Raw genomic sequence first — 121896 nt, forward strand, 5'->3', positions numbered from 1 at the left:
GGGTGCGCGTAGACGTAAATCAACCCGTGCACGCCGGACGACAAAAGTACGCCCAGACAGTGATATCGTCACGGGCAAGTACGATCATTGAAGTTGGGTGTTATAGTTTTGTCTCATACCGTGTTAACGTATATAACATATGCGTGTATGTGAATATCATATAATTTTTAATAATACGACAAAGTCATAACAACACACCGGACAGATAATTCCTGTTCGTCGTAAACGAGAAACTTCCGATTTCAACCAACACCCCACAGAATGATATATTATAATAATAAACACCACGTATAATGCGTGTTTACGTTTGTTCGTGGTACCTTCTAGACCTAAACGTTGTAGGATTGGAGCCTCTATGCTGGGATGAGTCGATTTTTTGAGAATGTAAAATCGTAATGCTATATTTAATAACAAATACCAAAGTATTATATTATATTATGGTGTTGAAAAAAATGCAATTTTTTTCGTTTAAAATTTCAAAGATATTATATAGGTAAGTACATAACTTTATAAGATATCTGCAAGAAGAGAATGAAGGTAAAATGGACAATACGTAAAAAATCATTTATATATTTTATAGCTACTGCAGCGGGAGTTGCAATAAATTAATGTGTACCTAGGGAAACAGCAATGACCCAAGAATACAGCATCGGACGGGACATTACTATATGCTTAATGCTACTATGTTTCTACACAAATTATAATTATTCACGGTAACATAATGAATTAACTATTGCTTGCCGAGCATAAAATATTATTTTGTATTGCATGAAACTCTGAGAAATTTAATTTCGTAATTTCCAAACAGCAATTTATTAACAAAACAGCTCAACTTTAGCAATAAATTCTTAAAGCTGTACATTTTTATACTATATAGGTAAGTATAAAAATGTACGTGTAATCGTGTATACGTGTTAAGTGTACACGATACTATAAAATACTACGTCAACAATACCTATATATAGTTAGATAAAACATTTAATTACCAGTTTGTAAATATAACTATTAGACAGGTTAGGTTTAATTACTAACCTAATATTATTAACTACTAGACATTTTTCGTAATTTTTCCACGATACAAAAATTTTAGCGGTTCATATAAAATAGTAATCCCTACCAACATCACCATTTTTGTAACACATATGTTAAACAAATATACTCTTATGTAAAAAAAAAAAAAATGGTTATACGCGCCTTATTAGCTTTTATTTCTTATAATAATTATTGTATAGTTATTATTTTTAAAATTAAAAATAATAATAATGAACAGCAATATTGGTCAAACATAAGTGTTTTCGTTGAAAAAAAACAAGTTTGAGGATACATAAAACATGTACGCTGTCTACATCATGGTGATCCACTCACAATTATTTTTCAACCAAAATAACATAAAATAGATGCCGTATTTTCAAAATGTATATATTTATGATTACCATTCTTATTGCGATACAAACAATTTTTTTCAAACAAGCTTTCTCCCTGTAACATATGGGTAGAATGATTTTTTTTTTTAATAAATTTGATGAACCTATCCAAATCAAAATTTGAACGAGTAGTTTTTGATTTATTAAAATCTATATACTAAGGAAAATAAAAATGATTTTGTTAAGTTGTATAATAGATGTAACATTTAGTACCTACTTTATTTTATATACATTATACTTTTAAAATTATCATGCTCCAAATCTTTCTATCCTATATTATCATAGATAATAGATCTATAATCGTTAGTACACACATTACTCAAAAACTATAAATTAATTATTAGATGAAAATTTGGAAGCAATCATACTTGATATCGATGAACTACCCTATATATTACATATTGATGTTTATTCTACGTTTTATCTCGAATCTCGTTAGACTATAACATTGTATACCTATTAACATATATTATGTGGTTTTTTGATGGTAAAAAAAAAACTCTCCACGTCATCCATACAAATCTCTCAAGAATATAAATAAAGTTATTCTGTCAGTCTGCGCAGATTTTAATAACAGTATATAATCTATACATTGTTGAAAAAGGTACCTCCCACCCATAATACGGGTTACGAGTGGGATAAAATAAGGACAAGGGTTTCGTGGATAAACATATAATAGTATCTATAAATAAATATACATATATATATAATATATTACATGTGAGGTTCGATTATCTCGATGATGAGGGTGAACCCTACTCGTGTTCAAGCGTCTCTCGCAAATTGAGACGTTTTCAAATTTTTTATACCTACTTCCACTAGACGTGCCTAAAAACTAGCTAATTTAAACCCTTCGAGCATACTACACAGTGACAGGTGTAATATGGGATAAAGTGCTTGAATATACCTCTCATCAATACATTATAATATTATCGTCGTATAAATTGCCTATCGTTGTTTTTGCTCGCTTATGGCATATTATGGTCGAAGGTTTTTGTACAATTATATATCAAGTTTATTACTGGTCGCACTAATGATCATTATCTCCCAGAGTCACATGGTTCACTATTTGACTATATTTAATTTATATATATCTTCTTATAAATATACGTATATATCGTCATATTTTATAAGCACAGTGAAACTTCCACATAACGAACTTCCATTTAACGAATTATTTTTGAGAACCATAACCTTCACTGTTAATCATGTGTTAATTCTATTTAACGAATTCCTCTATACCTAATATGAATTTTTTTTGTTACCCATGTGACTTCGTTAAATAGAAGTTTCACTTTATATAATTTAATAGAATTATCCAAATAAATTTTATTACACTTCTAGTAATAAAATAATATCTTTAATATGTAGGTGATAGTAATGTTTATAAAAATAGTATAATAATATTTAGATCACAGTCCTATAGGTTAATAAACAAAACTCATTATTAACTACAGAACCTTATTGTTAAAATGAAAATGAATATAATCGATACAAACTCAAAAATATTTAAACACAATTATTTCTTTATTCGTCTATTTAATTTATGGAAAAGCTTCCCATAAAATCCACCTTAAAGAGAGCATAAGTTATCACTAAAATGTCATGTTCAATAAAAATATAAATGATATAGTTCACAAATCGCTACTTAATGAACAGAGAAGAACAAACAAAATGTGCAACTTATGGAGTCCATCTGACTGTTAAATATTTAGTCGTCAAATGCAGTGTAACAATTGTCACAAATTTAATACATAATATATAATAATTGTATTATTAAAAATAGATATTGTAAGACAATTATATATTATTTTTTTTGAAAACACGCATTGCCTATAAAATTAATATTTGTTGTTAAGGGGACAACACAATAATACCTAATGTCAATAATAATAATGCTATCATTAAAAACTAAAAATAAAATAAGCATTAAAATTAACAATAAATTATTATTGTATTTAAAATATATACAATTATGACTTACTTCCATTAGAGTTCCATTATTTCAAGAAATATTGATTTAAACATAAAAGTAACTTAAGATAGGTACGTCTTTTTTCGCTGGGAACATTATCATGAGAGATTATAAATATATTTTAATGTTATGATTTCTAACCTCTCTGGAATACAACTTGGTTACTGCCGTTTTCGTAGGAGATAAAAAAAAAAATACGTAATCAGATTTCATCAAAAAGTGAAAAATTACCAAAATTCTTTGGCAGAAATTAGTTGATTTATTTAGAATTATATTATGATTAATATATTATAATATGTACAAATGTCTACGTTCAAAGTTTATAGTTGTATATTTATTCATATAAATTATTAAACTTAAATATCGACGGAGTTTTTGACTATTATTTCAATCGACACTAAGCATAAACAATCTTCTACTACAGTCGTCGGAATACAACATGAGACTCATTCGGACTGACTGCTGACCATACCATACTACGAGCAACTATTGGTTAGTAAAACATAGCTTCTTATTAGTAGAACTTAGTTCCTATATAATACTGTATTGCTTACATTTTTCGTCACAATTCAATTAATAAAAATAAATAAAAATTGTCACTAATATATATTGTTTCTAATGGAATATATTGTCGTATTAGATACATGACTAAAATTATGCATAAATGAACAACATTGATAATTTGCACCAAAATATTTTCTTTTTCTTTAACTTAATATTATCGTTGTCTACATGGCGTGTAAAAGCTGTTAAAAGCTGCAAGGAAAATGGCAATGCGAGTGTTTTCCGAGGTAACACGGCTTTTGCATAGTATATACATTACATATTATTCTTTTTTCCTAAGGTCCGTCAGCCTGGCATCCCGAATTCAAAATTTTTAACTCAAAATTTTTTACATAGTTATAGTACCTAATTTGTAACAATTTGTAACGCAAATATCAGAATTTTTAATAGAGTCTTACACTCAAAAAAAAAATGTTATTATTTTCGGGATGCCAGATGCTGATGGACCTTTTTTCTTACTAGCCGATTTTCACAAACACGAACTACGCGACTGTATAATATTTTTAGTTTAGTTTCAATTGCTCGTCACCGGTTTGGTTTTTCAGTCGACTTACAACAGCCAAGACCTTTGTCACGGCTTGGTAGGTACCTTTACGAAATACACGATACGAGCCCCGAAGGAACGTCGTATATTCGTATAATATACGTATATAAAAATACTATTGCACTGTAGCATTGTAATTATTGTGGTACTGTACTCATACACACAATACACACGATTCGAGTGTTTTCGTTTGGCCGGTCGGATATGACTAATCCAAAACACGCGTGTACTTATAGGTAGTATATATAGTATATCGAAAACATGTTCCACGATAAACATGTTTGTCTTTCCCGGCCGGATCAGCGTTTCATTGTATTATTATTTTTTTTCCCGTTCGTAAACCGTATAGGTAATATATAAACGTGTGTCTGTACAGTACCATCGAAGCTGTGTTTGTCCAAGACACACCGCGCACAGACGCACACGGACTGTATACATAAATGTATAGCGTACACTATAAGTAGTTGTACTAGGAATTCTTCTTGCGGGCGGCGTGCGTGATTCCCGCGTCCGATCAATCATCGCCGCCGCGTCCCTCCTCTGAAAAAACACTTCACTGTCAAATTAAGCCCATTGTATGTGGTCGCTAGAAGACCCCGCGGACGTGCGTATATAGAGTATAGGGCACTGCAATGTTATCGACTGGGACGTCGCGGCAGAAGGAAATCACACGCCGTGTTTAATATGACTATTGACTATTATTATAATGTGCGCATAACTATATATTTATACCTAATGCGTATTGAAATGTACGGTCAGTGTAATGGGAAAATTTGACTATATACCGCCCCTTCCGACCACACGACTCGCACACGTCAACCATTACTTCCCTGTCCCGTCACGAGGACCGATCCAAACGTATTCGATACGCCATTATCGCGCTGCAGTTTTCGAGCTGTACCTACCTCGGTAATTTTAGAACTTTGTAGACACGCACATGTATAATATGAGTATGTTAATATTATATTAATATATACGCGTACAGAACCGATGAAATCTTCAGTGGAAAATATTTACTAATTTTTCATATTATACAGTGCAACTGATAAAGCATATAGGTAATATTATGTATTTTATCGTATAAGCTCACGACGTAAAGAAATGTAGTGATATAATGTCATATTTTTATTATCCACGATTATAACTAACATTTCCTTAAAATAGGTACAGTATTATAACTGTTAACAAAATATTAACTGAATTCTGAATATTGCACGCTACAAATGCTAATATAAACGACGTGTAGATGTCTGATTAAAAATGCAATCTACAAAATATAAGCCTAGGTCCTAGATCAGTTTAAACTTAAAATATCACGTATATACTGCCAATTGTTAAATAACGTTGAGTTTTCTCGGAAATGCCATTATTGGTCATTACTTTATTGCTCATTAAGATATAATATTTTTTATACATTTGTTCTCATTAAAAAAAAAACCTTCTATTTTTTGATAAAACGTAAGTGGAAAAAAAATTCAAAGAAACAATAATACTATTATAATGCCATAATAATTAATATTGTTTTATTATATGATGTTTAGCCAACAGATTTATATTATATATGGCAATGTATTATGAATTGTATATGATTACGCCTGAAAAAAAAATAATAAAATCAATTACTAGGAAAACGTAGGTACCTACTTCATCTCTAATCAGTCATATCATTCAATTATATCATTATGATGTCTGACTATTAAACATATACTTAATATAATATGTTTGCTTATTGTTTTAATCAATTTATATTTATACGTTTTACAAATATTGTTTTCAATAATAGTATGATCCTTTGATACGAGTGTAACGTTTACCGCGCGCTAGATCTATGTATATATATATTATAATGAAATACGCCACTTCACAGAAGCCGATCATCTGTCGAACTACAATATTTCCAATTCGTAATAAATAAAAAATTATAATAATAACAGATAACGTGTAAAATAACGCACGTGATAAACAATATATATAAATCAACACGGCTCATTAATATACTCAAACGGAAACACTATATTATAATGTATAATATGTACATTTGAATCGTTAAAATGTGTGTGTATAATGTAAATTATACATGTACCTATTTGGCTGTGTTACAGAGGCATATACGCGGTTTTAATTGGCGGTGCATTCGTTTTAATTTTTTTCCCCGTGTTTGACATCCGATCGTCGAAAACGATTTCGCCGTAACCGTAAAAAAAAATCACCACTCGCCACACGTGAAATTATATTTCCTTTCACTCTGTGTGCGTTCACTACAAGTGCACTGTGCATATTAATATAATATTTCGATATCGGGAGACACTATTTTCCAGTGTACACGAATTTATTTCAGGGAGAGTAAAATAAAAATACGAGTATTAGCGCATGGTTACTTGCTTGTATATGATATGAATACATATGATCCTCGAAAAATGTAACCCTAACATTATTAGTGAACACAAAATTATTTTAAAACTAGCTAGAATTTTATTACAACGCTTTTGTTGGACGAATTCGCTTCATCACTAGTTATATTTGAAGTTGATTATGCCGTTCTTGTTAAAACATTTAACTTGAATTTTTTTTTTAACTATTACATAATTGAAATCCGGGTATTATCTATATATGCGTGTCTAAGCCTTTCTGTAAAAGGATGGGTAAAATGCTCGAGCTCTGCAATAGATTTTCAGATTTTCCAACTTGTATCCGGCTCTACATGAACTGCAGGCAATATCTTTGTCACTAATTATATAGCATTATATGGATGTTATGAAATTTCTCGGCTAAACTAAATCAGTATATTATATGTTAGAGCTTGAAGTTCTGAACTTTATTCAATAATAACGTGAAATAGATACAAATATCACGTCATAATAATTATACGGTCGAATATCATCATTTATACCTATAATATAGTATAATATACCTACGTCGATATGTATGTATATATAATACACCTGTGTTTTCCGAACGTCTCATCGTATATTATGTATATAGCGACTGTCAATATCCTTTCGACGAGGACGGGTGGTCGCGTCCGTCCGCCGTCCGTCACACACCGCTTTTTAGTTTTAATTGCTAATGACTACGTATCATTATTATTATATTATACCCTCATACGCCTATTATATAATATTAAGCATCACGTATAATCATCATCATCCGTCGCTTGTGATATTATTGTAGGTAGGTATAATGTATATGCAATATACGTGTATATATATTAAGCCCATTTACACGATATTATTATATACACTGCGCTACAGTGTCCACCGCGGTCAAGTCGGCGGGACACAGCGTGATGGTGCGACACAATTGTAAATACAATACATAATTATTCAAATAATAAAAACAGCAGATTTTATCTGACCCGACTGACGAGTTTCAAACAATTACAACTTACAGCGAGCGCCAATATAATTATTTATCGTATACACATAACCACAATTGATTCTGTGACACACGTTTCAGCGATACAATATAATATTTAAGACGATAATCTGGTGTAGTCGTGTGAGTATGCGATTATCCCAAATTCATGTTACATAGTAGTATGTAATATACTATTATATATAGTAATTAATAATCACATATTACATAATTTTTTTTTTTTGTTTTGAAGTAAAATATTGTGTTTATATTTGTTTATTTTTTAAAAACTGTTAATAAAATCTTAATTGAATGATTTTTTTTTTTAGATATTATGGATGTGATCTTGTCTATATACTATATAATATGTGAAGTCTGATAATGACATAGGTATGTATAAAAAGTATTTTAATTTGCTTGTAGAAGGCTTAAAAAGCAATTCTTGTCTGTATAGGTACCTAGGTACTTAGCTGAAAAAAATCTATAGTAAAATTTACCTAGTTCTGTTTTGGTGTATTTTTGTCATTCACCATCTCATCCCATTTCCATATGTTATTTTTTTCTTTTGATAAATTTCGCGAAAATTACAGTAATTAAAAAGGCACACAATGCCACCGCAGCGGTTACCACAACCACATACATTTTGCATGACCATTAATGCACAACTGAGCATATTTGGAGGGTGTGGATAATGTACACCTCACCTTTGCCTCGTACAAAGTTTGGACGAGGCGGCACGAGGCGAGTTATCTGAAGTGGTATAGAGGGAACATAAAACTTCCACATAGTATACGATTATTAATTATTTATAATACATCTCAAACGACTACTACTATATATTCCGTATGTAATCGATTTGGTAGTGGATAGAGAGAGAACGACAGAGAAAAAGAGAATGAGTGAAAGAGAAAAACTGAACAAATTTATTATCATAATGCATATAAGAGTTAAGCGCGAAAAGCGAAGATGTGATTCAAATATATATATTGTAACAATTATAAATATAAATATTTTACATGGCACCTATGTGGCTATGTATATAATACAAACTCAAACTACTAAAATTGTAAGGCCTATGGCCAACACACACCATGTATAATTATAAGTTCTTCAGACTTCGTATGACGACGATACAGTCACGTTATACATAGAATGCAATTTACAAGTTGTGAGTATAACTGTTACTAATTATTTCTAAGTGTTTTATATACAATAAAACTAATACAAATTGAATCCTATTTATTTTAATACATTTAAGATTCTGATATCTATACGTCTACTCCTGGCTATGTTAATAATATCTATAGGGTCCTACGACTCTCTCTAGATATCTTGTAGAGTTATATGTAACTGGTCGTTCCTTTGACCACGTTACAATATGATATTGCTATTAATAATTTATTATTGTACAGAATAATATGCAAATTACACATAATCGACTGACGTTACTTGCGAGCTTTTGTATTTATGAAACGTCCAAATAAGACGTGTATTCCACGGGTCGCTTAACTTTTTTTTAATACATATATCTACTATAAGAATATATATTTCCGTTGAGGGACCATATACAAATAAGTGCAGCTATTTTCGACGATGGTTACTGCATTTTTAAAGTGTATAATAAACTAAATGCTCATCAATAGATTCTAATAAATGAGGATCATATTGTTTTACGTGATCGACTCTTTAGCCACCCCTATTTAGCTATTGTGCAATATATATATATTATTATTTACTACCTATCCGTTTGTATTTTACACGCTCTATTTTTCACGATATTAATTTATCATTTAGCTACCGCTTATAATATAAACCTCTAGTTTAATAATAATGATTATTATCGTCATTAATATATATAAATATATTATAATATAAATACTAAGAATTGAACTTGGAACTCGATTAATTTTACAGTGCTCGCGTGCAATTTTTCTCCGAATTGACATCTCATATTGTAAATTAAAAATAATAATATGCATTTTATGCGCGTAATCTTGCAACAGTGTACAGACGACCGGTATATTATAAAACAAATAGGAAAACCAGTAAAACCGTCGATTTTGCGTTAATTTACGGACATCGTCAATATTAAAGCTCGCCGCCGACGGCGGCGTCGGCTGCAGCGCTGACTCACTCGCTATACTTTTATGAAACGCGGACATCCGTCCGTCCAAAGTATACTATTATTAGAAGAGCATTATATATATTATTTTCAATCGAATAATGCGTGATATCGATATACCCGGAACAGAGACCATCAATATTATAATTTATTTTTTCGTTCCGATTTCGTTTCTCCTCGCGGTGAATAATATATATATTACGATGACGTAGAAAACTGTAAAAGGTTTTTTTGGACGGGTACGATGTAGTAATGCGTTTATTACGTATATGAGACATGTACGTGATGTGTATGTGTAGATCCATTCACGCGGAGTACATACTATTATATACGTATAGATCGTCATCCGTGTCCTGTTGTCCCTCGTACACCTAAATAATATTAAATTATATGTACATATAATACCCACGGACCGCCGAAAAATAAAACCATTTGCAGTACCCAAAGTAAACACGTCGCTCGGGTTTTGTGTACGAAAAACGTTCGTCGTGTTTGTTCGATTCTATTAACCATGACCTGTTCTCACACGCGCATCGTACATATGCAGCAGCTGGACCCCCTTAGGTCCCCGGACCCACCGATCGTCCTGCAGGACGCGGTCTATCCCGTCGTCCTGCTCGCTCGCGCTCGTGTAGCATTCGTGTGTAGACTTTTTAAATCCCCCGTCGCCAATAAATCACACGGTCCGCAAACATCGGTCCCCGCGAGGAGGACCTCTTTCTCTCATTACACACACTATGATGATATATTCTTTCTGTAAACATTTTTAAATCGACTGTAACTCACGTTTTTATGCCACCGCCGCCGAAACCCGATATATAAGTATTGTGATATGTGCCAGTCGTGTATGCGCGACTCCCTCGTAGTGCAGGGGGATAAGCGACGTCAAAATATTTGACTTTGTCCCCCCCCCCTCGGAGCACTACCACCATTTGTGACACACCGCAATGTCGACATCGACGAGCGACCACTCGCCGAAAACAGTGCGATGCTATACCTACATGTATAATATATATAGTGTCTTGTATATATACTTATTATGGGTACTTACCTACGTTACACAAACCGGCTGTAGATGCATAATATATATGTTTTGTCCCATGATAACGCATTACCGTGTTGTGAGAGTGTTAAGGACGGATATATATTAAAGTATATTATGTATATAGGTTTATGTATAATACTGAAACTACTTCAACGATGTTCTACATATTATATACATATTACATAATATATTATAATATAATGTGTGTAGGTACAATGAATATTATAAAAATTAACGCCGAGCATATTAAAATATATCGGTAATATCGTTTTGTTCTGAACTAAACATTATTATATAATAATCTGTCGTCGCTCATTTTACATATGCGCATCCGTTTTCCGCAAATATTTAAATACATTTATTAATAGTGCCGCGTGATTGTAAAAACGCAAAACGCATTAGACTTCGTGATGACGTAGTGGTGTGACGATGGCGTCTCACTTATATAACTACGCGAGTACTTTATCGTTGCGCGTTGCGTTAAGTATGCAAACACAACTTCAAAAGTATACTACCTATATAGCCTGCGTTATAATAAATTAATACTTACCTAATAATACGTACGAATCGCGAACATTTCAGTGTAATTCGTTATATTAGCACGTGACTGCACGTTTTGTGTACCCCGAACAGTCATACATCAGGTATGAATAATGATACATGTATTATATGCTATTGTTTAAACATTATAATAATATGTTTATACTTCATTCGTTCACTGTGTATAATTAACTCGTCAAATAGATTCGAGGTTCGGTTACTGCGCTCGTTTAGGTAGGTTAAGTATACCTGGCACATTTCAATAAAAACACGAGTAGGAGGTAGACGGTATACACGCTTTATGTTTTACAATTTATATGCTTGTGCAAGTACTTTAAAGTCATCAATCAATATCATTATTATTACTGTTTATCCGCATATCCGCGTTTCCGTGTTTAACAGAGACGTACTATGTAGGTGCAATGTACATAAATATTACAACAATGGTATAACTGTAAAACAATATTATAATATAATATTGCAACTGTATAAAAATTGCGAATCTAACGACGTAATAAAATTAGATATACCTAATATTATTGTGTATAATATTATAAATACATATGAGAATAGTATAAAATAAACCCCTCACGGAAATTGCGTAATCGCATCTGAAATATTCCAAAACTCAAGAATAGTTCGCTATTTACACACATGTATGTTATCAGAGAGGTATAAACATATAAACATATATAGTATATTGGGTGATTGTTTATCGAAGACTCATTATTTCAAAATCTAATAACGTTTTTGAAAATATTTTTTTTTTATAATTTACATTGGAAATAAAAGAAAAAAAATTATCGCTATAATTTTTTGAGTTTTTGCTTTTTTAAATAATAACATACATATTTTAAATCAGGATATATTTCAGAGTATTTCGATACATACAAATCGAAATTCAGACAAGTAGGCACATACAAGGCCGTTAGACCCCCCTTCCCCAGAATTTTTTTTTGAAATAAGATTGAATAGTTTTATAATTTCATATTTTATTACATAATACAACATATTTGTACTCTAACACCCCCCCCCCCCAAAAAAAAAAAAAAAAATATTTTTCTGGCTACGGCCTTGGGCACATACACCTACCTACTTCTTCTTTTTTTTTAGTATTATGTTAATAAATATGAATCTTTTTTATAATCACACTTACCAACGCGCGGCTTAATTTAATATAGTCGAAATAATCGAAACCCAATGTTTACACAATATGAACTAATAAAACAAGCGTGAACTGCAGCTGTAGTGTATCAAATTATAGTATTATAATTCGTTTCTTTACTCGCCGCCGCTGCATGCAGATTGCAGACGTGTCGGCAATGTATGAAATCACACACACATGGGTATCATACAAATTTATAGCGCTCGTTTTAATTAAATACAATAATACTTGAGATGTTCAAAAACTTCTAAGACCTACTCATATTGACTATATTATAATTAAAGGTGTTGGAGTTATCAACACAAAGCGGCTGGTAGACTAATTGATCGAGATACAAATTTTTTTTTTTTACTATTATCAGTTTATGACTCTCCGATATACGGAGAAACACACGGCCACTTAAAATTATTCTCGCATCATGATGCAGTTAAAAGCATAATATTATGATATTTCCGTGCGTTTCCGGTCGCACGTGAAACGCGTATAAATGCGATAAATCTCTTAATAGTCTTAACGGTGCGGTTTACAATATATAATATTCAGATATAAAATATTATAACGATATTATTCTTGTGTAATGCAATAATAATAATATGTACTTATAGTAATGAAATCGTTCTCCGGTTAGAGTGAGTCCCGACACGATCGCAGCAGACCGTGCAGGACAGATGACCCTTTTACCGCGGGACAACGACGTCGCAGTACATACGAACGAGAGCAGAGCGGGTCGCTATTGCGATTAACTCGTCGACAATAAACGATAATAATATGCACTTCTATAGAATAATAATAATAATGATACATTGTTATTGTCAAACGCGAATCCCCGAGCTTATAACCGCGAACGACCGAGTGGTGTATATATTACTTAATATAAGGCGTACAATGATAAATTGATAAATCGCCAACGATCTACATTTATAGGTATAGGTACTAAACTATACTAAGCATCATCTATGATCGGCTATTTGTCTTCGTCTCTCGTCTTCGCGCTGCAGCCTTTCGTTTCTACTTCGGTCGTCATGACATTGTAGTACTTCTCATTTCTTCTCGCATATTGACATTTGACCGTTTACAGATCTGTGCGCACACGTGGGTCACGAACGTTAATACACATGCCGTCTATCTCTCTCTCTCGCACACACTTTGTCTAAATATATACATATATATTATACTCATATGTGTATATTAAATATACATAATACGGTGTTGATCTACCGCTACAGTCGATAGTGAATACACACACACACACGCGCATATGTATATATAGGAGTACTTATTAAATATACCTATATAATAATAATAATAATAATATGAAAATGTGATTATTTTCGATGCACGCCGCCGACAAAGCGCTAGATGTTTACCTAAATCCCGCCGTTGAGTCGTTTTCCTTTGACGGTACTCTGCCGGCAGCGGCGAGCCGTCGTGTTTCTTTTTGATGATGATGCGGCGATGACGTGTAGTACCGAGAAGGTGTACCACGGTATTCTATGTGCACACTCCGCTCGGGAAACGGGAAATTCGATGATTTCCGATTTTTATTACCTATAAGTACATAATATTGTATTTCTCGGAAACGATCCACTGATCGATCAACGATTGAGTATTAATAATATTACAGTGCATTTATGTGCTTAAATAAACATCGCATCATACGACTATCATCATCACCCATGCCACCTGTACCTATATAAATGTACTTGACCCTTGATGAAAAAAATATTAATAATAATATAGTTACGAGGAAAAATCAAAAAGAAAAAAGGTTACAATTTTTTTTTTTAAACAGTATCATCGGAAACACAATCGGTTAACATCGCCCGCTTTGATCTATCTCTACAATATTATTATATTACAATATGATGATTATGCGCACATAGACACAATTTTTATAGGGAGCTCTGTATAATATACGCGTACGCATTAACTGCAGCGTGTGTCAGATTTATGTTGCGCTTAATTGGGCAAAAACCTTTTTATGAATTATAGTGACAACGGATAGACAATCGTATAATTAAAACGTAAGTCTTTCGGAGTAGTGTTCTAATATATCATAATATATTATATAGTCTATACGTATATACTATATATAATATACATACAGTATTTCCTATTCCCGTTTATAAAAGTCATTATTTATAAGAAAATAGTAAACATTTCGACACATAGTAACCAAGCTAATCGTACATCAGGGGTTAAAATTTAAAAATGGGTATAGATTTAGTACCTACTAGCAATATTTTAATAATAAAATAAAAATGTAGTGTAGTTATATAATAGGTATTAAATTAACTTATTATACACTGATATTAATTATAGTGTAAGGATAACTTATCTATGTATATCTAATAATTATTATATAATATATGATATTTTTGAAAATTATCATAAGAATATTAGGTACTTATTGTCATAAAAAATAGTTGAAAATATAAAAATTGAATACTTAAGTGAGGACAGGTTAATATATTCCATCAGCATTAAGTAAATACTTATATAGTTACGTATTTATGGCAAAAAAAATTTCTAAAAAATTTTCTGAAAATAATCGAAATTCAACTGTGAAAAATGTATGTTATGTAATATTGTAAACACAACAAAATAACATACATGTGACCTTAAATTAATTATTTATAAAATGTTAATATTTAATACATGATTTTCTATTGAATTAAAATTAAGACATATAGATAAAAATTATGGCCAAGGCCCAAGAAATGAAAGAATATTTTGTACAGTATGTAAAAATGAAAAAAAAATGTAGGAATTTTTTACGATGTGTATAATCGTCGTTGAAATGGGATACTATAAAGTGATTTAGGCGGTAAATACTAGCAACAAACTTCATAGCTCTATATGTATAACGTATATTGTACCTAAATATATAAATAAAATATGATATAATATAATTTATAATTTGTGATAGCGAAACGTAGCGGTATTACACACACTTGATGCAGTGCGCGTGAACAGAAATAAATCAACACACACGCATGTGCATGCATATTGTATATTATGATGTAAAGGCATGAAGTTCTTATTGTGGAAGTGCGGAAAAGGGACAAACTTAACTCATTAGTCCAATGGTTAGATATTATAAAAAATGTATGTAAGTATAAGTGTGTGATGTATGATCTTATTATTCGTATATCTACCAAAGTATATAATATAATATTATATAAAGTACAACTTTGATAATGAAAATAAGTTGACATGACAAGTGTATTCCATAAGATCAAACTTGTATGATTCGATGCAGTGTGTACCAGTAAGGCAGTAACCGATTAATCAAAAATGTCGTACGGCAGTCGATATTAAAGAATGCGTTATGACTTTTTCCCATATTGTCTATAATTTGGAATGCGTGTTTTTAACGCTGCTGCAGAGGATACTATCGGTTAATGCGTTCACTATACTGACGCCAAACGAACATATTATATGGTTCGATTATGTTTATTGAAATTCTTCGACAAGAGACGTATTATAGGAGGTATAAATGCAAATGTCGTCGAATTTTAGTATTACAACATAAAAAAAAGAAGGAAATCCTCATCATAGAATAGAGATTCCGTTTTCTGTATATAATAATATCGTATACGTATAATAATCTAGTTAAACGTATATGTTTTTTTTATATTTTATTCGATAAATTGCATAGACGCATAGTCGAGAAGTACCTACATCAGTTCAACGTCGAATAAACCCATACGGCCATACATTATATATTATTATTATAATATATACATTAAATATATTATAATAAGTTGTATTAGTTGTAAAAATCATTTTTTTTTAAAGTCCAACACTTGAATAAATTATCAAGATTATCTGTCGGTCTTCGTTCATTCCACGTAAAAGTATATTCGTGAATAAAATAATTAATAATATTCTTAAACAATACTTATTTAGACTTAATCCGTGAGCTTGGGAAATTAAACTAAAAAATGAACTGTATACTTATCTATAGTTGCTATATTAACGCTACATATTATATTGTGTCGATGCACAGCAAATATTGAAAAACTAACAATTATTGTTTTACTCGAAATCTTCCACCAAGTTAAGAATTGTATACTGTAATTATTTAACTGATCATTTGAGGACACCACTGATGAATAGGAAACTGGAAATTCATATATAAATACGATCGTTGAAGAAAGTAAGACGTTGGTACAAACTGCGATGGCTAAGTTCAATTTTATGAGCGATAGCAAAACTGCATTGGAATGTCTGGATGTTTAATTCATTTGATAATTCAATAGAATTATTTTTTCAATTATCGAGATAAGATTAAATATGATTAATTATTTAGATAATATACATTATAACACCACGGTTTAAGGTATACCTTATACCTATAGGTATATCTTATACCGTGCATAACACTGACTTAAGCATACAATTATGTATTTACTATTATTTTATTTAAATTACACCTATATTATATCGAGGTTATCGACCACGAGGCAACATATACATATATTTGTATAATAATATAATGCGAGATCAATAACGGTTGGCTGTGCTGTATTAAAATAAAAACAACATTTTAAATATAAAATACTAATATTTGAAAGCGTTAATATGTTACGTGTTATTTTAATTTAAACTCGTCAGAAACGAGAATTATTATTATGTTATTGTTAATCTGTATACTCAATGATGCTGATTCCTCACAAAAAAATAATCGAAATATTATCAAATTGTTAGATGAATATGGATAAGCGAAATGTAGTTCATTGAAAGTTCCGATATAAATGTGTGCATGTGTTCGTATACTCCATGCGTGTTATTACAAATGTGTATATTTATAATAATTGTTGTAAAGGAATAGATTAGTTGTAGGTACGCTGATATTTTATTGCTCATAATAATTATGTGATAGTGTGATATAAGACTTAACGTTTTTTATTTTTTTTATAATATTTTAAAATTGTATGGTATAAGAATTTAACTGCTGAAGTAATTCGGTGTTTCGCTGTATTCATAATAATATATAGATAACATTGAGTAAGTACGATTTTAGTTTTGAAAACTTTATATCGGCAGCTAAATACTTATTATTATTTTTTAAATTCCAGTTTCTTCAGAATTTTACAAAATAAGCCATATGATATAAAAAACAATAAATTTAATTTTAAAGTTTAAACCTAATCTAACCTATACTTAATGTTTCAACAACATATTGATAAATTGGTTAAATTTAAAAAATATGTTACTGTCAATAAAAAAAAAATCATCATATCTTTATCAATTATAATGATATTTAGGTATATTTATATTATGTTTTATTATATATACTATAAGAGTAAGTATATTGTGTAGCATACATTATAGGTACCTATATTATTATATTGGCTATATTATTACATTGGTACGGGTTCTCATCGTCGTGAGGTCGCAGGCATTTCTGTTGCTCGTGCTTAGAAATATTTCTAGCGCACCACTGTCAACGCTGATAGTCGTATCATTATTGCGGACTACAAGAATATTTATATTATACCCAAGGGTGTTGACCTGTCTTCGGGGGATGACAAGTCAAAATAGCTCGTACTGCTAGAGACCATCTTCCAGTCGGCCATTCGTGCAATATAATATATGCATATATATACGCGTATTATATACTGCAATATCATGTACACGATATTATTATATTATATACAAAATGCTATACGCGCCATTCAACGGTCGGGCGGACTCTGCTTGTATACTTCGATGGCGAAGTCGGAGGCAATCGGCCGGGGAATTTTAACGAGACCAAAACAATCGTCGTTGTCGTTGCGCTATTCATACGCATTCGCACGACGATATTAGTTGTGTGTGTGTGTGTATCGAGAGTGTAAGAGGTATAGCGAGAGACAGGGTCGTGAGGGGGAGTGAGGATATAATAATTACGCGGGTATTTTTACATAAAAAAACAATGATGTGAGAGACCGCAGTGTCGACCTCGGTGCAGTAGTGGTATGGGACGACGGACACACGCATATTATATAACACACATATATATGTATATATATTACGTGCGTGTATAAGAGCAGTGGTGGACTTGCGAACAAAACGGCGGCGGAGTGTACGGGAAAAAAAGCAAAATAAATAAAAAGGTCGAGAGAGTTGGCTGTCGCTGCCACTGCACGTTCGCGATATGTATGTATATGCTTGTACGTAGGAAAGAGGAGCGGACCGTCTCCACCCTTTTATTGTTTTATAAAATTGGAGTGGGGTTTTTCTCTCTCTTCGAATGCGTGTGTGTGTGGGTGTCTGAGTATATATGTATATATACGTGCGGGTTTATATAGTCGTCCATTTTGTGTAAAACGTTATTAAACAGGGTCTGGGCGCGGTATAGCGGTCGGATCGAGGGATAAAGGATCTTGCACCACGGCGCGTGGTGTGGGTTGTGGGTGGTTGCGGAAAAGCGGTTGCGGGGAAGTTCTGCAGCGGGCGGGCAGAGAGAAAGAGGAGAAAAAGAAAACACGCGCTCGGGTCGAAAAGTCCCGTTTTTAAAAACAAAACGATTGCCTCCGCCGTTGCCGCCGGGGCATGTTTTATATTATATCACATTATTTTATTTAGTGGTCGTATATATTTGTATGTTTGTGTGTGCGGAGAGAGTCAAAACCAGAGATTTTAATTGCTCTTCGGGTATTTCTTCGAGCCTCGACGTATATACGACCTTATATTGTGCGTAAACGCGCGTTTATATAAAATGCCGATAAATTTGGTCGAGTCCGTTTTTGTCATATTTCGGCCACCTCCCACACATGCACACTCGCGTTTGTGGGAAATTATATATATGATTTTTCCGCACTGTAATATGTGAGACTTTGCGGAGTTTCCTATATTATATACGAACGATTCTCGCGTACTTAAAATTATTGTATTACGACCGTCGCAAAACTTTTTAACAATCGACACTCGGGAGGGCCGATCTTTGCCGATAACTTATTAAACCCTCCCCTCACTTCTTTTGCACCACTCTAGCGGAACCTTTTATTCATTGTTCGCACGGTTTCATATATAACACCAAGACCGACCGCGTTAATTTTCTCCACGCACTCGCGTCGAACGATATCATATTTAATATATATATATACGTCACGTGTTTTATCGACTTTATATAAGTATATATTACAACGTATAGTTATGCGAGTGTATTTATCATATACCTATATACATATATATATATGAGCATAGTGCGTATAAAAGGTCTCTTTTGTCTGTGCAATATTCGTTTTAATATATTATTATAATAATCTGCAATCAAATCCACGCACCACGAACTGCGGCCGAAATAATCGACGAAACAGCAGTTTGCGCGATAAATATTGTATAGTATACTTTAGTACGATGATTAATAATTCGCGGACGCGGTACGTGCATATTATAATATCATGTTCTGAAACTATTTTTAGTATTTTTTATAATCATTTTCGTACATCGAAATCACGACTTCGTTACATATGTATAAAGGTATAAACGAGTACGTATAAAGATACGAGCAATTAATTTCGCGTGTACGCCGTCAATAAGACGATACGTGTAAAACACGAGTAATCTTTGAAAGTTAATAATTAATCTATTAGTTCATAGTTGTACAGGCGCGTGGTCTATGTAACAGTGATGGGTTTTATCAGCTGGTTTGACGAAGATTAGACGCACACTATTTGACCTTACGAAAACAATAATATATAATTATTTTCCTATCGAGGTTCTCGGATAAAAGGTTATGCGTGTGTGTATATATGAAAAAAAAAATCACCGCCGCCAAATAGAGCGGGTCGGCGGAATCACGGTGCGCGCGTTCGGAAACGGTTTAGGTTATCATCCTCGCGGGTCATAAATCAAACGATTAATATAACAAAACGCTGTGCCGCCGCTGCCGAATTTAAACTCTCTATATAATATTTTATAGACTAGGTTGCGTGTATATAATAGTACGTTAAATTTGTAACATTTTACGACCTGAAGCTTCGGAATTTTTATTCATTACAGCCGCTTTCGGTCGACCGCCGCGTATTGTACGGTGTAGCTTTCGTTCTGTGTTCCCACGAGCGGTTATAACGAATTATTGTCGACAAAGGTCAATCGCTATTCTAATACTATGATAATATATAAAAAACAATATATACAACTATGATAATCTTATACAACATATACATTATTTTAAGCATATCGAATATATATTTAACAGTCAAAAAAACGGATACACTCGTACCAATAACGATGATGCGATTCCACAAGTTAGCGGTGATAACAAATAATATAACACGAAGTTGTGCGTTGAGGGAATTCCCATTCGGATTGATCGTCGTGTACCCCACTCCGGACGCATGTAATACGGTCGAAACTGGGAAATTTTAAGCTCAAAACGTTGCCGATACGATCGCGGATTAGAAGACGTTTAAATTTTAAACACTTGACGTCACGACGAAACTGACGGGCGCGATGAACGACCGATCGAATTTGGGAGACTGCAGAGTTATATCTATATTCGTTTATTATGTATAGGAATATAAGCGTACGTGTGTGATGTGGTCTGTATTATTATGGTCGTTACGAAAACAAATTATTTAAATAAAAAATGCTTTTCGGTGCCAAGCGCAATAAAACCAGCCCATAAAAATAAGTGCTGTTTTAGATAAAAATCTAATGGACCGGTGAGGTGGGTGGGGAAAACGTATCCTGCGTACATAGGTATCGTGATATGTGAATAATACGTAAGTATTAGGTGTATACGTTATTATATGGGTACTCTTCTGTTGTTCATATAATTAGTATCAACAGCAGCTCACTCTAAACCTTAGAAACACATTATTATACATTAATAGTATATTATTATTATCATTATTATTACACCTACCTACTTCATTCAAACGAATATACTTATAACAAATAGCGTTCTCGTACACAGTTAAATAAATATTATTATGTGTGGTTTTATTTTATTATTACTTTTTTTTTTTTGCGATGTCACGTATCGGCATCTATCTAATGAAAAGTGTTCACAACGTTTCTTATGGGAACTTATACGATAAAAGTGAATAACGACAATAACGTTCAATTTACCAGCGTACAGACATCATCGTGATGTCTATTCTCACACACAATAATAATACGATAGTATAACACACATCGTCAGTGTTTGTTTTACTATATCCGTGCGACACACTATAATATTATTATAATAGGTGTACACCTAAACTTCAAAATCTACGAACATTGATCGAGACTTGTAAACCTCGATAAATACCTGTGTACGGGTACATGGTGTACACTGGTGATGATGCGTGCCACGTAATTATTAATCCACGATGACCAAGCGCCTATGACGAATGTCTTTTACGACCCGGAAAAAAAATGACATTAAAAACCCACGTACCGTATTGTTAATCGTGTTAAAAAACACAAAACTAGGCACGACGTGTATATTATATTTTGTCTAGTAAATTATTTTTAACCACAAAAACGGTTTTGAAACGTTAAATCAGCGAGAACCGGAAAAACAACGTTTTGCTAACGTCGTCGTACACTGCAGATAGTAGCTAGTAAGTATATTATTATACAATTCCACGTTCCAACGTATATGTTTTTGTTTTCGATATAAATAATGAAAAAAAGTAATGTTTAGAAATCTAATGGTGCCTATAAATTCAAAGAAATTTTTTTTAACAAATAACAGACATTACGATACTTAATATACTTGGTGAACACGTTTTTTGTCCACAATAAATTAACGACGATACCCGCAGCAATATATTTATATGGACAGTATAATGATCCATGACTTTTGCCAAGATTTCGCTCGGTCTGCGCGTCCGACGTTCGGCATAATATATATATATATATATAGGTACGAATTGGTAATGTAATAAACGTGTGACACGATAAAGCTCGTTCGTATATGATGTACGAAATTATACACGTACAGAACCTATCATCCCGGGCCGAGGGGGTGAATCTTTTTTTCTCGTTCTATTTCCAATGCGCCGCCTTTGGCTCTGGTCGCGACGGCGACGATATCATATTATAAATCCGTCGTCCGCGCGCGTAATTCTTTTCGGAAAAACGCTCGAGACCCGTGCCAATAATATCGTCCCCTGCAGTGTTGTGTTCGCACCTGGTTTAACGACGTCTTGTGTGTCTTTTATACCGCGGTACATAAAGGTCGTCTCCCGTACGATATAATTTAATTATATCACACGCGCGAGATATAATATATAAGTAAGTATAGAGAAACATCAAAGACGACGGCGGGACCACGAAAACACGTGTGCGGTTTTGTGAAATTTATGAATCCGGCGCGCGAGGATAATAATATTATTATAATATATTATTATTTTATGCACACATAATAATATTAATATACTAATTATACGTCCGCCGCCGTTTGATATTATATATATACCTACTACTATATACTACACAGAGTATAAATTTAGTATGATTATTATTATTTGTGTTACTATGTCGGCGTGTCGTGTCGCAAACACATAATATATAATATCGTACACTCGCGTTTATTATAATAATAACAACAACAGTCAATATAAAGACGGCGGCGGCCGTGTGCTGCACACATGCGGCCCGTTCGTAAATCAATCGTCGACGATAATATGTTTAATAATATATTATTATTGCGTTTGATATTCGGGGCAAACCTCATATACGCGAGTCTCGTGTGTATCACCACCGCCGCCGCAGCCTCCGTCGCGTTATATTTTATTATACTTACGACCCGAGAAGGTTTGCTGCTGCAGCTCTCCTCCGCCGAATCATGTCAAGCGTGTATTTTCGGACTCGGACACGTGGTGAGATGCCGTCGCGGCGGCGTTGAAACGATCGTGACAGCGTTTTGTCCCAAAGTACATTTGGGGGGGGGGGGGGGTGACAAAAAACGGATGGCGTTAAACGACCGCGGTCGTTATATACAGCACGTTTTAGGTACGAACGGCGCGCGAATCGACGAGATTTTTTCGTGTCTCGTCTGATGGTCTCGACGTCTCATCATTATAAGTATCGACGCATCGTGTGCGATATCGTTATTGTGATTACGATTATTATCATTATGCGAGGGGGGGTTAAGTCTGCAGACGAAAAAACGCCGTCGTCGGCGGGGCCGCGGAGACAGTGTCGATTGACACGAGCCGGGTTAATCTATGCGAGCACGCGGAAACGACATCACACGCTGCTCGTTATTTCGATTTTTTCCACACCGGTCATTACAATAATATATATATACACGCGAGCTGGAACACAATATTTCGAGACGTTTAAACGTTTATTTCGTGTAAATCCTCCGCATTATAATATGTGTGTGCATGTATACAATACGAGCATAGCGCGACGCGACGATTTACGAGTCGTTAAGTCAATGCGGTAATCTATCTTCTTCGCGCGAGTTTTCCACAGCATATAATATAATGATACGAGCATAATCGTTAAACACGATTTTTTTTTTTCGAAAACCGTTTCCCTCGGCCGACGTATAATATTACCGTCGTAGTGCGCGTAAAAATACGCACTTGTCCGTCACACATGTCCGCGGTTGTGACTTTAAAAATAACGCGCGTCGAACCCCGAAACGTGTGGGCGGAGGACCAAAAAAAGAAAAAAAACCGTTTAACTACGGTATTTATCGCGGTTTGAGAGCGCGATCGTAGTGATACAACCTAACTATTATTACACTAATATGACGTAGGTACGGCGATTAGAGTGTACCGTATAGTGTACAGCGTGTAATATTATACCCAGTGAAATCCGTTTCATTATTACGCAATATACTTACACGTTATACTCTGCGACCATCGTTTTTCGGTCGAGCGGCGTTTATTAATAAAACGAATCGTTTGTATCGCGTTTTAAAGGCACAGCATTCTCGCCATTTCATGCCTAAACACATTGTGTAGTAGTCGCATATATATATATACGGACCGAGCAGAAATGGTCGTGTAATACAAGTAGTGTAGTCGCAGAGATGATGATGGAAATTGCCGCTGCCGGGCAACTATATACTAGTTTAGAGGAATAATAACAATAATTATTATTGTCACGGAGGCTGGGACGGGTGGATGTAAATGCATAGTATAGTAGTAATATAGTGTAGCACTGTAGTAGTACAAGACTCTCCGGCACAAGGCTCCGGGCAAACTTTAATAACTGTACGCTGTTTATTATATATACATGTATTTACACAAACGCGTATATACAGTATAGTGGTAGAGCAGTTGTCGGCAGAGGGAGGCTTGGCTAGCACAATTTCCATAAATTATCATAAACTCGGTGTTTAGCGTTAATATTGTTCTTGATTTCGTTGCCGAGGCTGCTGTATACACGCATTATAATACCCTATAATATTGTACGTATACGAGTGCGATCGTATATTGCGCACTACGACTATACCTATACAATATAGAGGTAGTTTATATTATTATTAGTCGGTTACCCAAAACCTAATACCAAATTATCACTTTTTTAAACCGCAGCAAACCGTTTTGTTTGTTTAACAGTAAGTATAACGTTATCCGATTTTACAAACGTACAGTACGTCAACTTTTATTGGGTACGAAACTGATATGCAGTGTATTTTATAGTATATATCATAACAATTCACAACACTAAACTCTATTATACATTCGCTATTACCGCGTTAGGTTCGGACTTTTATCAAATCAGCATTTTACGTTTTTGTATCAATATAACTCCAGAACGAAACTTCACAAAAACTAGAATATACCTACTAGTAATGTTGTCCTAGCTGCTTTAGTCCACAAAAAAATTCTAAAATATTTGATTGTCAATAGTGCATAATAATAATTCGTTTTATATTTCGTTTAAAAGTGATGGTTGAAAAAACTATAATATTAAGATAATAAATTTATTTTTCAAGACCAAGTTGGTACGTTGTAGAAACTGTACAGTTGACCAACTTTAAAATTTTCGAATCACACGTAAAAACGTTTTGTTGACGTCATGTTCAATACGCAGAGAGTCCAGATGATACTTGTTGTGTGTTTAATCTATATAATTCGCAGAAAAAGTAAAGTGTAGATATTTCCTAGAATTTCTTGTAACTCGCATAAACAATCACTTTCTGGCCAAAAATGAGAGAATTGTTTCTGAAAATTAAAATACAAATACTGCAAATATACAGCATATTATTATACAGCTAGTGTATTATTATAATATTTAGATGCACCAAAAATTAGCAGTTGTTTGTAAGATCGCATAATATAACCGTAGGTTAGGTATAAACAACATTAGGGTTACCGTTGGTCAACTGGTCCTATTCAAAATAGAAGATTTTTTATTTTACCTATTCAATTACTGTAAAATTTATCCGAATACAATGTATACCTAAATATAAGCTTAATCTGAAGCGAAATTTGACAAATGGTATTTTGTCGTTTGCTAACAACCTCAGCAGTGTATGGTTTTACATTCAAATGTATACGAATGCAAAATTTAACTTAAAGGATTGTTCTTGATAATATAATTATTATATAAATAAAAACATTATAACAGTTCTGTATACCTAAAACGTTATTCTTTGCCGAGTAAAAACAGTTACAACGTTAACACGTTAATTAAATGAAATTAACACGCACGTATCTTGCATTGTTGTAATAAAGAAATGTTTAATTATAATATTGTAATAAAAATATGATTCCCAAGCGAAAACATTGTAGTCATGTACATTTTTTGTTATTATATAATTATATTTCACGTTGCTTACAAATGTTAATTTTACGTTTACAATTTACATATTATACGAAGATTATCCGAATAATTATACAGTGCAGGTTTTAATAAAATATAAAATTGTGAATTTAACCAAAAACACCTGCGTACCTAGCCTATAACTTTTGTGCATTTCATATTATATTCAAGAACAAAAATAATTTACTTACTTTAAATTAGCCAAGAGGTTCTATATAAAATCAATATTTTCTTATTTTCAGAAGTCAAATAATGGTTATGTACGAATAATTGGTATACACGAAGATCGAAAATAAATTTATCAAAATAAGATAGATTATTAAATTTATAAATAAAAGACGAAGTACCTAGTTTGATTTTCATCGACGTCTCAATAGAAATAGTAAGTATGCCATAATTTTTCAATATCACTGCATCGTATTAGATATCGTACACAGTCTGATAAGAGAAGATATGTTTGAAAATCATTAGGTTAGTGTAATAGTGTAGACTTACTACAGTTTATAGTAACCTCAAGCTTTTACCAAGGACTGGTATTTTTTTGGATGCAGAACGATGGGCAATCCAACAAATAACGTAGCAGCCTACCCGTCAGCGATTTCTGTTTTCCAATTTTTTTTTTTTGGTTTCGGTGTAGGGTCGGTAAATTCTCGATGAAGTAGCAATCAGTTTCATCTGCAGCAATTCTCGATTTTATTGTATATAATATGCGTTGGAAATACAACATCGATTACAGACAAATAACAAAATAATATTTTTTCCAAATTTTTACCGATCAAATTTAAAACTACTCTTAATAATAACTTATTTTATACTTCAATAATTGTTCATTTCAATATAATCGATTTTCAGGCAACCATTATTGATCCTGTACAATAGTACATTATATACATTTATACATATATAAATATTAGTGGTCGCGTTTGATGACGTTAATAACATGTGTAATTTAAATAAAATAATAATAAAGTTATTGTATACCGTAGTCAGTGTTGAGCATTATCGGGACTAATAAAATATCGTTAAGAACAATTTAAATAGTGGTTATCTGTTGAATTATCTAATATTAATTAAACAACAAGCAGCAGGTTCCGCTGTAGTCACGTCATTGCATTCGGCGTTGCACCTGTTACTTTTTAGTTTTTTCCGTTCATCAACGGTATATCTACAATAATAATATATTTTCGACGTTTTGGACGTTGTCTAAATCGATAAAATTATAATCACAAGAAGATTAAACGCATACGAAAATAATATGTTTGAATTTAGTGGACAATTCCAGAAATAAGTAATAACGACGATGATTTGGATTCCAATGTTTTTCGTGTGTCGACACAGTAATATTTAGCAACTATAAATACGTAGAAAGAAAGTTATTTTCGTTATTTATTCCCGAGCTTACGGATGACGTCTAAAAGCGATGTACGACAATGGGAATTATTGTATTATTATTATAGTCATATTACCACTGTCGTTTACGATGATTGAACAGAAATGACATGACGAGGTATAATATTTGCAATTGTATAACTTTTCAACGTTGTTGATTCGGTAGTCGGTAGGTTGTCATGGTGGATTATAAACGTGAAAATTATTTGAGATATTAATATTATGCAATGGTATAATCGTTATGATATACGCGTCTGGTTCGGGGGCAGAACTGGTGACACTGTGACAGACCCAAATATCATGTCAGAGAAATTGCAAAATGCGTACGCGTACAATATATACCTATAGGTACCACGTTATTATTTTCGTATATATTTATACGTAGGCATATAAACAGTTAGTTTAAATGCACATAAAACACAGTGGTGCTGTATAGAAGTGTGTGGGGGCTAGGATAAATGGCTTGAAAAAAAAACTGCATTTCGATTTCCATGAATAACAATAAAAAAAGGCAAACAAATGTATACATAATGTATTTAAAATACGTTTGATATATTTTATTGTACTTATTTCACAGCGTTAAACTCTATTTTTCAGTCGTATTTTATTGTAAATTACTAAAAATCAATGTTATAAGTATAGCCGTTTGTACTCAAAAGAGTAAAGACATACAATTAAAGACGTTGGTAAAATAAAATGTTAATTGTAACAAAATTTCAAATAAAAATCATTTCAGACAAACTTACCAGATTTGCAAATTATTTTTCTTTTTTTATAAATTGAGCTATTCTAATCATTTACTGTTGTTATTATAGGCATATGGGTATTATGACCGTTTTGTGTTTGGAGTCTTAACGTTTCCTATCATGTGAGAACATCAAAGTCAGAGATGGTTGTAGAACATTATGTCAACGTTAACATACAACATACAACAAATAGGTACGTACGATATTAAACAATATTTTATTCAACAGATCTTGCGTTTTTTGATATTACGCGTTTTTCTTTAGGAGTATGTTTGTCGAGACAACACTTTGACGTCACGAGATTCGACTGCACAGTTTCGAATCAACAAAGTCCAACTTTTTCAAACCATTTTCGTTTCGTATAATAAATTTTATAACAATACAAAATTTAGTTGATTAATTTTTGAATAATTTACCACTGTCGATTTCTCACAATTAAGATTACTAAAAATTAGCGAATCAAGTTCGTGGTAATTTACTGCAGCACCAGATCTGATTCGGAAAACATAACACTGAACACACATTTCTGCACAAAAAACACCCATCTCATTTTTAAGAACAAGCAAGTCACTTGATTCGTAGTATCCAATGAACGAATTGTAATTTCTTGGAAATTTAAAAATTAAATTCAGGGTTTAAGAGACGATATAGGTATGTACTTTATTTACAACAACATCGACACAGGTAGGTACTCGTCAGCCGGTCGAATATAACAAAATAACATGATATTATGTACAATATACGCAGTACGATGGCACGCCGATCGTTGAATTTACGCGATATTTTTGCGGCCGTTTAATAACCACATGTCGGCGGGATCGATGGATATTCGATCGTCTGCGGTGTTATACCCAATACGCCTATTATTATGACGTGTAGAGGTAGTACACCGTACATGCACCTTTATAGTTAAAACAGTGTCGGTTAATGCGGTTGTCGTTTCACACAGTTTTTTTTTTCTTAGCTATCGCCGTGAAATGTTTCTATTTTTACATTGTATCATAATAAATAACAATATATCAAATTATTATCGTATATTACTATAAATAGGTGAACGAGGACGTTGTGGCGTGAAAACGAGAGCGTGTGAGGTATCCGAAACACACACCACTCAACACACACACACACTCAGTACGTACCTAACAACGTGTGTATTATTATGTATAATATAGTGTGTTTTTCTCGCACCAGCGTACTTCTATCGTATACACTTCACCGTGCACACTCGGAAACCATATAGTATAATAATAATTAACCGGGCGCGCACGTGAATAAAATTATAACGTTCGGAAACGGACGGAGACACGCGCGTCCGTATACACTTCTCTTTATTCTCTTTATACTTACTCGTAATTTTTTTTTTCTAATATAATGACATAACGTTATTCTTCGTCCGTAGTGTGCACGCTGCGGCGAGTGTGTGTTTAAATTTTGTATTATTATTGTGTTCAAGTCGTATGCGAGGCGATTTATTTTTTATATTATTATTATTATTCGTCTTATTCGTGTTAGCGTCCCGCGCCTGTGGATACGAACGACCAGAAAAACTTTACCGCGATATACCGCGTGTGTGTGTACACAATATTCATAATGTAAATACAGTGACGTACACCTACACGTCGAGATCCAACCATATATTAAAATATAATAATAATGCATTATACGCGGTGCTGGTTATTGTCGTGACGCCGAAACGTTTTCGTGTCCGAGCGGAAGCGGCGCTCTCGTCGTCATCGCCCGTAATTGGCGATAACATAATCATAATATATTAATATATATTATGATATTATAAAGGAACGCTCGTCCATCAATCAACCGTTTCGAATATAATATATATATTTTATTATGTATCGCTGTAATTGTTGTTATCATCATCGTGAAAACCGTATAAAAAAACGTACAAGTAATAATAATAATAATAATAATATATATTTATCAGTCGCTTGGTACCTATATAATATGCATACACATTATTACATCCGAGCGGCGACGGGTTCAACGGCACTACATTATATTATAATATTATTGTGCTACAGCCGTCGCAGAGAATATAAAAACGCGAATCCGAAGATTATTCGGTTTTTCTTTCTCTTCATCCCCACCGTTCGTCTTTTAACCCCCACCCCAGTGTCATCGGCTTGGATCGCGCGGACGTTAAAGTCATCACTGCATGTGGACGATCGATTCAAATTGATAGGTTGTCACGACACGACACAATATATTATATTATAGCGAGGTACCTTCCGTCTCGTAAGCCATATATAAATGTATGTATATATGTACCTATGCGTTTTAATGAATAGATCCGGTCGAGTAGATCGGTTGACTCGTTAAGTTTTCAATCTCGACACGACCGTAACTACGTACCTATAAACAGGTGGTTCTTTGACAAGCGATATTACCTATATTATACGTTAGAGGGCGCGTACGTGTGTGACGATTGTGTATAAGTGTGCAGCAGTTTGCGCGCGCGCGAGTGTATTGGACTGTAATTACGATTCGAAAAACTTCGAATGAATATCCAAACTATTTTTATTTCACTACCTATATAAAACATATTGTCATGCGTATATGATAATAAGTATTCATCAGACAACGCTTGTATAGATAGAATTCGTTTTGTACAAGCGACAGCGTATAAATATTATGAATGATGTGATTATTTTATGATGTGTACACCGGGTGATTATTATTTAAACGTAACATAAAAATACACGATTTCGAGTCATTAAGTAACTAAATTTGAATTTTTTTTTATCTTTTTATAATTTTTAAGTATTACATGTTTTTTAAACTTTAATCATATTCCAAAGTCAGATATTTTTCAGAGTACTTATTACGATTTATAAAAATTCGATACTATACGAGTAGATAGTTAATTAGTTATAACACTCGTAAACATATTTAATGATTAAATGAACGGTGCACCAGATAAACATCATGCCATTACACGATGAATATTCATTCAAACAAGTAAAAAACTTTTAAACTAAAAAATATTATTCTTTTTCAAAAATGTTGTTTTATATAAAAATTATTTCAAACTTAGAAAAACAAATATTTTCAAAAGCGTTGTTATGTTTCAAAATAACAGGTTTCTTACATCACAAGAATCATTCGGTATATATTCTTTTAACTACCTATGTGAAAACACGACGCACATATTATTATCCTACTCCAATTATTAAAAAAAAAAAACTGAAAAATAAATATTGAATTATTATTATTTAAAATCACATAACTGTTTCACTGAGTAGTCAGTAGTGTATAAAACAAGTAGTAAACAAAAATAATATAATTACTATAGCATAAAATAAAATATTTGAAATTTGAGTAATGAGTATATCTAAATGCTATTATAGACAATTTATAAATTATTAAGATAAGATTGAACGTTAAAAAAATAGGTATTCAAATATCAAAATACTTCATTTAGAATACTTGTAAAAAGTATCAGGTAATTACTAAGTTATTTAAAAAACTTACTCTGTATTCTATAGTTTATTTTAATAATTATTTGAACTTAAAGAAAATACATTAATTGTAAAATAATTAAATATTAAAATCATACGTCATAGATCTTGTATAGTAAACATATTATGCAGCTTTTTCCAAATTGTTTTGTTTTGAATTTACTAATCAGCTTCCATCCAAATTGGTAATATCTAACAAAGTAAAGTTATTATATTTTACACTTTATAAGTTTATCTTTAATTGGGGTCTTACTTATAGGGTGGTCACGAAGAAGATAGGTCGACGGCGTCCAGGCATCGAAGCCCGCGGCAGCGATGAAGCCATCGCCGATCACCTCTTTCTAAATCCATCGGAAACGGTGTGGTCGCAAGAACCTCCTCTAGATGATGACGAACAGCATGCTCTGCAGGATTTCACCGGCGAGAAGATCTTAGATGATTGCAAAAGATTAGTCACTGATCCGGAAGGCATACCCAACAAGGTACTGCTGCTGGTCTCACGACTCAGGCCCCAGCTCCTGACTTAGATGTTCAACGCGTGCCTGGCTATCAGAGAGTTCCCGTCTCGCTGGAAGACCGCTAGACTAGTCCTGCTTCACAAAGGGTCTGGCCAGTCAGTAGAAGATCCGTCCATCTCCAGGCCTCTGTACATGTTGGACTCTGTCAGCAAACTCTTGGAACGACTAGTGCTTGCTAGGCTGAACTAACAACTCGACGGCACGGGTCAACGGTCAGAAGACCAGTACGGCTTCCGCAGCGGCAGGTTGACAGTGGACGCAATCGAGCGGGTGATAGAAGCCGCGCGCGGGGTCTCGACTGGCGCTGCACAACACCGCGACATCTGAGTAGCCGTCTCGCTAGACGTAAAAAACGCGTTCAACAAGGCATTATGGACCAAGATCGACGTCACACTACGAGCCAATCAGGTTCCTCTATACTTCAACAAAATGCTGCGATCATACCTCAAAGGCAGGAAGCTGTTGGTCAACCGTAGAGTTGGACTCGCGACTGTCCTTCACCAGGCACATTGTGGTATAGCGGTTTAGCGTTAGATAAGGCAACACAGTTAGTTAAGGCGATCAGGTGACTCATGCCAAACATCTGCGGCCCATCACAGACCGCTTCTGGGCTCAGTAGCAAATTGCAAGCTGCTATACGCTCCACCAATCTGGGTGTTTGTGGACATCAAGAAGGCCAAAAACCGCAATGCTATGGCAAGAGCACAAAGAACCACAGCCCTCCGGATAATCAAAGCCTATCGCACGGTATCCGTCGAAACTTCGTCCGAGTTCTCTTCCATGATGCCGGTTGACCTCCTCGCTCACGAATGGGATATAGGTGTATCTGTATAAAAAATACATAAATCATTTGTTTTTTTTTTTATCGATATATCTCTTTTATTTATCCACAAAATTGTATTTAATTTTTCTTTAATTTAATGTGTACCGTAGTTATTTTCTCCGATTTACTATAATGTTTATTTCATTTTCGATAGTTTTGTATTTATAATTTATGGTTTATTCTATACAACATTATATTATATTGGCTATTTAGAATTGTATATTATATTGGAATGACACTTAAACTGAAATAGTTAAAAACGACTCAAATGCAGTAGATACTAACCTACTTATGTTCATTTATTTATTTGGTGAGATTAAAAAAAATATTATAATTAAATCATTGATCAGCAAATATTAAAATGGAGACAATTTTGCATGAGAAAGAATACATATCTAAGATAAATTTCACCCAATTTTAATAGAAGCTTATTTATTTTTAATTTTTATTTAAAATTAAAATAATTTAATTATGTTTCAATCGAATTGTGTAAATGTGGATTAAAGTCTATAGAATATTGATCTTATATACGGATCGGACAAAGGACAGGCGTCGCGAAGCTATTGGCGCCAGTGGATGCTAAGCCACCACAATCTTAAAATTATGATGACAAGTACAACAAATAGTTCTGATGTTACTGCTACAGGAGCATCGGAAACCCCAGAGCCGGCGGTTGAGTGAGGTGCGTCTCAACAGTCGTTATCAGCCAGCCAGACCCAAGTAAGGGGGTGTCTAGTTTGGCCCCTTTTGCTGGTACCACTACAGCTGAGAGAGTCGTGTAATACACGCAATTGAAACCAGGATTTGTTGGAGTAAACGATTTGGATTTGTACGCTCAATCTCCTCAGGGGACAACAGGTGAGCAATCAAGCTCCCGGAGGTCGACATCCAGTGGCCGCAGAACTATGGATTGGACAAAGGACAGGCATCGTGAAGCTATTGGCGCCATTCGATGCTAAGTCACCACAATCTTAAAATCATGATGACAAGTACAACGAATAGTTCTGATATTACTGCTACAGGAGCATCGGAAACCCCAGAGCCGGCGGTTGAGTGAGGTGCGTCTCAACAGTCGTTATCAGCCAGCCAGACCCAAGTAAGGGGGTGTCTAGTTTGGCCCCTTTTGCTGGTACCACTACAGCTGAGAGAGTCGTGTATTACACCCATTGGAAACCAGGATTTGTTGGAGTAAACGATTTGAATTTGTGTTTTTGTAAAAAGGATGTACCCTTATTTATTGTATCTGTCTTACTAATACATATAATAATGAATCTATCTATCATAAAATTTGAAGGATGTAATATTATTTAAATTTAATATCTGGTCTAATAATCTTAAACAGAAAAATGAAATGGATTATTCTGAATTGATTTAGAATTTTATAAATTGATTAATCGTACATAGTTACCTAATCGTATTCATTAAATTATAAAAATAAACGTCTTTATCAGAAATATAAAGATAAAGTAGGTACATATGTGTATGCAATACACCTAAGACGAGTATATTTTTATTCTCCTATTTATAGGATTTTTTTATTAGAAATAAAGGTGTTATAAGGAAAAGAGTCTGCAGTTATCAAATAGATGATGAAAGAGGAAAGAGACGTAAATTTTCTGTAAGTGAAACACCAATCGAGGCTGGTAATGATAAAAAAAATGCATGTGTAAAAGAAACCGATAATCCTGACGTACCGATCCAATTTTGAGTCATTTTCATAAAAATTTGGTAAATTATTTTGTTTAATCTTATGTATCATATAATATGTTTAATTAGTTGTATTAGAATCTTTGAATAATTATTGTAAGACTTGTTTAATTTATTTTTATATCAGTAATCATGTTAGCCATAATATGCAGTTATAGATTTGGGAAGCCTTTGACGATGCAGACGATTCGACGAGAAATTAACCGCGTTCGAACATTTTCCACTTCAATTAAAAAATTAGAAACGATTTTTTACTCATTATCAAAAATATAATTTTTTAAGTAAATGACGTCAAGTAGGTAGATAGTAGGTTTTTTCATAACCAGTGATTCTCAGATCACACGTTTTTGTAATGTTTAAAAGTATTTATTATTTTTGAAAAAATAAACTGCATATATACCATTGATTATGTAATCAATGATATATACAATATACATACATACGTAAAAATGAATATATTATATATTATAATTACATTAAATTTAACTTCTCAATCGGCCCATTTAACGAACACACGATGCATTTATAAAATGTATATTATATTATTAGGTATAAACACTGACCCAGTCTGACGTACCTACCTAAAACGCGTATGTAAGCCGTTAAATTTAATTTTTACATATACACGTTTATACCAAAAAATTGTATTCCTCTTTTTAATTATTTGATATTGAAGGTTAAGTAGTACATCAATATATACCTTCCCTACACTGTATCTGTACTATTAACAATATAATAATATTTATTATATATAGTCGCAATAAAAATTGAAAATAAAATTGAAAAATAGTCGACTTGCGTGTTTGCATTCTATTTTAGACAGATTACGAAGAAAACGATGAACGAGTATATTAGTTATATTGGTACCGTGGGAATAAGTTATTACTGCGTTATATATTATTGTATTCAATAGGTATAAGTGTTATAAATCGCGGGCGTGTCACTCTTTGGAATGTCATCGTCAATATGGAATACGGTAATTAGTTGCTACTCCGTCTGTTTAAAAGTTGGTTCAAGACGCGTTTTTACCCGACTGCATTAGTTTTACTTAGTTATAAGAGCTTGTTAACACGAAACACGTTATTCACGGTGTCACTTTAATATTGCATGATAATAGCGAGTACCTCGTAAATTAGACATTTGATTGCAACGCGATGCATCAACATTTCACGTTGACTCGTAAACATTAAACTTTGAGGAACTTTCAAAGTCTAGAATGATTTTATATACTTCACCAACCAGCGTGTTTAAACATGTACATATTCAAGACAATATTAATGGAGACCAAGAATGAAGAACTTAATAATAACTCAAGTGTGTATCAATCATCATATTTTATTCATATATTTAGATCCTTTACGATTCGAATTAACCGTGTCTGTGTATAAGTATTTATATAATAACTTAACATGCCACATAAAATATATATGCTGAGTACAGCTTTTCTAAATATTTAAGAATTTTCAGCATGGTTGACATTATGAATAACTTATATCTTACGTATAGATGAACATATACTATATTTTTGTTATTTTATAGATTCTGAACGAAGTGATGAATGTAATGATTTTAAAAACGCGAATGAAACGCACATTAGCTTTAACATTTATATTGTATTTTATTTGTTGTTAAAGAGACACAATAATGATGTTTGTATAACCTATAAAATATAATTTGCAATATCAGTATCGTTTATATTTTGCTCCTACTAAAATAAATATTTGCTTTCAACCTTTCAACTTAAGACTAATTATTAATAATTGTTTAATAATGGATGGTGATAATGGGGCACCGGGATTGCTCGATGAATTTTTTGAAGAAATACGTTATTCCCTTGAGTTAGGAGACACAACACTACAAGGTATGGATATTGACTTATACGAAGACGAAGACTTGGTATTGCGTCCGGAAGGATACTGGATGATCTATTTGAACAAATACATTTGGTATTGAAGATGCACCACTTGTCTACGTCTATTTTTTCGAGTGGCAATGACGAATATGAATGCCAGTCCTTGCAACTCACAGATGGTTAGTTCGATTATGCTACTAAAATGGTAGCAATAAGAACGAGATACTTTAACATGGATCGGACGTCATATAACGTGCAAAGCATAAGTACTATAAATATAATGGAGGGAGACAACGAATTGATTGAAAAAATTAACAAAATGCCACTGACAATACTTCCGACAACGGAACCTCAGATAACAGAACTACTGACGTTTGATGAAGAGCAAACATGTGTAATGTGGCTATCAGAATTGCTGAAAATGACGTATTCATCGAGCGAGAAGCAATTATGGCCATCGGACGCAGAGGAAGAGACGATCGACGTGTTAGCTAGTAGCGACCTGGTGGAAACAGTTTCTGAACCGATTCCTAAGAAAAGAAAATTTTTTCTGTTGGCACTAGGGAGAATACTTCTGAATGTCGGAAGAAAATTTTCTTGTTGCAGCTACGGTGATGGTCACTATAAACGACGAGCTACAGACACATCGTCGGAATAAAACCCTTAAGGACGATAGCGACAACCGTGGAAACTTTTCTTCGAACACGGTGCAGTGGAATTTGCATGTGATTTTACGATAATAAGACAATGATGTTAACTATGTATGGTATTCGCCAAAGGTTGTGCCAAAACTTTGTCGTCGTGATTTTTGGTATCCGCGTGCAATCGGCGGCACACACATGATACCCACCTTGACGTGCTGATCGTATTGTAAAGCTGGTCAAAGTCGATATTGTTTATTATCATCATCGTTATGCGCCATTCGTAACACAAAAAAAAAAAAGGCTTAGTATATAGTTCACTTTTTTTGTTTGAACTTACACAATATTATATACATGTTCTACATAATAATTATACCAATTTTATTGGATATTTTCATAATATTATTAATGTAATTGATTATTATACATGTATTATAGGTACCTACCTATAATATTGAATTAATGTATATTATATTTTTTATAAAAAGCTATAATTTTTTAGCAATTTCATGTTTTTATAATATTATTTATTATATATTCTCAAATATAGTTTAAACTACCAATTTTTCTCTTTTTGTGTTTTATAATGCAATAGATTCTTCTATACATGTGTGTTATTTTTATAAACACAATTTTTTTTCTATATCATTATAATTATAAATATTTTTGTATTTTTTTTTTTTTTTATGAATTGTATGAATCTTTTATATTATATTGTTTTACGAATAGTTTTACATTTTTTCACGTTATATTCTATTTAAGTATATCAATTTTTTTGAAAATCTCAAATTTTTGTATTTTTTTACATAGGTATATTGTAAACCGTAGAAACCGTTTATAATAACATTCAAGGGACCAAGGAAAATAGGTCATAATAACCGTTTGTCATTATAACCAATAATAGGAGTCTATATACCAAACCATACTATATGTTATTATTTATTAATGCATTATATTATTTTTGTATAAAAAATAATACCTTGTTCTAATATTGTTAATTATTATAATAAAAAAAAATCCTTATTTTTGGCAGAAATTTAGTTAATTTATTTAGAATTATATTAGGATTAGTAGGTGATACTCTGTAAGCACTCTTTTTTTAAAAAAAATATGCAATACAAAATGTGATTGCAATGAATATACTTATAATTGTATTATACCAAAAAATGCAGAATGATAAGTACTTTTTTTACACATAACAAAATTTAGTTACTGAAAATAATGTCAGTCACATGGAACCCTTAAACTTTAATGTAAGAACTAAGAACCCAGCTAGTGCTAGTTAGAAAGTTAGAGTAAAATATTTTTGTACATTTTTTTGGATTTTATATTTATGTAATTTACTGTAAAACTATAATTTGATACCTATATATACATTCAATATATATAATTATGTGATACTTTTTCATTGAAATTAAGTACACGAGGAGAATACCGAATTTTTGATTTGAGACCGTTTCAACACAATATTCAGATTCAAGAAATACTTAAAAGAAAATTAATCATGGAATTTCGTTTACATTTTAAACGAGCGATTTAATTATTAATTATAATATACGTAAAGTTTGTTCATGTATAGGTATATTATATTATAATATACCTAATTTGTGTGTACATTGTACAGGTACTTCAGATTTAATATAATTTGAAATATTATAAAATAATAGGATTCAATACTGCAGCACTGCAGCAACGGGGCTACTTATTTTCGGTTCGTTGGTCAAGAGTATTGTTTTTTTCCTTTTGCACTAAATTAAAAATTATGTTTTCATTGCTGCAAACAACACGATGTTCATGACAAATTTACACGATTTTAATTAAGAACAAACGCGGTAAAAATAAGAACAACAACACGTCGTTATTTTATTATCTGCTTATTAAAATAATGCTTTAATATAATATACTCGTACATTGTACTTAAATTATAAATTATAGTATTATTTCATAAGTACTAGTTTTGCAAATATTTTTACATATATGTAAAAGGATATATCCTGCATTCGGTCTATATAATATGTAGTATCTATACATAGGTATAATAAGTAGGTATTTTAATTTACATTAATTATAATTCGTTTAAATATGAATACGGTTTTAATCATAACACATTAAAACCATTTGGGTGTTAGGGTGAAAAGTACTGTATTCATATTTATGTATATATATAAAACATTAACATATAATATATACCTACTTATAAAAACATATTATAATATATACCATTTCTACTTTTTTAAGGAATTAACTCATTAATTAATAGTTTCTTTAGTATATTTAAATACGAGTACTGAAATTCATACATTGTGCGTGTGCAGAAGTTACGTAATATCCTGATATGAAGGTATATAACTATAGGTATAGCGCGTTTTATACACACATACTATGATGGACAACCTGTTGTGAAACGCGTTCAAGACTCTTCAACAATAACATAATTATTAATTTATTTTTTTTTTAACAACACCAAACGGATTCAATACAATTTTACGTCAATTTATGCTACCACGGAGTACGGTATTCACTATACCGTACATGTTTAATCATTAGTATACTGATTTAAAATTTGCAATTAACACGACCAACCTGCAACAAATTCCCAACAAGGAGTGTTCGCATGAGTCGAAAACCAAAATATACGAACCGACAACTGTTATTACTTCCCAGTCCGTTGAACAAGTATACTTATACAGAATTTACTTACATATTAAACATTAATAAAACGTGATATAATCTATATAGGAGCTGTTAGCAAATAATTTAAAAACAATTGTTGCTTTTTCCTTATAATATTATAATAGTTCGAAAAGTAGGTATTGATGTAGGTATATATAATATATAGATATGCGTCTATCGTGGGTTTGAGATGAAACACATCCGAAACAATAAAATGCACAAAATCATTGATAGTGCTAAAATTAATATATTAATGTATTTTAATTAAGAAACAAATTCTGAAAAGTGAGTTACAAAATTGGTCCGTATAGTCAATAAGAAAAATTTGGAGCAAACCCCACGGCCCATGCACCCATTAGATATAATATATCTTATAAGGTAATAACTAATAAATATAAATTATGCCGAAACATTTAAATATCTATTAAAATCAAAGATGGTACATTTAAAATGAGTAACAACAGTTTAACATCGTGTACCTGCAGTACCAATATTATTAGGGAGATGATTTTTGCTATTATGTGAGTAAAATATATTTGTAGTATATACAATAGCTATTTGCTTAATAATTAATTTGTCGAGCCGTTTTATCGCCACACGGTCGTTAAACTCAAGCAGAGTGCATACATAATGAATAATAATATACCACTATACATAGGTATAGCTTATATTATAAAAGTTGTATATAGATACGTCCAACTCGTTTAATCGATTTAAAAGGTATATGCTCTTAAACAAATAGTTAGTGGAAAATGGTTTGAAAAGTCATGAAGGGATTTGTGAATTTACAGAATTTAACAGTGGTTATTATACAAGAATCCATATTAATACTAGTATGTTCTACATTATTTATAAATATTTTAAAATTTAAAATGTTAGGTTTATCATTATTAATTTATTGTATTCACGTGTCATCATTATATACTCAACATTATCAAAAATACTCGATTTCCGATTGAGTACGAACGAAAGATAGCGGGAGCATTACATTATAATTTGTTAGCACGTCGCACAAGACCCTTTGTGCAACACTAACATCACGGTTCGTAACACACACACGCACACACAAACACGGAGGATTTATAGGGGTACGTTAGCGGAATAATGATTTCGGATAACGATGGATATCACATCATAATAATATAACCGATAACTCTTGTTGGTTATTATACCTGTATATACACAGCGCCATACTCGCGCGATTATGGATAAAGAACAAAAACAATAATAATAATAAAAAAAAAAACGAAATAAATCGAAAACCTTATTATATTATATAATATAAAAATAATACATCGTTCGCGATTCAATACGTGTCCAACCATACTTCATAAGTCATACAGACTCATAATATAACATAATACGCACTATACATCAATATTATAATGTCCACATCTATACTTATGTATATACTTATAACCGTGTACATAATATAGTTAGGCTCGTCGAACACAAGACGACGAGGCAGGTCGTGCCCGTCTTACTGGACGTCTCCATCCGATCGCGTATGCGCTCGTATAATAACGTATAAAAAACATATAATATTATTATATATACCGCAAAATATATAATAATATTCCGTACGGAGCCGGTCATCGCAAAGTCGTCGTCGTCGTCGTCGTCGTTCAGTCGTTCAGTCGTTGTCGTCGTTGTACGTCTAAATTCAGGCCATCGTACCCTTCCCGCCGCGGAGAACAATGGGCCAACGGCGGTTTTCTATATTATACATGTATATAACATACACGCGCTCGCGGTCGGTATACCCGTGCGGCTGCCGTGCCCACCCACCGACTGTCAACTAATGAAGACATAATTTCTACTTCTTATATACGTATATTATTATTATTATTATTATATTATACGACGTTGTCCTTTGTGCCCCGACAGAGATCCCACGCGTGCGCCAGATATCCGACGTCCGATCGACGATAGGTATATACGTAAGTAGTATATCGCCATATATATATATATGAGTGTGTGTCTGAGAGTAATCGTGGTGCGGTGGTGCGGGAGGAGCGGAACACATGCTCGTCGCTAGCTGACGATCCGCCGCCGAGGACATGACTGATGGGACCCGGTTCCGAGTACTGGGAATCCGAGCGGACGGGAAAGAAAGGAAAAAAATTACATCGATACGTACACTGTCGTCTGCGTTTGTTTTTTCATTTTGCAAATCTCGGCCGACGTATAGTTGAGATGGCAAAAAAACGGCAGGCTACACCGCAATATGCGCGGGGACCGCGACCGTTTCACTCTCATATTACGTTATTATTATGTATAATATATGAAGATAATTAAATTGTTTCGATTGATGTATATGATGCGGTCGTATATTATTATTACAGACCGTTTAGGTATAGTATAACGATAACGATTTAGACACTATAATATGTATGTAGTAATAATACTAATAATATATCCTTGTCTTTCGTCCTTTAACCAAATCGGTTCGTAATAATGTAACATGGTTTATTAAATCTGAATGATGACAAACACGCCATATAATAGAGCGAAAATTCGATGTAAAATTGCAGTGAAAATGCATAATAAGGCTGTTTTGTTGGCAGTGGATGTGGAAAACAGATACGGTTTTTAAATAGCATACAGAGTGATTATTTTATCACGAACCGCTCATTGTTTCAATAAAACTATAAGTCAAACATTTTGAAAAATGTCTTTTATGTGATTACAGTGTACCTATCTATCTATACCACTCCACACCACTCACCTGAACTCAGAGTACTTAAAACGTATAAAGTATAGCAACTCATCCAAATTTCGAATTTTATGCATTGAAATAAATATTAAAAATTATTGAAACAATATTCTGATTAAAAAAAAGTAAGAAAATTATAACGATAAAAAGAATTTTTTAATAAAAATTTTGGTTTATTTCGGTCGTAAATTATATAAAAGAAATATTTTCAAAAATTTGAATAGTTTTTTAAAATAATGAGTGGTTTATATGATAAAACAATCACCTTGTATACCTATGCCCTTAGTTGGGTCACAGTAAACTGAAACGACGCAGTCCGCGGCGCATAATATAATCGCTCGGGTGTCCGAGTATGTTATGAATATGTAATTTCTGCTCGGTAAACATATATTATCAATCTCGAATCATGTAGGTATACGCGTTATGCATACAATGTACGACAACGATATATTATTATGGTATAAATGCATAATAATAATATGGTCGTCGATAACGGAACAGGCGCGTATTATATTATTATGTATAATGCATACTATGTTTATATAGTGTAAAATAATAACTAATACTATGTAGGTACAGCTCTTTATCGTACACAATATTGTCATGCGGATTCCTATACTAACGCTGTGTGGTTTCCTCGTTTTTGTGACAACCGATTTGTCAGATTTTCGTCATCCTTTCCAGAACATAGTTTAAAATATCGATTATTTTCATTATGACATAAATTGCGACCGAATCGGCCGAATACATAATATTATATAAATGTGATAATACAACGCGAACGATACGTGGACGGATGAGTGTCGTAAACGATGTTATACGAACAGTTAAATAACGAACTAGGTTAGAACCGAAATTTCAACTAAATCCTCATTTATATGTATTTTTAAAATCAGAAAACTGATATTTTGAAAGTAATCTAAAAGTATTTGTCTTATTAATTACACATAGAAACTGTAATGGGGATTTTAGATTTTTAATTTTAAAGAATCAGAAAATGTTATTTTCCGTATAGGGACTGAACCTAAATAATAACGAGTTTTCAGTTCTTCACTGGTAATAATGTATTCCGGTTGTAGAGTAGTAGTAGGTATATACTAACATATATATATTTTTTTTTAAATTTATAACACAAATGTATACGCCTTTAGAACATTGTAGCCGGAAAATTAAAAGACGAACGAAAACTACTATACATAAGAGTTTACATAAACGTGTTGGTATTATGTCGCTACACCTTGCATTATATAAGTTTGTATTTGAACTATTTGTAGATATATACGACAATATAAAAATAAACAGCTCATGGGAGATCTATCCCCCCATATTCCTCCGTAATTACGCCCCTGCTTTGCTCACCTGTAATTCGAAAGGTTAAGCGATGCATATTATACATATACAATATATTATTATGTTGTATTCGGACTTCGAATTGTGCTTAAGATAATTCGTGGTAACGCGTTTTGCACAACATAATATATTCGCATGGCGGAGTGGGACGACGCTCGTGAGGGGGTGCAGGCTGCGGGGGTGGTTGTAATAACGCGCAATTCGGCTAGAGATTAGACCGCTTACAACGTACATAACGGCGCGACGGGTTGTGTTGTATATTATGCTGTTGATACTACTGCTACTACTACCGCCACCGCTGCTGCTACTACACTGAATTATATTATGTATATACGCTGTAAGTGAATTTTCTCATTTACGCCGAGGTTTAACAACGCCCCAACGGTTTATTCTCGACAGGGCGGCGATTTTTCATTCTTATCGCGACGTAAGTCGCTTTTGGTTTTTTTTTCACCAAGAAAAATCTATAACAGAGTTTCGTTGTAAATTTTACAAATCTCTCTTTTTCCACACCTGCGGAGTTACACTTGCCTCATACATATATACAACATGGCTATATATGTATATATATTATATACATAATATACACGTACCTTTATTGTATAAAAACGGCTTAATAATGTAAATTTATTCTGCAGTGACGTGATGGCGAGCATGGTTTTTAGGGGCTATTGCTCGATTTCTTTTTTTTTTTATTGGGTTGGTAGGTCCTGGATCTTGATCGTGTGTAGTCGTATGTTACCATTATTACTTAAAAATAATATTATTTTAAATTAACTTAATATTATGTATCGCGTACCTATGCATTAATACATTTACGTAGTTTTATAATTAACCTAAGAGTATAATGTAATAATCATTAATTAAGAACATGTTAAAACATGGTAAAACGAATAGAAATTGAACGCATCTGGGTAATTAATTTATTAAAATGATAATAATTATTTTAATTTATGGATGGTATTCCTAGCAATATTTTGCCCGAAGTATTTAAACGTTTCACTGTGCCGCATTTTCAGTCTTGCGTTTCGTGGCATCGTCGGACTATAATAATAATATAGTCATCCGTGGTTGAGTGTGCTCTGATGCACTGCGACATATGCATAAATACACACACTATACACAAACGATTTTCACAGTGTTGTGAATCCGTTAAATCGAAAAACGACAGTATTATTGTTTACCCGACAGCGATTAGGTTCAGAAAAAATTCGTATAACTCTATGAAGCTTTAATGTATGTGTATATATAAAACAGTTAGTTTTTATACAACCGTTTCATTGGCAATTTTTTACATATTCCTAGTGTAGCTGTTACTGTGTTACTTGTGTGCTGCGGGCTGAGCAGAGTCGTACAAGTATTTTTTACGTTCATACGTCGTTTTAATATAAAACCAGTAATAAACAATATCAACATCCGGTCTCCACCACACTGCATATATATGTACGTGATTAATAATATTGTTCGTCATAACATACAAATAGTATAAATATAAATAGTGCATTTATATTCATATTATAATATTATGTTGTGTATCTATAATTTTACTGTTTACTCCACACTTTCCTCGATAAAAGGGAATCCATGCGAATCGTATGATACGACTGTAAAATATATGTAATAGTTGTATTAAGTATGAAATATATTATATACTTTATTTCAAACGCTCGTAAGAATTCGTCGAGACGCGTGTACCTATATATAGGTATGTACATAATACGAGTATATAACTTTTTAATATCGAAATAAGATTGTTAGTCGGTGGAAATTGTTTTATGACCGCTTAAGAAACACGAGTACGCACTTCGCATGAATTACAACTGAAGCGGCGGTTGGCCGCTGCGGGCTACTATAATATACCCTATAGAGTTAGATACCTACGTTTTATTTTTTATTTTCATGTACCTACCTGTATTGCTACAGCGTACGATCGCGATCCGATGCATAGAAGGTATGCCGTTCAACACGCAAGTTACATAAAAAGATATAAAATATAGAAATAAAATGGGAAATTTTTTTTTTTTTTACTACTGCTATTAAGTATTAGTCGGAGACGGTAAATTTATTGAGTACAATGTACAATATATATGCATAAGACGATTACCCGCTGCAGCATAACAAACTTAGCTAATTTGTTGCTCACTAATTTGTATAGGACATTCACATAGTGTAGTGTTTGCGTATCTAATGTATATCATACAGTGTAAACATACACCCAGAGATTTACTTGCGGAGCGTTTTTCGACAAATAAGCCACAGTTTAGAAAGGAAAATGTTTAAATAAAAAAAATAATTGTATAATATAATATACCCTCCACCATCGCTTCTGGTTGAGTTGCTACAGTGTCAACACCTTCGGGCTTCGAGTTCCTAGAACTGAGTGTAATTTCATCAGTATTTTTAATTTTTATAAAAAGTTTTGAGACAGGCGAGGATTTATTTACAAATCATCATATTTTATCTTTTTAAAATTCTTTCTACATTTAATTAGTAGAGTAAAAATCTAATATACGAAAGATAATGTTCTTATAAGTTATAACTTTAAGTTTTATGTATACATTTTTTTAATAGAATATTTTACTTTAATATTCAAACTATAACAGCTAAATTTAGTTTAGCTAATAACTGATTAGTACATTACCTTTTGTACTTTTGTAACGAGACAAAGACAAACACATACGTGGGTGTAGCGCCCTCTTTACATTTATAATTCTATTGCAGTATCCAAAATTGTTGATACATATACCTGACAGATTTTCAAATATGAAAAAAAGAAATAAAAATAGATTTTGTTATGAAAATAAAGAATGAGGGTTAACCTCCTTTGCCATCACTTCTACTCACGTAGGTACCTGAATAATCTCTCAAATTTACCCTTACAAAAGGCTATTGTTTATTGGATAATAAAGTCATTATAGATAACTTATTTTTCATATATTTATAAGCTTAACTATCTATAGTAAAAAGATTTTCATATATCGTTTACAAAAAAAAAATATTTTGTTTAAAAAATGTGTCTTGACTCTAAGATAGTTTTTTTTTTGTTAATTTCCTATAGAACAATATGATATATTATTTATTTATATTTTAAGTACGTTTTCCAAAAAAAATCGACCATGAAACTACTGCCGATAGTAGCAATGAGACATAGGTACATTACATAATTTTACTCATAATAATATTATATTGTATATTTAGAATTACGCAAAAAAAACATCGATGCTATTGTATTAATTTAATTAAAATTTTATTTTCTATTAATAACTGGTTACCAACTTTAGATTTTTTACTAGTTTTATACTTATTATAGTACATTATCTTTTATAATAAACAACGAAAATATTTCAAATTAAATCCTGCTATAATAGGTATAGTATATAGCGTGTATTGTATACATATACTTATATTGGTAGTTTTGGAGGGTTATTGCTCGTGACGGATTCCATTCCCATGAACATTTATAAACTCACCAATAAATTATTGGTACCGTTATTTAATCCAATTTTTTTTTTATTTTTGCTTAATAATTATTCGACCCCCTTGCGTGTACCTTTATAGTTTGTCGTCTGTCACAAAACAAAAACTGCGTCGACGTGTGTAAAGTGGGTTGGTGTCCGTTTGTGAGCATCATATACGTATATACATATATATAGTTTATCATATTTATTTAATACTACAGCCGCCACCGCAAGTATACAGAAAACAATGTGCCGAATAATTGCTATCCATTTTCTACGCACACACCGTACTGTACATATATGTATAGGCCCCTCGGTGGACGAAGATGATGAGGAGACGGCGGCGGCGTATTCGTGTTAACGACTCGACACATTTTCGCCACGCTCTGCAAATGACACAGCAACCGTTTCGGTTTGTAAACCGTATGATGTATATTTTTTGTATACATATATATGTATATAATATACCCCCACGAGCGGCGTTTTTACGCCCACCGACGAGCATTTTTTCGTTTTCCCCTCCTCCCACTTCTTTTTTCCGTTCCGCTTGCTGCAGTTATATAAACGACACTCGTTTAATATATCCTCCGCGGATATAAATGTGAACGTATTTTACACGCACACACACACATACATATATTATAGTATTATACTGTGTATACACACATACATAACAGCAGCGATGATCGCGGTGTGTGAGTGAGCGCAGTGTACAATGCTCCATACTCGCGTATATATATATATATATATAAATTTGGGGATTCGTTCTGCGCGCCGCAAGTCCTAAACACATTCTCTCCGCGCGTCGTGTTTGCATAAAATGGTACACGTGTCCGGGCTGGGGACGGGGTGGACACAAAAAAAAAAAAAACAAAAAAAAATTACAAAACAAAACAAAGTCGCTTTTCGTCGTCATCCGCTGCGTTTTACAGCCAAACATTAAAACCATCAAAAGCAATTAATTATACGAACCGTTTGCGGGTCACCGCCAAAATAAATCTGCTCTCGGCACTCTTTTTATTTTATTTTTATTATTATTATTATTATTGCTATTATTTTTATATTATATCTTTTTTTTTTTTTTTTAATGACATTTTAACCCGCCGCCTACACGAGTTATCGAAATATATGATATTTCCCAAGCCGTTTTGAATCGTGACATAGCGTAGCGAATGAAGTGTATATTTTATTTTGTTTTTTTATATACATTTATGTATATATCTACATATTTAATTGATGCAAACAATAAATAATATCCCAGAGGCCTGTACTTATTTGTAATATGTATAGCTGTGTTACTCGTATAGGCCTTATACTAATATAAGGTCTATGATTTTATCGTGGATTTTTATATAGTACAAAATTATAGATTGATTTCAATTAACATTATTTTTCTATCCTCAACTCTAAAACTTACTATATCATAGCAATTCGTATTAGGATACCTACCATACTTCAGGCATAGTGTAAATTATAATGTCTATGTCAATATACAACTGCAATAATTAGTATAGTTGCAAGTAAATAGAAGTAGAACCATTGTTAATATTTTGCTCAGTTCAAAATTACATATCAATAGGTTTTATTCGTATTTTTAAATATACATTTATCAATCTCCAATTTACGACACTGTTACTATAATAAATTATTTTTATAAAATATGCTATTTATGCTATTTATTATTATGTATTTTCGATATAATTTAATTGTAATAATTATTAAACGAGCATCATATTAGTTACAGTTATACATTGTCAACTAAGAATATAATTGTTTTATCAAAACTATAGAATAAATAAGTGAAATGATAATTTTAAGTATCCGGTGGTGTTTTTATATTTGAATCATAAAAAAAGATAGATTTTGTCGAAACTGATGTAGTGTATACATTTTTTATGTTTTTGTACGTTTTTTTTTTATAGTTTTGAACTCCTATAGGACAAACTACATAATATAAGATCCGATTCACTACAAAATACCACCCTCAATTCAGATGCTATTTTTCTACAATAAAAAGTGTCTTCTGACACAAAAAAAGTAATAGAGGTACTTCATTGCAAAATCAATCATTCGGTTCAGCAACCAAAATTACAAATGTATTGCTCACAAATTACAAAATTGCTACTTGTATAATATATGGATGGATAGAACTATATAGAATCTTGAACAAAAGTCGATTCATTATATTATGTATTGCAAATTTATGAAATGTTGAATTCTATACATTACATATAAAAATAATAGTAAAGAAATACTTCAATGTTTGAAATTGGAATACTCTACAAGTCTAGACATAAAAAACAAATGTAAAATTTGAAGATTATTATAACTTATTATACTTAAAATATTATAAGTGTGCCAATCTGCCATAAATAGAGAAGATTTTTCCGTGGCCTAATCCTAATGGTCGTACAGTTTATGATTACATTTTAAGATATTTACATATAAATTAAATTTCAGCAAAAAGAATCATTGTATTTATTTTATACTTTTTGAGAAGGTTATTGGTTGAAGACGATAAAAATGTCATGCTGACACGTTCTTAATATTATGTATAATGTATACGTACATAATAAGTGATGTTTAAAAAAAAGTAAATTAGTAGCAAGGCAGTTACGATTTTTTTATTTGTGCAGTTCAAAATTATGATAGTACCTAAATAATAACACTAATAATAGGTATTAAGTATATTAAATATATTATATTTTATAATGATATGAATTGTAAAAAAAAAAACCTACCTGTATAATAATAATTGTCGAAATATTAAAGTATAATACAGACGTCAAACACACGTCATAATTTTGAAATAACGACGATCCGTTTTAAACCGGTTTAATCGGTGCGTTAAACAAACTGTGACACGCGAGCGGAAGTTCACGGATATCGTATACGATTTTCGAGTATACTAATTCCTATGATTATTATTATTGTTATTACCGTTCTACGCGTATACGCGCATTACGCCTACTGACACATATAATTATTATGACCGGTAATTATATTATGTATAGATAGGTACTCACCTATATACGATTATTATATTATAGTAACACGCCCCTCCTACTTCTCCTCCTATCTATCTCTTACAACGGATATTGTAAGCCAAATGCGATTACGAACACTCGTGCGGTATTATCATGTATGGAATTACCACCGTATATTTCACGAGTATGCGCGTGTGGGTTGTGTATACGACTTGGAACTCCGAATTATGTCACGCAGTTATACATAAGTACATTATATACATAATAGGTACACTGCAAGTACGCGATAATCGCGTATACGATGGGCTTGTGTATATGTAATATCGAACGAATGTATATATCCATATTATCATCGTGTGTATAAATGTAATACCGAATAAAAAACTCGAGTATATACGGCTCGGCTTAATCAATAAATATATATATAAGTATGAGCGATGTTATGTATAGGGTGTTCGTTCAAACTTTGAGAATGCTCTAATGTCAATATGTATATCGTTAGCGAGAGGAATCGATAAATTATTGATCTTGGAAAAATAGGAAATGTTAAGGCACGACTATCCCGTATATAATAAATTTTAAGTGACATAAATGACATATACCCGCGGTCGTCACAAAACCACAAAAAACGTGTACCGTGCGATTACCATAGATACCCATCATAATGAGGATATTGTGAGGTAAAAATGTTACATTAGATACAGTGGTTGTTTGCGCCGGAATGGTTCTTGCGAGTATGGTAGTTGACCACTTCGACTCGCACCTCAAGTCAGGTTAGGTTAGGTATAATAAGGTATAATATAATATAATTAATAATACAGAAAAAATTATAATAAAGATATAATAATATGATAACATCACCCGGTGTAGATATGAAAGTCCAAAAATTATGTAGGCGGCAGTGTTGCCAATCTGAACCATCAGCTGAATTCCAACGATGGAGGCGGCGCGGCGTTAAAAAGTGAATTTTCCCAGTGGACGTGTTACGACGGCAGAACAAAATAAAAAATACGGCAAAACCGAGAAAAACGGACGGCGGCCACACTATCGAAACGAAGAATGCGAAAACGACGCACACGCGATTCGCAACGATATAGACCACAACGGTTAAAGGTCCAAGCGTATGAACGACCGATTTCGATTTCGTATCGACCGACGCGTAACAAATGGAAGAATGGCGATCCGCACTCGCGCACACGTGAATTCACGACGGTGCAAAATTAACGAAGTTATCGCCAATCGGTAGGCAAATTATATACACTTAAAACAAACGCCGACAATAAAATAAAAGAAACGGTCACCTCATCGCACACGTAATATTAGCGCGCGTACTGAAAAACTGTCGAAAAAACACCCACGCAATAGGCGGCTGCCGAGTGAAGACAAAAGACGCGACCGTCGTCAACCAGTGACGCAGAGCGTCGCCAGACGAGCCCGATAAGCTCGGTCATTGGTCCGGCCGGCGGCGGCGGCGACACGGAGGTGAAGAAATTCGCCGGCGGTCTGGACCATGGTTTAAGATCGCGAACCATGGTCTGGACAATACCGCGACATAGATATAATGGGTATTTTGCATATTGTCCCGTAAAATACGTATACGGCTCAAACAGCGGCTATGACGTTAATACGAAGTGACAAGATATAATATTATAAATGTGTATGTTTTGTTACGTCTACTTGTGCAATTGTAATGTAAAATATTTATTATCATTTTGATTGTGTTAACGTGAGAAGTAAAAAAACGGTATTCGAAAAAAATTGGGAACCCGCGATATCTAAAAGTCTTTCATGAAGGGTCTGTGATTTATAAAAAGTTAAGAACCACTGCATTAGAATAGAACAATTTAAGGACAGAATAGTAGAGCGATCAGACCTAATATTCACCAGTCATCAGTACCTATACTGATAAAAATTCCACGTTCGCAAAGCGCAAAGGTTAGATAAGGGTATCTCAAAATGTTTGATTCGACTCGACAATACAATATGTTTCACAACGTATACGTACGAAAAATTAAAAAAACTCGTTATACGCAACATACATAGTTACACGTACAGATAACAATGGTCAGCCTCGCACGCTAAACTTATATACTTTGGTTTTTTTCATGTCAATATTATAAAATAGCTACTGGTCTTTACTCTTTATTCACATACATCGCGAATGACAAAACTCGCAGTGATGGTACACACATCTCGATATGCCAGCTACCACGTCGCACAATGCGCTTTACATATTTTAGATGGTACAAACGTGATTCAAATACATAAAAAGTGATTATACTATCATCAGTATTCGTATTGGTTTTTTAAGGTTTTTCCCTCGCTTATACTCGCGTATTATGCCACGATCTGCAAATAATGTGATTTCCTGCAGCTCTAATCATACGATGTGGATTTAATAGAAACTGGTCACCTCAACTCGCAGCTCTGTAACCTGTGATGCTTCAGCTATATACAGTACTTTAATGCTTATAAGTCAACATTATAATTTGCATGTTACTCTGCAAAGCTAAAATAATTATGCTAAATGTGTTTTTTCTCATTCCTTTTTGTGCGGCATTGATTGTTATCACTTCAATAATTCTATTGTCTAGATAATTTGTACATGTGGCCAATGATTATAGAATAGACTATTGTAAATAGTCAAAATGAGAACAAAGGATATCCATAATTTCTCTAATTTTTTGTTTTTTTTTTTTTTATCTAAAGTTTCTATGGTTTACTTATAAGTTATTTATTTTTTGTATGGAAAATAAAATTCTATAATAGGTACCTACCCCAGCATGGCAGCATACGATGAATAGAATATAAAATACACTAAATAGTAAATTCTAAGTGAAATAAAGTAGAACTAAAATAATTTTAAAATAAAATATATAACTAAGTACAAATAAAATTATATAAATTCATAACATGCATGTTATAAAGGAAAAATATTATAATATATTTATAATATCTAGTTTTGAGAATAAGTTATTTGATTTGGGGTGGTGTTTATGATGTCCTCCCAGTTTTCATCAAACTTTCTCTTGAGACATTCATTGATGATATTCGTGACGTTGACTGTATATTAGATCACTACAGTTTCAATTTGGGGAGTCCGCCGTTATCCAATTATAAATTTATAATAAGTTCTAATTTTGTTTAGTCAGCACCAATTATTTTTCGAGAGCTTTGCAATGCATTTTTATACTTATACATTCATTTTTATTTTTATTTTTATATTATATTTTAATAAAATAATAAATTTCTTGTAATTATAACCGATAAAATAAATATTATTCATGACTCATGAACTCATGTTTTAGGTATAAGGTTTTTACGTTGTTTTTCATAAATAAATAAATAATAATAATTATTTTTTTCTCCACGATTTTATATTTTTTCGTTTAATCCTGATTTCGATTTATCCTGATGAGTTTATGTTCACGCTGGCTTGCGTTAATCTCATAAAATTAATATATTATTAAACAGACTAAATCGTGTCGACTAACTTCATCGCCTCCGATATGATACGATGTGCCGTTACAATCACGATGCATTTGATTGCGGATATTGCATCGATATATCTACCTTTTACTTATTTATAATGACAACAATATATGTATACATTCTCTGATTTAGACTGACATTTTATTATTTACCTATAGTATTATCGGGTTAATAATAGATGAAAATTTACAAACCTCACTCTCGTCTCATGGATCCACCGCCCAAAGTGTTCGGTATTCGCACCCCCTCGTCTTTTATATAGCGTTATGCCTACCTGCAGCAGTTTGGGCGAGTCGGTCACCGTATAATATTCACGTCACAAACCCTTTACGTTCTCACACCACCGCCATTGTAGCCTCTATACTAGTGGGTCAAAGGAACAGGAACTCTGTACATAACCTGCAGCAGCAGAGGCGACACCGACGAGTGACATGTGTCGTCATTTGGCCGTTAGATAGTCCACCAGACTAATAACATCATTTATGATAAATATATACGTAGAGAATAATAGGTATATAATATTATTATTATACAGCATCCAGTGTTGACCGCAGACAGCAGAAGATGATATGTATATTATATTATATAGCGACCCGGTCCCGCATATTCTATCGCTATAAAGGTGTATTATTGTCATATTTATATATATATTGCCACCAGCTACATATATACAACACATATTATGAATATTATATTATATCGATGGCGACGACGCGTGTGGGCGGAAGCGCTGCGGTCGAGGGACGGCCGCCGTTCACTATAATAGTTACACGTATACCTCTGCAAATAGAAAATTGGATATATTATATGGCTTAAATAATTCCAATATCGGTGGTTAATAGTTTAATATGGATATTATACTAGACTGTAGCCATTTGTGCATTTTTTATACCTTATTATAGCTAAATCTTAAACAAAAATCTGTAGGTATAACAAAATATAACATCATTTCCCGTACTATATTATACATTGCAAGATGCTGAATTGCGATTCCTTCACGACACTGGTGTCGCACAGTAAAAGTATGCATTCTTGTGAATTCAGGGCTGAAGACCTTTCAAAAAATTATAGTATGATAATGATGTTTTTTTTTAAATTTTATGGTTGTGTTAGTTTCAAATTGGTAATCGTTGTTTATGATAAGGATTGTTGCAATCGTCGGCCGTCGCCTTTGATAGACGAGGATATGAAAATAATATGACTATTGCTGATACCGTCAGCAGCAATGTCGCGGAAGTCAAATGGTTGGTAAGTATGTGCATTTCTTGTAGTAAGTGGAAGTAGGAAATCTGTAAGTCTTTTCTCACATTTGAGATGCGATGAATTCGAATGCATTTGAATTTAGATTGGATTCTCTCAATGTGCATATTGTATTTCTTCCCCTTCTAATAAAAATCTCGTACCTAAAAGCTTGACGTTGGGTATACTCAAATATGGGTCACACGTACCTCTCTACGTATGACAATAATAACGCATACATACGATGCGTTTGGTAGCTACATACATATCCATATTATACATATTGCCGTCTCCTATACACATGTTTGTATAATATTATCATACACTCGTACCGCCGGTCGTACGGCGGCAGTGTAGAGACAATCCGTTGGTGGTCTGCTACGGCGGCGGCAGAAATGCCGCGCACATATTATTATATATATAATAATATATATCATGTGTGTGTGTGTGTGCGCGCGTTGTACACGCGTCTATACGACACCACGTCGATTTGTTAAAAAACTCGCTTTATCTGGTCGCAACCATCTTCGGAGAGGTGTTGAAAGTCGATGAGAAAAACAACTGTTGGATAAAAAAAAAAAAAAAAAACCAAATATATATAAATATTCTCACCTCCTTCCGACGTACATAATATATAAAGCGCGAGCGGTGCAGTATACGTATACCGCCACCGCAGCGTGTAAAGTATATAAGTATACGCATAATATACATTCGAGTGCCTTGCGGTGATTTACGACCACCGTCACAATTTGGGCCTTGGAATGCGTTTTGCAACAATGTGCACACACTATCTATCGCACGCTGCGGCGGCGATGCGCGCCGCACACACATTCTTGTCGTACGCGTTTAATTGGCCATTAAATATCCCTAGCGCAAATATTTCACGCCGCCCGGTTGTCTTTCCTTCGCCCACCCGCCGCCGCCGCCAACCCGTATTTATATATTATTGTCCTGGTCCGTTATTACGCGCGTATATTTACAGGCTTGATCCCTCTCGAGGAGTCTGCCGTAGTGGTCCATGTACGTATTGCATCCGAGCCCGCTCCTGCAGCAGTGAGTGCCATGGTCTTATACCCGTGACTTCTAGACTTATATATTTGTATATATATATGTACTTGTTGCATGTAATAATTAATATTTCATTAGTCATTTGTTATATTATAACGCACAGTGTTAACTCAATCTACCCATTCTTAAATTACCTGCCACCTACACGCGATATTATAAACTCGCAGTGTTTTCCGCAACAATTTTTATCTGGCAGCCGCTATACGAGAATTATAGACTGTATTCCTGTAAGCCCAATAAAACAAATTTAAAAATGTTAGTTTTATTTTTTTTTACTTTAGGTACCTATATAGATTCAAATATATAATATTATGCATGATTAAATATGTTAAATATACATATTCTGTGATGCATATCCATCATTACCCATAAAAACAATTTTCTGATACATATTAGTTTGGGAAACACGATTGTGAATTACACGACAGCGTGTATGCACGATGGGGAACGTCTGCAACGAATATGGAGATGGCTCAGTCAAAATATTGTGAAATATAAATCATAATATTACATTGAAGTAAGTCGCATTCAACACGAGTTCTTTTAATCCTTAAGAATTATGTATAACGTGTTTGTGACGAGACGATTTTTGATTTTCCTGCAAATATGCACAGCAATCCTATGTGTTCCCTATACGTGATCATGTACATAATATAGTCAAACGATAGCAGCTATCGTTGCCAGGACGATAGTATCACATAATATAATGTAATATATATCTGCTACAGCAGATGAGAAGACCGCCGGCGATGACCTTTCGATTGTGTCTGGTCGTCGACAACGATTTTTTTTTTTAATACATATTATTATTATTATATTCGCGAAGACGCGAGTTTTATTTACACCAAATTTCTCTACACTGCGATTTATACCCTCCCTCGCCTAATGGTGAAGATTTTTAGCTTTTATTTACCAGTATTAAGTATATAATATATATTCACTACTTGTAACAATATACAATAAATACTTTATTCAGTGTAAAGTATTTTTGTATTTCTTTTTTTTTTTTTACACAAAACGCACCCGCCGTCTACCGCAATGGGGATTTTTTTTTTTATATTTATACATACAACTCTAACAGTCTAACTACGCCAATAACGCTGCAATGTGACGACGAAGATAAATCGTTGGTTTTTTTTTCGTTTAGTTTTCGACGACAATAATATAATTAGCATTGTCCATATCATTATACATAAAAAAAAAACGACTACGATAAATAAAATCGAAAATCTGATCGCCGTTTTTTACACGTTATATACTTTATAGGTATACAATACATGTTGGGTATTCACACATATTATTATTAGGTGTGTATATAAACGCGTTTATATTGATAAATTATCCTGTCGTTATAATTATACATACCTATACACGTGTGTAAATATTATTGAGGTGTAGAGTTGTTTAACCTGCCTGCAAGTCGTATAATATATTGCAGTACTGCTTTATTAAACTGTATACGATATGTATTTCGATTTGTATTATTAATTATTTTAAGATGAAATATTTTTATTGCGAGTTCAAAAATTTAATCTTCAACGTAAATTATCCGGATAGGACGTAAATAGTCGAGCAATGTTGCACACCAGTAACTTTTTGTACCACCTAGCTAAACAACAACAATGATCACATATTAATACTTACGTCCTAAGTAGGTAATACGAATGTATAACTGTCTATAGTACTGTACATTATGATACACAATATTTATATAGGAATATACGTACGATACAACTCAAACGAGTGAACAATTGACTTACACTCGCACGTTGATAAAAAAAAAAAAAAAAAAACTAAAAACAGTACCTAAACAATCAGTTTCCGATGGAGTTTGTGCCGTTTAGCGTTATCTTCCAATCCATCTGTCCACGAAACCGAGTAAAGACGATAGGTTTATTTTTTCTTTACTTTATGAGTAAATAATAAAAAAAAAAAATGATGTCGGGGTGTCGTGTAGGTAACTCTTCGGCTTCGTAAAACTTGTTTTTGTTTAAAAATGATGACGATGATGTCGCATACAATATATATGCCCATATATTTATATATAATAGTTGTTGACTGTTATACAGTGAACAATATGTTTAGAAAGAGAACGGATCTGTAAAAGGATAAAAAAATAGAATATTTTTTTTTTTTTTTAAGAAAAAACAATGTATTAGGAAAAGTACCGACTACAATATCACAAAAAAAACATAATAGAATAATTTAAATTTAAAAGCTATAACAATGGTTTTTTTTTATATTCCAATTAATTACAAAATAAAATAATATCGCGTACCGCTATAAATATAATTATATATATCGTACAAATATAATGTACAAACCGCTAAATATACACTAAAATGGAAAACAATATATAATATGCGATGCTGCACGAGAAGAGATAATAATATTATTACATAGTAGTTTTTGCCATACATTCCGTCTAGTTTGTGTGTATATATTTATAATATATTATATACGTTTAAAAAAAAAAATCGTAGTTTACGAGAAAAATAAAAACAAGATGAAAGGAAATAAATTAAAATAATAAAACGTAATGTCATATATATAGAAAGGAACGTCAACAATCGATTCACCTCGCACGAGAAAAAAAAATAATAGGCAGGTAATGACAGTATTACAATTTATATCGTGTACCTCGTGTCCCCGCGGCAAACGTTAAAGATTGTCCAGTCGTCTTAAACCGGACAGACTCGGGTACGCCTGTCCTCTACATAATAATATGATATAATATATATATAAATATATTATTACACCACCCACGGTATATATAGGTACGTATATAAGACTTAGTGTACACACACACACGAACATACCACAACGCGCATATGTCTTGCAGTGTATAATATTTAAAATACAATTTCTCACTGAGATATATAAATGAAAACGACAAAGTCTCTGTACTTCACGAGCCCCATCTCACCCCTCAAAAAACCCCGAATTTTTTCAAGAAATACGATCCGTATATAATACCAAATTTTAATAAATAAGTTCACTAATTCGTGTACATCAAAATCGCGTTGTTATTTAGATATATATATATAATAATTATTATTTCTTCGTCGTAAATACGTATATATATTATAAGTGTATATAATTATTTTGTTTATAATTGTTATTTATTTATTTTTTTTTTGTTTTTCAACAGTAGTATAACATTACTTTTTTTTTTTTATTGTCCGCACAATGTCTTATACATGCCGTTTTCTATATCATATCATATGCGTTTTTACTTTATATTTTCATTAATATATATATATATATAATATAATTTATTCATCGTAATAATATAATAATATAATGTTATGTACAAATTTTACTTTTAAATATTATCGTTAATATGTACAAAATAAAATGTTTATTTATGTATATTTTTTTTTTGTTTTATCTTTGGATTTACGTGTGTGTGTCGTCGAGCTATATCCGCTTTTGCCCGTCAAGCCCGTTCGGCGTGCTGGACGGCCACGACGGATTCGGCGTCGGACGAGGACGAGGCGGGCGACGGTTCGGCGACCGCCGCGGCCGCCGAGTGCAGCTGCTGTTGTTGCTGCTGCTGCTGCTGGTGATGATGGTGCAGATGGTGCTGGTGGGCCGCCGACGGTTGGAACACCAGTCCGCCGCCGCCGCCGCCGAAAGCGCGCGCGTGATAGGCCGCGGCCGCGGGATCTTCGTAGAACGACCGGTACAGCTGCTCGTGGCGCGCGTAACCGGCCGGCAACGACGGTACGGGCACGGCGGGCGGCCGCCGGTGGCCGGACGCCGCTCCGCCGACGGACGGCGGCGACAGTTGCTGGTGGTGCGGCGACTGCGGAGGCGGCGGGGTGGACGGGGCGGCCGTCTCGACCGCGGCCGCGACCGTCGCGGTGGTCGTCGTGTCCTTGCTGGCCATGTCGGCCAGCGACCAGATGCGCGGCTTCGGGGCGCTGCTCTGCGACGGCAGCAACACGCCGCCCACGCCGCCGGTGGCCGGAGGCGACACGGACGCGAACCGGTGATGCGGCGGCGCGGCCGACGGATGGTGGTGGTGATGGTGGTGGCCGAGGTGCGACGGCGGCGGATGGTGCGGCGCGCCGGGATAGTGGCCGTGGTGGTACGGCGGCGGGTGGTGCAGGAAGTGCGGCGGCGGCGGCCGTTCGAACAGCTCCGGCGAGTCCGGTCCGCTGTCGGCCCGCGATTCGCTCCACTCGCTGCCCGTGTGATTGGCGCCCGGACGGTCGCCGTCTTCGCTCGAACCCGTGCCCGAGTCTTTACAATCTGTCGACACAAAACGGAACAATTTAATATAATATTTTACTATTTACTTTTTTTTACTACGTATGATTTAAAGAGAGTTTTAAATTTAGTTAGAGATATCCGAGTTTAGCTCGAGCTAAAGTGGTAGGTAGATTTTTAAGCTAATATACGTGTATTTAATTGATATAACACCGTTTTTACATTTTGACATCCAAATCCAAACATTATTGACTTTAGATTATCCCCAGTTAATTCCTCCGGGGTTAAACGTCCACAACAACCATTATAATAATATATTAGAATACTATATATATAGTAGTAAACCCGAAAATATGTTATTTCTGTATTATCCCCTTTAAGCACTTGTTGCGCACGAGCAGTTCCAAAGCTTGTCTAAGCTAGTTATTTTCGTCGAACAGCGGTAACATTTATCATTATACAGAAACACATCGGCTATAATTCGCACGTTGACCTTAAAGAATACTATATAATTTATATAATAAGAACACATACACCGTCGATTTACACATTATACATAATATTATGTGTAGGTACACGCTGCCGATTGGCAATATTATAAAATATATGCAACCGACGAACGTTAATATTCTCATTATCAACTCTAGCGCTTAAACACTAAATTATTATGTATAGGTACACGGTAGTTTTGCACATTAAAACGTCGTCGCCGGCGCCAAACCGATAATAACTATCCCGCAGTATGGAAAATATACATATATTATTATAGGTATAATATTATAAGCACAGACGCCGACCGTGTTATCTCGGCGCGTACAACTGCAGCGGACCGCGAGATTGTTAGCAGTAAGTCGTTTGCTCCTTACTTCGCGATTTGTTTTCAAAGCGCACGCGGCGCGAAAATCGTTTTATAAAATATATTACCACACCGTCCGCGCCCGTCTTGTACGTACACATTTATTATGCTCGGTTTGTACGTGTTATAATGATGATGATGTACTATATATTATAATATTATTATTTTGCTACCGACGGAACGCGGCGTATATACCGTGCGGTTTTATAGTTTCCGTTTATTCGAAATGTGCACAAAAATATAAATGATAACGAAAACGAACCGCTGAACCGCGTGAAAAAAATCCGTCGACAGACCGCGTCGTAAGACCATGAAAACAATCGTTTTGTCTGCAGAGTCTCGAATACTTTATTCACTTACGACGATGATGTATGTATGTTATAAACAAAATAATACGCAACGTGAACCACGACATCTAGATTACGGCCCAGGAGAGAGGACGTTATTTGTTGCCAAATAATGAAACACGTATGAAAATCATACACAGTATTCTGTGCTTCGAAAAACAAATGCGTATAATATATTATATTATACCCGTCGGGATGTATCGATAAATTATATATTTTGAGTATATAACGCTGTACTTTTGGAAAATGAATCCAAAAACGCTTTGCGCTAGAAAATTAGTCAACGATACTTGAAATATCTATTTACGCTACAGTTGTATATTTATGATAATTGCATTATTGTACGGTTCTAGAACCGCAGAATTTAAAAAAAAAATAATTTTAAACGGAATAAAACAAATTATTAAATAATTAACTCATTCGCCACGCTATACCCACCGTTTACCTTATTAATATTTTTTTCGCTTATACGCATTATATACTTTATTCATATTATCACGAATATACGCTCCAATACACCCCAGTATATACACCTACCCATATATAATATAAATATAACTCAAATTTCATGTCACCAATCGGAGTGACGAAAACATCACGGAAAAGGTTTGTGTTATGGACATGAGTGTTATATGTTTATACAACATAATACTTGTCAACAGTTCGATTACGGAATTTTGGCGGTTATAATATATATAATAATATTACACACATAATATTGTACTGCCGTATCCGGTTTCGACGCTGTAGTTTTATAATTAGTACAAGACTGATCAGCGGCGTGTCGCAGGAAATTTCCGTCAGCGAAACGATAATAATAATGTATAATATTTATTTGTTTTTTTTTTTTTTTGTCAGCACCGATATACACATACACAAACACACACGTGTCGTATAAAATTTACTGTGCGCGGGGGAGGGTGTCTGGCGATGAGAAAAATGTATAATGCAATGTGTGTGTGTAAAAGCCTTCCGACGTGACATAATGGTATTATAATATATTAATATTATTTTATATAGGACACGCCAACGGAAAACCGAACGAGATATTATATGGACCGTGTTATTGGCTTTGGATATTATTATTGTCATTACGACGGGCACGTGACTAGTGTTCGGCTCCGGAAATTTACGACCACCGAAATAGGGGAAATAAAAAAAAGGAGCAACTACAGTTGACGGCGAAGGGAGGCGCTTCGAAACGGTCATTGGAACTGACAGGGCGCGTGATTCGGTTCTCGCGCGGCGTACTACCGCCGTGTTCGGGCAATAATAATAATACAGCAATTGAGTACGAGCCCTCGACGTGTATATGTTTTGTACTTAGGTTTGGTTAAAAAGTAAATCGTTAGAATAAACTATAAAGTATTATATTATACGGGGAAAGGGGAACAGATTGATAGCGTATATAATAATTCGTATTAATCGACCCGGCGAATTAGATTCGAAAATCAGAGTACATATTATATATTATATTATATAGTAGGTATTATGTACTTAATACGCTCACATGCATCTGCAGACAGTTGCAGTATAGTATACAATAAAGATTAATTTTTTACGGTCATACGACAATATATATTATGATGTATTATACGTTTAAATTTAAGGGGGTCGATTCGAACTATAGAAATACAGTAAATATATGCATTTACCTTATGATTTCGTCAGTCTGCGAGAATAATTTTTATTGTAATTAACGAAAATGTATAAAACAATATAACTCTAGATAGACCTTTTTAATAAAACATTTTTTTATATGCATCCAACGATTATTGATTTTTATTTTAATAAATAAATCCACATACTTGGAAGAGTCCACAGCATAAGATTAAACTATATTATACCAAATATATATATTTATAAATAGCAAAAGGGTGATGCAATTAATAATGCACAAATGGAAATTTAGATAGAACTCCGCAAAATGCGATTATAGCGATAGTGACAATGTAATCAATGCAGTAAATCGTATAAGACTGCCCGATGTGAAAATAATATAATGTCAATCTAGTAACTTTATCGGATCGAGTTTTAAATTTAAATAATTTTAATTTTATAATTTATTTATAAATGTGTTATCTACATATATAATACTATTATATCCCAACGTAATTTATGTATAAATGTTCTAACTTATAATTATTTATAAGTTAAAGTTATGTACATTATATACCTAAACAGGCGAGTACAAATTTTTGTGTGGGAGGAGTTTAGTACTTTATACAAAAATTAATTTAATTTCAGTGATAAAATCATGTTTTCTTAAATTATATTCTAGTAATAAAGGAAAAATTTCATTTATATATTATATATTAAGTCATAAAGACAGAAACCAAACCATATTACCCTCACCCTCGTGACCTAAATATAGTATTTATATAATTCACATTTCTGAGATGGAACAACAACACAATATAAGTGTAAATTTAATTTTATAATTCTTGAGAAAACATTTTAATTATACAGATTGTAATATTAGGGCCATAATAGGAAATAGCTGCCTAGTAATAATGAATGGACATTTTTAAAATATAATGCAATTCAGTCTGGTTTAAGTCTGAACTAATGGTTTTTGTAAAAAAAAGAAATTTACCATACTACAGTTAAAAAAAAAAAAAATTGAAAAATACTTAGGTATGTATAAGCATGTTAAGTATAGATAATTAATATTTACCGAGATCTTTCGGGTCGGGGCTCTTTCGGTCATCCTCATTGTTGTTGTCTTCGTCTTCGACCCTATTTCTAGGCTCCCAAGTCATCTTATTCTCTTTTTTCAACCGTCTTCGGGCATTAGCAAACCACGTGCTCACCTGCGTGAGCGTCATTTTGGTGATGATGGCTAACATTATCTTTTCGCCCTTGGTCGGGTACGGGTTTTTCTTGTGCTCGTTAAGCCAAGCCTTCAGCGTGCTAGTTGTCTCTCGCGTAGCGTTTTTCCGCCTGGCTCCATTCAGGTCCATGCCGTACCTAAAACGAAACGAAAAACTCTATATAAATAAATAATTCGACATAAGAATTTACTAACATTATATTATGAGCGGGCAGGACAAAACGAAAATATTATATAACTATGTCAAAGTCTATAACGCGACACTGCAGGATGATTATAAATAATTTAAATTATTTTTTTTTTCATTATTATCAACGACATAAGCTAGCCGCTAGGTATATGCCGAGTGGGTTTGATATAGACACTATATATATGTACGAGGGAAATCGCACAAATTGTTTAAACAATTTCGTCGTCGTTTTGCGCGGCCGGATTTAATGCGGAAGCCATCACGAGAGAAAAAAACTGCCGGGGCGATTTCACGCGGTTAAACTTTTCGCGGAAAGAGAGCGAGGGAAAAAATCAGGGATAACTCCCCGGGCCGGGCTTGGATCTGCCAATCGGATAGGATGGCGGTGGGGTGTAAATGTTTTTTAACTTATGCAGATTTTTTTTTTACCCGCCGCCGACGGCGATCCTTTTTATTAATTCCAATTAAGCGCCGCCCTCCGTTTAATGGAATTTGAATAACTCTCATCGTTTCCCTCTTCGCGACCAGCAGCAGCGTTACTACACACCCGCCCACGATGCTACCGACCTGAACACCACGACTTTTCTTCACCACCCGTTCTATATACTCTATACTCACACACACATACACAAACACATACATCTATATATATATATACAGCGTCTCCGTTAATCACGATTCCGATTCTTCAGGCGAAATATCCAATTAACGTCTCGACGAACTAATGGATTTTTATTTAGAGCCATCTCTACTTGTCACGGCGTTAAAACCCGATTTACATTTTTTTCCTTTTTATTTTTTTATTTTAAATCCACTCAGTTTTTATTATTGTCAACCTGCAGCAGGGGTTTAGGGTCATGGAGACGGCGGAATAAATTTGATTTGGAATATATTTTGAAACTCGTTTAAGTTTTTCAGAACGGAAATAAACTGATTTTTTCACGCCAGCACCGGCGACATATAGATATTATAATAGATATACTATATAATATATACAGTATACATATATAAATATATAGGTAACTAAAGGCGTAGTTATAAACTCATTATAAGTGTATAATCTGTCTTTGTGTTATTTTTCGAATTGCATCCGTAGCCTAACTTAACCCTGATATTTGCCAACAAATTTTTTTTAGGATTTAATAACTACGAGGACACGAGGTGATCGAAAAATCCCGTTTTTGCCAAACAACAAAAATATAATATTATAATACACCCGTAAAACATAATATCAAATTATGTAAATTGTAATTTAAGTATATACGTGTATAAACCTAAAAAGTAGTATTTAAAAAAAAATAAATCTAAAAACAAGATCATGTATATATTATTATGTATAGGTATAATATGTACCTACTTAGCGGGTCACTTATAGTGGAGCGGAAGTGCTCCTTAAATACCGATACTCCTATATCATATTTTACATTATTATAGGTGCTACAAGATATATGTACGCAGCATATAAACGCATGCGGATATAAATAGGTTGTGACATTATGAACACACGAACAATCGACCAAGCGGCATAATGATGGTGTGCATCATATAGGTACTATATGCATCTAAATTCTCTAACCATCACGGGCCAGGTGTTAGCAGATGGTATATGATGTCGACGGTTGCGTGCGTGTATTTACAGGCGTAGTAGCTCGGGTATCTCGAGTCGTGTGCGCATAATTTTCCATCAGTTTTAGGCCGGTTAAATCAGTTTAAAGTTTTGTCTGAATTAGATGTATATAATATTTTAAATGAGAGCGGATGATCATATATGTACAGGTACGTAGGTCGTGTCGATTAAGACGATAAACGATGTATACGATTGTCGCGGACGACGATAATATTCTCCGCGAAACTGTTGTAACGAAATATAACCGATGTACCTACACGTTATATAATAATATAATACTCCGTTGTAGGTATACATATTATATGCCTACACTTATTTTAATATTTATTTTAGTATGATGTTTATCGTGCCCGCAACGACCACATCTGCAATATGATATTATATAATCATATAATATATATGTAAGTACAATATTATGTACTTAATATATAAAATCGCAGTATATAGGTACGATGATCGACTTACATACAACTTTTTTTTTTATTTCCGCACCGCGGTAATTGATAATGCCATTCTAACGCGCGCACTAGTTTTACTACGGTATTAAAACCCTGACCTACAATATTCTATATTTATATGTATATATATAAACTTTATGGTCTTTATGAGTTAGATATATACCAAACTGAAGTATCTATAGGCACGATAGAAAATATTAAGTAAATATACAACTATTGCAGAAAATAATGACTTAAAGTATTTTTTAATAAAGAGTAAAATCATAAAAACATAAGACATCGTGGGTTATTAGCCTATATTTAAAATATAAGTAGAGGTTATTCGAAATGCAAAAATACATTATTTAAAGTTATTTATATTTTATGGCTTAAATTTATGGTATAAAAAAATTGATGGATTGATTCACTGTTTTTCCATGCATACGCATAATCGCACGTAGAAGCAAAAAATAAACGATTAACTGTATAATAATCACTAAAATATTATCTAAAACAAAGTTTTAAAAAAACTTAAGTTTAAACGTTAAATATAATTTTAAAGATATAATCATATAATATATGATACTTAATGTCACGTTTAAAATTGCATCTATACCGAACGAAATCAGAAATATCATATTAGTCTTATTTTGTGTCCTATAGAAATGCTTTTATATAGACGAAATCTGAAAAACCGTACTCGATGTGTTCAACGACCTTGGTCAATGCGTTTTAAATTCTGAAAGGTCGACTTTATAGATATGTAACCGGGTTTTAACACGCGTTATAATTAAATATAAGCATTATAATAAAATGCCGAGATAGTACCGATATATCTGCAAACATGGGAGATTTCGATACCGAGTTCACTAACCTGTACATGGAATATAATAATAATATACTTTGTGTAATTGTGTATACCCTATATATATCAGTATATCGATGAGGGCAATTTATTGTTTACATTTTTACAGCGGTTCGGCGATTTTATTATATTATGTGTTCGTACGAATTTTCCACTCAGATTAGGCACATAACTTGTATTACTTATAGTATATAATATGATAACGCTACCTTTACATACGATATTATTATAATGTTCGGAGCTATATCTGCTCGAACTAGCGATTAATCCAAGCCGAATCACAATTAAAAGTCTAATATTAAGAATAATCGTGTAGGTATTGTTCGTGAAAAATTTAATGGTCAGCGGACATCCTATACATATTATTATACATATAGCACTAATGTGCACAGCAATAGCCAATAATATATAATAACAACATGAACCGTAAATAACGCAGCAGGTACCTAACCTATGTCTAAATAATTGCGGTAACAGATAACCGCAACATTCGACATAACGTCTTTAAGACACAAATAAAACTCGTAAACGTATACACGATGAGAACACGACAATAAAACGAACCGAGCGTTTATAACATTATACGTGTAATAATATAACAATAATCCCCGAAGTCGAACAAACCATACAAATCGAGAATGCAAAACGAATATTGTACATAAAACTAAATGTTAAAACATATTCACGAGTGAGTGTATAATTAAATCTTATAATTTTTTATAGTTTCTACAATGTATACATAAATTTCAGTGGGTAATATTAGTACGTTTATATTACGTATTTCAGAGAGAATTGGAAAATTGAATTCATAGTACAGCGGTGGTCGTAAAAACAGTAAAAAAATTTAGGTATAGCTAAGTAAAAAAAAAACTACTTGAAAACTAATGTTTTTATTAGCGGGTTGCCATTTTGTTGTCGCTTAATGAAATTATAATAGTTTTGCGGTACAAAAATATACAATGATCGTAATAATAAATATAAAACGCCATACTCGCGTTTGTGATTTAATGGGGAGATAGGACTTGCTAAATAATATATTATATTAATGTTGTATATCAGTATAATATAGTACCCGCATGATGTTTTGTTCTTTTGACTGCGGTCTAGATAAACGTAATAATAATACATTATATAATTGATATATGTATTTATCATTCGTATACATGGAAATATTGGAATAAGCACAATGACAGTCGACCACAATAATTGCTGAATTTTATTGGATATTATTGTTTATTGTAATTAATATATATTTTTAAGATAAAATGTACAGTAAACATCAAGTCGTATGACGAATGTATACGAGTATAATATATACTAGTGTAGTAGGTATATAGTACATGATAATATAGGCAATAAGACAATGTTCACAGTGGTTGGAAGTAGCGAGATCGCTTACGGTTTCGTTTAAAATGTTCCTATAAAAGGTCTTTACAATTATTTGTTTTTTAACTAAATAAAAATAATAACGTATAGGTACACATTTATACATAGAAACGTTCTACATAAATTTGCATAAAAGTGATGTTGGATCGAACATTTTATTAATTGTTATATGATGCAAAAGTAGTATTATTTAGTAAAGTAACTCTCAACCAATGTATTATTACATACACGTATATTTGGAACAATGATGGGCGAGTAAAATATATAATACAGATGAGGTTATGTGCGGTGCAGTGGTGCAGTTATGGTGAAGTAATATTATCATGGTTACCGGCCAACCGCAGTCGAATATATTGCGAGCGGTAAAGAGGGTCGAGCGAATATAATATATATAGAGTAGAAAAAAATACTAGGTGGGCAATAATAATAATAATCGTCATAATGAAAACGAAAAATACGAAAAACACACGACCGGGACGCATATAACATACGCATTGCCCCTCATCGTCGCCGCCGTATCCGTTTTGTTTTTTTTCCTCCGAACCAGACCCGTTAAATCGGTGTCGGCGGCGTGTGTTTAACCCTTTTTTTTTTGATGTGCCACCGCGATATTACGTATTTATAATCCCCTCGCTCGTCCGTCCGTCCGTTTGAGTGTACGTCCTAGCACCGCTCGACTGTGTGTATAATACACCTAAATATTAATAATAATATAATACCTATAATATATGTGTGTGTAGGTATACGTTTGTTACAAGACGACGATAGAATCCTTTTCGAAATCCGAAGTCCGCTTCGTCGGTTCACCGGCGGAAAATTCGAACGGACAGCGGAGGCGGCCGGACGGGTCCGATGTGCGTGAGAGGTGTAAAAATGATAAACTTGTAAAACCGCGTGTAACACCGGTGTCGGCTTTTTCACACAAAGGAGATGAGTGCGTGTGTGTAATATTATTATATATACATCGTATACGCGGCGGCGAAGGGCGAGAAACACACAGCAAACTTATATATACAAATATATATATGATATAATAATATATACGTGTTGTATCTACAGTAATTTAAGTATTATATGTATAGATTCACGTTTTTTTTTTATACACAATATATAAATTTTTTTCGTCCAGCAGTTTGAAGACCGGTCCCGATTGTCGTTTTCGTTTCACGGATGATTTGTAATCGAACGTGTAACCAAATATATAACTCCAAGCCGTTGGAGGTGGTGGCGCGGGACTATAGTCCGTTCGGTGTGCGTTTGATTGAAAACGAATAAAGAAAAAAATATGTTATTATAATAGTAATATAATAGTGACGATGATGATATAAATGATTATAATATTATTATTAATTTTAAATAACGTTTAATATTATTTTCTTAGTCATCATCAGCGGCGGCCGCGTCATGATGTTGTACGATTATAATATAACACCACATGCAGTAGGTACCTTTAGTCTTTACACATCGTTTTAACATTTTACTATAATAATATTACTAATATATAGTAATATAATTATAATATGTATTTTTAAATAATGCGTACCTATAGGCTATCTATAATGTGTGCATGATGTCGTCGGAATGCCATTTTGTGTCCGCACAAATTTTCGGTAGTAGCGTATACAATAAATTCTATCGGATTTTACGACTCGGACCGAACGATAGGAACGACCGCGGACTTGACGACGATTTTAACGACCGGTTTCGTTCTAAGGCGTCAATGACAAACACACGCACACGTTTTCACATATACACTTATTGAATATATGTATATTTACACGTGTAACCGTTATGTGTGTGAAAATCTATCAAAACCTACGCGCGCGTAAGGTGTTTTTTTTCATTCGCATATAAATATATAATATATATATATATGTTACATAAATTTATCGGAAGGAAGTAACCGATTAGCGGTGACGAACCTAAGACTTGGGGTTACTGACCTCACCGCGTCCGATCACACGCGGCGGTCACTGCTGCAACAGTGTAATAATATTATATTATGCATCTCATATTATTCATTCAAGTTACATATTATTACTATTATTATTAATATTATTACACTGTGCGGAGGAGGAGACGACGGCTACGGCGCGACTTCCTGTCCGCGCACATCCGCGTATATATACCAATTATTATAATAGGTCCCGGTAGTGCAATATTGCAGCGCACTTTGGCGACTACTGTATAAATTACGACTGTTTCCGTTATACGTGCGTCGTATCGTTTTTTTTTTCATACTGCATTGCACGCATAAAGAAGATTTTCAAGTCGCACTGCAGTCGTTCACACCATGTAAAAATATATCTATGTGAGTGTATAGAACCTGTCGCACGAATCGGATTTCGATGCGACGTATCATAACCGAACGGAATTCCTCGCGCCCGTCCGGCACATCCGGTGGCGGTATACACCAAAGACGATTTCACCCGTTATAATATACGCGCGTACGATGCACATGTGCGGTACAATATAATGTTATCTGTTCGATTTGACGAAATTCGTATGCAACGCGCGCGGCGCGTGTAAAACACGGGGGCCTGCCACTTCCCTCCCCCGCGACAGTTATTGAAAATCGATCGGCAGATTTATAATATAATATATGATCGCGGCAGACGAAAACAATAATAACACGCCCGACGTCTTTCAATGGATAGAATCAAAATATTAACCGCGCGGTTTTCGGCGTTTCGATCATATCGCGGTGTCTCTGATTTCCGGTAGTCAGCGCGTCGTCGTTTTCGATGCGTAGATATCATATATTAGGCACGTCACTATAATATATTGAATTAAAGGTATATACAATAAATACTACAAAGATACTTATAGTTTTAACACGTTGCGACCTAAAATGCACGCGATTTTGAGCGACAACGGGGTGTGCACACGATATATGTTGTACACATATACACGATATTATGAATATTCATGATCGCGAACTGAATATATACAGCGAAACTTCGGGCACACGTGTTAACAACGAGACAAGGTTATATATTTATATGTATATAGGTTTGGATGATGTGTAACGACGGGTTCATATATTATGGTAAATTATGGTAAAACGCTGCAGTTATATACCCGATCGTGTGTTGTGACGGACAGAAAATCATTTTCATCGTATCATATACCGCCGTGTATACAGTTTATATTTTGCGTACATATATATACATTTAGGTGTACAAAGATCGCTCGTGTCGTGCGGTGTATAATATATTAATATGATGTATTGGTACATGCGTATAACGTTATAATTATATTCCAACATCAAATATTATTTTATATCCTATTATACTGCAGTACAAGTCGTGTACAGATATTCACCGCTCTATACCCGAGGTCCATCTATAAATTATATACGAATTCATCTCTCAGCTATACTCTCTCCACAATACATATTATAGAACGATGATCACTGCATTGTACATATTATAATATAGAATATATCTACCTGCATTGCGAGTTGTCCCACAACAGGATGAAGACGACGTTAATGGAAATCGGATTGACAAAACGCGTATTATACACACACTAACACATAATATGTAAAGGTACATTATAATAATATGTATTACTATTATTATTATATATATATATTTAAATATATTATTTGATACGTACATATAATATATACGTGCGTTCGGTTGTCGGACACGATAAAATTGAAAACTGGTTTCGGGGGAAGGGAAACAGAATCGAAGCGTTCGACTGTGTGTATTTGTTTAAACGGTTCGGTTTGTCGGGCCGACGTATAATAATGTACGGTGGCGGTGGTTAAAAAACAGTATACAAGCATTGCGCGCACTGCGGTATAATAAGCAGAACGGCCAGAACGCGTCTTAAAGACTACATCACAGGTCGTTTCGTTCTCGGGTGTGTAGCCGTGAGACGCGTTTATGAATTGTACACGCAGCAATCGAATAAAAAACTCGTGTCGATGCTAAAAAGGCGTCGAACCACAATCGTATACGAGTAATACCTATTATAACAAATATATTTATATATATAATATCATTATTCGTTATTTTTACAATATACGCGTGTACGGAGACTATAGTGATACTACGCGCGCGTGTGTGTGTGTGTATGTAGAACACGCGATCGTATTTCCTATAGGTACTGAATAAATAAATAAGATCTCTGTCGTGTGCAGGTCAGCTGCAAATGAATTATATTCGATGTAAAAACGAAAGCGTGGTTGACGCGACGGCCGCTGGAACAGCTACTATACGTACAAAGACTATATTATTATATATATAGCAACGGTCGTATCACGAGCAAATTTATATTACATTAATTTAAATTAGTATAATATCGTCATTCAAAAGACGGCATTAAAGGTCGTTATTCGCGCGCTATACTCTATATATTCCAATAACAATAATTTTACAAAATCGAAAGAAGAGCTTATAGATGATGAGATCTTGTTGCAACGAGAAGCTATAAAGGTTAAACGGCTATAATATCAACCCTAGTGAATTCTATACTCTTTATGATACATATGTAGTTGTACGTATCTTACATAAGCGCATGGATGTAATAGTAGCCATATGGAATCAAAACGACGTGTACAAACAAATATATTATACGCTAAGAACAGTCAACCATATAATACCTATGTACACAATATGGTCGCGAGCTAATGAAATGATACCCTGTCCAAAGTATACATTAGATTAGCACACATCATAACATCATACGAATGGTAAAGGGGAGGGCATACGTGTGTGCAACGGTGTTATAACAATGTGTAAAGGTGTTTGAAAAAAAAAAAATTAAATGTTAGGGCTGCGGTGGTGTATAACAGCGGTTGGACATGCGTTTTCGCGTGTCGTGCAAGCCCTACAACAAAAAAAATCCATCGCCGCCATTTTATACGGCCTCTGTCGTATATGTGTGCCGGTCTTATCATCGTCGGCGGTGCATTACTATTATTACTATAACCGTGTTAGGGGTGCGTGCATTGCAGACGGGTAGGTAACCATGACGAGTGACGTGCAGCAGTATTTAGGTATAGGTGCAATATATTTTAGTGCTTATACTGCAGAGCGCGCAGTCAAATACATTTTCAATGTTTGTTCATCACGCGCGTCCTGCAGACGTGAAATTTCATAGAAAATTTCATTACCTATACGATTATGCCTAATACGTCTATTTTAAATTATAAGCTGCGGTATGAGCATGTAATGCGGTATAAGTATCGCCAACATGGAAGTCGTAATATAATATAGACTATAGAGTGCAACTGCAGCTGCAGTGCGCGTTGCATCGAAGTTTTATAAATAAATTGATCAAATTTCGGAATCGACTGCAATACTTCGAGGGAGGTCGGCGGTTGCTGCGGTGGCGGCGGCGGTGGCATAGTTATCGGGGTATGATTTATTATACACGCATATCGGCTACTTAACCAGTACACGTCGCCGAGCGGCTTCCTACGTGATTCCATTAACAAATTGTGTGTCGGAACGACCGCGGCGGCGACGGTGAAAAACAGAAGCGAGTGTATATAACTACACACATACACTATATAGTTGTATATACAGATAAAACACGAGGAGTGTTAAAACGAAAAAATAAAATTCCTGCGTCCTTATCTACCGGGTGTAATGGCGAAAAGCACGGCGGTATTTGTTATCTTTTCCCAGAGAGTCAGTGCCAACAAACCACACCCAAAACACGCTCGTGTTAGTGAGTGTGATGTGTATGTGTGTGGCATTGAGGTATAAGTACTATTTTTCTTTTTTTTTTACCTATTTTTTTCGTTTTAATTCTTTTTCATTTCGTACCACCCGTTCGTGCCCAAAACCCATCCATAACCATCTGCCAGCCGACCAATATGACGGCGGCAACGACGATTACCACGATGACGACGACGACGACGATGACTACGTGTCAGTTGACCAAAGGGAATAAGGGTGTTGTATAATATATATATTATATTATGTATATAGAAAGCACGTTGTATAAAAAAGTATTTACGGAAATGTGCAAAAAAGTAACAACAACAAAATTATGGTTCAGTGTTACCAACTTTTAAAGACAATAAGAATTGCCATGCACTTTTTATTATTTGAATAAAAGGTGCCTAATAGTAAAAGTGAAAAATAATAATATATTCAAATTTTTTAAACTCATTTTTAAATTTAGAACCCATGAATAAAAGTAAAACTCATGAATTCTCTGTTATTGATTGAGTAATAATGGTTTATGTATCTAAGATATTCTTCAAAACAAACCATACACGTTTTTTATAACGCATCACATACAATGTAAAAATATACTATAAATTTAAATACGTCAGCAATTATAATTTTAATGATTAAAACTCTTTTCATATTTATTAAACAGTCTTAATTATAAATATAATATTTATATTATATATAAGCAACAAGGTACGAAATAACACGGATTTGCCAATAAAAATGAGCTCGAGGATAATTTTAAAAACTTAATATCATCATACGCATACATTAGTGTGAGTACAGTATAATTTTACTGCGTGTCACACATTAAGAATACCCGAAGAAAAATTAAAAAGACAAGTCTATTTTAATAAGAGAAGAATATATAATAACAAAATTTGTTTGATGTCGAAAATATGATGATAAAATTCGTTAACGACCGAAGAATAAATATTATCGTTAAAGCTGGCGCGTTTTATATCTAATAATTTTGAGTTAAATATACATATATACATCATATTTTGGAATTTTTCCAATTGATGATCTGACATTTTTGGTTAAACGATTAATTTTTTTCACACTTTCCTCGGCATATAATGTTATTTGAAGATAAATTTAATCTTATGCGAATACGCGATATCCATTTGGCATTAGGTACACAAACAAGTATACGACACTTCTTAATCAAATTAGACGATAGATTTTTTATAAGATATTTTTTTTAAGATTAAGTGATATACCTACATAAAATGTATTTGAAATATTATTACAATATTGCTTTTGTACCAGCTACAAGCCCGGATTAAGATAATTTTGGGCCCGGGGCCAAACAATTTTAGGGGCCCATAACCATAATCAAAATTTTGGCCACCCACAAATAAAAATAATACAGACAAAAAAAAATTATGTTTATAAATTTAATTTTTTTTAAATACAAAAATAAAAAGTATATTATTATAAATAATTTTTCCTTGATTTTTGGGCAGCAAACTCTTTGATTATATCATCGGTATTAATTACATCTACTCTATGTAGCTTATAGGAAACGTTAATGTATTATAAAAATAATGATATAAGTTTATATTTTATCATTGCAAATCTTTGTATTTTTTCTTATATAATATAATATATTATATACCAGTGTACATGTTTCTTTTGATTTACGAAATATACTATTATTACTATATCTAAATATTTCTGATTTAATAAAAAAAAAGTACTATTCGCCAGGGGCCCACTATTGTTTAATATCTGTTGTGGGCCCGGGGCCATGGCCCCCCCTGGCCCCCCCCTTAATCCGGGCTTGACCAGCTACATATAAAAATACAACTATAGATATTTATAAATAGATCCGTATAATATATATATAGATATTAACGAACAACAAATAAGATTTCGTTTGAACACGCAAAAGTTACAGATTTATAAAGGCCACCAATATGGCCGACATAAAAATCGTTGTCGTTGGATATACGCGACGTATAGAGAAAAAAAGAATTAACCTACTGAAAAGTGGACAAAGCTTTTAACGTAACACTTTTTCCTTTTTTTTTTACAGCGTTCAGGTTCGGAATAATGTATAAGTGAAACAATATTATACAGGGGTTGTGAGCAAAAAAAAAAATCGGCTTTCCGAAGGGATAGTCGTACTGGCTTTCATCATTATCATCAACATCGATAACACGAATCGCCCATTATATGGAACTTTTTTTCACCCCATCCGCGCGCGAATAATAATACGCGAACCCGGCTATTTTTTTGCAAGATGAAAACTCGTAATGGTGTTTAAAATATTATTATTATTATTATTATTCAATGGAAAAATCGTCGACTCTCTATAATATATAATATAAAAACGAGATATGGTTTTTTTATAAACATTATCCGGTCAACCAACAGTACACTATATAATATATATACTACACCCCCGGAGATGGACTTTTATTTATTTATTTTATTGTTGTTGTTGTTGTTTATTAATATATATATGTGTGTTTTTTTAATTATAAAGCGCTACCCGGTAAGCATAATAAAGTTCGTCCTAAATATAAAATCACACGTCTATGTATTATATTATTATTATACAATATAATACCTATACATTATTATACATAGGTATACGCACCCGACAGAAAACATTACCAGAACATCACGCGTGGAGGTATTAAACGGAAAAACAATAGTGATAATTATTCATCGCCAATATATTATTATTATAAATATATATCGGATAACATATCCTAATTCCTATATGGCGTTGCAACGGTACCCTTATGAGTGTGTGTGTGTGTGTGTGTGCCTACACATATACACATATTATTCCCGTTCAGTCAACCGATTGTCATAATACGATGTGGGACGTATGTTATTTTATATATAATATTATAAAGTATTAGTAGTATAATATTATTATAGATATATTGTACTTGTGAAGCTTCTAATCGGTCGGAATCATGTTTCGCAATTCTAAACAGGCGCAATAAGCCGCATATTATCTATGTAGACCTACCTATATATTATATACACACATGCAATATGCAATAAATGAGATATTGTATCAATTAAACGCGTACACAAATACATAATTACATTATTATTATATAATGTTTAGTGCGGCAAACAATAGTTTGAAAAACTGTGTTTGATTGTAAGTGACAAAGAAAAATTTAAAAACGAGCACAACTAAACTAATTTGCAGTATATAGATCCAATAATTCAGACGGAAAATTAAATATACGAATAAGAACCGTGTTGACACATTGTATTTAAACAATGACATTGATATATATATATACGTTTAAATTGTGCATAGACAACGCGAGGTTATAAAGGTTAACCGTAATAACAAGTTCAGTTAACACAAATGAAAGACGTTCATAAAAAAAAAACATTACCCGCAGTGTCTCAAAATTAACATTCTACGTTCACTAATTAGAATTTGTAATGTTATTGTCAACCTACAATAATTTATAGGTACCTGTGTACCTATTGTACCTATTACATAACCAGATCATTGGCAAAATACGATTATCATAAATCTATAAGGTATACAAAACATTAACATCTACATAGTTAGCTTTAATAAATTATTTAAACATGAATTGAACATTATTTGAACATTTGTTTCAAAAATGTTAAAATTGCAATTGGACGGAAGAAAATTATATAACCTCACCTACGTAGAAAATGTTACAAAAGAAGCCAATTGCATTATAGCATAGGTACATATATTACATAGTTATATGTAGGTATACAATACAGGTATATAAATAGATACTTATATATATTAGAAACACGAGAACATATAATATGTAATTTAAATAATTATTGATTAATTTTGTGTGGGTGTTTAATACTTTATACAAAAAGTTAAGATAAAAATGCACGCTGCATTATACGATTCAGATTGTAAATAATGTTTTTGCTATTATACCTATGTCTATACATGTAGGTATATTATAATAACATAATATAAAGTAATACATGTGTATAATATACACACAGAAATCATTATTAATATCAGCTTGAAAAATGTTATTTGAAACGTGCACGGCAAATAATAAGTATATAGGTACATAATACATATAGATACTGCAATATAAATGTATATATACTTACAAATGTTAGAATGAATGTTGTAAACAAATTTTTTATATAATATGAAACATATTATTCTAGCAAAATTACAAAACCTTAAGTTTAAGCATGCTATAATATTATGTTTATGTTTTACATGATATTATATGCAATACCGTTTATACTTGTAACATAGAATATATATATAAGATCAAACGATCATGCATTTATAGTATGTATATACCTACATTATAATCAACTATATAGTGGAATATATACCTACGCATATTTGTTATGACCAATGCTAAAAACGTCGCGTATGTGCGGGCAAAATCGTCATTTGAAAAATGTCGACTTAAGCGTGGGTCTATGTCGCCTACCCCTTGAGCCGTGCCCGATAATGAACTCTATACATCGCTGTAGAGGTACGTATGTAGAAAATCGAAAATTAAGTGTACCTACAGTCTACATCATATAAGGTACATGGTAACATCGTATTCTGCTAAATGATTGAAACCTATTTATTGTATAGAAGTATTATATACTGTAAGGATGGAGGTATAGGGACGGCGTCCATTTTGGTAAGCACCCGTGATGTCGAAGGACGAATAGGTTTACCGAATAATAAAATATATAATATTTAACCGATATATGTATATAGCTGATGCGTACCGCGTTATACGCCACGGCGTGTCGAACAAACGATAGAAAAAAAAATTAAACATCAACCACGGTATATAGCATAGGTACTGCTCCACCCCATAGGCAATCTATACCACGTACCTATTATATTTATATATTACATATTATATAATGTACGCCATTCCTATTGGACAGTTTGGCGCATTGTTGTTTTAGGTGAACAACATATATACAATATATACATACGTGTGTACATACATATACGAGTATATATATATGCTCACGGCGTACACACGCGGACGCGTAAAATAATATAATATATTGTTATGCCTCTGCCCTTAAATACAACCCTAGTGGGTACATATAGTGCGTATTTTTGGGGGTACTCACCCGTTGAAAGGGTACCCAAACGCCGCATCGTAGGGGTGATAGACCGAGTGGTACGGCCATGTAGCTCCAGCTGCCAAGTTCTCTTTGAGATCAAGTCCCGCTGCGGCCTGCGCACATACAAAAAATATATATATAATATTAATAATAATAATAATAATAATAATATATATTATCATATACATACAATAAGCGTTATTAGGGTGAACTCGTTTATTAACGTTATTATAACACAAATATAATATGAGTAGTATTACCCACGTGATGTACGTATACCGCGTATACCGCGGTCGTTGTATACACAATATATAATGTGTACCTATATACAACGAACATGGGTACAGACTACTTAACTATATACCTAATATATAGATTGTGTATATAAGCGTCTGTATGTGTGTGTACGACAATGGATCACTACGCCGTCACTTCGAGCATTATACATGACGCGATATATATGTATATCATATGTGACACGGACGTGACGTGTTGGAATATGATGGGTTTTTTAGTTCGTTCAGTATATCCCTTGGAGAGGAAAAAATACGATGTATATTATGCTAATTATATGGTTTTTTATAAATAAGTACTTTTACACGGCATATATATGAGGATCTTGTGGAAAAATAATACGGTTGCATAGAATATTATAATATATACATCATAATATATAAGCGAGTGTAACTTCGTGAAATAGCTTTTGTATATTATAATTTATAATGACGTATATATATATATATATTATATCGAACGAACTGGAAATATATTATTATTGTTATATTCTCTCGATAAATATGAAATATATTTATGAATTATGTTAAGCGATACATTCAAATATTATAAACATATTTAATATATGATATACACACATGAAACGCCCGCAAACGCGTATTTTAATACTATATACTATATTATAATATAATACAGGTATATATAGAGGATATTATAAGATACGCCGGATGGTACACGTGGTGGACAAGGGGTTGTGAATCGCGTTAAGAACGACGACCGAAGTGCGACGTGAATTTACCAGCTATACATAACATTAGAATAATATAATATGTATAATGTATATAATTTTTACACTGGGGCTATAGCGACTCGTTATATGCCGAACACACGTGAATCGTGTTTAAAAGGTTGATAACATTACGTGGTAAATTTTTCAGAGTACACTGCAAGTACACAGTATGCCGTTGTCATAATATTATATCGTATGATATACCTGCAGCAGGGCACAGATAAAATATATAACCGAAATAGGTTTCTCAAATGATATATTGCCCGTGCGCACGTACAGGTATCATATTATACACACATAACTGCGGTATATTACACGCACGGGTATAAATAGATAATACTAAATATAATTCCCCGCAATTATTTTAAAATAATATGTTGTTTAAAATGCATATTAATGTAAAAGGTAATTTATTATCGTTTCGTACGATGCGTTTCCCTCGCGTATATATATACACTGGCAAATTTAAATCAGATTGTGTTCGTAATTTTAGCTGATTAGTATTATAGATATTATACCTATTATTATTATGTGAAAACGAGCGAGTATGTGTTTCAATTTAAAATAATGATAATCATATAATAATATGTTATAATATAGCTTACACACATCGAATCGGCGTTCTTAAATACTCGGCACGGGGAAAAAAAACCCTAATCGTACAGTGACATCAACGCCTATATATATCCACGTAAATTTAAAACGAAATATTTCTGTGAACATTCTCGATCGGATATACCAACAAAAGTGTAATCATAGCTGTTTATGAACATATTATATCGTTACATAATAAACAAAATCTTTCAATAATAATAAATTTATACCTATAATATTATAATGGCATTATAGGGTCCTTTATAATAAACGTTCTCACGCGAAATATAATAAAATTTAAACACAGATAGACTTACGGCAGAGTAGAACGGAGGCTGGTCAGAGCCGAGGGCCGGGAAGTAGGCGGCCATGCCCTCGGGGTACGGTGCGGTGTACATGGACAGGGCCGGAACACCGGAAGCGGCCAGTCGCTGGTAGCTGAGCAGGTCGTACTGACACGAACAGACCGTCTGCCCGGTGATGGGGTCGGTGAATATGGGCCGGCCGGTGTCGCAGCACCGGGGAGGTGCGGCGGCCGCGGCCGCGGCGGTGGACGTGCTGACCGTGGCTACGGCCGTGGTGGGACTGCCGCCGACGGACGACGGTGCCGTGGACGGTAGTGACGCCGGCGGTGCTGCGGTGGTCGTTCCGCCGACGGTGGACCGCGGTTGGTGAGTGGGTGGCGGCGGCGGTGGCGGCGAAGAGTTGTGGCCGGCTGCGGTCGAGGACGGCGGTTGTGGCGAGACGGACGTGTGTCGCCGGGCCGCGGTGAGCGATAGCTGTAAGGGCGGCGGGCTCGAAGACGACGACGAAGACGTGTGCGGCGGCTGCGGTAACAGAGACTGCGGCGGCGGCGCTAAAGATGCGGTCTGAAAACGAAAAATCTACAATAAGTACATTATAATTTTTAAACGCATATACCCAAACTGCAATCAACTCTCGTGACGCATTTTATTTATATTTAGTAAGTTTCGATTCGAGATCTATATACATATATAAGTATAGGTGTCGCAGGGCCTGCAAACGGCGGAAGTGTATAAGAGCAGGTATATATAATACAAATGGTAATGCGTTTAGAGAATTTAAGAAAGTGTTATTGAACTACGTAACACCGATTTTTATAAATTTCGCACAAATATAACGTAGATAACTGCAAGATGCGCAAAACACGCAGTGATTTAATGTGCAGTACATACCTATAACAGCGAGGCAAAAAAAAACAATGTGCAATATCTATTATACATATATATAAATGAGTCGTTGACGACAGACCAGAGTCAACGAGCCGTGTAATTCGTACCGTTAAAAACCGTGTCGGATATGTGTAACATTATTGTTGTTATATTATTGTTAGGTTTTTTGACAGTTGTCGTTATTGCTGCTGCAGCGGTCGGTGACGAGCGGTGTCACACGGATGATTGGATTTGGACGAGCGAGTCACACACAAACGACAAACACTTATTATAAATAAGGCTGCTGCAGCAGCGTGTACAAGAGGACGTGCGATTTTTGACACGTAACAATTATACGCGAAATTATATATTTTGCACAAAAACCGAACGATTTGTATGAGATATTATAGCGAAGCGACGGATTGGACGAACGAAAATTGTGCACTCGATGTATAATATAGACGTACATAATACATACCATTATTATTATTATATGAGTGACAAGCCGACCGTGTGTTATACGGTGCAGTCATATCGTGGTCGACGTTGTATAGCTACCTAGGTGTCGCGGTCCACGAGTATAACGGTACATCGAGTTCTACTATGGTTTTATATGCGGGTGCACGCTTAAAAGGGATGTGGTGTAGCACATATCACATATATATGCGTTTACATCTACATATTATACTCGATTCCATCCGACCGAACGATTTCCTCGCGATGCATGTCCCTGCTCCCATACACATATAATATATATATTAGTATGCCTATTTTGCGGTAGCGAGAAACGGATTTACACCTGTATACCAATTTATATATGGTAATAGCCGCCAATGTAAATTTTGTCGATACCGTACGGAAACAGGATATTGCTATCGATATATATAGATCTTTAGAAAATTATTTTTTAACCGAATCCGCGCATCGTAAAACCGCTATCGCATGTATAGGTGAACGCGGTTAGGGTTTGGGAACGGTATTATAAGTATTATAATACGCGTACTGTACGCGATGGGTATAGTATGTACTGTAACCACCTATGTGAGCGGCCAGTTCGAAAATTCCCGTTACAAGAACTTCGGAGACTTCGTATGGGAATTGTAAGTTGCAGATATCAATACTACAATTTTTTGTAACATGAACCGCTATCGTTTCCGCCGCACGATAAACGTGCGTTTTTAAAGGGATACGCGTCCGAGATTGATGCGGAAATCGAGAATTTGTTTTAAAATCAATGCGTATTATTCCACAACCCGTGCACGGAGTCACTGGTAAAACGGTAATTCGTCGTGATAATCGGAGTTACCTGCAGACGTAGTCTGAGAAAAGTCTGGTATTAAAATACTCGTTAGGATACACGTTTTGTTATTGGTTACGGTATGTCATCAAATATTACTGCTAAGACGCACACCTCCATAAATTTTAAGCTATTATTTTATAATATATAATATATTATACGAAAGTAGAACGAATGGCGGCAACCATTTACGCTCCTCCTACCCAATTTCATATTGTACGCAATGAGCCCGCATGTATTAAACATATCATTGAAACATATTGAATTACGACTTTGAACACAATACATTACGTTTATTTAAGTCTTCCATTTTATGTTTGAATCCGGACATAATATATCATTATGTTTATCATAATATTACGTAATAAACTAATGTTACTATAATGATGCGTTTCAATTAAAATAAATTTATTTACAGTCTATACAATTCTATATTATTAAACTTTATAAATATAAAATTACGATTTTATATTCTTCATATTTTTGTTTAATATATTTTGTTATAGGTACTACTATTATGTTAATGATTCTAATTTAAAATAAATATTAAAAGGTTTTATTTTATATTTAAGTAGTTTTACGGTCTAAATTCATAAGTTACATCACAGTATTGTTGTGTAAAAAAAAATAATAATCGTTTGTTTTATTGCATTACAAACAATATGTAGACAAATGTTATGTGTATGTAGATATACGCGTTCCATAAACACATACTGAGATATCATTTCAATTAAAACTACGGGTTGCTGAATGTTTTATAACATGACAATTTTAAGTTAAAATTAATTATACAATATATATTACGTAAAAAGAATATAATATAATTGTGAACATAGATTAATAAGGATATTTATGGTAAGTATAATACATAGGAATATGAATACCGAAAATTTTTTGTGTTTTATGTTGGTGCAAAAGGTATAGTAATAATATAAACATCCGAATGAATGTATAAGAATATTAACAACATTATATATATAATTAAATTATGTACGTATATATTTTTCCATTTAAACCGTTTATGAACGACATACAAGTCTTTACTATCGTTCCGAATAGATATTATAGGATAGTACGCATGTTGCAGTGCGTGCATATAATAATATATAAGATGACATATTTCGTTTGAATTTATCTGGTCGTTTCGACGTTTTACCCGGTGGGTAAATAAATAAATATTTCACTCGGCTGAGTATATAGAACTTCACACGGCTATAAGTCGGATATTAGATTTCGCGCGGTGCAAACATCGTTAGCGCTGGTTGTCGCCCACGCGATAATCCGTTTGCGTGTCGAAAACAAATAAATATACACGCTATACACACACACATAATATATCTATCTATATACATATATATATTATAATCTACACTTTTCTCAAAAGAGGGGTCGCAGTAATGCAAAGGCGATAACTCAAGAAAAATCACATAAAAATAATATATATGGTTATAATATAACACCAGAGTATGGGGTGCGAAAGAGGGTATTATATAGGAATCAATTTTTTCGCAAGTACCCACTTATATATACATATAATATATTCATCTGTTTTGATTGAATTTCCGAAAACAATATTATATAGGTGTAGGTACCTATAACTTATGTACATATATATATAAATAGTGCAACGAATTTTTGTTTTTTTAATAATAATACCTAATACAGTCGCGTTTGTTCTGACCTGGACTGCCGCGTCAATATGCGCGTACCTACTTCTATGTTATTACTATGATTTATACACAGAAACATATAAAGCGCAATAGCCTACGTTGAAGAAACGTAATATTATCATATAATTCAATGCGTACACATTGGTGAAATATATATAAAACGGACGCTGTATGAGAGTTTTAAGGCACGACGATCATCATCGCGTGTATAAATATTTAGTTATTGGTTTGCGTTGAAATGTCGTTTTGATCAGTGAACGTTGGGCTAAAAAAACGTATACATAATAATAGACGAAAATAATTTTCGGAACTAAGTATATAATTTGTATAATTTACCTACTTATGAATATTAGGTAAACAGGTATAAACTACAATGAATTTATTAGCGCATGTTTTTAAGCGTGACGATTATACGTAAATTATATTATAATTATATTATTTAAACTAGGCGGCTATATTTTGTGCACGCGCGGAAGAGACCGAATAGGAGCAAAAAAAGCGAAAAAATAATAACAATTACAATGCCTATACATGACCTGTATTGCTGTCCTAATTAGAACTATACCACGCTGGTTATTAATAATTAATAAGGCGATTCTATATAGATATCGCCTTTATAAGAAACATAATATTATACAAATGTATAATATGTAATTATTCATGTATAACTACACATTATTATGCGTTTGATAAAAACAAGCCCCCCAAACACGGATACCAATAGTCGGCGTGTGTATATAGGTACCATATAATCTATTAATAAATTACAACTTGTTTTTATTACGCATTAGAACCGCAAATCATGTATAGACATGAGTACACGGTACCAAGGTACCTATGTACCAATTAATATACATTCCTGAATATATCTAAGTTTTAAGTACGAAAACACTCTGTATTTATTTAAACAATGAGGTATATTCTAATATTGTGCCTACGTGGGACATTATGGGGACGATTATATAGAGTAGATAATAGTGCGTATATATTGCAGTACGACGGTGACAAGAACCGAAATCCTAAGCGTGGGCGCCAAAATATATCATCGTTATAATAATATTATGTGAGTTATACACCACCGTATATGCCATGTCATTGCATACAGGTATATTATATTAGGTAGGTATATAGTAATATGATGTTTTTTTTTTTTGATTTCGATTGTTTTAGATATTTTTTTTTTGTTCGCCGAGACGGCAGAAATGACACAATAGAATGAAATACAAATTACAAACTATATTGAATCGATAAACGTGATATTGTTTTGGAGCCTCGATTGTCTATAGGTCAGTAGGACCGCCGTCGCCGCATTACCATTTAGTATTCAACGTGTAATTTGTTTTTCAGCCACCGTACGACACATGCACACACACAATCATACATACACACACAAATACAATTGTCGGGTTTTTTTATATTATATTATTATACAGTAGGCATATAGCAGCCGAACAATAATTATAATTTATTATTATATACATAAGTATACACGCGATAAATATATAATAATATTGCAGGTACCTATATGTGTTATACCGTAAGTAAACGTATATTATTATACTTTAAGTACAATTCCAGTATATATAGGTACAATGGGCTCAGCACACATTTCTTATATATTATGTGCAGTGATACACAATGTATCATACATAAGAAGACGGCGCGTGCTTAATATTATTATACCTTTATGCGGGTACAATATACGCCGCCGACCGTATATAATACAGATATAATAGTGTACTGATGTCGCCGTTCGCGAAGAAAATTATTAGTTTAAAATTGTTCGGTCGGATTAAAATTGTAAAAATGTAAAACGAATTTTCGATCGTGCATGATATAATATGCTGTCGCCTTATACCTACAACATCGCGGTACAATAATATAAAATTATGTGATCGAGATCGGGGCGTAGAACAAAATCAAAAACGATCGACTACCTACAAATACAGTGTACGTAGTACAATATTTTATCATAATATTTTTACTTACGGGACCTCTGCTGTAGACGAGGAACATTGTGCATTCGAGCCGAGATTCGAGCGTAATATATATCACGTATATAAATACAGCGATTTGAAACGTTAACAGTTCTGTATTATATTATAATACTATATGACGATTACCGAACGATTTAAAATGCGAAAGTATATTTGTACAACAGTGTGTTATTACTTCTTATTCAACATTATACCTAATTGTTAAACTTCACTCGGAAGGCACACGCGAACATCGGACACAAGCAACGGACGCGCGTCTAATGATGCGTACGATGGGTGTATTGACTATTGAATATAATATTAATAATAAAATTATTATTATTATTGTCGGGGTGGGCGACCGGCACGCTGTGTAGATTGGCCGCGGCGGCTTTTCCCGAGATAACCAAAATAGCGAGTATATTATTAAATCACACACACACACACGTATACATATACATTACAATACCACGTACATGTATTTCAGGTTAGGACTGACACCACCACAAATTAACTGGTCGACGGAAATTTCGAAAAAATTAAAAATTACTCCGATTTTATATACATACGTAGGTACTATACTAGATTATACGTTGGCATTTTATCGGTTTTTTTTTTGTTTAGAAGCACACTAATATAGGTATTATACGTGTATAATGTTCAGGTTTGTAGATCTATATATACGCGCAGAGGATATCTGGATATACCGCGATATCTGGACGTACACTCCAAAATAAAACAATAGGCACCAGCTATAGGTATACCTATACAGTTATTAACAGTTATTTGTAGACGGTTTATTCGCGTTAATATTTATAGCCTTAAAGATTTATATTATTGTACACGACTTTACTAAAAAAAAAAAAAAATGTACAGAGAAATAATGGTCGTTTTTGCGATACTCATAAATCATAATTTATATGACTGTGTAACTATTAGGTACTTATAATAAATCTATAATTTTTGAGTTTCGATTGTAAACAGTTTAAAAAACGCAATCAGAGTCGATCTGTAAACAAATTTATCGAAAAAATTTCTTAAGTATTCCTAACATTTTGCAAATAAAATTCAGATTCTCATAATATATTTTATTAATTGAGTACAACAATTAACAATCGAAATGTTTGTAATAATAATAATTGAATAGCTATACTATAATAATAGTGTTTTTTTCATGGTTTTAGAATAATGCTTTTAAAAGTGTTGATTTACGTTTGTTTCAATAAATACTAGGTATATATGTATTTAAAAATTCGATAACGTCATAAGATATTTACATACACGTAATATTTTAGTTATTCGTATATAATCAGAACAAATTCGAGATAATGATTTTCTTTCGCGGAAAGATATCATGACTGAAACGTACTTAATAAAAAGTTCTAATTATACATCCCACTTCAAACGTGTATACCTACCTAGTTTTATCAAGTTTTATAAAATATATCTAAATCGTGTGTAACAAGTGTTTTGTAGTATGTAGTTAGTACACAATAATACGACTAGAATATTTACCTACCTCTACCTAATTATTATTGCATATAAGAATTGTAATACAAAATAGAATTTTTATATTTTTACAAATATATAATATATGAGCGATTATTGTAAAATGGCATGTACCAAAATAGTATATATACCTATCGAATAATTTCCAATGTACCTAATAATAAACAGTGGTTATCAAAAGTAGGTATGTTTAAGTTTAGGTATGCAAATTAATTCTATTAGGTACATATTAATTTATGTAATGTTCAGACACAACAAAGTAGCATTAATCAAAAAAAAAAAATTTTAAATTATTATATGTCACAAGTGCACTAGGTACCTATTGTACCTGCATAGATGTGTCAATAGTTCAAATAATTATCATTAAGAATATACAATAAAATAGTTATATATAGGTATTATAGCAGTTTGCGAATTTTTATTTTATTTGATTCTTCTTTTCAAAAACCGTTGAAAATGAATGTTTATTCTATGGAAAACAACTGATGAAAACAACAATAAGGTAGCTAAGCCTATAAGGAATATCCATTATTTAAATTGATTGATATATAGAATAGTACCTATAGATATTTTATAAGATATACAGTTGAAATAAATATTCCGGAACGAATTTCAAAAACACATTATTTTGCTGCTGCAAGTACAATTGATGAAATGATCCAGCTTTAAAATTTATTTTTCGAGAAATTTAAATTATATTTCAATATCTAAAGTGTAAACCAAAATATCGTGACTTATCACGATATAACTGAACGCGTGCGGCTCTTCGAGCTCTTCTGACTATTTCGACAAAGACAATAACCAATTATTGAGGAAAAACGAAATAGAAAAAGAGAACTGTGTACATAACTCGAATCGATTAAACTTTTTTATATGTACCTAACATGTTGACTCTTACATAGAAAATATCGTATTGATATAAACCATATCCTATACATATATAATATTGATCATCTCGTTCTTACCTGATGTCCGATATTTTTGGCGAGTTGTTGTGAAAACTGAGAAGTCATGGTACGCGGGAGACCCGCGGTTTTGAGACGTTTTCGCGGGACGCGCGTGCTACGAGACCACTACGACAACAACGGCCGGCGTCGCCGCGGTGCAGTCGTCGGCGGCGGCGGTGCGGGTCGTTGCGGTGGTTGCGGTATTCGCGCAGCGATTCATTGGCCGCACGCCTATATGCGGTCGAAGTGTGGACGACGTTATAATAAAAAACGAAAACCGAAAAACCAGAGAAAAAAAATTACGAAACCGAAATATTCCGCAGTCTGCAGTCGGCACAAGATTTAAAAAAAAAAAAAAAAACGAACACACCTAACGGCCGTACCTTATTCTCCGTAAATAATAATATGTCGTGTTATTGTTATTTCTGACGAGAAATATATTTATATAAAACAATATTATTTTTTAAATTTATCAGGTATACGCTACAACAATATTTGTAGGTGTTACGAGGTAGCAGCGCGTTCGTGTTCGACACGGGTCGGTTATGCGGGACAGACTGCTGTGCGGCGGCGGCAGCGACGGCGGCGACGACTACGACGACGTTTACGCGGTAGCGACTTGTCCGCGGCGCGGCGTACTATAATGAGAGACGTGCGCTGCGAGTACGGCCGACTACACGCGCACGGACGCCCGCACGCACAGGAGCGGGTCGCGGTGTAGATGCGCGCGCGCCCAGTGGCCGCGAGTGTTCCGCCGGCGGGGTGCGGTACGGGGCGGCGGTGTCGGTGGACGAACGAACGGCGGCGGCGGCGGCGGAGGCTGTCGCGGGAGCGGGGGAAACGCGGCGGCGGCGGTAGGGGAACGCGCGCACACACGCACAAAAACGCACACACACACGCGCGAGAGAGCGCGCGCGCGGAGCACCGCCTCGACGGATAGCGCCTCCTACGCACGCCCAACCCGCCAACCGTTCCCCGCGACACGACCATGTTTACCACCACCCCGCCAACCGACGGTTATCGCGGCCGGCCGTCGATCTTTTTACAATATACCGCACTGCACCCTGCGCACTCGGTCGGCCGCCGTCGGACGAGACGTGTTTTCCCTCGACACGCGTACTTATATTGTGTATAGGTAAATAATTATAATATTATTATTATATTTTATCTTCCATATATTATTATTATATACCGTGTTATTGGTATATAATACTGTACGATTATTATATACTGTCGTCGCGGTAGCTGCTTTATATAAATATATTGTTTATAATCGAGTCGCGAAGCGTGCGGCGATGTTGTGCAAAAAAGAAATCCGTTCGTATATATGACCGCACTACCGCAGCTGCAGTAGGGTGCAGGGCCGCCGCGCGTGTTTTCCCGTAAAGCTTAGATATACGCGGAAAAACGAGTATAAATAGCAGCGATATCGCAGTCAGCTATAAACTGAAGTTGCCTCGTGTCCAGCGTATATTTATATACGACTCGCGAAACCCTTTCTTCGAAATAATAATATGCTGCGTTATATACAGAGACAACCCTATAATCGGAGAGACTTAAAAATAACGATTCGCATGCATGTATGAAGTACAAAATGCGCCGTCCCTATATACGCACCCCTCTGAAAATTACTAAACGAATTATAATATTGTATGTTTGCATTTGGATTTTAATTATTATCTGTGTTTTGGTTTTTTAATAGCCCTATATATATGATGATGATCTTATAATTGTATTTGTTGCACATCATACAATAATAAATCCGAAATGTCACTGTGATATCTGCGGTTTATATGTATTTAATATTTAGGTACTTATTCGATATAGTTGGAAAGTAATAAGTTGCCGCGTAGGTATATGGGTGCTGCAGTGTGTGTTATAAACGTGTTAAGTCTTAATCGTGTTTTTATATTTAATATACTTGTACCTATATAGATATAGGTATGTTCTAATATACATAATTTTCAAAATGTGTTTCATTTCTATATCTATATAGAAATGTTAAAAAATGTTAAAATGTCTATGTTTTTAATGCATCTTGTATATAATATAGTATATTATAATCACCTATATATGTGAAAACAATAAAGTCATCATTAAAAAAAAATCAGTAAAAATATAGGTATACTATATTTTATTTTTTAGATGAATTTTAATTTAATAAAAAAAAAAATTGACGATTGATTTATAAATATATAATATATGTATATGACCACGGCCCCAATAATATCCATATTTGCTATATCAAGTAAATTGATTTTTTAATATTAATATTAATACGAATATATTATAGATGGTATTTATAGTAAAATGCTGCAGAATGCATTATTATACCTATATCGTATCTAAACCACACCGGTGTCACACTCGCTGCATAATGTCATCACGGTAAACCTATATATACATATATGCAGCACATATAAACTACGAGATTATTTATGTTTTAATATTTTATTCAAATACGCACGTGATGCGTAATTTATTATTATAAATTTAGCGGCCGATCAAACGCGAAACGGGTCGGTCGAAATAAATCGTTGACATTCATTTTGTTAAAACTATTATCACCGTAGTAGGTATACATATAAATTTGTATATATATATATATAATATATGATAAACCGCCATGGAGAATTCATAATACAATATTATATGTATACACTACATATAGGTATATCTGTATATATGTATGATAAAATGGCCTTTTAAATTTCGATTGTCGCGTAAACCCAATGACGTGTGTCACAATTATGCGGGCTCGGCGGCGACCGTAGTACGACGGGTGAATGGAAAACGGGAGGAAATCGACTGGTTTCAAAAATATAAACGGTATAATGGGTACGTCGAAACCGCACTAATTTGTCCATTACTCGCGGGGCGTATTGGTCGTTTTAATCACTCTCGCACACACACGCACGCGAGCGGAAGTATAATAATATATATTATTATTATTATATCATACCGGTCGCGTTTAAAACCACATAAATAACACGCGATATTCTTTTTATAATAATAATAGACGAGTACCTATATGTGTATTTATGAATATTATGTATTGTGAACGAACGATGATGAGAATCAAAAACTCTGCGGGCGGTCAGCTCGACCGCTACACTATTATTGTAATAATACGATGATATATACAAAACAATATTATATTTTATACAACGCAAATAATATAATATAATAACAACACATAATAGTACGATATTATTATATATTTATTATCATTACTACTATACCATGATATATATACGCATAATAGGCGGTGCAGATTTAATATATGGCGACGGTTATAACGCATCTTCGATTATATACCCAATATGTGTGTGTGTGTGTGTACCTAAATAAAAAACCGTTCCGCCACCGTACTTGCACGCGTCGAATAATAAAAAAAAAACAGTCTATTCTCTTTTGTGTGTACGTGTCCGTGTGCGTGTGTATACGCTGATATATGCTAACTTCGATTTACATTTTCGAATTTGTCTCGACTAACGCACACACACACACACATTTGTGCGTATTATATATACACACACTTTTGTTCGCTATTCGTCGTCGTTCCGTGTCCCGCGGTCGTGTGCACACGATGCTTATCGTTAGATGTATATAGTATACTCACACACAAACACATTATCCTTATATATAGTTGTCACCTCTCCTTTACTGTATACTACTAACCTACACACACACACACGCCGAAACACTGATCCGTGGGGGGAGGGGTGGTGATGTGACGAAGAAGCCGCGCCCATTCCCAATCGCATTACCCGCCTTTAATACTCCACCCGGCCACACCGTCACCCCTCGCACACTCTCTTGTGTGCACACACACAGACGCAAGCACACACCGCAGACATCATTGTTAGCGTCTATTTTGTATATACCTATATTTATTTATACAGAGTGGTTCTTTTGTCACGTAACATCCGTGTTCGTTCGGTAAGTGTAAATTCACATATATAAGTGTTACTTATAGTATATATACATATATACGTGCGGTTCAAAAAATATCAAAATTTGTTTCGAGATTATGAAATTATAATTAAACTTTGTCGGAAAAAATATGATGAATTATATCAATTTTTGTCCAAAAATTATGTTCTAATCACAAAATCAAAAAATATTTTGAAAAAATATAGGTACTCATTATTTACAAGGGGATGACAATGACACAATGCGAGTGGTTAGTCATACAATAATCGCACCTATATAGAGCAGTAATACAATATAACGTACAGTGCAGATTCAAATAAGTCTTCTTATACTTTTGATGATGAAAAAATTTCAATATATACATATCGTTGCTTTTATGTAAAATATTTTACATCATATGATGTAAAGCGCTTTACACGACTTGCGTTTTTTTCTATTTGTTAGTTTGAAAAATAAAATACAAAGGTATATAAGATAAGAAAATCTCAAGCGACGCCGTTAAATCTAACAGTATATATAAACTATATATTATGTTCGTATATTTCTACTCACAAAAATGCTCATGTAATATACAACAATACACACAAAATGTTATTCTGAAACATTTTTTTACGATGTTTAAAATGAATATTGTATTTTACAATGAGATATAAATAGATAAATATTTTGTTAAACAAGTTAATAACTGAACGTTTCAAGTAGTATATAAGTATAGAATTTCGTGTAATTTATTTTTGCAATGAAAAATTATGTCACTATATATATGTTATATGTATATAGTATAGTATATATTTTTATTATAATTCTGCAAAACAAATAGTAGCTACAGCTGTATGAATAGGATACATTATTACTTATATTTACCTATTGCTTATCAAAAAACTAAAGTCCTATACTATACATATATCATAATACAACGATTGGGAGCTACCTATAGATAATTCCATAATCACAATTTACTTTAGATACAAAAGTACATTGATACATGCAGATAATAATAATGCATACGTTATAGAATATTATATATATTATAATAAATCAGTCGATGTATAGCTCCAGGTTTTTATCATATCATTTTATTATAATAAAAATTAATTTTTTGAATTTTTTGAAATACCTATTTCTATATGCGTATAATAGCTAGAATATAGACTATAAATACCTTAAATCCAACAAAATATATTTATGAATGATAAGTATACCTATACATAAAAGCATCGCGAAATCATTTTATATTATTATAGACGCGCGTTACGGATGAGAGATGACGACGAGGGTGGTGACAAATAATTATTTAACGAACTATATTTATGACACTATGTATAATGTACATTTAGTAAGAAAACGACGTGACGTGTGAGCGGTGCGCACGCGTGACGAACGTGGGGCAAACGACCATGTATATATATATATAATATATACGTGTATATGACGTGCGCGCGCATGTGTGTGACGGCAGCGGCGACGTCGGCGTCGGCGGTGAGGTGACGCGAGCGTTTGAAACAAGTGTCGCGCGCGAACAACCGAGCTCCCGGGACACGACGAAATCCATTAGCGACATTGTAAACAAAAGAGGGCTACCGTCGCGGCGGGCGGGCGATGCAATTGTTGCAAAACAACAAGCGGCTGCAAAGTGTACATACATATATATATATTATATAGGTAGGTATATATATCTACAGTGTGCACGAGAAACACATGCCTTCCCCTCGATCGTGTCTCTTCGCCCTCCCCCACCTCTCGTCCATACTTATATACATAGATTCACGGGCTACTGTATATAAAATATATACATTATATTCGCAGAAGGTATATATATATATCTTTGTTCGAATGGCGTACTTATATATACATATAAATATATAATATTATTATATACACACAAGGTGCAAGAAATCGGTGACGGCCTTTGAAACGATGTCGAATATTATAATATAACAATGTAGTAGTACCTGTATTATAGTAATACAATATAATAATGTGCGAGAGACGCGGAAAGTGCTTACAGTTATATATATATTGCAAGTATAGGTTAAACGTGACTATATATGTATATAAACTGTAGCTGGGACGATATAATAGTTTCGATGATGGTCGTAAGAACTTTGTAGGTATACATATAATGTATATGTTGTTTCGCCTGCGCTAATTTCTTGCATATAAACTGTACATAATATATATTATGTATATAATATAATATAGGTACCTTTGTACTTCACTCGTAACATATATATACGATGACAAACTATATGTATATAAGTACTTAATTTATGCGATTTCACGAGTCTTTCGACGAGCAATAATATTATATTACGCGAATAAGTGTATAGACTTCAGAAATTATATATATACTATAACGCAACTATAAACGTAATAATATATATATTCGTTCTATGTATATATATGTTTATTATATGTTCATTCTTATTTTATATCGCAGAAATTATGTATACATATACGTATATGTACTGCAATATTGTTTCTGTATATTTACGATTATATTATTATTAATGTGTTAATAGAATTTTATATGCATTACGCCCGACAAAGTTTCGATATAACGACTAAAAATTCGCATGCACTAACCTACCTACGCACAGCAGCTCGTAAATCTGTAAATATAAGCGTATATTTAATATTCTAATTTAGTATAGTTTTCCTATAATATAATAATTACCATGTGTAGTGGCGTAGCTATTTTTTTTATAGACAATTTTTCTTGGGTAGGCCCGAAATTTTTATGGAATAAGGATTATCAATGAATATTTTTATTAAATAAAAAACATTCATTTTTGAAGAAAAGTGGGTAGGCCTTAGCCTATCAGGCCTACTTGCTGGCTACGCCACTATCCATGTGCATAGGTGAATGTGCGCTTGTGTGTGATGTGTATATGGTTACTTACGCCGCGGAAAAAATAGTAATAATAGGTATAGAGGTATGACAACAGGAAATGTGTTTAAACATATTATGTGCTCTTAAAATAACGATGTTATACTTTTGCTACGCAGTATATATACTTATTGTTTTTATGTGTGTGTATACAAAGAGTAATGGGAGCGGATCGTAGGCGATGATGGATGGACCACCCTTGTCGTTGTAGGTTCGGACTCGAGCTTAACATTTTCACCGGGGAAAAAAATATAACTACCCGAGAGCTTTTGCCCGTCATCTATCAATCAAATAATAATTTCGTTCGTGTAAAACACCCAATCCCCGATGAATTACAGTCACCAATCACTGCGATATTATACGTGTTATCATGTTCAGTGTTTATATTATTTAATATATATATATATATGTATGAATTCGTGTATATTATATTAGGAATATATTATTAGGTGTATCTACAAACTGTGTCATTGAACGGGCGTATTAAATGAGGCGTATACACACAAATATACATTCGCACCGCATATTTACATATTATAGGCAAACAATAATTGTATACAATGTATGTATATGCGCATATAATATATTATTTTATACGCAAACACCAACTCAACAAGCTGTTAACTTATAATAAAACGTTTACAATGTCGTCCACGCTAATGGATAGGTGACGAAATGTAAGTAGATTCGTCGTGTACTGTGTACACCTATATTATAGTCACGAAGTGAAGTGAAAAAATTAACAGCATTTATCATATAACACTTTAACACGTATTTATAAATATAGTCTACACCGTTAAACAACCGTTTATTATACCCTGTACAAGTTCTATATATTATATAATAAATGATATACGTTGATATAAATTACAAAAAAAAGTTCTTTAAATAGGTACATAATATAGTTAACAAGGCTATAAATAGTTTTCAAACTTAAATCGTATATTTTTTTTTGTACTTTAACATTGTACTCGCTTTGTTGTTACAATTTTAATTTTAATTTCGCTGCGTGTATCATATTTTTACATTATATTTAGAAAATAACATAAAAGAATCACGTTGATATATTAATTACTCCTTAAACTATAGCTACTATAGGCACTTTAATTATACTTATAATTATTATTTAATAATTACAGTTTCAGATAGTCTATAAATAAATTTGAATTAGTACTTATTTATATTTAGTATATAAAGGTGTATTTCAATCAAAACGGTTTATGAGGTTTCTAAAATTTTGCAATAAGATATATTTTGCGAATGAATTTTAAAATGCATACCTAGAATAGGAGATAAATAATTGATTATCAGATTTTAATATCTAATCTTTATCATAATATTGATATAGATTCTTTTATCTGACTTAGATTTACGTAATTACATAAAATAAGGTATATAAAAATTAATACTGTTTGGAGAATATCATACATTTATACCTAATATGAATATCTATATAATTTTTAATACCGATATTTAATAATAATTATTCATATAGAAACACTATACGCAAAACACTGTGATGTTAATAATATTTATACAGCCATATAGGTACTCAACTACACCTATACATAATTTATGAACGAAGCCAATAATCTTTTTATGTATGGTTAACATATAATACGAGTATATTACATACCCGGTCACGTGCTTTACTACAAATCGTAGACATGAATATTAAATACTAAGACCAAAAACATAATTTATAGGTGCCTAAAAGAACATACTATTATAGAAGATAATGATCATAAGTCATAAACTCGTAACAAATATATATTATTGTCATGTAAAATTATTCAATTTTCTGTAAATATAAAAATAAAAGCTCGAAAGTGAAGTTTAAGTGGATAAAGCTAGCATTCCATATTATACATAAGTATATGTACTTAAATATATATTTGAAAACTCGATAAAGCGCATTTAAGTGAATACCTTATACATATCATCAAAATTATCTACTAATATGTAGGTAATTATATCATTTTAAATACACGACACTATAATGCGAGAAAGACAAATACAATTTACGGTATGCGTATAATTAGCTCTTATTAGTATATTATGCCATGTGACTATCACATATTTTTTAGTTGAAGTAATACACAGGAAACGAATGAAACATAATATTAATAATAGGTATATTGTAATGTGTGGAGTTCTAAGTCAATACACTACTTTTCACGCCAGGTATATAAAACATCAAACAAATTAAACTTAATTTTTCTGAATTCTCTAAGTGTTTTAATATTTAAGGGCGATCCAGTGGTTGTATACTTAATACAGTATAATACGATTGTATATACATTTGTACATAGTACCTATAGTATAGATATTGTAAACACGACTACGCGATGAGATATCAACTTATAATAATATGTGAAAATAATAATAAATGAAAATTATAGAATAATTCATTGTATATATTTATATTTGTATAAAATTTGATTAATGTGCAGCTTACCGGTTTGGAGTTGTCATCTGCGAACGACCGGGCCCGGAGCACTGCTATTTGCATGGTCGCGGTGCCGAAAACTGTAGCAGCTATCAAATATATATTATGACAATATTAAAAATAATTTTTACGGCGTTCGAAATCGTCGTACTCCGATCACAGAGTTTTCAATAACAGAAAATTCAGCGGAAACGATAAAAAATACGACATCGAGATCGCACTACGACGAAGAAAATACGGTGGTGGTCTCGGAGTGTTGGCGTCGGTCGTCGTATAACAGTCGTCGTCGCTGCAGGCGTTTCGCCGACATGTTGCTCGCGCGGCGTCCGGTCAGCGTTTGATGAGCGCGACTCGCGCGGACTGCGCTTGACTGCACGCTTAGTACGGCGGCGGCAGCGGTCGGCGTATATCATCTCTGCCCGTTTTCAGCGCTAAAAAAAAGCTCATCCCGTTCATCCCCTAACCCTGTGTTCAGCAAAGTAAAAGGTTACATACGACAATAAACAATCATTCATTGAGAAAAGCGAGATTGTTTTATTTAAAATTTAAATGTAATTTTACATTATGTCTAAATATTATATATAGATACAATTCTAACTAGAAAATATTCTTGTATAAATATTATTAGACATTTGCATTTCAGATATTGTCATAATATTAATTGTTTACATATACGTGGGTATACTTGCCACTTGGCATATTATATAAGTGTTAAATATTTTCTTCTAAAGCTATTATCATGTTATATTATAATGTACTAATTTGTATCCATTACCAAACTACAATACACAATAAAAATTATTCTATTAATTGTGTTACCCAATTGGTGGGATATAAATCTGTAAATTCTAAAATAAATAAATAAATAATTAATATAGTTGATTATGTTGAACAGTTTGAAAAAGATTTCTAGAAATTTTCTTAACACTTTAAATATATTTTATACTTTAATATATATAAATATATTTTAGTACATAATATATATATTTTTAGTAATACCTATCTTTATTGCAAATCAGTTGTTTTAACGCAGTGTTGAAATTTATCACATTAGAGCAAAAATATTAAACGATTTTTTTTTACATTTTAAAGTACAGGTGAATTTTTGAAACCAATCATTTTAGTAACAAAATATTTCCAAAAAATTAAACAGCTCGATGTAAACGAAGTACGCCCAATTGCATCTATATTATATTGGACCCGACAGGCGCTCGTGTGTTCTACAAAATAGGGACAGTCGGAGTTTTATTGCGGGTATAGCGGTGACCGAGGAAAACGAGAAACAAGAGTTTTCTGCTGGAATGAGAAGGTGGTGGAGAAGCATTATATATATAGATGAGGCGCGCAGGCGGAGCGCGGCGGTCGTCCCGGGTCTTCGTGTTAAACAAGCTGACCTCGCGAACCAAAGATCATTTCACGACCTTTTTTTCTTTTTCTCCTTTAAAGGACTTCCCCTTATTCTCTTTCTGTGCACATTTATATGTATACATTACAAGCTTCTCCTAACTAGATCATGATGCCCTGCTCACAGAGCGCAGCACTTTTATTGTAGCCGTCACTACTCCGGGACGTATAATTAATTGTTGGTTGTTTTATACAAAAATTATACTTATTATATTATATACACGCCAAGAATTGGAAAAAAAAATTAACAATACTGATTTTTCCTATAAATGCGTAAACTAATTCATAATATATAATATACATATTGCTTCACTATCTAGTACTTTGGTGTACCTATATATAATAACATTTATATTTGATATAAATATATATATTTTATACTCGAATTTATGAAGTTTATGCAGCTTAATATATTATATTATACTATACACTACTATGAAATATTTGATTATAATGTATTTGTAATTGTAATAATATATTATATATTATAGTATTTTTTTTAATTTAATAAAACAATAATAGTCAATAATTAAATTGAATGTATATATATTAAACAAAATGTATGTGTCAACTTATTATTTTAATGGTTTAAAATTTTTACTTACATATTGAAAAAAAACCAAAGGTAAACATTTTTTTGATTTTACAGTTATTAGTATTGTTTAAAATTGATAGAGGACGATTATTATTCGATTTTCCCAGTATAGAAAATACAATTATTTATGACATGTCTTTTCATTTTGATTTTGATTTATATAATATGTCACACATATCCAATTAAATACAAGAATAGATGATAAACGTTCATACTTTGATATAGGTTTACACAACAGCACAACAACATTGAAAACGGTCTGTTCCAGTGACATACCTATAAAGTCCCTGTTATAATATATAAAATAAGATCATGGCATTGTAGTGGTGATTTTATAAAAATGATTTAATTGTTATGTATCTACATTTAAAAAAAAAAATAAAATTATTATAGCTATGTACTATAGCTTATGATTGATTATTATTTAATATTTATATCTAATACGGTGCGGAAAGTATACATAGTTTCACTATTTCATAATAAGCAGATATAACTACGTTTTTATTACTATAATTTGTAAATTTCGTTTATCATTAATTTTAATTTAACAGTTAATTCTATCTAAAACAATTACTCTTTTAAGAAACATATTGGTAGATGTCAAGTATAGAATAATATTATATGAAAATGGTAATGTACATATTTTATAAAATTGTATGTATAGGTACAATTAATATGATATGGTGAGTGACAAACTATTTAATAATTTAATGATATTATAATATTAATCTATAATATAGTACCTATATAGATATATTTAATAATAATTGATAAATGTGTTTTATTAGATTAAACATTTTTAAACACTTAAGTTGTTATTTCTAATATAATTTATTTGGGCGAACCAGAGAATATAAATTATACTGTAGGTACTATAGTATTACTTCTAGCACATGCGAGATAAGAAGATTTACATTTTCGAGTTGGTATACAATAATAAGTTCAATTATTCTTATTTTCCATGTGTCCATATGCATACAACATAGGTACATGATATGTAGTACACGCGTTTTCATTTAAAATGATATATTTTTCGCATATACATAAAACACTTTATAAGTTTACCAATATATCATACGAAAATGCTTACATCACGCCACTATCTATAGATATGTGTTTAACTGAAGAACTAGCTAGCTGTTATTACGTTTAACAATATATTAAAGTAGATTTTCTTTAGGTACTCGAAAATATAAAGCATATTATACTTTTAAATGCGTTTTATTGTTTGGTTCAATACTTAATACTTAAACTATATAATTTATTAGACTCGAGTTCAAAAACATTTTTTGTTTCTCATTTTTTATTATATGTCGTGTTCTCCAATAATCGGCGTTTGCACTACTTTAACCCGAACACGTTTTATTTAAATGTGTAGATATTTCATCATAGTTATACCTATATATGAAAAACAAGAATGATAGCATACAATTATACAAAAAGTCACTCATTGTTTTGCATACATAATAATAACATTATATATATATAATATAACATAGTACGATTTGAGTTTTCGACAACGTGCAGACAGTATATATTAATATATTATAATGTCAAATTTTATTATAACGAAAAGACACGACCTGTAAATATCGGATTGTTAAAAAAAATAATAATTATTACATTAATATAAGTCCGACGATTAGAAATTGAATTAATATTCTGTCACAATATATAATACGTGTATTATATATTACCTGTATCGGCGCACTGGTAAATATTACACCTGCGTGTACAGACACACTATATTTTATATCTATATAGGTACACCTACGCGTGTCCGGATTTCGCACGACTTGCCGGAATCAAAAAAATATTCCACGCACATACGCCGGCTTGTGCCGAAAAAAAATATAATAATAATATATAAAACAAAATAAAATACGTGACGTGATCGTCGACGTATTGTAATAATATAATCGATATTATGATATTATATTGCCATGCGTGTACAAACCATCATATATAAGTCTGTACGAACCACCGTGTGAGACAAAGAATAATAATATTATCATAACAATATTAAACGTTACTCATCGACAGCACTGCAATAATATCTATACACTATATAATATGCCAATACACTCGTCGTCCGTGGCTCAAAGGTTGGGGTAGACGCTATTTTTAAAGTATATACCTATATTTCCATATTATTATTACTTTATATACCTACTTAATCGTTGAAAGTCCCGATTGTATAGAAAATCTCGAGCAAAAGATATGCTAGTGTCCACAAAAGCTCAGTAAGTTATTTACAACAAACTGGAAACACGAATCATATACGTCATAATATGCGAAGCTGCAGTGAATAATATAACGTCAGTATTTTGTCAGAACGTGTAAAAATGTTTTTAAATTCTAGACTGGGTTATTTACTTTATCATAGTTTATTTCTAAAGGATCACATTCTTGTCAAAGTTAAACTTAAAGGCTAACATATAGGAATACGCGTATAATACCGTTTAACGTCGACTGCCGCATCGCTCAATATATTTTCCTAACCTATATCTATAGGTGTAGTTGCGATACTGCTGTTACTTTTGCTAGTTCCGAGCAATCAATTCGACAGATATCAGAATTTAGGGAAAATTTCACTGAAAATAATATCATAGTCTACCCATACTCTTATAACATAAATAATATTATGTCATGGTCGTCGACCGGAGCGTAACAAACTGTGCGGCTTGCCATCGCGCGGATGCGTATGTGTGTTTGTATCTGAGCGCAACCGACGGCTCTATCTGTTCGCATATCTCATTACGATGACTTAAGTATTATATTTTATTCTGTTATTCATCAGTTCGTCACTATAAGGAAATTAGATTCGATAATACGACATAATATTATATATTATATCGTAATGGTGTGGTTTTGCAGGTTTTGGTTGAACTATAGTTATCGTTTTAACGTGTGAGATTTAATTTTAATTAAACGTAATTCTAGTGAACAGGCGTATATCAGAGATAAATCTCGTCCGCAGCATTATCCCTACTAAAATATTGTAATACAATACGTAGTGGCGATGTTGTCTATCCAAAAAATGGGCTTTGGCGTATTTGTTTTATACTCATGTATGTGTACACCTTAATGTTTGCTCCCGTCAAAATCGCGTATTAGAAAATTCGATCGTTTTTCATATATATATCGTATATACAAACAGCTCGGTCGTCCCTTCTATATTGTGATATATTTCCCGAGTCTTATCCGCGTGTCAAACATACGTGTCATATTTATCACGAAATCCCGAACGTATACACACAGTGGGGGACGCCGCGACTAGTGGACAGAAATCGGATTATCGTTATTATTTTTCGCGCTCTCTCCCTCCGTATCGCTCTCCGTCTTACGAGACGAAAAATAAACTATATAACACATAGAGAGACTTGGCGATCGTAAATGTATTTAGACTTGTGCGCGTATAAGCGGCTTATAAGAGCATTCGGTGGACAATAAGGTCCTTGAGACTATATATAACACATATATATATTATGTGCGTCCATCGTTTCGAATAACTGAGATATTCACTTCGTCGCGCGTGAAATCGTTTTTTTTTTTTTTTGGCTAAAAAAATAAGTTTATGCTGTATGCGTGTGTTCGTCGGCGTATGTGCCATCATTATATCGGCGTGCGAATATTGTTCACGGAATACGGGCGCGCGTTTAATTAAAGCACGAGGCTGCATAAAAAAACAATATAAATCGTATAAATAATTTAAAACTCGAGAGTCGACATGATTACGTATGCGCATGTATTATTATATATATGTGTGTGTGTGTGTTTATACAGACGGAGAATATAATAATATATAAGGTACAGCACGATTCTCGCACGTTACGCACAGCATACCGTGGGCGTGCACACGTAGTTTCCATTGGGCGGGTTCATTTTCGGGATTTTTTTTTATTTTTCATTTAAAACACCGTCGCTTTTACATTATATATATACTATATAGCAAATGCGTGTTCTAGTAGACATGGACAAAAGTATAACATATTTACATATCAAGAGAGAGTTAGTTTTCCCCTCAAAAAACCATAAGACCATAGCATTTATACATAAAATTATAATCTATAACCATAAACTAATAGTATTATCTATATCTATCGCTGGATACTATGATGGTCACCGTTATTAGGGTTTTCATTATATAAACTATATTAAATGTAAAATTGTGTACTTTCATGCCATCAGCATGACAGCATAATACCAAATATTTAATGGAATCTAGTTAATAGTTCAGCTTATATATCATATATTATCATCTCCTCCCCCTCAAAAAAAAAAATTAATAAAATACATTTTTATGTTATGGCAATCCTGGAGAATGAATTTTTTATTATTATTTCATGTTCCTATTCGTTTAACTGTTAATGTTTATATAGCCGATAGCCGTATATTATGGCTCAGAGTCATTTAAATAATATTAAATGTAGTTGAATTATACAGGTTGTTTACAACCTGTATAATTAAATATGTTATCACTCACGGGGTTGTCTTTGATCGATCTAATACTGTTTTTCTCTTTAGAATTCCGAAACCGTCCGGTTTGCTGCGTGATCACCACATTGTCCATATCCGATTTCCATTGTCGTCCAAACGTCCATCAAGATAGTCTATCGTAGCTATGTGTCGTTTCGTTTATTAAAAAATGAACGTCAATACTATATTATATTATACACAATTACTGAAAGCGCGGTATATATTATATAAAACTATAAAGTATACGTATATTACTTTTTTAATGTTAATGATTAAGACTTCCACGAGTTTTATTTTTATATAACTCGACTACGCCTCCGCCTCAATCAACGGAATTAACAATAAAAAGGAATTACTATTATTTTTCCTAGCCTCATACAGTGTATACATATATATATAGTACTAGCTTTACTGTTATATATTTTATTTTTTCAGAGCGGCTATTCGCCTCTATATAATCTCGGTCTGTCAATCCGCAGTCTGCTTTGCAACGATCAACTTCTATCTACACGTACACCTACTAGAACAATTAACGATATATATTTTATTATTTTGACAGGACTCGGTAATAATCATTATATACGCTGAGCTCATCCTCGCCACTCGCCCTTTCCATGCTATAGCAGCAGTCTTCGACGTACATCTCGAACCCCGCGATAACTCCGTCATCCATTACCAAAGAAAACAAGTCGACGTGCAAGGCCGACCCTCGTACAACGTGCGGACGGACCCCTAATTACACTTTATACTATTTTTTCTCTCAATTCATCTCACAAAGCTCGTACTCGACACATGTCTGTACACGAATTCGATCGCGTCCGCTCCATATATATATACATTATACACCACACAATAAACCAATCGATATGCGTTTTAATAGTGAGTAGCGAGTGACTAACCCGGGCTAAACCCTGCGAGCGAGTTTATTTTTCCACAGTCTCGTAAAACACGACAATGCCTGCTTATACACGATATTGGAATAAGCGCTTAGCCAAAACGTTCATCGTGTAAATCAAATATAAAAAACGAATTAAACGACATTATGGTCGAATTAAACGACTGTGAAAATGACACATGTATTCGATTGAATGTATATTAGTGCGACTACCGGATTTATCCGAATAAATTACGACAGACGCAGAATCATTGACATTTATTATATTTTAATCCAAGAACGCTCGTCAGTGTATATATATACCCTGTAAATGCGATGATGGCTTTAGATAGGCAAACTTCGTATACACAATGTATAGGTATAAACGTCTGTATTATGATGTGCTGCAGTGTGCGCAACATAGTGTGGAGCTCGAAGCGGTTAATGGACGGATTCGACGTCATCGCGTCAGCCCGACTTGTTGTAAGACGCAGGAAGTCACGATCACCAATAATCATTACACGTGACGTTCGTGCGGAATAATAATGACGGTGGAAAAAAAACGTAACGATATACAATAATATAATATAAAAACCGAAATATATAATGTTTTTTCCTATTGTGTTTGCCAGCACGCGTCAATATAACATATATGTGTGTATTATATGATTATCGTGTGTGCGCTGTATGTACCGGGAGGAATAATGCCCGAGCGGGAGCGAACGCACTCCCGTTCGTGTGTGCACACGGCCAAGAAATAAGTTCCGGTTCCTGCGACGTGACTCATCTTGGCCGCTCGCACTTCCGAGGCGAACAACCACGGGTGTATATACATATAACGGTATAACATATATACATATAAATATAATAACAATAATGTACACACCGGCGGCCGTCGACTTCCGCAATCACGCGGTCCCGGTTCCTGTCGACGATTATACCTACGACGTACGTATTATATGCGTGTAAGTGTGCGTGTGACTTGTCATTGTGAGCACACACATATTATTATTATATACGACTAGACGACGCCGTTTATGAATATCTATATAATTATTTATTAACGATAGTTCGCGTCCGTCGCGACAATTCGAATACTAAACACAATAAATATAACTAATATTATATATTATTATATTATATGCACACTTGTTGCAGCACGCACTCCAAGACGTTTGTTCGATATAACAACATATGCATACACATTTTACATATTTAAGTGTCAAAGTATATAGGTAGGTACACGATTAATCGTACATAGCGGTTCATATTATATTTTATTTTATAATTTCAACGCCTATAGTTGTCTGTAATTTTACGGTTATTTATGACAACACGCGCGCTTTTAATATGGACTTTTGATAAAATATTAAATATTCGTTCCACGGTGTAGCTATTTAAATAATTAAACTATATCCGTTATTTTATTATACATTATATCCGTGTTGTTTAACAGCAGGCGCGTTAGTGCGTCAAATCGGCAACATTCAAAGTTTACAAATAATTGTATTAAATTTTACATTTATGACAATTAAAAAAAAAAAAAAAACTTGTACTCTTGTATTCGCTCGGTATTGTATTTTATTTAGTTAATTTATAAAACTTTGAAATGGTTTATGTTTAAGGTTTCTGTTAATTTGTACATTGCAGGGCTTGTACACTGTTTTTTCTAATAAATAAATTAATGCCAACAACATGCGAAATGTCGTCTGCGGTTGAACAACACACGTCGAGCATTTTATGTGTAACAACAGTACCGCCCAAGTCGAAAAACAACGAGGAATAATATATTTTCATCGTATTTGCACCCTTAGTGCCGTATACTTAGAGCAGTAGCACAAGGATTTATTTGTGGGAGGTACCGAGTTTTTAGAAAAATTGTTTTCGTTGTCGCCAAAAATTATTTATTTTACTTAATTCTGTTTCCTGCATTAAACACAATAATTGTTTCTATTATTATTACATTAAATAAGGAAAAATAAATTTTCATGATAGTTTAGTAAGTTTCTCGTTAAAATATAAGTAAGCATATATATTTCACTAACAAATATATAGCGTACCTATTTACTACATACCATTTACTATTGCCAATTTATATTATATTATATTATACTATATATTAGTAACAATCGATTTGCATTATATCAGACGTATACTATAGTTTCTGAACTATAAAAAGTACCTTTTAATATGTACCTGCGGCGTACAATACATATATATTTTCAAAACTGTTTAAGTTCAGAAATTAAATAAAAAAATTCAAAATTGGTAGCAAAAGTGTACATACCTACCTAATCAATAATGCATATTATACAGGTAGTACATACTACTTTTTATGTCGTTCATATATTATTATATTTGTTTATTTATTGAATTAACGCTGGTTGGCTCAAATATAATCGTATAGAAATGTAAGTTAGATTAGGTATATAAACAATATATATATGACCTATAAATATTAAGTATATAGGTAGGGTACAATATAATATTATAACATTTTTAAAATAATTTTAACGCGTATATTACAAACAAAAATTGGAATAGTGACGCTTGAGGTGAGATAGCTGACTATTGAAGAAAAAAAAAATCAAATTTTGAAAAATTGCTTTCGGCAAATATAAGAGCCGATTTAGAAGACAGTACCTATTGACCATGATTTGTGCGGTATTGTAGTTATTATACATAAGTTGATTTTTGTTTATATTTCGATGGTAATAATTCATTATACATAGCACTTCATTTTATTCGAATTCTATAAAAATAAAAGAGACTTATTATGGTTTGCGGTGTTGGGCACGTGTCGTCATCCCCTATGGTGTGTGCACGGTGTAACGCTGCAAATCGCGTCAAACGATGAATGGTCATAGTTGATCGATTAGAATAATAATTAGACAAAAAGCGTGTTACAAGTTTTTTCGACTACCTATTACCTATGCATTATATCGGATAGACGCGTATTATTAGTACTGTAAAGAAACCAGGTATCCGTATGCCTATATAACTCGTTTCTCTGCCGTTTATTAGGTATATAATTTATATGGCACTACCTATATATTAGCAGTATACGCCTATACTGCTGTAATAATAATATATACCTATAAAAACTACATTTTTGTAATTATATAATATATATTCAATGATTATAGCGCCAGCCATTATTCTAATATATAATGTATTTTTAAGCCACAGGGCTCACGTGGTGTACATTTTCTGTGTAAAAAAATATTATTATTAACCATACACACGGTACGTGTTATGTTATCCATATTCAACCGATAATTATTATTGCAGTCCGATAAATATCTTATCAATGTATGTCAAATGCGTGCACGTGTACATTAGCCATGAACATGCGTGACATATACCTACAAATATATATATTATGTGTGTGTGCGTTTATACAAAATGTACACTTATAATAATATATTTCACAATAATTCAACTTCTATATAAATTTTATGTATATATAACTGTAGCGTATATAGTCTCTTTGCAAATACACACTTTATGAAATGTAAAATGTTTCAAAATTATCTCTGGGGTTTTGTAAGTTCACTTAAATTTAGTCGCGAGCGCTCGTGCGACAAACGACTTTTACGCGTTTATCAAAAAACTCCGCACAGCGTTCTCCGCGAAGACAAACACCGAAGTTTATATAAACGAGTGCTTGAAAAACTTTGAGCAAAAGTTGTTGCCAGCTCGCAAACTTCCACTGTGTAAATAAGTGATGTCTACCCGACCCATCATCGTGTGCACCTCTTCACCACTGCACCGCCGGTCATGCCGCAGACCGTCTTCGCTTCCACGCAATCATGCCTGACAGAGCGAATTTATACTTATATATACATACAGATGTATGAGTGTGTGTGTAATAATATATACGTCGTTAACATTTTGCTAACTTTTCTGCGAAAAAATTTCCATAGGAAAACTGTACGCATAATATATATGTATACATATTAGTTGTATTATACACAACAATGCACCCGGCGACGTCGTCCCGGGAAACGGCCTTTGAATCCCCCAATCTGCAGCGTACACTATTTTACGTCGCTCGTTCACAATATTATATATTATAATCGCGGCGACGGAAGACGAAAAACGTCCCCCATCGACGCCGCTCGCATATATATATCTGCAGCGTGATATAATTTATAAATATTTTACACGCGGCAGAGATGTTACGGTGAGATCGATCGGCCTTCGACGACGACATCGACGACGACAACGACGACGACGACGACGACTCTTGGACGACTGCGGCGGCGGCGGCGGGAGAGGAGGGCAGGTTAACAAGAGGTTCGTGTTTATAATGTAAGAGATAACGATCTATCTGCGTGGAGAGTTCATTGAGGCGAGCTGGCCGTGTACATATTGAATGAAACGACGACGACGATCGTTTTAATTAATGAACCGCACGGAGAGAAAAAATAAAATAATAATAATAATAAATGTCGAATAGGCGCATATATAATATATATATGTATACATATCGTACTGCTGTTATATTATATATTATATTAAATGCGCGTGTGAGCGATAGTATGGTCGCGAGTATACACACACACACGGCGATGCTGCCTCAGATCGAGATGAGGCGCTGGCCGCAGACGACGGTGCGTATATATTTTTATTAATGCGATGTGATTCCCATCGCCGGAACGGCCGTGTTGGCGTCTAGATCGTAAAGAAAAAAAACGAAAAACGAAAAAAAAAATATCGAATAAAAAAAACCAGTGAGAGTAGGTACCTTACATATATATGTGTATAAGTATGTATATACATAATATAATTATAATATATAATGTATACGATTATTACTATACGGTGCGTATGTTTGTATGGGGAAAAAACTGTGTGCACGCCATCGCCGCCGATTTAATTATATTATTATTATACACGTTTATAATATATATTATATGTATAATATTATTAACACAAACGGAAATCTGGTAAAAGTAATGTTGGGGCGGAGAGAGGCGCTAACATTTTGAAACATCTTGATATGCGATAGTAAAAATATGCTGCCTAGCCTCGAAAACCTGCGGTTGTTTCCACAATAGACGGCGTAAAATAAATAATACTTTTGATTATACATAGTTACATAGATTACTGTAATATATATAATAAAATAATAAGGCAATCAATGGAAGTTAACTCGTGAAAAACAATGATTTTTTTTTTTTTTAATTATTAAAACAATTTTAAAGACAATATTACGAGCACTTCTCAAAGTCATCACCTCCGATTTTAACCACAATACCTATAAATATGTAAAATGCAATATTCTAGGGAGTGTGATCTGTATAATTATACAGTATAAAGTATAACTCGTTCGATATCGACGAGGTCCGACCAGCGACCGAGATAAGACGTATTCGTTTTAGGTACTATATAGGCGTATTTGGAGGCGACGACTTTACACTTGTGGCGTGTTTACACGGGCACGCGGCGTTTAATCAATCGTATACCGATTTCGTATATTTGTACGATATATTATTATTATTATACGCCTCTGCGCTTTGGCGGTAGTGACGGCGGCGTCTTATCTGCTCGACACCACTTAAGGATGTACAATGTATGTATACCTATATATATGTACATATATAGGATACGATGAAATATAATATTATTATGTGTATATGTATTTTGTATTTGTTTTTTCGTTCGGTAGAGGACCACTTATTATAATAATACGACATGTACATACCATAAACAAATATGGCTTGAAGTCTTAATGCCGTTTGCTAGTTTGGCTGTATACATAATAATATCGCAGGCAGTATACCTACCTGTATAAGTACACTCGTAGTTTAACCATGAAACGACAGCGGCGGTGTCTGATAATCATTATGTTATCCCCTCGTCGTCCGACTGGCCCGTGTAAAAAATATATCCAACTGCAATAAAATACGATACTTTATAGTCTTTAATATATAGATATAATAATATTATCTATGTTATTACACAGAGTGTATCATATATTAATCAAAATGTAATAGTTTGATATAATAATATATGTTGTAAACAGTATGAACGTGTTAAGTTTAGGAGATGCGACTGTGTTTGGGTCTTAGGCTAAACTCAGATTTTTTTAGTTTTTAGTATCTGCATTATATATTAAACTGGATATGATCAGAATATGTTCACTTAGATATCTGGAATTATTTTAACTTTATAGATAAGTAATTTTTAATATATTTTATATTATTCAGTTCTTCAAATAACTCACAAGTAGCTATATAGCTAAGATATTTTTGCAGTTTGAAATTTTATAATAGTTTATTTGTGCAAACAGCTTTTTCAAAAATGAGGTGGGTACCTATAATAGTAAAGACATACAATCAATTTATTTTTCTTACTGCTCGATTTTAATATTAAAAGGTAAATCATTAACTTTAGGTATATTAGTATGTATTATTAATATAATACGAAAAAGGTTACATTTAGTACTAACATATTATAGTTTAATCGTAATTTAGTCTTTTAATTAAATTCATTAAAAAAATAGTAAAAAAAAAAAAAACATTATAATTTTAAAATTTAATGAATATACAATATAATATACTAAATTAATACAACGTATTTATAATAAAATATGGTCAAATTTTAAATGACAACATTTAATCATCTATTATTATTCAAAACAATAGAAATAAGTGTAAAAGACAAACAGTAAAAATGTAATACCTGCTATCTACGTAATATTATTATAAACTACAAACTTACAGGCTGGCGAAAACAATGAGAATTAATAGGTCTTGTTTATGGTAAATACCTATAAACAAAAAACAAGAATTTTGTGTAATGAACAGAATTTTGAATTAATAATAAAAGTTTTAAAATCCACGTACGAACATCCCAGACAGTTTTCATTGCGGGATATTTGATAAATAAATAAATTATAATTATTAAAGAATTACTATTATCTAGTGTGTACGCTCGTTTTAAGGCGTTACCTGTAGGCACACGTTCTAGCGACTGCGTGGTGCGCTCGTGCATACCTGTCCGAATAACAGGCGTAGACTATGCAATACGGAAATCACACGAAATAATAATAATTAAATTGATTGTGCTTTACGCGGTAATAATTGTTACATCACGAAATATTAAAATCGTCGTATTATTAATTATATTAATAATTATTTTTGCGTCATACAAACACATTGTACTCTAATTATTATTTTTATTATATAGGTATAGCTAGGTGACTATTGTGTATTTTAATTTAAAAAAATAATTATGATAAGAAAATGTTTAGTAAAATAATTATATGCGACCGGGGCTACTGCAGCTACTAAAACTAATCTATATACGACATTACTTGTTTGTATATTTACAATATTATTATTACTACTACTGCTATTGTCGTTATATCGTCTACACGGGTTCGCTCGCGTCCAGCGATGTCTATAGGATTCGAGTTGTATACAGTATACTTTTTTAATTGATGTACTTGTCCTGCAGGATTTTTGGTCGTGTCTGTTACACGGATTCGCCATTAACGACCGGGTGAACTGGACGGACTGCAGGGGGAGAAAGAGCCGTGGAGCGCAGGACTGAGAGAGGGAGTGAGAGAGAGAAGAAAATACATCACCCGCTTCGACTAAATCGAATTCAAAACGTTACAAGATAGTTGCTGCTGCTGTTACGACGACGACGACGACAACGATGTACGATTTTGTTTCTGTTTTTTAACTATCGAAATAACAATTCGTACTCATATAATACTATTTATTATACCGATAACGGCGTCAAATCGATCGAATCTCTGCAGCCAGTCGATGAAAAACACGACGCTGTATGGTGTTTGTATACTCGCGCGAACGAACCCATGTGATATTAAGTTTTAGTGTATATATTATATTGTACACACCAACTTTATTATTATGTAATGTTATGTACATGGAAATATACGTGTGATATAATAACGTGTATATTGTTGCATCGAGTGGCGCCGCCGCCGCCGTCGTTGAAGAGTGAATGAAGTCGACGTGAGAGTGAAAAAAAAAAAAAGAAAAAGAAAAACGAGAGAGTCGGAGAGTCACGAATAAGAGACGGTCGGATAGATCGAGAGAAAGACAGCGGACAGACGGAGACAGACGGACATGGAGAGAGGATTACCTACATTATATTATATTCTTCTAATGAATTTTATTATTTTATCGTGATACAAAATCGTCTCCGAAACCCGTTCCGTTTGATTAATAGATGTTCGCCGCGGATTGTTTATGAATTCGGACGGTTAATTGAACAATAAACACGTTTAAGCACTTAAACAGGTGCCTGTTTCGGGAATACGTTATATTTATATATACAAAAGAAATTAAGTATCGACAAAAAACAAACAGTACAACATCCGACCCAGCCGCGCTTTGGACCGTATTATTGTTTCGTATTTTTTTTTATGTACATAAATATAGTACGTATGTTCGCGTGTATATTGTATACGTCATGTGAACGGATACAAAAAATAAAAAAAAAAAATTATTAACGAATAAAAATGTAGAGAGATAGAACGACGACAAAACGGATAGTTGTTATACGACAAGGACGAGAGGTATCGTCATTTGTGATGACAACGAAATCAAAAGTAGGTATACCTTTAACATTGTTATTATAAACGTCGGACGGTCCCGCAGAACAGGTTAGGTAGTCGATTACATTTTTATATAATTTTAGAAAATATTTTCGAAACGAACGTTCGTGCACTACCTACCTATATTTTTTTAGTTTTAGAAAAATAAGTCATTACGGTTAATTTTTAGGTGACATAGCAGTGATATATTATTATATTGTGATGATATATAGTCATATTGTGTTTTAGCTGTGATATATTATTGTATTATCTTACTCTTAACATTTTAACATATTTTCACAAACAACAAACGACTTTAGATATCCACAAACCATGATTATAGCGCACATACATCATATTATGAGATAGTTTTATTATTCATGTATTAAATAAAATACAGTACATTAAATATTTAAAATGCATCTCGAACTCCCTACCAGAGCGGTTGTTGACTACGACCTACTGCGTACCTACTGCCTTCATGCCATATTATAATATAATGAGATAAAACAAACCGAGCCCGCGTTTCACGGACAGAGAGCGCTATGACAATCTCACAACCGCGTTAAATGTTTTCTAGTTTGAACGGTTTTGTTTTTTTTTAATTAATTCTTTCTCGATTTTCAAAACGCAAGCCAAATATGCAGACTCGATTCGAATAATTATGGAAAAAACGTATCGCCGCGTTTTATCGTCACGGCAGCTAATTGAACATGCCATCATAGATAAACCCAGTAAAATATACAGAATCTACACAGACACTTATAATAATATAGCCATATGGTACATAACGTCCCACCACCTCGTTCGTATACCATTATTTCATCGATTTAAAAAATCACTTTGAATCGCAGCGCGGATACGTGTTTTAATATAAAATGTGTATACATATATATTATGATATATTATTATGACGCATAAAACAGTATAATATATGTTGTCGTCAAACGTTCAAACTAATTTATTTAAACGATATATCGATATACAGAACTGCAGAGACGGAGCTATGCAGGGCGCCTATGTAACGGCGGCATACATCGCGACTGTCGGCGGAAATCGTACACGTAATAATATTAAATGCTCGCTGAAAGACATATCATAAACCAACTTAACTGCAGAGAAAAACCCCTGCAAAACTGCAGCAGTAGTATACCTAAATGTATATATATAATAACACAGCCAACGCTAACTGCAGGCATTTTAAGTATAAACATAAGACGTGCATATAAGAGTACGCCGTATATATATTCTTGATCAATAAAATGCGCGTTTACACGTATAATAAATCAATACTATCCGTATAAACATATATAGGTACATTATATTCACGCAATCTGTATATGTATATTTATACACATACATATAATACGATATATCCCGTAATAAATTACGTTTTGTCAAATGGTTTCGCGATGTTATACGAATTGTTTACTAAATCCCTCTATGATACTATATATATATATACGTCTGCAGTATACGCGCATCGGAAGGGCGTATAAAGAATATATAATATACATATATTATTATATCGTATAGGTATTAAATCGCGAATACGGATGATAAAAAATGTTTAAACATACGTATAAAACTATACCGAGTTCGTATAATATAGACTCGCGGTGTATAATATATTGCAGTGTTCGATAAGTATAGGTACGACCTATATTGAAATATATATAGTGAACGCAATTCGACAATATTGCTAAAGTAATTTTTTCGAATTTTTTCGACTCGCGTCTCTCGCGCGCGGTCGGTATAAAAATAGTGACACAAAATCGACACAAGACGATCAATTATTTATGATCGTGTATGATGTGAGTGTATAGTGTGCGAGTGTGCGATATAATATTATAATATGGCGTGTGCGAGGGACAGCAGAAGCGGATATCTCGTTTTTTTATGCGTTTTAACAAACAATTTATTCATACCAATGTCTTGGCTTTTCAATTCCAAATGACGCGCACGCTGCGCGCATTCCGCCGTGACGACGAATCGTTTTTTAATCATATTTGAAATGGATATAATAAATTGTTATTTATATAATATGATATATGTGTGTGCGCGCGTAATATGCTATACGTATATAATATTATAAGCATTATATCGCGCACGTGGTAAATATTTATTTTTTTTTTATAAATGAAAAACCTTTCAGCATCTGTTGTTGTCGATGTCAAAAAAAAAAAAAAAATATCGGAAAAATTGATTGACGCGCGTGTTACACAAAACACTAACAGAGGCGGTAAACTGGTAAAGCGCATATACATCATAATATATTATGTATAAAATAAATAATATATGTATTTATATATAGTATATGACACACGATGAATTAATCTATTTTATTTTAATTTTTTTTTTTTTTAGAATTAATCTAATTCACTGGTGACCTTATATGCAGTGAAGGGTAAAATAGCCAATAGGATTATTATAATATATTATATTGTATAATTTATAGTGTAAGTATTTAGTGCAAAAAGTTAAGCATATATATATACATATTTTTTGTGAATTTGCAGGTGTTATTGTTTGTGACACGAAATTCGTCTTTTGTTTAACTATATTGTATTAGAACTATATATATTATTATTTATACTACTCGTATAAAAATTTGAAATAATATTCATATGGGTCTGATTATACTCATAACTGCATTATTGTTATTGGGCCGGTTAAGGCTATAGTTCTATACATTATATTGTACCTTAATTGTACAGATTAAAACAGTTAAACCATACTATACATTAAGAAAATCACACATTACGTAAATGAAGTTATATAATCAATTGGAAAAATGTCTACATTTTAACGACAATCTTTAACTGCTGTTTTGATATTTTATGCTATGTTTACAATTTAGTTACCATTATACCTTGGCGTTACACGTTTATAACCACGATAGGTGCACGTATAAAAAACGTCACCAACTCGATAATAATTTACATTCACGAAATTTTGAAGAAGAAAAATGCGAGTCTACTAAAAACAATATAATTATATAGGTACGGCGGGCTATTAAATCTAAATGGGTGGTATGTATATATAGTATGTACGTATGGTGAGTTCTGTCTTAAAGTGTCAAGGAAAAAAAATACAAGTCTTAAAAGACTGCCATAAAACTTATGAGCATTTTATTAGGAAGAAAAAAAAATTATAAATACTGAAATACACACACCATGATTGCGGTGGCGGGGAAGTAGTACATAATATTATACAGATATATAATATAGTATATGTGTTCGATCGGGATGATAAAAATTAGGTACATATTATTGTGGTATCGAAAAAACACTGAAATACATTAAACGGCAATAAACACGTGTAGCAATAAAATTACATAAAATATATATTATAATATCTGTGTGCATACAAGCATACAAAAATGAAAAAATAAAAAATAAAAATAAAATAAAAACAATAAAATCGCATGTAACTTTTTAATTTATTTTACGATACGTGACCGGAAAAAGGACACGACGACGACGACAAGTCGTTAAATTCACCATCATAATATAATATAATATCGAAAACTCTATGGGGATAATAACGACAAAAACGAAAAAAAAAAAAATGTATACACAGGTACTTATCCATTGTTTTATCATTTCTGTGTATGCGTGAGTACGTATAATGTATATGCGTATATGTGTGTCTGTGTGTTGTCCGCAAACACGAGCTCGTATAGTTGTGCCCACGTTCGATATTGTGGCGGTATACGACCGATGGCGTTTACAATAATATAATAATATGAGATCCGAAAACGATTTTATGTCCCATTCTCCCATCTCGTGCGCTTGAGTATATGCACACACTAAATAATATATATTATAATACCTATATATATACATGGTAAGTACAGTATATATGTATACGGGAACGTTATTAAATACGTTGTACGTATAAGTTTATTACTTGTTTGATGGGCTAATAAATTTCCGACGGGTTTTCATGTATAATAATGCACTCGCAGCGCCACACTCGCCTTGTAATAATAATAAGTATACGTCGTGTGTACGTATATAATAATAATATTACATACATATTAAATGTACGCCGCGTGGCGCGTATACTATTCGGACCTCGCGCCCAAATATTATGCTCCGGACAAACGGAGATCTAGAGATTTCTATCTATCCCTAAATCTCGATCTCTATACCTCTGATGGTTCGATACGGGGAAATTCAACGAGTATTGTGATCACCTAGAATATTATTTCATTTATTTATTTACCGTAAATTTCGATTGGTAATATTATTATTGTTTATTTTTCTCTTCGCTCGTTTTTGTAATTGCAAATCGCTTTATATCATATCGTTTTTATATTGTTTTGTCTTTCACTGAGTTTAGCTAAATGAGGATTCTTGCTCTTTTATAAGACCTAAGTTAAGAGCAATGCTAGTTTTTTTCACCCTTTGTGTAATTTTCACCCGTACAATGTCTTGACTAACAATAAATATATTGTATAGTATAGTATAAATAACATTCAAAATAGTGTTGTTTTCAAAAACACTATTTAACAATAATATTTACCAATTTCTTTTGAATGAGAGAAATACCGATTTTTTTTTTAATCATAAATCGTTAAACTGAATGATCTAATAATTTCTTTTTTTTTTTGATAATACTGATGCATTTGAATAAAATTCGATTGTGTTACTAAATTGTTTATGCATAATAATTATACTATGCCGTGAATTCTATGACAATATAGGTTTATAAAATGAGCTATAATAATTTGAAAACGATTCGGTATTCTAATAAAAATACATCAACATATTTTATTTTTGTAAAAACTATCCAAAAACTAAAATTAGCAAATTTACTATTATTGACTATAGCGGTAATGGACAACTATTGTGGCTCTCATCATATTATAGTTAAATGTGGCTCGCGTCTTATTTAAAAACCAAAATGTACTCATTATTGTTATGAATTTCAATGTTTTTGGTAAACATTTATAAAATTATGTGTCAAATTTTATAAAATGTATTTAAAAATATTTTTGTTCTTAACATTATTATATTTGTCCATGTGGCTCACGAACACATTCATGTAGTCCACTCCTATATACTATATAGTGTATATTATACTTAATAAAGTATAGACTTGACTGAAAACAAAAAATATTATATAATAGTTGTTAAAACACTTAAAACTATTCAAATCAAATAAGTTTATTAACTCGGAAACTATTTTTAGTTTAAATTATGTTTCAGAAGCATATTAATATCTTAAAAAAAAACCAATTGCTTAATAATATTCACAGTAAACAATAAGAGTTTAAAATTTTAATTTGAAAAAAAAAAAGTTAATACTCTTTAAATAGTATAAATAATTATACATTTATTTTGAAAATACTTAAAACATTTAAAAATCAAATTTGAATTAATGTATTATTAAAGGATAAAAGAGGGTGAACATATACTTGATGAATCACTCTGTATATCCATTATATTGTTATATATAGCCTGCTCGTACGTTGTAATCATAAAAAAAGATCACAGCCCATTAGAGATGGACACAGGCGGATAAAATAATAACAGTGTGCACTGTAAATTGTCGCGTGAGTATGTACATACATATAATATATAATATATGGCAGCTAATATACGGCCATAAACTAATCGATCGACAATTTTTATGACTCGCATCGAACATCCTTGGCGCACCCGACAAAATTTTATGGAATTGTTGTGATCGGCAGCTAGCGCGGACGACTCGGTTTGAGATATTATGCTAGTGTCAGAGTGTCAGTACCAATATTTTCTTATGGCCCAGCCAACAAAAAATTTAACTATAGTAGAGAAAATTAAAATATATTTATGCTATACAATATGAAAATTTTGTTTTTCAAAAAACAAAAAAAATTGTGTTTGTGTGAATAATAAACATATATGTAAATGCTCTTATGCTGTAAAGTATTTGCGATTAAGATAGAGTGTTGACTGTACCAGATTGTTCTTGTACTGATCTAGGGTACGTATAGTCACGTTATTGTGAGCATTTTAGAATTTTTTTCTTTCGAAAGATTCGAACTGGAATATAAATAATTGTTTTTTTTTTTAAGCGCCAGGCGTTGTATATGCGCGTTTTAACTTGGTCATGACGGGCAACCTCCCATTTGATTAAAAGGATGAGGATTGAGGACAACAAAATTACTATCGTTCGCGGTGATTACTATATGGACACCTCCGGTTTAAAACGAAATAATTAATTAAAAGGGGTAGTTAACTATGCACGTTGTAAATGATTCAATTATTATTGTATACTAAAAAGCGTGGTTTTTTCCACCCCTCGGTATTTAATGCACACAATTATGTATTGTTTCGATGTATATTAATATTATACGTTAATATGCAATTTTAGTCTGATCAATTC

At 33.1% G+C, this 121896-nt stretch overlaps 1 protein-coding gene and 1 long non-coding RNA gene across 6 annotated transcripts; both read right to left on the reverse strand.

The window, feature by feature from the left end:
- Positions 1–32069: 32069 nt before the first annotated feature.
- LOC126549018 (uncharacterized) lies at positions 32070–51734 on the reverse strand. 4 transcript variants are annotated; one of them, XR_007603164.1, is made up of 3 exons: positions 51647–51734; positions 32314–33404; positions 32070–32252 (listed from the first exon to the last, which is right to left on the reverse strand). It is a non-coding gene; the product is annotated as an uncharacterized LOC126549018 (long non-coding RNA). The 4 variants fall into 4 exon arrangements; XR_007603163.1 differs by lacking the exon at positions 51647–51734 and adding an exon at positions 50540–51640; XR_007603162.1 differs by lacking the exon at positions 51647–51734 and having other exon boundaries at positions 32314–32917; positions 33023–38023.
- A 7691-nt stretch (positions 51735–59425) lies between these two features.
- On the reverse strand, positions 59426–99928 carry LOC114131537 (homeobox protein caupolican). 2 transcript variants are annotated; one of them, XM_050203891.1, is made up of 5 exons: positions 99598–99928; positions 82060–82611; positions 80131–80237; positions 64680–64972; positions 59426–60841 (listed from the first exon to the last, which is right to left on the reverse strand). In XM_050203891.1, the coding sequence occupies exons 1-5, from the start codon at positions 99649–99651 to the stop codon at positions 60024–60026; spliced, it is 1824 nt and encodes a 607-aa protein (XP_050059848.1). In that variant the 5' UTR covers positions 99652–99928; the 3' UTR covers positions 59426–60023. The 2 variants fall into 2 exon arrangements, with proteins under 2 accessions (XP_050059848.1, XP_050059851.1); XM_050203894.1 differs by lacking the exon at positions 99598–99928 and adding an exon at positions 90332–90964.
- Between the last annotated feature and the right edge of the window lie 21968 nt (positions 99929–121896).

This window comes from Aphis gossypii, chromosome 1 (genome assembly GCF_020184175.1).
Source record: "Aphis gossypii isolate Hap1 chromosome 1, ASM2018417v2, whole genome shotgun sequence".
NCBI lineage: Eukaryota > Metazoa > Arthropoda > Insecta > Hemiptera > Aphididae > Aphis > Aphis gossypii.

Bases quoted from the DNA above. Each gene is read 5' to 3' on its own strand.
- LOC114131537 (XM_050203891.1), bottom strand. From the start codon at position 99,651: ATGCAAATAGCAGTGCTCCGGGCCCGGTCGTTCGCAGATGACAACTCC. The intron at 80,238-82,059 runs GTAAGTCTATCT...GTATGTGCGCAG, and splicing joins AGCCTCCGTTCTACTCTGCC to GCCGCAGCGGGACTTGATCT. The intron at 64,973-80,130 runs GTGAGTACCCCC...GTTTCGTTTTAG, and splicing joins TTTGGGTACCCTTTCAACGG to GTACGGCATGGACCTGAATG.